The sequence below is a fragment of the Fundulus heteroclitus genome, chromosome 4 (assembly GCF_011125445.2).
Source record: "Fundulus heteroclitus isolate FHET01 chromosome 4, MU-UCD_Fhet_4.1, whole genome shotgun sequence".
Classification (NCBI taxonomy): domain Eukaryota; kingdom Metazoa; phylum Chordata; class Actinopteri; order Cyprinodontiformes; family Fundulidae; genus Fundulus; species Fundulus heteroclitus.
Window position 1 is genome coordinate 32,140,900 of NC_046364.1, and position 136,244 is coordinate 32,277,143.

Sequence of the window (136,244 nt, forward strand, 5' to 3'; positions counted from 1 at the left end):
AACAGGGATATACTTAAACTGACTGGTGCTATGCAAAGAATATGAAAGCTGTTCTTGCAAGTGACCTCATCCCTTTACTGCTACCTTGTGGGTGGTTCTTCTATTGACAGGACACCCATGTACTATGATTTAAAGTTTCAGGAAGTCTTTCCCAATTAAACATAGCATGAATAAATAATTTGGTTGTAAGCTTTTTGCTGAGATTGAGTCTCAATTTGATAACAATATATTTTTTCTAGCATGAGCACAATTACTCATAACTAATCAGAAACAATGTTTCATCATGCATGAGACTGACACCTTGGTAGCTCTGTAGAAGTTTGAAGAAAGGACCAACTGACTCCGTGGTGGTTTCTGTACATGGAGAATCTATAAATCATCCATCCTCTTTTTTCAGATTTCTTCCATTATATAGTAAAATGACATTGACATTTTCCTTGCAGATTTTCCATCTGTTCAGCATTACATCGATGGCTTGCTTATATGCTCTGCACTATGAGATCCACAGCACTGCTTTGCATGCAGCAGAGCTTGAATGTGATCAATAGAGAATCTCTCCAGTCTGCTCTGAGGCTAAGAATGACATCACTCAAATCGCTGAACTCCAAATTTCTGTTGTAAAGCTATTGGGAGCTACATCAGATAACATACCCCACAGGTGATGGGATTTTTTTTTTTATCTAGCTCGGGTAGTGCTGTGATGGTGTATGTGGTGTTGAAAGACAAGTGTGGACTGTGGTTCCAATGAAAACCTATGTTCTTAACCACGGTGTCGGGTTAATCATCCAGAGTGATACATTCAGCTACCTGTTTTGAAGGAATTTTTATGCAAAGGCGTATTGGGGTCATTCTGAAAGGAAAATGTAATGTTTTTTTATGGCAGGTTGTTTTCTGTTAAACAATCAAGTTGAAACAATTAAAGTAGAAATTGTGTTTCAACAATAAACATGACATGGTGAAAAAAAAAAACATAAAATGTTGAGTAAAAACCTGAAATTATATGTCATGAAAAACATCCTCTGTCTTTCAGCATTAACTGTCTAACGCTGAAAGACAGAGCACAAAGATTGGCACCCCTTCCAGCACGCTATCTACTGACTCCAAGAAGGCCAGGTAATCTGAGCTGGTGTTCGGTGCACAGGCACACTGCAACCTGAAGTCAGAAAGAGGCGACCCTTTCGCACAGTGGGGAAAACTCTAAAATCAAGACACTCAGCCGGGCACTTGTAAGTATCTCCATTCCAGCCCAATGCCTTTCACCCAGGCCAACTCCAGAGTAGGAACGATTCCAGCCTCTCTCCAGGAGCTGGCTTCCAGAGCATGAGATGTGTGGCATAAAGTTAAGCCAAAGTCAAATTCCTTTTTTGCACCCACAAATTTGGCAAATAAAGTTGATTGTGGTTCTGATTCTAAAGGTGAGTTCAACTATTTTTATGCGTCACTGCTCAAGCTCAGACAAGAGCTCCAGTTCCTTACCCACCAGAGAGGTGACATCTAAAGTCCTCAAAGCTAGCTCATATTTTGGCAAATTAACTTTGGCGATGAGCTCTAAATGTTTAAGGTTGGAAGACCTCCTTGCCATCACCATATTTTTAGCTCTCTGAGCCACATCAAAACAAAAACATCACTAAGAGTCCTTATCACCAAATTCATTCTTGATATTCAAAAAAACAGTAGGATTGTTTCAACTTACATATTTATATTTAATATATAAAAAATATTTATACAATATATATAATATATAACTTTTTCTATATAAACATATTATAGAGAAAAGACAGTAGTGCTATGCCATAAGCTGGTTGAATATGCTTATTATTATTATTAATTATAATTTGGTATTATAATTTAAATAATAAATCATTCAACTCAAAATTTCGCTATAACAAATATAGTTCAAATGGTGGTGATGTTAGCTATAAGCTTATAAGTATTTATACCACTAATGCATTAGGTAACTTGCTGTTATGAACTCATTTATGCTGGAATAAATGATCAGGTCGGACTGTTAACCGACCAGGTTTATCCAGCAGGCTGTGAGAACCCCAATGTAACTGCAATTAGAGTTTAAATCCTTATTCCTTATCACCATCCAATGATATTGTCTCTGTATTAATGTCAGATGTTAACTCCAAAGGAGGTTAGCTCTGATTTCTGAATACCCAGGCAACTGTGAATTGGACTGAACACAAAACAATGTCTATTCCGCAGTGGTTGGTTTTATTGAACCAAAAGCAATTCCCTGTTACAGTAATTCTCTGATTCAAACAACTTTGGAATTCTTACTCATTACTAAACTAAAACATGCAAAATATATATGTGGAAATAAAGAATAAAACAAAATAAACAATGGATTAAAATGAGCGGTTAGCAGATCTTAACTTAACTCAAAGTTGTTTAACACCGCCCTCGAAACACCGGCATTTCACGTATCAGCATTGATAGACAGAACAGCTTCGGGAATCTCACTGGACGCTTTGATATCTTACGAAAGCTAATTCAGCTAAGCTACCTACAGTTCAGATACACGTGACCCTCCCAAGATGGCTGCTACGATGACGTATGAGGGGAGGTCCTAATGACGTAACCACGCTTACGCTGATGGGGTAATGCCTCGCTTCGAGGGGCGTAGCTAACTGGGAGTTTAAAGCAAAGCCCGCGACTTGCTCGGACAAAGAGATTAAACTGATAAGGAGAAGCGAAAAGAGAGAGGGGGGGGGAGCAGGGAAAAGATGCAAAGAAATAAGGCGGTAACCCACGGCGGGGTTATTGATGAATCACAAATCAACACAGCAAAATCAATTGTAAAATACATGCACATACAAAGAAAATGTTCAGCAAAATAATTCCAACTTCGTCGTGGAATAAAAGCATTAACCAACACCTACAAAGTTCTACGCCTGCCCAGGCACTTCTAAACACCCTGTTGGTGAGACAGAAATAAAAGGGGAGAGTCCGTTACTTTGAGATGCCTCGGGGCTGGTCCGGAGCGCTCCCGAGTGTTGCGGCTTTCTGGATGCGTCTTGACGAGCGTAGTTATCCGCAGGCTGCAGCGGGACCGGGATGGGAAGAAGCTGCTTCGTTTCTTCCTCCGGGTCCACAGTCGCTTTGTTGGCCAGACAAAGCGGGGGTCCTCTTCGATCACTGGGAGATATGGCGTCTCTCAGTCTTTTGATCAGAGGGAATTTAAAAGTACTTATTTTAGTCGACCTCCTGTCTGCACAGGGAATAGTTTGGCTTCGAAAAACTCTCGGTCCAGCGAGGAATTCGAGCACGTGTTGTGGGATCACCCCAACGGAAACAGCTGTGTGTGTGTGTGTCTTCTCGGGTTGGCTAAAGCCAGGGAAGAAGGAAGCTCATCGTGTGTGATCGGCTTTTATAGCCATCATCATAGCAACCTTATCTTGATCGGCGGCCATTTTGCCGTGTTGCGTGATGGGAGTTGGTGGCCATTTTGACCACATTGCATCATGGGTAACGCAGTCCGTTACGTCCCGAATTGATGCTGTTTCCTTGATCGGCGGCCATTTTGCCGTGTTGCGTGATGGGAGTTGGTGGCCATTTTGACCACATGAGTTGGTGGCCATTTTGACCACATTGCATCGTGGGTAACGTAGTCCGTTACCGCTTTCTGTCACGTCTGAACTGGCACAACATACCCCCCTTTAGCTTTGAAGAGTGGGATGCTGGTCACAGTCTTTAAAGCTACAACCAAGTCCATTCTGGCGTGACGAAAATCCGTTGTGCATGAGTGGAACAACCTAATAGTCTTTCTAGTAGTCCATTGGGATTCATGCAGTTCAGTTCATCATCCAAGAGGAGGAAAAACGAAGCATTCATTGTGCCTGGGTCAGTGACCTAGCCTGGGCAGGACTAAGCTATAGCTAGTCATTTCTATTGGCTAATAAGGCAACAATAAAGTAATAAAAAAAAAAAGAAATGCAAACTTCACAATCACCATCGTCAATACATTCATTGGTCATCAGGTTTGAACTTTGAACCAAAAAAAGGAGAGAGGGAAAAGGGGAAAGGAAAGAGACAGCGGTTCGTAGTCTAATCAGCTTATGGCCTTCAAGGAGCTGGTGCTACGAACCTGGGAGCGACAAAGGTGAGGGCGTCAACCCTGGTTTGCAACTGTTTGATCTGCTTGTATGCTGCATACGCCATCGCAGTAGTGATGGCCCATCCAAATACAAGGAGAACCACAATAATGGTCATAATGTGAGTGTCGGTCGACTCTGTAGCTCTGGGGAAGCGAAGCAGAGGGACCGAGCTCAACTCTGATGGAGTGAGACTGAATTTAATCAGCTGCGTGCCTGCGAGTAAAAGCTGTCTTTCAATGCCGACATCAATGCTGAAATTGTATCCCTTAAAGACATCTATTATTTCAATCTCTGATAAATGGGTTGCTTGGGCATACCCAGTGGATGTCTTTGGTTTTGGTACACAAATCCAAATTAGGGACTAAATAAAGTTTGGGGTCAGCATCATGATAGGCCAATATTGAGGGAGTTTGTAGGTGTACGTGGGTCTCACCTTGCCAAAAACCGACATTCAATACTGATTTAAGCCTATACACATTAGCTCTTTCAATGATGGGAAGGTTTAGCATAAATCCTATCTCCAAGTTGTCAGGATTTACAAATATTGGAATTGCACTACCTAGGCTGTACGCCAGGTGTATTTGTGGTGGTTGCAGTGTTTCACTAGAGGCAGATTTGAGAACCTTTACGACCAAATCTATTGGTACCAGGTACGGAGGAATCCGTCCTTCAGCAAGGCTATTTATGGATGAGCTAACCTCTCGAGTGAGGTCCTGCATTAAATCTCTAACAACCTGAGTATACATCATGTCATTCTTTACCACTTCCTGTGAGCGTTTCCAAAGCAATGCATGGTGTTATGGCTGAGTGTGAAATTATAGACGTGAAGTTATGTATGGACACTTGCTTTATTAGTGCATGTTTAAAGTGTCCTGATTGAACATGCACTTGTCCTATTTAATGCTATGCATTGTTCTCTTCGGCGGGGGCGGAGTTAGGCTCCCTTCCCTGCGAGGAGAGTTTGGTGGACGATTTAATTTGGTTCGCATGAACCCATTTGTACTCTGGACTTTGCACGCTGGCTTCTAGGTTCTTTCGAGGCCACGCGAAAGTCGTTCGGAGACGGTCTTTTAAGTCAGTGACGCACTGGTGTGCCGTGTAGACGGTTGTCACACTGACGTCTTCGGGCTGGTAGATGAGATTCAGGGGAAGTGTCCTTTGCCTTCCTGTCATCATCTGGAAAAGTGTCATCCCTGTGGAGCATGGTGAGGTAGAGCGGATTAGCATTAGGACCAGGGGAAGCTTTGTATCCCAGTTCCTACTATGGCTGCTGGCATGTTCCTTTGACATGCTGACCACGGTGCAGTTCATTCGCTCCACCTGTCCGGATGACTGTGGGCGGTAGGTGATGTGGAATTTAACTTCCACGCCCAACATGTCAAAAGGCACGGTCAAGATGTTTGACGTGAAATGCGTTCCTCTGTCCGAGTCGATGGACAGGGGAAGGCCCCACCAGCTGAAAACGTGATTTAGCAGCAGAGCTGCTGTGGTGACAGCGGTGTCATTCAGTGCAGGCAAACATTCGACCCATTCTGTGAAACTGCCTGTTATTGTCAAAAGATATTTGTTATCTCTTAACGATTCGGGGACTGGACCGATCCAGTCAGTCTGCAAATGTGACCACGGAAATATAACCCCCCTTCGCTGAAGCAGGGCTTGGTCTAGTGGTCGTGTGGGTTGTAACTGGCTGCAGGTTAAGCAGCCTTGTACATACTCCTGGGTGTCCTGGAGCCGTTGAAGGCCGGGACGTCACCTGTTGGGAGAGTTTTCAGATTAGCTTTGCAGCTTCTGTGTTCTCCTACTGGTGAGTCATGGACGTGTGTCAGTGTGATCCCAAGTTCGTTTGAATCTTTGGGCTGAATGGGCTGAAACTCATAAAACAGCTCCTTAAGTGCTGTTTCCTCTGTTTCAGTGGTCAGTGCATCAGCTTTTTCCAGCTGTTGCATGATTTCTGTTTCGAAAGCCAGGGCAGGGCTCAGTGGGTGAGTCCCGGTTCTCTGGTTGATTTGGTGCTGGTTCTGTTGGGTTGGTTGCTATCGCATACACCAACAGATTTCCTTCAGCTTCAAGCGTTGCACCACAAATGGATCCAGCAGGCCGAGCTTCATGTCGCCTGATTTGGATCATGTTGGAAGGAAAGTAAACACGGTGTCTGGAGAGTCCTGTCTGCCGGTCAAGGATAAGGGCAGGTCTCCGATGACGGGAATGCTCAGCTCAAAGTCGTGGAAAGAGCTTTCGATGAGCACCCCAAGAGGTTTCTTCGCCACCACTTGGATCGGCATGCGAGTTGGATTCTCCACTAAAAGGTAAGCTGAGCGGTTGTTCAGCTCAAGCAGGGGTGTGTCAGAGGATTTGGAAATCGGCTCTGTGGAAGGCAGAAATGGTGCTAAAAGTTCTTTGGGCTCCTCGGAGCATGTCACCTGGTTGATAGGGACGGACAGTCCACTTCCAGAAGTGAGGGGCTTGGGAGTCCCCACTTGGGCCCAAAGATGACCATGATAGCAGTCAATGAGTGGGGCTAACCTGTTCAACAGGTCCTGACCCACAAGAAAAGGTTCTGTGTCCAAAGTACATATGTAGATGGGGTGCACCAGGGTCATGTCACGGAAAGTGATGTCTAACCACGCCCGTTTGGTGATGCATGACTGATCCTGAGTGTAGCTGGTGATGCCCACGTTACAGGTCTCCACCTGGAACGGTTTCCCAAGAGACACCATAGCTCTGGTCACCTCATCAAACAAATCTGAGCACATTAGACTGATCTCGGAACCCGTGTCTAAAAGAGCATTTGCAGTTACACATCCTCCGATAACTGTCGAGCAGTATAAGCGGTGTGCATTTTCATGATGGTTTAGCTCACCTAGAAACCTTAGAAAAGGGGCTTTCTGATCACCTGCTGATGGGATCTTAGAAGGTTGTCGGTGAATTTTCGGTTGGTCCCCCCCCTTAATCAGATAAACTCTGTTAGAAGGGGAAGCCTGTTCCACGCCTAGTCATGCTGGCTGGGGTTTTGGGCCTGGCTTACCTGGAGGGTCGACAGGATTGGATGGTGGCTGGTACGGCTGCGGCGCGATCTGATGCACTGTTTCGGCTAGCAACCTGCGAAAAGTCTCCTCTATCTCCTTTCTCATTGACTCCTCCATGCGCAGGTTCCAGCCTTTGTTGTCATGTGTGCTTTTCGACCTTTCTGGCCTGTCAGTTTGCTTACCGTATCGAGCTGGATCCGGCCTGTGCCATTTTTGAAACCTCTCACCTTCCATGCTGCCATGCTGACCTCTCCTATCCTGGGAAGCTTTCTTCTGCTGCGGCTCAAAACCATGTTGCTTCTTAGGACCAAATCTAGTTTTAGGTTTGAAGGGAGGCATCTCATGTCCCTCCAGACCTAAACTCTTTTCTGGTTCGGCTTGAATCTGCAGAACCTTTTTATCACTATCGGCTCCTTTGTTGGGCCGGACACGTGTTTCCCATGCCACCTGCGCGTATTTCCTGATTTCCTGCATGGTAAGTTTCTTGGTTCTACAATGCATGGTAACCTCATAACGCACGCTTTCATGAAGATTATGGAGGAACAAAGATTTGAAAGTGTGGTCTTCCTCCAAGCCGGGAGCATTTCGTCCCTGAAAGTAAGCAGCCCGCAAGCGACGGTAGTACTCTTTTGGTGCTTCAGTTCTCTTTTGCTGAATTGCAAAAGCTCCAAGAGTTGCAGAAGCTGGGTCTGTAAACACAGAATATTCTTCTCTTAAAGCCTGACAAAGAGCTGAATAACGGTCACGTGTAGCTGGAGGGAGGCTTTCTATGAAAACATGGACACTTCTGGACGTGGTTTTCCAGATAAGCTTCAACTTTTCTCGAGCTGAGGGGCTATATAAGTCTAGCAGACAGCGCTCTACCTCTCTGAGATAGTCATCAATGGTGGATTCTGTATTGCTAGGATCAAAACGCTCTATGTCTCGGGCCAGGGACTCAAGTTGACGCATCCGCAGTCCCTGTTCAGGGATCGGAGCTGGTCCATCTGAGTCCTCTCCTGACGACTCCTGCCTGCGGTAACCACGATAGGAGGGAGGCTCCAGTTCTGACCACCTACCTGGCATCGGCGGCCGTTCGTGGGACGCAGGGGGACCCCCCCTGTCATGAACTCTTGTCTGTGGACGCAGTTCAGAGGAGTGGGGTTCACCTGTGTCCCAGGAACGGTGCTCTCGTCGCCCTGGTGGGGGGAAAAGATCACAGCGGAGCCGTGTCAGGGGTCAGGTGGGAAGCAGGTGTTTTCCCATGATTTACATCATGTGGATCAGTCCTGATTGCCACCCTAAGTTGTTTAGGCATTTCTTTCCGTATCACACTGCTATATCTGTCCTGACCTTCGCTTACCCTTCGCTCAGAAGGTGTCTGAGGGCCCAGTTCATCCAATGTCCTCCAGGTGTGATCTCCATGTTTTCCTTTGGAGTTCTCACACTCAGATCCTTCTGTCTGCAAGCTAATGCGATCCTCCTCTCGCTCCTCTGTGGGATGACAGCTGCCCTGAACACTTCTCTGTTCTAGCTCCCTGATTCTTTCCTCAGCTAAAGCACGCCTCTCAACCTCTCTGTTACGCAGATCGGTCTCTAGCGTTAACCTTCGGTGGTATAACGCAGTTAATTCACCCAAAACATCTGCTACTAATCTATGTTTAGGTTTGCTCTGGACCTCCTCCACCAATTCCTGAATTCTCCTCTCACAGTCTTCTATGCTAAACTGATTCAGACGGGTTTGTTCGTCCGGTGTCATTTTAAGCAGTGAGCTAATGACATCCTGGGCCTCCATTCCAATGGAATGGTTTGGACCTTCAGCTCCTTTGACTGAAGAACCGCTACTATCCATTCTTTGTCAGCTATGGATAACAACACAACAGGTAACAACCTGTAGTTTAGCTCAGCGCTAAACAACAGACAACAAATAACAACGCTGTATTCTAGCTTAGCACTAGGTAACAACGCATACACTTTAATTTAGCTCAGCGCTAAACAACAACTGCTAACAACAACTGTTAAGTGGCTTCACTTTAACTGTTAACAGCAAACACGCACTATGACTGGCACTTTAACTGCAGTAAGTGGGTTCAAATACGTGCGTTTAATTAGGCTGCGCAGGGGAGAATCAACCCTGCGACTTACAACTCCTTAGTTTTAGGAACGGTTAATATGCTTGTTTAACTTTGAGAATATTAACTTTGAGTGACATGGACCACTAACCTTTCGGCCAGTAATTAAATGATAAAGCTGTGGCTTTGTTTGTGATGTAAGTTATTTCAGAACAGGTGCTCTACACATGTGTGGAAAATAGCAGTGTCTTGGAGCTTCAGAGGTGGCAAAGAATGACAGTTAAAAACCGCTAAATTGCAACCTTAGTTTCAAAATCACAGCTCAATTTTGACCACTTATGATGAGCAGAAGGGGATAAAGGAGGAAAAAAAAAAGTATGAATAAAATAAAATTAAAGAAGACAAAAGGGCGGAACCGTAAGGTAAGTTTAAAGAAACTGACTTTCAAAACTGTCCCTCCGGGACACTGAGCGATCTAAGCTGTCTTTAAAACCGTGACTGCAACTACCTATCCTGGCCACCAGATGGAGGCAGGGTCTCTCTTTTCAAAGCAGAACACGACACAGACTCTGATTGACAAGTAGCAGACGCTGGCTGCTGTGTATTTCAATCTAGCTGACTTCCAGTCCAGAAATCAATATTCAAACCTCAGGTTAACAACCTCAAACCACCACAAACACGTATATATTTAGTAATGATACCTCCTTAATCAATTATGACTGAATAGTCCTTTTGGCAAGGTGAGCAGTCAAAATGCTGGAATATGGATTGTGTTCATTCAATTCATAAGTTGCTGGTTATTCGATTTAGTCTAAAGGAACGCCAATAAGTAGACTCCAGCCCACACCGGGAAAAGCCAATTTATGCTATGCCATAAGCTGGTTGAATATGCTTATTATTATTATTAATTATAATTTGGTATTATAATTTAAATAATAAATCATTCAACTCAAAATTTCGCTATAACAAATATAGTTCAAATGGTGGTGATGTTAGCTATAAGCTTATAAGTATTTATACCACTAATGCATTAGTTAACTTGCTGTTATGAACTCATTTATGCTGGAATAAATGATCAGGTCGGACTGTTAACCGACCAGGTTTATCCAGCAGGCTGTGAGAACCCCAATGTAACTGCAATTAGAGTTTAAATCCTTATTCCTTATCACCATCCAATGATATTGTCTCTGTATTAATGTCAGATGTTAACTCCAAAGGAGGTTAGCTCTGATTTCTGAATACCCAGGCAACTGTGAATTGGACTGAACACAAAACAATGTCTATTCCGCAGTGGTTGGTTTTATTGAACCAAAAGCAATTCCCTGTTACAGTAATTCTCTGATTCAAACAACTTTGGAATTCTTACTCATTACTAAACTAAAACATGCAAAATATATATGTGGAAATAAAGAATAAAACAAAATAAACAATGGATTAAAATGAGCGGTTAGCAGATCTTAACTTAACTCAAAGTTGTTTAACACCGCCCTCGAAACACCGGCATTTCACGTATCAGCATTGATAGACAGAACAGCTTCGGGAATCTCACTGGACGCTTTGATATCTTACGAAAGCTAATTCAGCTAAGCTACCTACAGTTCAGATACACGTGACCCTCCCAAGATGGCTGCTACGATGACGTATGAGGGGAGGTCCTAATGACGTAACCACGCTTACGCTGATGGGGTAATGCCTCGCTTCGAGGGGCGTAGCTAACTGGGAGTTTAAAGCAAAGCCCGCGACTTGCTCGGACAAAGAGATTAAACTGATAAGGAGAAGCGAAAAGAGAGAGGGGGGGGGAGCAGGGAAAAGATGCAAAGAAATAAGGCGGTAACCCACGGCGGGGTTATTGATGAATCACAAATCAACACAGCAAAATCAATTGTAAAATACATGCACATACAAAGAAAATGTTCAGCAAAATAATTCCAACTTCGTCGTGGAATAAAAGCATTAACCAACACCTACAAAGTTCTACGCCTGCCCAGGCACTTCTAAACACCCTGTTGGTGAGACAGAAATAAAAGGGGAGAGTCCGTTACTTTGAGATGCCTCGGGGCTGGTCCGGAGCGCTCCCGAGTGTTGCGGCTTTCTGGATGCGTCTTGACGAGCGTAGTTATCCGCAGGCTGCAGCGGGACCGGGATGGGAAGAAGCTGCTTCGTTTCTTCCTCCGGGTCCACAGTCGCTTTGTTGGCCAGACAAAGCGGGGTCCTCTTCGATCACTGGGAGATATGGCGTCTCTCAGTCTTTTGATCAGAGGGAATTTAAAAGTACTTATTTTAGTCGACCTCCTGTCTGCACAGGGAATAGTTTGGCTTCGAAAAACTCTCGGTCCAGCGAGGAATTCGAGCACGTGTTGTGGGATCACCCCAACGGAAACAGCTGTGTGTGTGTGTGTCTTCTCGGGTTGGCTAAAGCCAGGGAAGAAGGAAGCTCATCGTGTGTGATCGGCTTTTATAGCCATCATCATAGCAACCTTATCTTGATCGGCGGCCATTTTGCCGTGTTGCGTGATGGGAGTTGGTGGCCATTTTGACCACATTGCATCATGGGTAACGCAGTCCGTTACGTCCCGAATTGATGCTGTTTCCTTGATCGGCGGCCATTTTGCCGTGTTGCGTGATGGGAGTTGGTGGCCATTTTGACCACATGAGTTGGTGGCCATTTTGACCACATTGCATCGTGGGTAACGTAGTCCGTTACCGCTTTCTGTCACGTCTGAACTGGCACAACAGTAGTTAACATTAACAATGGCCCTGTTAACAAGCTAAGGAAATCTAATGGACTGCCAAGTAATGTTTTGCTATTTATTCATAATTTTTATATGTTGCTCTATATTATAGAGCATTGTATATAGCCTATGTACATTAGTTTGTAATCTTAATTATCTAGTGAAATTATTCCTCAGCTGTTGAAGTATAAATGCTTGCATAAAAAGAACTCCTTGACCAAAGGTTACTTTTTTCTGAACAGAGTTTTGGTCGCAATGCAGTAATTATAAAATATTGCATGTTTGCTTCTATTTCAGCACTTTATTCTGAGAGCTACTTGACACTCTGCAGAATGTGGTCATGTTTCCTTTTTTTCGGGGCTTTCACATCACAATAATTAAGATTTGAAATGAAACTAGACTAGTGAACTGGTCTAATGTGTAAAACTCTTTAAATTATCTGCCTGTCTGTCTCCTGCAGTGGTATGTATCTCTCCTCTCTCTCTCTCTTCATTAAACCTCACAAACGTCAGTAAGCAATGATTATGGATCTCATGAGTACAAATCATGTAGGCTATGTGTTATGCATAGATGCTCTTTGTATGAGAAGGAAACCATTTTCAGCAGATTTTTTTTTCTTAGGAAACATCAGGCCTGAGGCGCCTGAAGTCTATTTTGAGTGAGTCACAGAATATGGTACATCTCCAAAGGACACTCTGTCGACACAGACTTGGTTTAAAGGAGCAATAATTAACAAAGACACCTAGTGTTTAATACAATAATATAACACACAAAACACAATGGTACTTTCCTCCCGGGTGGCAAGTACAAAGGATCTTAGTTAAGTTTTTATAGTAAATATCTAACTTACTGCTCCTTTAATGTATGAGGATTTGATTTATCTCAGGCCCAGATCAAAATCACAGATCTCAGCGTCAAACCGGGAGAAGTTTTGCCCAATGTAGAATTCTCAAAAAGCTTTGCTTACTCACTCTATTTATACTTAAAGACCACACACACACACACACACACACACACACACAATGGAATGGGCATTCCAGTTTGCCTCTTCCATCTGGTTCCTGTTATCATCTAGTGTAAAAATGCAAAATCTTGAGCATCACTTGGGGTCTATATGTGTACATGCCTGGTTTTAAACAACCCTTAATATTTCCTACTTTGTTATGCAAGAATCAGCTTGAAATAGTCTTAATCATTAGTTCTTGAGGGTTTGTTTAGATATGGGTCTTCTGTTGACTGTTTTAGGAAAAGAGGAAACTGGACATGCGGTGGGCAAAGACGAGGTCAGTCCTACCTATCTATAGTAGATGGAAACTTTCAAAAAGTTATGTCTTTGACAAATAGGACAGGATTCAGCAGAGACCTGCCCCAGGCTCTGGATTTTGTGATTATTAAAGCTATAGTCGGCAATTTTTCCAGAAGTTTCCCCAAGTCCCTTTTTTAATAACTGTGCCAGACCGTCTTACCTGCTCTTCCACTCTTCACTGGGATCACATGAAAAAAAAATCTCTCAAATCAACTCTGGTCTTATTTATTTCTACAGAGGCCTTCCTCTTCTTCTCATAAATATGTAGGCAGTTTGATTTTTTAACTTTCAGCCATGTTCAAAGTATACAGTGAGAGCAGCGGAGCTACAATGAACAGCTAACACCAAAGCTAACTGCTAAGCTAACCAGATACATAAACACTAGAAGTATGCATGTGCACCAAGCAAGCGGAAACTAACAAGGAACGTACACGCACACTGAGTGCGTCAGAATGATTGGCATGTGGGACAAACAATAGATAAGGCGATACCCCTTGGACATAAGGACAGAGGGGGTGTTGTGTGAATTTGTGTATGTGTGAATATTTTCAAAAACTATTTTGTGTCAGAAAAGCAATTCATTTATTAGTATTGTGTATTTAACTGGGTAAGTGCACGCATAGATGGACAAGATGGACACACGGATGAGGACAGAAAAAGCTTTGGCAAAGATCCAAATGAACATATTTTACTCTTGAACTTCCAGCTTTATTTCATTTTAATTACTTTGTTTCCAAATCTGTGTTTTCCAGATATAAGCGGTTTCTTTATCCCACTTTGTTCACATTATTCATTTATACATATTTCAGTTGTTTTCATAAAATTTCCCTTCATATAGACTGAATGTATTACATGTTGTTACAATGAAAAGACTTGTTATCAGGGTTATCTAAACTTTCAATTTAATAGCAAAGCCTTTAGCTCCATTTCATACCAGATAGAGAAGATCAATGAAAACTCTTATGTGTGGTCTATATGTGCAGCGGGGCATGAATACACTCCCTCCTCATTTGTGGCTTTCACACATTTTACTTCCTACGAGAAGGAGTCGGACTCTTCATCCCTCTCCCTGGAGCTGCTTTTGGAGGTGCAGCAGAGGGGGCAGGACTAGGTGCAGAAGGGGCAGGTTGGGTCTTGGGCTGAGGGATCTCAATGGGGAGTTTAGGAGGGATGAGCGTTTTAGGGGTCAGAGCTGGTTTTGCCTCCGGGATTTTCTCCCCATGGCGGTACACACTGACCTGGAGAGAAAAGCAGAAAAGCACAACTGTAGTTCCGCAAGATTTTGAAGCATTCAAATTCAAGTGTTTTTCTAACAGGAAGCATAGTTCTAGATGCATACAGCTTTCAAGTAAAATTTACTGAAAGCGATAATTTTCAGCCTTTTCAGTTTCTGTTATAAAAATAATTGCCAAACAGCTTTGATCAAATATATACATATATTTATATAACTCATTTTCAGGTAATAATGTGGCCACAGATGGTCAGAAAAATGTCAGCTTTAAGTAAGTCAAATCATTCGGTGTACAGCAGAGACACTCACCACTATATCCACAGATTCCCCTCCATATTTATTCTGGACAATCATTGTATATCTGCCAGAATCCTCCATGGAGACACCTTTGATCGTCAGGCTAGCAAACTTACCCTGGTCTAAAGAGACCACATACTGCAAAAGAAGAAGAACAAAAGAAATCAAAGGTTAAAATATGGGTAGCACATGAAGTTAAGCATGATTTAACACTCAGAATAGCAAGCAAATGTTTCATGTTAGACTAAACCATTAATTTATTTCAAACCAGTAGTAAAGTGATGAGCTTTAAATTATATATTTTCAAAGCATTTCTACAACACATGTGCTAGACATTATTAAATCATTGTTTATTTATCTATTTGTACTAGTTGCCCCATTCAATCTCTATTTAAGTTTTCCTTATATTTTTGCTCTTGGGGATAGATTATACGGTGAGAGCAGCGGAGCTACAATGAACGGCATCTCCTGTATACAGCTCTGTTTGTTTTTCTGTTCATTTTCATACCTTCTGCAGCATCCGAGCTAACAAGTTACGTGAGAGGCATCCCTTTGGGTTCGAGAAACATATCACCAAGGATTGCAGTTCTTGTTATAGACAGATTATTAGCAGGGGCCAGAATGAATAAAGTGAACGAAAAACTTGCAGAGAAATTCCTCCTGGACTACGGATTCTCAAATCTTCAAAGCTGTCAGGAGCCGCAGGATGCTGTTCAAAGAGAGTGTACGGGCTCAGGACAGACTGTATAGATTTACACTGGATGGTAAGTATGGCTTTAAGGTATGGCAGATAGATTTCTTATCATTGATGATAAGCTTTGTTCTCAATACAGATCTCACTTAAAACCCCACCAAAATATTTTGCTTCTTTTGATCATAGTCCAAAAGACATCCATATACAAGGCTCAATTAAAGAGCAAATGCCTTATTGTAGAAGCAAAAAACTATAAATAATGAAAAATTAAATATATAAATCATAGTCAGCCTTTCCTTTTGTTTGCAGAACAGATAGATAGATAGATAGATAGATAGATAGATAGATAGATAGATAGATAGATAGATAGATAGATAGATAGATAGATAGATAGATAGATAGATAGATAGATAGATAGATAGATAGATAGATAGATAGACAAAGTACTTTTTTGACGACAAAAGGCCTATATTCCCACGTCGCTCTTAAAAATGGGATTTGAGTACCACATTGATGATAACATGTAATCATGATTCAAACTGTCTAAGGAAATATTGTTTTCTCTACTGTTTCAGACTGTTTTCTTGGTTAAAAAGACCTTTTTAAGGGTAACTTGCCAAAGGGTTCACCTAACAACAAATAGCTGAAGCAGAGAGTAAACAGCTAGACCACGGAGATAACCAGATCTGTTGTCTGTGAACAAAATGTTTATTAGATAAGAAAATTATTTATTTTACAGCAGTTTTTTTTATTACTCCTAATATGTCCTCTTTCAGGGCAAAACATCATTTCATTCCTTCAGATTAGACCCAAACAGCTTGTTGAGTGGAAACCAACTGTGGATAGAGCTTAGTTCTATTCGCAGTTTTGATTCGCTCACCCAGGTCCCAACGTTTGCATCCCTCGAAACACATTGTTCGTATCCTGTACTGTTAATTTGCTCCTGAACGCACCTTTACATAGGGATAACATTTAAATCACTTGCTCCATTCGCCTTGTTCATGTTTGGCATGAACACACCTGTGGGCAACTTTTGGCTCCAGTCCCGGCTGCCTCAAATTTGCTTTTTAAATATTCTTGATTTCGGTCAAGAAAATATGACTCTCGTGAGCTACTACAAGCCTGAGGACAAATTGATAGAAAAAGTTGTACAAATCATGGTATATGCGGCATTCATCTACACCACACATACATACAATGCTATCCATATTTAGGATCCTTTGTTGATGTAAAAGATACAAAACTACTAGAGAGGGAACATCCTCTGTATTTATAAACACTGACAACATCCATGTTTCCAATATTAGGACAGAATTGTTCATGCCAGTAGATTTGAGCCTGTGTTTCAGAGCGTGCAAAGAAACTTTTCAGTTTTAGTTTTTTTGATTTGATATACCATGAAGTCAGATATCAATTTCAGATGTTTAGGTGCTTCGGTTGAAAACAGCAGCAGTAATGCATTGCTCAATGTGCTGCTGAACAGTGGCTTAATGGGATTCTGAGCAAAAGTAAGGAGTTGTGTGAGTAGGATCTGCTCTTCTTGATGCTGCAATGGCTGGAAAGCCTTTAAAAGTAGTCCAATTCACTACATCACACCCTATAATCATATGGACCTGTTTCATATCACTAGTCAAAAGGGCAAAAAAAGAAATAACATCTTGCTGAAGGTGTGTTTGATTAGTCATCACAAGTAACTGTGATTTTACTGCATTATTTTATTTTTTGGAGTCAAATAAAAGCACAAGTGGTGGTTGACTGGGCTTACACAAGTTATTTCATTAAGTGCTGCGTTTAAGCCCATTAAATAAAAGTCATGCTGTGATATATAATTCAATCTTTTTTTCATTAAGTATCAGGTAATGTACCTGGTCATCAGGTTCAACCTCAGCACCGTTCTTCAGCCATGACACCTGAGGTTTGGGGTCTCCACAAACTGTACATGTCAAACTCAGAGTCTATACAAAGAGAAAGGGTGATTTATTAGATGGAATAGTGTGTATGCAGTGCTAAAAAGACAAGTTATCTAAACACATATAGACACCCACCTTCTTTTCCATAATGGTGACAACATCAGGCAGGCCTCCCACAACCTTACCACGGTCTGAAACCAACCATTATTGACATTATCACTCTATCTGTTGTTTGGAAATGCAAAACAATTGAGTACATTTGAGCAGTAAGAGGGCTGAACTCACTCTTTTCAGCGTATGCCTCAGCCCTGAAATACAAATACATTCAAGTGTTTACAAATGGAAGATTGTGACAAAAATTTAAACCTTAATAAAACCTTTCTCAAATTAAAAATATGTCAAATAAAGCAAAACATATAACCAGCACAGGTCTGAATCTTCATTTCTGGCAAGTTTTTGAAAGCAGGAATGATCTTTTCTATTTCTGATTAACTCACAGTTGTCAGATGGTTTGTCAGAAGGAACTCGGGGTGTGCTGCCAAATCCTATTACACTGTTTAGAGGATTTCTAAACCTTTCACTTGGAAAAAAAAGATTTGTTTGGTATGGGGCTGTCGGAGCAGCATGGCAGGACCAGAGGTCAGCTACCGGACCAGATGGCTGGAGGAACTCTCTTCTCCTCTTGGCATGTTGGTGCTCAATCAAAAGGGCAGCAGGGTGTCGCATGTTTCAATGTGTTTGTAAAATCTGTTGAAAAACGTCTCTCTTTGAATGTTAATTAGACAGCAGCACTTGGGCTTTTACTTTTTTCTCTCACTTTTTGTTTTTCAAGCGGCTGTCCACAAATCATGGTGTGTTATTTCTTTTGGCTAAATTAGACAAAGGACCACACAGGATCCCAGTGTTGTGACTGCTTCTATTTATACCCACGATGCTTTGTTTGGTTTGAGAATACTAGACTAATTACCAGAAAGGGAGTGAACATGTTACTATCAGTATGATGATGATTATTGTTAAAGCTACCTACAGTTTACTTCAGTTTTTTAGATGGCTCATGGAGATATATTTTGTCAGAGTTCATGAGTGCTTTAGAAATTTTGCAACAAGTATTAAGTATTGAATGTCCAGATTAATAATACTATTAATAATATTCTAAATCCTCTATCAAATATACAGTACCATCATAGTCATGGTGCCTGCCTTTGAAAAGGGTTCTACTTACAAAGCAAGCTCTATATGTTAAGATTTATTTTAGTTTTTATTATTTTTTTGTTATCTGGTTTCAGTTACCATTGCCTCATAGTCCAACTCAAAAATCAAATCCAGGAACAAAAATGTAAATCAGCAAATTTCTAGAAGATACTGTTCCTGGTAGGAAGATCCTTTCAAAAGTTTCAATGAAAACAGCAAATCAATTTTCTGCATTTCAATTATTTTAAAATAATCAATTTGTGCTTGAATGTAAATAAACCAAGAAATTTGTTAATTTAAGCAACGGAATGTGTGACCTACACTTAAAAGCCACATTTGGAGGAAACTGTTACTAAATATACACACTAAAGCAAAAGTAAAGAACAGCCATCAATGAGTGGTCTTACTTGAGCTTCTGGAACTCAGCATACGCCTTCTCATAAACTGCAAAAGGCAAGAACAGACAGTCAGTGCCACTGTTCCCATCACCAATATCTCCTCAGTATATGTTGCAAAAAAATCCGTCTTCATAAAATCAAGATACTCAGCGCTATCTTTTAAACTGCAGCAGTGAGGACGGGAGGAGAGGAATAACGCAACAAGGGAGAAATAAATTTGTCCAGTATCTGTCAAAATGTAATTGTGTAGCAGGAGAGTGAGAATAGTGAAAGATACAGATGTCTGACTGAGAAGTTCTGCAAGTGAACAAATAGGATTGCATTGCGGTTGTCAAGAACTCAAGCTGTTGCCCTTCTTTGTGAAGGTGCACACTTGTGTCTGATTGGAGTAGCACTTAAAAGTTCAAGGATAAAAAAAAAAATAACGGATGCATTGAAAGGCATACAAATAAAATTATTGGGTTATTTGTATTGCTCTGACTACTGAACTGGTGAAAATTAAAGGCAAAAGAGGAAATTTACTGACCATCACCGCTGAGATCCATGGTTCGTTTATGTGAGTTTTCAGAGTTGGTGATTACGATGGAGTAGGCTCCTTTATCCTTCTCCATGGGCTCAATTATCTGTGAATCAATGAATCTGCTCAAAAATGGGATCTGGAATCTCATTAGCATGTTTTCAATCTTACAGCGTCAAAATGTCCACTAATTGTTCTAAGGTTTACTGACAAATAGAAGAAGAAAGCTGCCGCTTTGTTGATGACGCTTTATTAACTTTAACATGTGCAGTGCCTTGCAAAACTATTCAAACCCCTTTCATTTGTTCACATTTTGTCATGTTACAGGCTGCAACATGACAAAATGCCTGTGGTTACAGAGTAGCACATAAATATGAAGTGGAAGGAAAAGTACACCTGTATTAATGTTTTTCTAGAAATTAAGATCTAAAAAGCGTGTCATACATTTGTATTCAGTATTTCTTCCACTACTGTATCAGTACTTTTTTTAAAATACCTTTTACTGCAAGTACAGGTCCAGGTCTGTTGAGGTATGTCACTATTAGTTGTACACATCTAGAGGCTGGAAGTTTTGCTAATTCTTCTCTGTCAAATAGCCCAGCCTCTGTGATCACATAACTCTTAACACTAACTTAATTAGAATATATAAGACTGTGGAGATGACGGTGGACTTCTGGAGGATACCCCCCACACCCCTCCCCTCACTCTCCTCAACAACACTGTGGATCACGTCCGGTTCTTAGGAACCACCTATTCTCGGGACCCCTACTCAATTTGGTTCTATACACCTCTGCAAAGTTTGGGTAGTTTTCCATTACAATTGGTTAACCCCTCAAATGTGGGTTTATATTGAGTCAATCCCAGAATCTAAAAAGTAATGTGTTGGGATTTGTATTACGACACAAACACAATCCAACAATGGAGGTCATGAACAATCTGTTGCTCCATCTATGGCTTTTTGTCTGACTCAAAGTTAAAATAAAGAGACAGAAAAGACTGCAGGCGGCAAGACAAAAGACTCTGGATAATTACATGGGAGAGTAGGGAGTGACAGACCGATGTTAAACCAAAGCATATGAGCTAGATGATTTGGGAAGGTAAGCTAATGGTTCCTAATGCTAGTTTGCTATAGTGGTCAAATATACAGTGAGCCCAGCATACATATTTAATAGTTAAAAATATTAGTTATGGTAATGCTGACTGTGTTTCAGATAGCTGTCCTGGTGTAAATTTATCACTGCAGATCAGTCTGAGCGTTAAGGCGGGCCTCTTGGTTCTAGGATGTTATTGAAGTGGCTGCAGAACGTCAGGATGTCTGAATAAATATTTAGCTTTTTCTGCAACATATTGCACCCAGCTGTGGAGTGACAAGATAGAATCTTCAGTAAATGAAATCTGGAATAAAATACCACAGTGCTACTGAGTATCAAAAGCCTTCCTTAATGAAAAGTCTTACGTTTGTATTTAAAAAGGCTGCTCATGGTTCCCAGCTATTAGCTTGGACACCTCCTTTTCGTTTTGGGTTGCACCGTCCAGCTCCTTCTGTATCATCTGATCAACCATTAAGCACAAAAATGTCTGCACCTCATCGCTGGACCCTGGTGTCAATTTCACTGCTTCCATTTTCTTCCAATATTGGACTGCGCTCAGTGACTGTTGTGAGATCTTAAAAATGGCAGATCTCATTGTTGTCATTGAAGGAAATAGGCCCTTCAGAGACTGTACTTCCTGTAACAACTCAAGTAATATAATGTGCTACAAGAGCTGCTAGTCATCCTCTGTCTATTCTCTGCACATCCATCACTGTTTGGTTTGGCTCAGCCACCAAACATGACGGGGACAGACTAAAATAAAATCTTGTCAATACTCAGTTGGATTCAGATTTGGATTTTCATGATTATGTTTTCATCCAAACTGTCCCAAGTGCGTTCAGCTCAAGTGCGAGCCACCAGAAATGACAAAGACTCCTGGACTGTGGATTCTGTACAGCGAAGAGACAGTGGGAGAACGTTCCAAAGTCTCAGAGCCACTACCTGAAAAGCACGATTACCGCGGTTTTTGAAACAGGTCCGAGGAGCCGCCAACAATGTTTGAGCCAATGACCTTAAACTTCTAGGCTGACAAAGAGGTTTAAAAACATTCTGTATCTATGTAGGAGCCTGAACGTGGATTGGTCTGAAAGTACACAACCGATGCAGAGAGGTCAGAACAGGAGTTACATGTTCCATTCTGTTTGTTTTAGTCAGCAGCCTTGCTGCAGCATTTTGCACAGATGGTTAAAAACACTATTGCAATTGTGTAAACGGAAAGAAATAAAAGCATGAAGAATCATTTCTAGTTCAGATTGTGACATAAATGCTCTTAATTTTGAAATATTCCTTAAATGATAAAAGCAGTTATGAACTAGTGGTTTACAATGATTGTCAAAGGATAAGGAACTGTCAGAATTTACACCCGTGATGGTCATTGTGATGCTGTTGGTTCACTGATATTATCTAACAGAACTTCAAGATCTTCACAGAACATTTCAACTTCTGTTACACATATATTGATTATTTACAAATTAGGTGGCTTCTGAAGGCAGTTGGTTGCACTTGATTTTATTTAAAGGTAAAGATGAAGGATACATGCATCTCACAGTTTTTGGCTTTTCAAAAATTTTTCTCTAACAAAGATGTATTTTTTTGTCTTCCCTTTCACAGCACTGCTTTAAGTAGGTCTATCACATAAAATATTTTTAAAGTTCATCAAAGATTGTTCTTAAAAAGTGAAAGAGTTAAAAGGGCAAGAAAACTTTTGCAAGGCAATGTCAATTTTAAAAGTCCTTCATGTGTCCTCATGGCTTTGAGGACTTTTTAAGTGAGTGCCACTCCCTGCCGTGCATCAGTGTCTTAAAATTACCCACATATGATCCACCTTATAATTACAGGAGGTTCAGCACAGGACAGGTTACAATCATACCTCCATTGTTGCCATAGCGGGAGTTCCTCCAATCACAGTCTTGTCACAGTGGGTAAGTTTATGCTCACTGAGAAACAGAATAGAGAGGATAAGTTAGAGTAGATATAGATAGAGTTTATATCACGTATCTTCAAAAAACTCATAAAAATATCTGTCATTTAATGATAAATATTCCTTAAACCCTCCATATATATGAACTTCTTGCGTGACCTTTTGCAGATCCTTTTATTGTTATTAGTCTTATGAATCAAATCCCCTTACCTGTGATACCAGCTGATGTTCATCTCAGAGGTGTAATACTTCATGTGGCACTGGAGTTGAATGCCCGTTGCAGTGCACTTAATAGCCAGTTCTGCAGCGCTGGCTCCTAAAGAAGGTGATGGTGCACATTTGTAATCAAAATCATGTTTTACCGTTATCTGCTGAACAACATGTTTTTTTTTTTTAAACCACATTATGCATGCCATCCATTTATCCTACCTGTAGCAAAGGTTTTTGTTATTCACTTTAAGAGTTTATTTTTTTCTGTTTTACCTTTGTCCAGCTCCGAGTGCGAAATTGCATTAATGAGGCAAGGGGCACATTTATTGTAACAGACTATGCTGCATTCAGTGAACTACTGCGGCCATCAGAGGCTTTATTCACCTTTTTTAAAGCCATTACACACAAAAAGGCTCTTTCATAGTACACCATGTGTAGTGTGCAACTTTGCCGGCTGCACATTACAAGTGGACAAGTGTGTCATCCACCTGGTCACATCACCATGGTTTCCTATTATCACAGTAATGAACCCTCCTCTCCTCTGCAAACGCTGCTGTAACAGTTGTTGCAGAGCTGTCAAGTGAATGTTGCTTAAAATAGGAGTATGATGCTCCTCTACAGTGTCACTGTGACAGTGCAGAGGAATTTTAAAGTGATTTCATCACATGATGACATGATGGCCAAATGCTTCCTGCATGGGAACTTCTGCCACACGATGATGAGTGGGTGCATATGTGTGCTCAGGAGTGTGCAGGATTTTAAAAGCAGGAAAATATCAACATGGTCATGGATCTACCTAATCTGTTATCACTGTGGTGTGTGAATTTTGCGTGTGCAACGATCCAACTGATGTTTATGACTTCTGTTCAATGTGTGCTCGCGAGATTAGTAATTTGTGTGGTGTTCAGGTGTGAGTAAACAGGGTTCAGATACCTACCAGCCAGTTGGCTCAGCTTGTCTAAGGCTTCGTTAAAGGCTAGAAGAGAAGCAGATGAAAACAGAGTCAGGGAGAATGGTATGGAAAAAAGGCCCATTGCTGCCCTCTTGAGGATCCTTGAGAACTCAACTGAAAAATGTTAACAATGATTACAATTTAGAACTAATGCATGTGCTTCCTTCAGTAGGCAAAGGAGCTGAGAAATTTAGCTTTTTGTGGTGCATCTTAAAATGTCCTTTAGGTATCAATAAATAATGAATAACATTTGAAACAGGAGGTGTGAAGGATCATTTCAGGTACACTGAAGAGCAACAGAGCAGCACTGAACATTTTTAAATAGAAAAGGATTCTTTGGATTTTTTTTTATCCTTGCAGCTCAGTAAAATATTTTTGTTTCTGTACATAATTTTGTCTTCCTCTAAGCTATCTGTTTAGCCTGTACTTTCTGTAGACCTCTTTATTACATTTATGTGCACTCAGAAAACAATGCAGCTGCAAATACATTAATTACTGTGCACACGTTGGATAAATGAAGCACAATAATCTCCATACCATTTCCAGAGACGTCAATCTGGCTCATATCTTTTCCTCTGTCATCACTGATGGTGGCCTTGTAGACTCCTGTTGTTTTCATTGAGAACTAGGGGAGAAGCAAACATGTAGCAGATTCAGTTTTGTAAAAGCTGATCCAACTAGAATGAATTTATTAATTTTACTACAGAAGAAAATGTATTTCTTATTACACCTTTTAGATAATAAAAAATAGATTTAAATAGAAATATTAAACAGAACAAAACATAATATGTATAATGTATGCAGACATGTCTTGATTTGAAGATAAGAATGACATGAAGTTTACAGATTAAAAGTGTTATTATCAAAGGTGGGATTGTAACTAGGTTACATTTACCTTACAACATTTACTTGAGAATTTTACTCTTACTTGAGTGCAATTTCTGGCTCCTCTACCCACCGCTAGTTATTTCACTGAAGAACAAGCAAGTTTTAACTAATAATGAGGCAGGCAGACAAACACCTAGAATTTATTAATGATTGAAGCTTCCTGTTTCTACAGATTCTGCACAGTCTGCAGTATTTGAATGTCAAGTGAATATATAGTGAACAATATATGTATATTCAGTGGAACAACTTTGCACTGTTCAAACATATACATTACCTATAGGTAATATATTGGTTTCAAAAAATTCTTGTGAATATTTTGGAATTGGCAATTTGTTTCTACTGCCTTCATCTGTTATTTTATTATATTGTTATTTATTATTTTTTTAAATAATATTTTTGGCTGCATAGTGGTGCAGTTGGTAGCATGTATTTTCTCTGGGTACTCCAACTTCCTTCCACGGTCCAACGAAAGACTGTTTACTGGTCTCTGCAAGTTGCCCTTAGGTATGACAGCATGATTTCCTGTTTCTTTGTTAGCTCTTGATTCACAATCTGTAGTACTTGAGTTTCTATGTATGCCTAGGTTTTTCTTCTCTGCTTCAGTTAACATCTTTTATTGTATGTGTTCCCAGATTCTACCCAGTAGTTGAACTCAGTATCTCATCTCCTTGCACTCCTCTAGTTTTCTGCCATCTGCTCGTTAACTCACCTGTGTAGCATTCCGGTAACTACGGCCTTGTCTATGTAGAGATGAACACGGTAAATTTTCATGAACAATTAAGAAAAACATGGCTGTAGTAGGTATGCCGGGCCCATTGGTGGCGCTATGATACTGCTAAAGAAACATGCAAAAAACACCAGGCATGTGCAGAAAACCTATGTGAAGTAAACACAGCACCTATGGCGGGGGACCAGACACAAGGGACACGCTGAGTAGAGCAGGATCATTAGAAAGGAAGAGTCTGAGGACAATACTAACAGGCATAACAAAGTGGCAACACCAAACAGCGCCATCTTTGTTATTTGTGAGAGTGAGGCACATCCAGGTTACAGAAAGAAGTGAAGCTACAATGTCATCGTTTAGGAAAAGATGTGGCTTGCATGTATACACAGAAAAATAAAACAGCTGTTTTGAAATGTATCCACTCTGGGACCCGGTTTCAATAATGATCGTCTACAGGCTCCCAAAACGCATCATCCATGTGGACGCACAGCCTAAACGACAAAATACCTTTGCGGATATATCTAATCTTGTCTACGTCGGAACAGGGCACAAGGTGTCCAGTATGAACACTACTTGGCTTTTTCATTCATTATCAGATCATCTTGTTAATCCCACCAGCCTGTTTCCTTGTGTTGCTCGTGTGGTTTACTATTTTATATCCACCTGCATTTTATTGTTTTGTAAATTTTTGTCTTTCTTTTTTTAAAATTGTTTATTTTCACCTGCCTGCCTCCTACCTCCCCCATGCATTAGGCTTCAGCTCTTCAGCCTGTGATAATACTGAGGTTTTCTTAATTGAGCCATATTTGTCATCTCTGCTTTCTTTTGGTAAAAAAAAGGTTGCTTGTGTAGCATGAGGAATATCCCTTTTTTGTAAAAAAAATCTGCACTGATGCTACAAGGCAATCAGACCTGCATTACTGTTAACCTTAGCTGTTACGACAGGATGAAGATATATTTTTTGTAATAAATAACAAAGCAAAAGTGCTTAGAGGAGTGAATCATCCCCGACACTGGAAAGGCTGTGCAGAGAGCCCACACTGTGACCCCCCTCCCACCCCCCTCAGAGGCCGAGTGCACCCCCTCCCCGGAGCCGTGTACAGATCGCCCAGTCAGGCCTGGCTTCCCAAATGACGGCTGTTTTCCCCTTTGAGCTAGCCGCCTGTTCGCTGCTCAGACAACCAGCCTTCACCCAGGCCCAACTTCTTCCAACTGGAAGACCAACGTCAACCGAACTGGCAGAGAGGCACAGACAGCTTTGGCAGAGTTAGGTAGGGAAAGTCAAATGGTATATTTGAAATGTTTTTTACTGTTTGGTTTTAAGCTTTGACCAAAAGGTCCTTGAGCTTAAAGGCTAGCTTCCACTAACATTCTGAAAGCTTTGTCTGAAGCTTTGCTGATGTGTTTGAGTGTGATTTATTGTTAGAACAAACTTTATTTCCATAAGGGTTTTATACACCGATGGGATATTAATGTTTCTGTTGTCTGGTCCCGTCCGCTCATTATGACCAAATAGCACTTAAAAGTCTTTTTAAATCAGCGCTGAATGTCCGTTAGCATAGTTCTTGTTAGCCTCTCTTAATAGTTTACGGCAGGCCTCTCAACTCTCACGAATTGACTGTGTGACATACACATTTCACTGACTTCACACGCTCACAGGCAACACATGGCATTTCTCACGCATAAAAATAACAAAGCCTACATGGGCTGCGGATGACCCATTCACAATCCTGTCCATCCAGAGCTCAGTCTAAACCCCGCCTTCTACGGAGCTGCTTCAGCTTCTTTCACAACTTGTGGCCATCAGTAATTCCTGCTGCAGTTTATGTTAACAGAGCAGCAGGAAGAGCGATCAGAGTTATAAATAATCTTGGTCTTTACCAGTGGTGAAAGTAAGCCGGTACAGTCCGGTAATGCGTACGCAGGAGGCAAGGAGAGAGAGTGGCTGCCAGATAAAGCCTTCATACAGAACCAGCCATGGCTGCATAGTGGATCAGAAAACAGTTCTGCTAACCAGATGCAGTCTAAAACGCCATTTAGTCTGTTTATAAGTTTAGTTTTTATTAATTCTGCATTTTTTAACTACATCCGCGTCTTTAGTTTTTAATGACACACAACCAGTGGTGCTTCGGTGGGCGTGCTGCCTTGCGCTTTAATTCAGGTGCACATACTTATGTTACATATAATTTAGGTGCGAACTTTTAAGGATTATTTTAAGGAACTTCTAACATCAGCGGCTTTAAGTCAGACCCATCATTCCTCCTGTTCTCTCTAAAGGAGCCCTTTACAGTCATTATTTATGCATTTCTTCCACTGTTTATCCCTCACGTGCAGCACACCAATGGGGGTAAAATCTTTGTGGGCTAAAAGGAAAGCAAAAAGTCATTATTCCTTCTGCTCTGACCAAAAACAAGAGAAAAACTTCAAACCCGGCCTTCGGCTTGCATAATTACACACCAGAGCGCCCTGCGCCATAGAGGAGATTTGTCAGGTCAGAGTGGAGACTGAGATGAGAAACCCGCCACTGTAAAAGGTGATGATGATGGTTATAAACTGTAACAGGCTAGAAGTGAATGAAGCTGAAAAGAGGAAAAACATCAGCGGCTAGATCATGCAATAAGTGCAATAACACGGTCAATAACTTAGAACTACTTTATTTTATTACGTAGTATTTGAATAATTGTGTGCTTTTTTACGTTTTAACCCACTAACTGAATAAAATTGTGTTAACACTTCTCTTTCACTTTTTAACAAAAGTAATACATGTCTATTTTCATGTCTGGTCGGATAAAAATGAGACTTAGTTGACTGGACCGGCTCATCCAGGGTCCAGTCAGCTCTGCCCCCAACCACACTCTAGCCACGCCCCTTCCACCATATATTAGCATAATCTCACTCTTAACTTTTGGTAAAAATTGAGAGGTCTAGTTTACGGCTACCACCTAGTAAACGCAACTAGGATTCATTTTAAACATAGTGTTTGTTCGTTTTGCTCCGCCATCGTTTTGATAGTGCTATGACTGTTATAAAAGCATTGGGAATATTGAGGTCAATTTAATGGTGCTTGTGTAATGTTTGGATTAAACTCAAGATAATGTAAAGATTGACCACAGGACGTGCCCCTGATACGCCATTTCCGGTAGACGTTATTAACTTGGTGATTTATTCCTAAATTACCAATTCAAGCCTTAATCATTTCCTGGAGAAATAATTGCACTAATGAAATCAAGTGTCCTAAAGGTATTGATTAAAATGTATTGGGTTTGCAAAATTTATATTTAGTCTTAAAATGCACATGGTTCTTGAATTTTGCCTCTTTGATACATAAATAGGGACATGCTTGAATCTGTATTTTATGTGGGTTTTTTTAGACTTGAGTTTAGCTAAATTGTAGATCAAGTTGAGATCTGATTGTTATTTGACGAAGGGTGAAAGATATTTTACCATGACTATATTTACAGAATCCAGTCAAGAATGCACAAACTTTCATACACTCATGGACATCTGTTAGGATAACTATAGTTTATGCTAATTTAAAGACTGCAGGAGACCAACAAACAGCTGCTTCTCACCTCTTTAATTGGCAGTTTGCAGACTCCTGAGCTCAGGTCAGGCTTCACATCGGGGATAATCTCTGTGTCATCCTTATACCAGTGGAACTCAGATTCCTTCTTTAAATTAGCAACCTAAAATAGAATAACATTAATATTGTTTAGTATTCATTTAATGACAAAAGATAGATATTTTTGTCTTGTAAGTATGTTTACACCACACAGTAAAATTTCTGCAAAGCACAAGCAACCCAAAAGCTGCATTTTAATTGTTTTCATTACATGCTCCAAATGATTTCTTGTAAATTTGTCATCTGCCATAATTGGAACCATTAATGTCACTTAGATTTATTTTTTAGGTAGCTCATTAAAACTTTGAAATCCAACAAGTCAGTGTTGCAAATTGAGTTTTTTGTTTCATCTTCATAAAATAGTGACAATATTGTGCACTAAAGCTAGTAGAACTTGCAAGTGGATTTCATAATTGGTGAACATTTCTATTTGTTCTATTTACTTAGAACCACATGTTCAAGATCTGACAACTGGTTGTCGATGAAATATATATTACAAAGACTTAAAGACACATAAAAAGAATGCACAAGATTGAAGTTCCAAACATTTAGCAATTTTGCTTTTTCTAGCATTGAAACAGCTACTCATAACTTACACTAAGTGGTAATTTATATCAATAAACCTTCAATCTGAAGCTTTCCTTAGATTAATGACAGAGACAGTCCTGACTCGAATAAATCTACAGATCCTCTTTCCCTCTTTCTCAGAGCAGTGCAGAACTTCTTTAAGTTTCCTATTGCACATACTGCTTTTCAGTCCAGTAGCTGCTGTCAACGAAATCCTTTTCATGTTGGCACACAGAACCCACCGACTTAATTTAGTCATGATCAGTGAAGCTAACTTAAAAGGATTTAGGCAGTTTAAAGAAATGTAACTTTTAAAATGTATGTAAATATTTTCTAAGTGGGTATATTTACTGTTTTGAGCATATATGTAAGGATGCTGAGTTTGGAACAGAAAATAAATTAAATATGAGAAACACTTTCTTTTTAATTTTTCTTCAGATCAGAAGGCTATCAGTTCAGAGAAAGAAGTACGGGTAAATTACGGCATGACATTTGAGGAATGACTCTGTTGTAGGGTTATTAGCTAAGCTCCAAGTGTTTACATGTGTTGTACATAAATGATGATGCACACAATGAGTACAGATTACCTAGATGGCTAAAAATGGCAGATGTTTATGCATGCCTAGTAGCAGAACCCCACTTTCACAGAAACCCCCTAATAGGCACTTTTATTGTTTTTTTCTTTCTTTTCAGAATGTGAATTTCAAGACTGAACTGCCAATCAGAATAAACCAAATTTTTTGTCACACTTTAATGTTTCAGATCATGCAACTGATTTTAGTATCAGAGGGAAACACTCTGGATAAATCTGAAAAGTAGTTTTTAAATCATGAATGCATCAAGTAAGGGATAAAAAGTACCCTCAATCTGTGTACATAGTAAAACTCCCTTGTGTTAAATCATAGATTAACTGTGATTAACCAAATTTATTGGTTCATTTACCTTTGTCCAGCTCAGCAGTTTCATTAGGCACAACCAGGCCTGATTACTGCCCAAACCTTTATAGTAGAGCCAAGAAATCGCTTACATGGAGCCTGTCTGACAACAGGAAATAGGCTGATAGATCTCAAAAGAAGCAAATTACATTTTGCTCTAAAAGAACGCAAGAACAGATAAGCAATAAAGTCAATGACATTGATCAGTCTGGAAAGGTTACAAAGCCGTTTCTAAGGCACTGAGAGTCCAGCAATCCACAGAACAAATGTAATAGTTTTGAACTTTCCTAGCAGTGACAGGCTAACCAAAATCACTCCTAGAGTGCATTGTTAATCTATCAAAGAATTCACAAAAGAGCCAAGAACAACTTTTGAAGCACAAGAGATCTCACTTGTCTCTTTTAAGGTCAATGTTCACTATTCAACAATGAGGAAAAAGACTGGCCAAAAATGGCATCCATGGAGTTCCAAAAGGCAAGAAAGGCAAAAAACCATTATGGACTAAAAATAATACATAAGCCTATCTGGCACTTCTTTGACGGTGAGTCAAATATGGCGTTGGTAGTGTGATGGTCTGGACAAATTGCCTTATTAAATTTTTCTTTCTAGCGGAAAATCCTGAAAGTGAATGCCCAGCCTTCCGTTTGTGAAACTACGATCCAAAGCACACTTGGATTATGCAGCAGGACAGCAATCCAAAGCACACCAACCTCTCACTGGCTCAAAGTTGTTGCAGTGGCCTTGTGAAAATTTGGATTAACATTTAATCTAGGTGCAGTTGACCGTTTTCCAAGACGCTGTTCATACTCAATGAATCAAAGGATTAAAACAACTCTGCAAAGAAGTGGGGGGATAAAATTCCTCCTCAGCAATGGAAACAATAATGGAGGTTCTGGCTATCACGGGGGGAACAACCTGTTATTAGATTTAGGAGGCAATGAATTTTCACACACGGCCATGATGGTTTGGATAGCTGTTCCCATTATTAAAATTTAACATTTGAAAACAGCTTTGTACGTTCACTCAGATTATCTTTTTGGGATACTAAAAACAGCTCCATGATCAGAAATGTTTAAGTGTGACAAAAAATGTTTTGATGAGAAATGAAATCTGTTAGGGAGCAAATAGGTTCTCACAGGACAATATGTGAATTTATTCTGTGTCCTTCTTGTTGCTACAAAGCACTGTTGCAACCTATTTTTTTTTATGGTTAATCAGTTGTCCACAGGGAAGCTGCCTATTCGTTTTGAGCAGACATATCGAGTAATTATTGAGTTTGTCTGTTTACCTTGCAGACCAAAGTTACAGAGCAATCGTCTCCAACCTGAAGTGAAAGGAACTCACTGAAGTGCGGTCCTGTGGTGGACAAGAACAAGATAAAACTTAACTGTCGGCTCCATTTTGCAAAAGTATATTCTTTAGACCAAATTATGTTTTCGTCTTATTTGAGTTGTCATAGTTCAGTTACTAATTTTCCGTCCTATGCATGGAATTAAGTTTCACTTGCTCTCCCAGAAGATAAAAATGTGTTTGCTGAAGGCTATAAAACAAAAAGCTAAAAGAAAAGGTGATATTCCTTTTTTCTTACCCTCTTTCACTCTAATGTACTCTCTTCTCTGGAAGTCAGCCTCAGCCAAGGCAGCCTTGAAAGCTGTGTGCACAGAAATGTAATGCATTAAAAGGTTGAAGTACTGCCCTTACATGCTATAGATGTTATTTTTGAGAGTTGCATAGTAGTTGGTTTCTTGTATGATACTGAAATCTGTAAATTCAACCAAACCTTTAAAGTTTCTCTTGCACAGGCCCACACCTTATGGGTGGAACAATATCATTGGCAAGTGTTTAACATGCAGAGGGATTTATTTGTATTGCAGCTAATGAAACTCAAATGCAGAATCTTGGTTTATTAAAAATTATGTCCATGTACCATGTCATACATGCATTCCACAGTTGGTTGGTCACTTCTTTTACATGAACATTACTACTTCAAAACAGCATGCAATGGAGGTGATCAGTCTGCTATATCAAAGCCCTTTAGCTTCATTTAAGAACTGCATCTTTAATCCAGGTATTTGGGCACCGTGGGCAGGTGCCAAGCATTGCTGAAAGAGCCTGTCAGCAGATGGAAGCACTAAGTGCTCTAATATGTCCTGGTAGATGGCTGCGCTGACTTTGGACTTGATAAATGACAGTGAAACAAAACCAGCATGTGACATAACTCCCTAAATCACTGCTGATTGTGGAAACTTAAACTTGGACCTCAAGCAGCCTGGATTATGTTCCCCTCAGCTTTTCTTCCAGATTTAGGACCACTTAGATGAACTGGCTCTTTTTCTCCTTAGCCCAGATATGATGCTTCTGGTGTTTAGGCTTAATTAATGAAATATGAGAGCTGTAGCCGGTGTCCTGAATATAATCGTTTGTGCGTGGTGACTCTTGAGTCGCTGACAATGCAACTTCTGAATCTGCCTGAAACTCTCGAACAAGCCTTGCTTCAAAAGTGTTGCCATTACAACTAATTGCTTGTGCACATGTTCCTACCATGTTTTTTTCCTTTCACTCAACCTTCCATCAATATGCTGTGATACCACACTTTTAACGGACAGGGTTTTTAAGGAAATAACTTACACTCCTTGTGGAGGGTGCCAGGGACTATCTGCTGCACCACTGTGCCTTCAGCAGTATTCCCCATCATCGTGTAGGCCGTATCATGGCCGTACCACTATGTTTCTCTATACCAAATTCCTTTTCATATGGGTTGTAAGTAATGTTATCATTTTTTCATAATTATCAAAATGAACAGACATACATGCTTGAAATATTTATAAATTACTCACAGAACTACTGAAATGAATGACGTTTTTGATATTTCAATTTACTTGTATAAAGGAAGACATAGTATAAAACATAAATGTGTAAACGCACCGTATTCAATTGGTCCGAGGGTGGGTATGTGAATGGGAAGTCACTTTTGTACATACCACCTGTTGTTTTTTTAATATTATTTTTTTGTTTTTTTGGGGGGGCGGGGGTTGCTAAATGCAATAAAACCTCTCATTGTCCTTTGCAAAGCATCCTTTCAGTGATAGTATGAGCTGGCCCTGCTTACCGTCTCCAATCAGAACCAGTGAGCTCTGTGCTTTGCCCCCACCATCTGTAATCTGGCAGGTAAATGTCCCCTCATTCTCCTCTGTGAAATGGTCCATGATGAACTCGATGATACCAGTAGAGACGTCGTGCCCCATCTTATTAGGCTGCAGAGAAACACAGCTGCATTGTAAGAAAGGCCACACAAACTTGATGACATACTTTGTGAATACATATGTATATATATATATATATATATTTCTTTTGCTTTGATTGTGCCTTTCATATTGCAACAAACCAACACCTGAAACAGTGAGGTTGTTCACCTTGAAGCCAGACAGTACATTTTCCATCTTTTCTATGCTTTTCATTTTGAAAAAGGCAGAGTGTCTCTTACATCAGCTCCTGATAGTTCCTTGTTATTTGCAAAGAATTTGTAGGTGACTTTGGAGGAAATCTCTTCAGCCTGCAGCCAAAATCTCATCCTGCCTCTCTCCAAAATCTTATAGGCTAACTCAGACTTCAGTGGGATGACTAGTGGAGAGGGTAGGGGAGAAAAGGGAAGGGGAATAAAGGAGAGGACAGAGTCAGGCAGGTGATGCAAAAGCAGGTAAGAGTTTTTTTATGGATCAAATAAAATGGGAAATGTGCCCCTAAAATAATAAAGAAATGAGAAAGGTTCAAAGCAGTCGGGAGAAAGCAAATACAAAAGCATGACAGGGAGAAACAGAGAAATGGAAGAAGTGGATGAGGCGGATTAAGATGCAGCAAAGCAACAGTCTGAGAGAAGATGTATTAAAAGAGACAAAAAGAGATTATTGGAGATACATACTTGGGTGTCTGATATCATAACTGAGCGCCATCATCTTTTCCAACTCTGAAAAACAAAGGCAGCTTATTAATTTCATGCTACCACACACACACAAAAAGAAAGAAGCAATTCAATTCAATTAACGGGCAACATCTGAAACATTAGGAGACATTAGGAGGCTGACTCATCGCTGCTTATAAAACTTTGTGTACCAGGTGATCAAAACCATATTTAGCCTTACGGTGAAAAATATTTGGGCCAGATGGGGGTGAGAAGCAGTGGAAGGTGCAATGAATAACACATTATAGCCGAGAAGGATAGTGGTGCAATAGTGGAGGGAAATACAGCAAAACTTTTGACAGAAAGTCTTTTGCAGCGAAGACGCAGTGATAAAATGCACACACTGCCTTAGGCATGGAGAAATAACATGAGCAATGTGCTCGGATGGTATTCATCAGAGGAGTAATGAAATTTTTCATTGCCTACATGCCAGTGAAATCATCTCTAAGTACAGTCTCATTGCTTTCATCTTAGCTACATCCTACACAGCGCCTAAGTTCTTTGATATGCACATCCTTTTGATTTTTTTTTTCTCCAGTCTGTACTTTGTGATTTATTTGAGCAATAATACACACCTTTTCAATGTTTATGATTCTGATATTTTCATTCAATATTTTGACTTAAAGTAAAGGAATTAACATAATCTAAATGAATGTGGAGTAATTATGTTTTTAAATAATCCTATAAAGTGAAACAGAAATAGAAAGTCAATAGTGTAATGGAAGGTAAAGCAATAGATGTTGAGACTGAAAAACCTTTCATTATTAATTGTGCATGTTCTCTTTTCTGATAAAATAAAAAAACAGCATTTTAAATAGAATTTGGTTTTGTGTTTAAGAACCAGAGCCTTGCTGGCAAAATAATGATTCAATCAGTACCTTCAGTTGAGATTGTGTAACTGGATGAAACTCCATTTGTGCTGGTTACAGAAACAGAGTATGTTCCAGCGTCTTCCTTTTCTGGGTTCTTGAAGATCAGCTTGGATCTGTAATAGAGGAATGGAAAGAGGCAGATACCCATGCTGGTAAATGAAGACGACAAACATAATAGGTATAAAAATTTAAAGTGTGGGACTGTGGTTGTGCATGAGTGCGCCTGGGATCTCACTGGCTGCCTTCGGTTTTAATCACCACTCCTTTGGAGAAATCTGTGATTTCCTTATAGTCCTTTTTCCAGATGAACTGAGAGCTGGCGTTCATTTGGCAGGACTCGAAGGACAGAACAATGTCACCCGATTTCTCATCCACTGTGCAGGAGACTTCCTGGGAACCTATAATAAACAAATGAAATGACTCATCCATTAAAATGCCACAGGAAGCTTGTCAGAATCTGTGTTTTAGTGAGATTTTGTTTTACTTAAAACTACTAGCCATACATTCCTGCAAAATCAGTCAAGCTCACTTTAGATCTAACTAGCCACCAGTAGAACAACCTGTCATGTTCAGTATTATTATTTTCTTTGCTAATTTGCTGTAAAATATAATTTACAATATCTATAACCAAATTCCTCCTTCTGAGGAGTTTACGTGTACTCTCCATGAGGTTTATGTAATGCCAGATAATTCTTGTGCCTTGTGACGCCTTCGACACATTCAAACAAAGAAGAATTTCCTGTAAAGAGTACTTTTCAAACAATTTGCAGTTTGTTACATCCTGCAGTGGAAGTCCACCCTTGATTCCCTAGTAATATATCTTTGGTCAGATAATATTTGTTAAAAATAGAAAAAAAAATACATCCATCTATACAATCTTTAAGATTCAAAAACAGAATCATGATCTTCTACTTGTGCTTGGTTACCTTCCACAGCCTTGGCAATCACGGGATCAGAGGGCATCGAGGCCATACCCACTCCTGCAGCATTGACTGCGCGAACTCTGAACACGTAGCACGTCCCAACTTCCAGACCTGTTACCTAAACAACATACAGACATTAAGAAAGTAAGTAAAGGAACTAAGTAAACACTAAATGTAATCCTTTTCAAACTATTAGAAACCCGTTTTTTAGTAGAAAAAGACAGCCAGTATAAACAAAACAGAGAAAACTCATTACTTGTTCCAGAAAGATTGTGCATTTTCAATTTGTTGCCAGAAACATAAATTAGGAGGGACAGATTACATTTTTTTAATTAGTACCAACCAGATGGTGCTGTTGGATGGATAATTTTTTGGGGCTCTGAAAAAACATTGCGTGGTATTTTAAACAGAATTTCATTTGATTTGACAACCAGTAAGATAGTGTTGTACTTTATTTCAATCCTCCTGAATATAAAGTGCAAATCCCAAGTGGTAGTGTAGTTACTTAACTGCAAGATTAACTTGAAAGTACTTAAAAGTTACTAATGAGAGCATAGCAATAAGCTAACTTCAGGATCCTGTAAATGTTTTTTTAAACTGCCAAATCCACATATTCCCTCAGATAAAAAAAAAAAAGATTTAAATTTGTTGTACTTCATTTGGTAAGCTAGTTGTGAACTCTATGTTTTGTGACACTGAACCTCATATGACTAATTTTAACTCAGTAATGTTATTTATATAAAATTGAATAAGCTGTTATGTTTTATTTAGTAACACTTCAGTCTTTCACTGCACATAGATCATTTTTTTATTTAATGGTTTACCTTTATTTTGACCAAATGAAATAAGCATAATATATGCTGTACATACTTGTACTCAGAATTGATTTTCTTTGACAATCACTTAACCTGATCATGGATCCTGACTATGTTTAACTTTCTAGCAATGTTTTATGCATTAAGGATAATACTATAGTAGCAAAACAAGTCTATTTGTCATGAATCTAGAGCTGCTAGTCATACTTCAGCCACTAGAGGTCAGGATTATACAATTTTTAGAAAATGCATTGCCACAAAGAGGCTTAGGTGTGATTTTTGAAATATTAAAGCAAATCTATGTAAGGTAACCCAAAACAGAGAATATGAACCTTGTTTTAAACATCCCCTTACCTTTAGGAAGCGGTGACTCACTGCTTTCTCATTGGCTGTCTTCCAATCAGAGGTTCCGTTCTTTGCATACTCAACATGGTAGCCCGTGATTGGGTCAGAACCAGCATAGATAGGCTTTTGCCACTCAACTACCAATGAATTATCTCTCACTTCACAGAACTTCAGGTCATAAGCGGGGCCTAAATGACATACACACACACATTAACAAGAAGAAAAAGAGTTTTCCATTCAGCCTTTGCGTGATTAAAGTGTGAAGACTTCCGTTTGTTTCTTCAAGACCATGTCAGATAGAAGCTGAGATTTCCTGACCGGGCTCTGGCATGGTCCAAGCCTCGCACTTGAAGTCATCTGAATGTTTGGAAGCTGGTCCAAGACCAGCCAGGTTGGCTGCATAGACGTGGAACTGATAGACTGCTCCCTCAGTCAAGCCCTCCACCTGTCAGTAAATATTTTAGTGATATTTATTCACTTGTAGCTTTCCTGATTCACGTGACCCAGTTCTGTAGTTTATCACAAAATAACTAATATAAGAAAGCTATAGTTGCAGCAAACGTGTAGTGTGTGAAACAGGGGTGTACGAAGTATGGCCCATTGGCTATTGGAGCCTTTTGAGTGAAATTGTGTCTGTGCAATTAATAAATGGTAAACATTTAGCCCATCAGCACAGTTTACGCAGACACCTTTTGAAAACGATTTGGGTTTGAATTTTAATTGATTTTTACCTGATGTTTTTTGGTTAATATACAAAGTGTTTGTTTCCTAATGATCATTTTTTTCCTTTAATTTTTATTTAATAGTAAATATGACCACAAGCATTTTGTGACTTACTGAAAAGCAGACTTGGATGCACCCGTTTATCAACCTTAAAATACAGCAAGTTTTTTTTTTTTTTTGAATTATTATTATTTTTTAATGAAGAGGGCAAAATATATCATAATTGTTGCTGGGATTGAAAAATTCCAGAGCAAGAAAAAAGAAACCACATAGGGTTTCAGATGAGATTAAGATATATAGTTAACTTGTATAGGTAATAAAAAAAAAAAAAAATCTAATACCTTCATATGGTTCATTAAAATAATGTGTATTGAGTTTCTTGAGCTGAGAAAAAAGCTATTTCTTATCATTACCAATTCAGTAAAAGAAAATGTAGTTTTTTGTGGCCCACAAGTACTTTTCACTTCAGTTTGGACACCATTGGTGTCAAAGCTGGAAAGCTGGCAAATCTTTATTTTTCATTGCTGAAAGTAGCCAAACAGTAACATTCAGTTAACATTAACGATTGGGCAACATGTAATATCTAATGAGAATTGAGAGAGTTTGCTGTACCTTATAAAGTCTCTCTTTGACAGGTGGAATATGAATCTCCCTCCACATGCTGGTTCCACTGCGTCTTTTATCCACATAATACTCCTTGATCGCTGCACCTCCTGCCTGGAGAGGCTTCTTCCAGTTCAGAACCATTGAACGGCCATCACAGTTAAGCAGTGCAACGTCATAAGGGGCAGACGGGGTTGCTAAAAACACAATTTCAAGAATTTATATTTTTACTTTGTTCAGAGGAGCTCTATAATCATGGGGGAAATGCTTGTATTTTTATCTGTAATAGCGACTGTGAACGTAGTTTTACTGACTAAGTGCGGCTCTGACAGTCAGAGGTGCAGATTCCTGGGATTCCTCACTGAGACCCAGCTCATTAATCGCCTGGACACGGAACACATATGTTTCTCCTGTTTTCAGGCCACTAACCACAAATCTGGAAAAAACAAAAATTAAAAAAAACTCAATAAGGTTTTATGGTATTGCTGTAATTCCCAACAAGCAACCTTACATTCTAAACTCTTTACACTTCTGAGGATATGTCCCATGTACAAATGACAGGCTGACATCAGCACAAGGTCAGTAACCTGACCCATTCTTTGCTATGGTTCATTTTGCAATCACCAATAACTGTAGCACAGCATCGGTCTGTGTTCGCAGTTGGTTTTAAACATACTTTGTGTTCTTATGAGGCTTGTGATTGGCTGAAGTCCAGTCTTTGGATCCCTTTACACACTGGTCAATATAATAGCCAATCAGGTTGTTGGGTTCCTTCGGAGGAGCCCATTGGATGAGAACGGAGGTATCTGTTTCCCTTGTTGCGATCACCTGACCAGGAGCCGAAGGGACACCTTAAAAAAATAACAATAACAACAGAAAGGTTAAGCCTACATAAATGACGGCAGATTAAGCATTTGTTTTGCATAAGTGAACGGAAAAGCAGTGAGAAAAACCTTTAAGTTCCAGAGTCTCAATAAGATGGGTTGGTTTAGACGGCTCGCTGGTTCCATACATGTTTGCAGACAACACTCTGAACTTATATTGTTTGCCCTCAGCCAGGTCAAAGACAGCATAACGTGGAGATCGGATAGGAACCTTAGTATTCACACGCTGCCATGTTTCCGTGTTGGCCATGGCCTGTGGAGATCAAAAAAGTTTCCAGAAGGTGAAATAAGGTTTTTACACTAATCGCAACTAAAAGGAATGTTGGTAACTATTGATAAAACACGTATTTCCGATCTCTTTTTTTCTCCCTGGAATTGTTGTTTTGTTAATTTTAATTGTTGTGACCTGTTGTCTTTGTCACTTTGACATTATAAAGATTATCGTCCCTTTAATTGAAAATCAATTATGCACAAGGGGACGAATTCAATTGCCTCTCCTCTTACACAGCTAATGTTTAATGAGTCATAGTGTGCTTTACCCAAGCTGTCAGAAAAAAATAAAATAAAAAGAAAATTGGGGAATGAGTAGTGCCAAAGTAACTATTCAAAGTATAATGCTTAGTGTTACCTTTTCAATGTAGTACCACATGGGGGCCTTGCCGAAATATGCCGGGGCTTTCCAACTCAAAACGACATATGTCCTGTCTGTTTCGGAAGCATGAACTCCAGATGGAGCACCTGGGGGCTTTCCCTCAGCTTCAAACAATCACAAACAAACATGTGTAAATATTAGCCCAGTGTAGAAAAGTATATGTATTTTGAATAAACCTTCACCTTCCTCTTCATCATGGTAAGACACAACATCCAGTTTACCTCCAAGCTTTTTGGCTGAAAGATACAGATAAAACGATAAGAATCAGTTTTGAGAGCGACCCAAATGTTTTCCCATGGACTTCCAATAATAAACTGAGTAGATTACTAGCAATTTAGGAGCAGAACTTTCAAACAGTTACAGAAAAACAAAATATTTTTTAAAGTGGAAGTAGTAATTCCAATGAGGAATTACTACTTCCGCTACTTATTATCAGAAAAACTACTTTTTTTCTGATAATAATCTTCATTACTTCCAATAGTTGATTTTATACTATTTTTTGAAGTTGCAAAATACTTAAATGAAATTAAGCAAAAAAAAAATGTATCTGCCTCTGTGAAGCACATTTGTGGAGTTTTAAAAGCAACACAGTTAATCGCTGGTATATTCTCTGCAGATACACCCACCATGAAGCCTTTCAAACTCAGTGGGGTCCAGGGCAGCGATAGGATCAGACATGCGGGAGGGCTTGCTGATTCCGCGGGAGTTGACGGCCCGGACCCTAAAGTAGTAAGAGTGCCCCTCAAACAGCCCGGACACGGGGTATTTACAGATCTTGATGGGGTGATCATTGCACTGGGTCCAGTTTTCAGTTCCAACCTCACATCTGAGATTTTTTTTGGGTGGGGAAAGAGGTGGGGGAGGGGGGAGGTGAAAGAGGTAGACTGACTTTAATTGAGCACTTCAGCTTTTAGTGCTTGCCTTTTTTTAAAACTTTTATTTAGATCATAACATAGAGGCAAAGTCAAAATTTAAAAACAGAAGAAATCAAAAGGTGTAAAACAACCCCACAGTAGGGCATCAGTCAAGCAAATTTGATCTCTCACAGGGATCCGTTTCTCTTTAAAAGGTTATGTGCTTATAGCCTTTAAACCAAAACTCCTACTTGTCCACAAAGTATCCGATGATTGGACCCTCTGTAGTGGTATTTGGAGGTTTCCAGGAAACAATGACATAATCTCTGTTGGCATCATGGATTTTGATGTCCATTGGAGCCCCAGGTGCACTGGGAACAGGAGGAGGACCATCTAAGTAGACAAGAACAGCAGAAGAGGCTTTGTTAAAATACGAGATGTGCTGAAATGTGATAACAATGTTGTTTATTAGGGTTTTTTAATCATAAAGTATTAAAAAGTGGTATGTATCATATATGTACAACTGGTCAGTGGAGATTGAATAAAGCCACCTCTGAAAAATGTAATATATTTTCTAAATGGCTTGAAAATTAATTTAATAAAATTGTTTCTTGGCCTTTCTGGTCATCCATCCTACCAGCAACTGAGACAAAGGCGCTGTGCTCTGCGGTGCCTCCCTTAGTGACCATCCGAAGGGTGTAAAGGCCTTCATCGTCTTTAAAGAGGTTTGGAAGAGTTAAGGTGGTGTGTCCTCTGCCTGTTTCAATCTTCACCCATTTGGAGTCAAACAGGCGCGTGTCTAAAAGTAAGGCACATTAACACGTTAATCCTCGTCCCTCATAAGCATCTGTCCAAAATATGTTATTTGAATACAGAAATGTGAAAAAAATATGTTATTGCTGTACCTTATTGTGTAAACATATGTTACATTAAACATTTAACCTAAACCTACCCCTATGAACTGTAGGTATCTGCTTTTGTTCAAAATAATATGCAACTGCTATTGTTTTTGGGACATTTCCTTCACATCATCTGTGATAAGATGCAGCATCATGAGAATTACCGTCTCTATACCACTGTGCCTCGGGCTGGAGGTTGGCCAGGTTAGGGTTCAGGGTCATGGTGGCAGACAGAGTGGCTGATTCTCCCTCAGTTGCAAACACTGGCCCAAACTTCTCCACAAAAGTTATGTTGATTTTTGTGTAATGGATCTTGGGAAGCATAGCAGCTGGGAGGAGGTGAAAAAAGGATTGCACATGCAATGAGACAAAGACATAACCTTTATATGCAGCTTGTTACTGTGAAATCTTTGGACAGATTTTCTTTAACTTTCTTTAACTAAAATATTAGTATTAATGGTGAAAGCCATTAGACAGAACCTACGTTTACAATACCTACCAGTAAAAGGTAACCATGCATATGGACTGGACTCATCCTCTTCCTTATATCCTACAAAATAAGAATAAAAAAACATAGTGAAAGTAAATGATAATGAGCAACAGCTCTGGACAAGATGGAAGACTACTGAGCAAAGCAGACAGGTAAAACTCACGGTGCACACACCTTTATGCATTTGAAAGCCTAAGGACAACAGCACTTGTAGGTTTTCAAACAAGTGGCCAGAAGAGAACTACTGAAAACAAAAAAGGCTGACAAGATTTTGGGACGTCTATAATGCTGCCATTATATCTGGGGGTTGGTATGGGGTTCTTGAGTATTAATCAATTGAGAGTCAATAGAACAGCAGATTAGGGCATGGATAAATAAACTTGCCAGAACTTTGTTTTGCCTAAATTGATATTCAAAAGCATGGACTATGCATACCAGACTCTGTAAAGGGCAGCAATTTTTAAAGGTGGCCAATTTCTTCCTCCAACCACTATGGCTATAACCCCAACTGAGTTGGCTGGGTTTATACCCACCACTCTCAAAAACTTACGTTTGACAATGACGGACGCCTGGCTAGACGCCTGCCCATGGATGTTACCAGCTACAGCAGTGAATTGGGCTGTATCTTCAGTTGTACATCTATGAAACAAAGTGAAAACAAATCGTTGGCAAGTCAACACACCTCCGAAGATCCTCATAATAAAGGATCTGGGGGGTTTTGGCAGACCCTTCTTTCATAATGAACTCTGGAAACAGGAAGCATTGACACTGAAAGTACCTCAAAGATTTAGGAAACACAAAAATAACCTATCCGGTAATCATTTATGTGTTTAGGACTACACCAACATAGCAATTGATGCATTACTGCATCATTTTATCTGCTGCTGAGCAGCCACAGCAGAAACTGAGCAGATCACTGTTAACACACTTATCTAACAACGCAGGTACGATTTTGATCTAAACCTTCCTTTTGACAAAAAAAAAGGATTTGGTCTGATCAAGGAGAGGGTAGTGCTTGTAGACTTACGGATATGGAGACAGAGATGCTATAAATACGTTTTATTATAGTTCTAATAGGTTAGAAAAAAGCCCGCAATGGAAGGCTAAAACAAAAGTAAAGTTGTCACTTCACTGTGTGAAACCCATGCCCCCCCCACTCCACCCGCCATGGAGTGGGTGCTTCTCCTCTCAAACTGAAGTCCATAACTTATGAGTAAGGATTTTAGAAAACTCGGAAGCAAGCTCAAGTTTTTTATAACCACTGACTTTTCTCATAAATTTATGTATCACAAAAAACTGTTTCTTTTTTCCTGACAGTCCTTTCAGAGCCCAACATCCTCAGGGGGGGTGGGGGGGGGGGGGGGGGATGGGATCCATTCAGAAAGCGATGACCTAAAGAATCCTGGAGTGTCACGTAGCACTGAGGTCAGCAGTGGAACAGCTGAGCTTCCAGGCTGGAGCGAGAGCGAGCTATGTCCCGCTCTGTCTGCAGCTGTGAGCTCAGCTGGTTCCAGACTAATCTTAAATTGTATGTGGATTTTAAAGGACGCAGAGATTTTTGCAATGATTTATGACCTAAGTCAGCATGCTCATTTTTAAATTATTTTTAAAAAAGCACCACATTTCTAAAAATGTGAAGGGACAGAGAAGTTGGATACATGAATAGCTGCAGAAAAAAAGGAAGAAAGAGCTGTGCCAAGAAAAATGTCTGAAGAGCTTCTGATTGGGGATCAGGTTTCAAATGTCTCTGTTTCCAACACTCTTGGGAGCTATTGGTTTCTATAAATGCATGAGTTTTAAAGTTTAGCAATTATTTCACTCTTTTCACTCTGTTTCAGCTTCTTTTCACATTTAAATGTGTTGGATCATCAAAACGAGTTTCATTGTCAGAGAAACATAGCCTGAGAAAGTACAAAATGCAATTTCTTATTGCTGATTTCATTTTTTTATAGGAGTAAAAAGCTACCCATACATGCCAGGGCCTACATTAAAAAGTAATTGCTCCATAAACCTAAAAACTGGTTATGCCATGTTTGGCATAACAACTGCCATCAGATTTTTTGCAATCATTGGGAGTGAGTGTTTTACACCAATATGGATTAATTTTGGCTCACTCCTCTGGAGGTCGTTTTAAATTCAGACACACTGGAGAGTGGGGGCTACCATGAAAAAGCCATGCCTCAGCATCTCAATTGGGTTTATGTCCAAACTTTGATTACACTTCTTTAAAACCCTATTTTTTTAGACTGAATTAGAGATCGACTTGCTGTTGTGCTTTGGATCATCGTCCTGTTGCTGAACCCAAGTATATTTGGGTATTAGGTCAGGCACGGACAACCAACCATTCTTTTTTAGGAAATTCTGGTAGAGAGCAGACCTCCTGGTTCTATCTGTAATGGCAAGCAACATTAGACCATCACGCTACCACCACCATGTTTGATTGCCAATATGACTTTCTTTTTCCAAAACGCTGTGTTAGTTTTACACCAGACTCAAACCTTTTGTAAAACTTTTGTATTGTCAGTCCAGAAATTACTTTCTAAAAAGTCTTAGGAATCACCAAGATGTTCCCTGGCAAAGAGTCGTTTGTGTAATATTAAGGCAGCAGTAGTTTTGGCCTTGCACTCTCCTACAGAAATAATTCAAGTTCAATCTCTTTCTTGTTGCTGGATCATGAACTTTCACCTTAACTGAGACAAATAATCCACGCAGTGCTTTAGATGTTGTTCCGGGTAATCTTGTGACCTCCAGGGCTCTCCCGGTGGACTGCAATGTACTATTGAAGAAGCTTTGGCAGGTCAGCTATGCTGGCAAAGTTCACTGGTCTGTATTTTCTTCACTGATGGTTAAAGGCTCTTTCTGTGGTTCGCTGAAGTACAAAGCCTTAAAACCTGCTTTGGAACCATTTCCAGGCTGATAGATGCCCATTTTTTCTCTCTCTCTCGTCTGTTCTTGGAATTCATTTCATTGGGGGCAATGGTTTTGATAATGTTTTGCCCACTTCATGTTGCCAAACAGGTTTCTATTTAAAGTGACTCCATTTGTCTGGCAGTGACGAGCCCTGGGTGTGCCTCATGGAATTGAACTAATCTTTCTAAAAGTAAAATGTGGTCAGTCACAATTCAGTCATGATTTAACAAGTAGTGGGATTACTTTCTCATATTGGGTGAGGTTGGTTTGTATAGCTTTTTGATCTTATTACAGTAAATCATCGTTGGAAACTTACATTTTGCAGTTCCTCGGGTCTTATTTGCCAATATTAAAATTAGTTCAATGATATGAAACATTTGAGTGTAATGAAAAGCAAAACAGCCAAAATCTTTGAGGAGGAATTACATTTTCAGAACATAGAATATTTACATAATAATTATTCTGTTTTTTTTTTTTTTTGGGGGGGGGGGGGGTTGGGCTGGGGGGTTGTTGAATAAAACCAATGACTTATTTTGTTGGGGTTTAAAGGATGTAGCCTAATATAGAGGAAATGTAGGTGTTATGAATGAATATTGATATAAATGGGAAATAAGGAAAACAAAAATATTAAAATGTTGTAATCTAAGCCAAATGTATTTTAATATACCCATTTGTATTTATCATGGTGTATTTTATTTGATGCAAATTGCTTAATTTTTAACCATGCTGTTCAGATGGCTTTTGGAATTTTTTTCCAGCAATCACGGAGCTTTTGTTAATTTCTAATACTTTTTCCTTTAAGGATTCCAGTCTAGCTTATTGTCCTCTGAAGACTATGAATTCCTGTCTCTCTTTTGCTATGACCTTTCTCTCTGTGTTTATTTTCTCTATCTCCTACTCAGTTTTAACCTTGTGGTTTGCAGTCTCTCTTTCACTGAAACAGTTAGACCAACAGGCTTTCTGTGCAAAAAAAATAAAAAATAACTACATTGAGAATTTGGAAGTGATTGGTTGAAAACACATCAGCAAAAGCCAAGGTTGGGTGGCAACAACAAAATACACCACTAACAGGTTACCGTCTGAAACATAATACAATAAAAAAAATAGGAAGTACCCAGATTATGACAGCATTTTAAATGTTCCAGAGATTCGAAGAACTTCAGATTCAACCCTAACCCTAACTTCACCACAACAAAGAGCAGCTCATAGATAATTTGTTTGAAATGATCTGCTTCTGACTTAAAGCAGAAGTTCTAGCCATTGTCACTAAATAAGGTATTAAACAGTGTTGTGCATCGGAGGCAGGTGATAAGTAGTTACATTTACTTGAGTAACTTTATAAAAAAAAATCTTGTTGGAGTAGTTCTACTGCACCAATATTTTAATATCGACTTGAGACATATTATTTTGAAGTAAAGCTACTCTTACTTGTGTACAATTTCTGGCTACCCCATCCACCCCTAATTACTTTGCTGTATATATATATATATATATAAATATATATATATATATATATATATATATATATATATATATATATATATATATATATATATATATATATATATATATATATATATATATATATATAAATATAAACATATCTTAAGCAAAAATTAACCAGATGCAAATGCTCAGCTTTCCAGTTTATGTCAAAGGGAGACTTCTTGTCTGTACAAAACCTTTGTTGTTATAATGGGGATTATCTATCTGTCGAACCTGATTAGTCATTTGGAGGTCAGGTGAAAATACAGTAAACAGTAAATATTGTTGTTGGAAGTACTTTGCAATTTTTCTGACACGTATTCCTCACCTTCTGTAGATATTGGTTTATTTAGCCTGGCGATGAAGGGAAATTTGGAAACAGGTGTTTCTTCTGCCAGCATCTGTTATTTTGTAATGAATTTTTATTTTCACTTTTTTTTAATTAACAGAATTTAAACATACATTTATAATTTAATCTGTCTATAGTTACATAATTTTCACCAATAAAATCAAACATTATGATCAGACAGTTACTTAGTACTTGAGAAGTCCTTAGACCAAATACGTCCCTCCTCTTACTTCAATAGTTGTAATTCTTTCTTTTTTTTTTGGCTGACTTCTTTTTACTTCTACTAGGGCACAATTACTTTTGGGTAATACCACTCTTGGGTAATATTTTCAAAGATTTACTTTTTGCATGTTCTGTTTTATATAAATGAGGTGTGTTTCCACTGCGGGAACCTTTTAAGGAACTCGGGTAGTTTTCTTGGGTAGTTTTTTTCCCCGTGGTTTTTCCCCAGAAAGAACAAGTCTGACAGGAGCAAGCAGAAAATGGCCAATAATTTGGTTTCCATTCTACCTGCACATTTTCACACCACCTAAGTTTAATGCCATAGTGGGGGGATTTCCCCATTTTTTCATTGCATTCAGGACTCCACTGTTGTGGTGGGGAGAGAACTGGATTCCCAGACCGCAGCAGCACACCAGCCAGAGGAAAACTTACTCTGAATCAGGTACCGTAATTTACAGAAATGGCCTGGCTTTCAGACTCCACAATGGAGACGCAGACAAAAAAACAGCCTAGGCAGATATCCGAGGTTCCAGGAATTTAAGTTTAGAAGAAAAAGAGATACAGGAACCCATAGTGGAAACTTGCCTAAGATAATAGCCATATCTCAAGTAGTCATTGTCAAGTAATTGTCTTTTAAAAGCATATGACACCTGACAAAAAAACAGTGAATAAAATCAGCAGAACCATGGGATACGAAAATAAACGTAGAATGGATAAATCAATAGACAAAAATCATTTAAAGGCATTGATTTTGAGAATAAACCAGATGTTATGTGTCCTAAAACCTATCAACCCAAGAGATCGGTCAGGACAGAGAACCTGAAGAATTTACTGTACCTTGGGATCACCAGAGAGTGGCTGCCACCTTTGGCTTCAACTAAGTACCTCCCTGCGGACAAGTTCAGGATCACACCATCTTTATACCTAAACAGGAGAAAAAACAGCTGGGCATGTTTGAGCTGGATGGTTGATATTTTTAAGTACATTGACAGTAATTGAGACAAACATCCTAATTTCTCACCATTTCACCACTGGCATGGGGAAGCCTTCAACAGTACAGAAGAGTTTGATGGGAGTGTTTTCAAACACGGTGTGGGATCTGAGCCTGACCAGAAACTGTGGCCCCCTGATCATAGGCTCCTCGCGCACATATTTTTCCCCCATCTTTGTTTTCACCTAAACGGGAAATATTGCATGGCAATAAATATACAGACGACGAATACAGACCTTGTCATTAATTAAGGAATCTGTATCTTAACTATGATGCACTGACATCTACATTGTGACATGTGTTAACATGAGGTTAAGTGATTGTTAGTTAATTTCCACTCTTTGTCATTGAGGAGATGAAAGTGATTCAACAAATCGTACCACTTCCTGGATGCGAGCCTGTTTTTTGTGCTCATATCTTTCTTCGCTGGTCGTGGAGCTGAAGACACACAATATATTGCTTTTACTTACATATATTTAAAGGTCAGCTGGTTTCATCACAATAACGTTAGAAAAATCCAACCATTTTCTTTAGGATATTGGATATGGTAACCATTTGCAGCAGGTCTGTGAGCATGCATGCTGGTAAAAAGCGGGCAATAGTAAAAAAAACATAATAAATAAAAAAGATGAAAGCATCTGCAAAGAGTGTAATGTATCTTTTCATTTATTAATTCCTTTAAAATATACTTTCATTCTCATAAGGTAAATAAATACATTTTGTCTCTTTCGATTTAGGTAAATGATTCTGAGGTCTAAAAGCTTTAATGTTAAGTAACAAAACTTCTTTAACTCAGGGCCAGATATCTTGGAAGACTTGCCTCAATATCAGTGACTGTTTATGTGACTGATTTATGTGTGAATAATTTTCTTTCTTTCTTTCTTTCTTTCTTTCTTTCTTTCTTTCTTTCTTTCTTTCTTTCTTTCTTTCTTTCTTTATTTATTTATTTATTTATTTATTTATTTATATAATACAGGAGCATATATAATGTCAAAAATCCTCATTTATGTGTGAGAGTTGCTATCAACTGAATGCCCGATAAAGGGATAAAAAACTAATAACCCACAATGTAGAGTAACAAGTATCCTGACACAGAATCAATACAATATTCAATAACTTGGTAAAAAGTCATAAAATAGTCCCAACCTCTACCTACCTATGGCCATTAATACAAAGCTATAGGTTGGTCTTGTACGCTAGGAGCATGTGTGTCATATTCTGTTATTATTTTATTCCTAATATTGATTGATATAGGATCCCACCCCTACAACAAGAACAAAAGCAAAGAGATAGAATAAAGACACTTTTTTCACTATTCAAATCGGCCTGTAAGATTTATAACAATGAGTTTATTAAAGACAAGAAATACTTAAATTCTACAACTACAGTATGTTTTCAATAAATAAATGAAATTACAGGACATAGTAAAAAACATCTTATATGGTTTTGGTCAAATGTTTTCTGATATTGAATGAAAAGCACCCCGCTAAAATTTGGATGGAAAAAACATCCCTTAATAATGTTATTTATTTCTGATTTTGACAAAAATAGTAATTGAAAGCGGAATTAGCTTGCCAGATGTTGACTGCAAGTTCACCATGTTTTTATAGTACTTGGCAAGATAGCAGCAAATACTTTAACTAAATTAGTATGTTTAGTTGAAGTAAAGTCATACAATTACTGCTTTAGGTATGATACTATTCTGATAAAAAAGCAGAGCCTAGGCCTATTCTCCATTGTTAGCAAGTGTCAGCTGTACCTGCTGTATTCTTTAACCACATATTGGCTCTCCTTGTGGTGGTATTGGTGGTCGTATATTCGTTTCAGCCGTGCAGACATAGTTGTGCTGTGGATACTGACCTGTTGGACGAGCAATGAAAAAATAAACACAGAAACAAGATATCAAAACAAAGTACAATGGATTTGGCTCAGAAAAATGAGACCACTTCATAGATAAAACAATGACCCACTTTAAAGTATATTAGGTACGATTCTGCAATGTCAGATAAAGACAAATGTACAAATAGGAAATTTCTTGGTTGTAATGTTTAAGAGAAAACTCAACATTTGTCCGAGTTCAACTGGCTACCTTATTTGTGTGTATCAAGCAAGTCATCTTGAACCCTCAAACAGTACACACAAGCACTTTTTTTAAAGGTGTGAACCAAAGACATTCATGCACTTGGGAAAGGGGTTTATGGTGTGTTTGCTAGTGGAAATCAGAACTTGCTAACAAAAAGAAAACAAACCATAAATCAAAACACCCACTCAAGTCACAATTCTGACTTAGAAAGTTGGAGTTTTGAGACAACCCTGTCCACAAAATCCAATATGGCTGCAACACATATAAAAGATAATATAGCTCCCATAACAAACTGGTAATTGCACTTCTGATGATTTGAATATTTATCAGTAAATCCATCATACACATTCAAATGTACAACCCCTCTAATAAACATGTAGCTAAAATTTGTAAATGCACAAAATGCTAAGCAATGCTTTGTTTGTTTGGCCAATCGTAGATAGCCTAACCTTTGATCACATAAATCAATAAATCCCAGGGGTTTTCTGCAGCTGGAACACAGTTACAGTACAGTGACTTTTTTTGAAATCCAATCTCCAATAATTGTGAAGCAGTAAACTTTGCATGGTCTAACTTACTTTAAATGCTATTTAAATTCCCTTTGGAATTAATAAAGTTTGTTTTTTCAAACTTGTAACACTATCATCCGATTACATAGATGAATAAACAGCAGCATATAGTGATACAATCATTGGGGCCAAGCTTGGCATTTAAATGCTTGCCAGATTATTTGTTATCCTACAACAAATAGGAACGCCTTTGAAGAATTTGAGCACAAAGACTCTGTAATAAGCCAGCACACCTGACTCACAAACACAACTAGCTTCTTGTTTGATGGGTAGAAGTCAAGTGACACTATGACTTAGACACACGCAGAAAAAGACACATGTAAAAAGACACTATAAACGAAAGGCGTGACCTTGGAGAACTGTTGAACAATAGGATGCACCAGCTGTTATCTAATAAAACCTTTAGCTTTCCATTTAGCTCTTCTAACTATACTAAATTACTCTTCCGCTTAGAACCATGATACTTATTTACTAAGGAAGACAGTTACCAAGATTGGTACATATTAAATGAAGATAATTAACCTAACTATGCACAACTCAATTTTCTAAAGATAATTTTAGTGGGATATTGACAGAAAAAAGTCCATGAAATCTTCCCATGTAAAAAAAACATTACTGATTAAGGATGTGAAAGGAGGTGAAAAAAAGGCAATAATGTCTTCAATGACCAGCAAAAACGAAACTTTTTTTTGGATACATTTGCTTTAGAGAATATTGCTTTTAGGACAGCTACAAAACTAAAGCATCAGTTTGTTTCAGATCCCCTTACAGCTCACAGAGACCAGAGAGAAGTTCAGAAGAAATTTAAAGCAATTTCCCTGTTCCCATACCTCAGTCGGATGGTAAGTGAAACATGCCGCGCCACAAGCCTGTTCCCATAACTTTGAGATGTCCTTTGCAGCTTCAGTGTCATCTCTCCTATCACTAAACCCAAGTTCAACTTACTTCCAGTGTCCCAAATCTGCCAGTCAAGCACACAATGTTACTGTATCATTTCCAAACTATTTGTCTGTAACTTTTAACACAGGATGTTAGCAATTATGAAAGCAACATCATTACTGAATGCACATGCTGAGATTTTTGTTTTGTTCTGTTGACTTTCTGACAAAAATATCAGGAACAAAGCTAGCAAAATATTTGGTGAATTTAAGAGTCCCAAAATATTTTTTTCCCCAAATCACAACAGTACATTTGAACCAGCCTTTCCTACAATAATTAAGAACAGCACCACTAAAATCCAGGAAAGTCTGATCAATTCCTTGTGAGCAAATAAAAGCTTACCATATTACATAGTAGCTGTTAAGCAAAACAACTTAAGCCAGCGGTAAAATAATTATGAAATTCAATTTAAATTTGAGAAACTACTTTTTCCTTGCAGGGTACACTCTTATTTCATACCTGCAGCACCTCAGTGGATCTCTCAGCCTAGTCTATACTGTAACAGCCAAAAAAAATCTGTCTGTAACTGTAAACCTCCAGTACCCTCAGCCATAACCATACGAAGCAACATGATGCAATTCAGAAGCAAAATCTTGATATAAATTATTATTAAACTTTTGAAGACAAATGCCTGATTCATGTCATTTTAGTCTTTTAACAATGCATTCAGTACATCAACAGTGGTTGCTGGTTATTATAGCGGTCCAGTTTGTGTTTACCTTGACTAATTTGGGTTACAGCAAATTAATCCATAGACATTCTGTCCATCTCGGCTAACTAAAATAGACCAGCTGTCCAATAAATGATAGACAAAGTGTTTACAGGAGACCTCCATTGCTCATCCATTCCACCTGTAATTCATATTCTTTCATTAATCACTTTTAAGTGCCATTAGCAGCAGTAAAGGATCATGAAACATCTCTTGGGTGTGCTCTCTTTAGTCCCATCTCACTGATTCCCGCTGCTATTAATGGGTTTGAAATGAAGAAGGGTTATAAAGCTTACAATGCAGAAGAGGTAAGAGCAGAAAACATAGTTTAAAAATGTTTTTCTTACCACTTGAGGTTTTCTTTTCAGCAACTTCGGTTATCAGCCTGAATCCACAGGGAGTCAGCCTAAACCAAGTTCTGTACAAGGCCAAGAGAACCACCACCCGACTCCAGCTGGCCCCCACCAGCCTTTCCCTGAGGCCTTATAAGGAGAGAGAACTGCCTATATATAACTAGTATCCTTCGAGACATAGCCGCTAAAACCAATAAGCTTTTGATTAGCAGAAATTATTCAGTTTTACATGGGCAAGAAGGCTATTCAAAGGGCAATGACGTTCAAGTGGTCAACCAAGCACAACAGATCAGACAAAACATAGAATATCATCGTGATTATTTTATGGTAAAGGAATATAAAGCATTTACTATTCATTTGAATTGGAGTTAGAGCTGTTTAACTTAAGTGTTTTAAATCTAGCTGCACACTGCATGGAGCTCCTGCACCTAAAAGTTTCTCCATCTGCTTTAAAGATCTTGAGAAGCTGTGTCGCCTGCTGAACTTTGGTCATGATCTATTTATAAAAGTGGCTACAGTTACAACCCGACTATTCCGGACACCATAAAGGAGCAGTTAAACGGATTGCACGTCTGAGACAAAATCATGTGAGGGCGGGGGGGGGAGGGGGGGGGTGCAACATGGGAGGACATTCGGCAGCTTGAGAAGGAGCGTGTGATGTCTGAATGACGTAGACAAATGGCAGTGTGCAGAAGAGGAAACCAATACCACTAATACCAGGTCAGAAGTTTAAAAACTATAATGGAGCAGTACTACCTTTTCAAGTAAGGAAATTATACATTAGGGAACTTGAAGTACTGGAACAGGCTTGTTTTGTTATTGTAAGAACGTAAATGGTCTTGCACATGATATCAAACCTTTAGTATTTAAAATCAAATAAGTTATACTTTTGATTATGCACGTAACAAAAGAAGGTTGACTAAGGTTGACCAAGTTGAATTACAAGTTACACACTCACAAAAGAAAGTATTAATGTGATAACCATTCAGACCATTCATTACACAAATAAATATTTCAGTTTAAAGGAAAATAAAACATTTGTGAAATAAAATATTGTGTATATTTTTTCAAAGTTTGTAAGCATGCTTGTTTTGGTTCATGTCTCTGTTAAAAACGGATAAAGAGCCTTCTAGTGGTAGGAGTTAGAGCACAACCGTTCTGCAGTATTTTTCTGCCTCTCTCTCTCCCTCTCTCTCTCTCTCTCTCTCTCTCTCTCTCTCTCTCTCTATATATATATATATATATATATATATATATATATATATATATATAGAGATAGATAGATAGATAGATAGATAGATAGATAGATAGATAGATAGATAGATAGATAGATAGATAGATAGATAGATAGATAGATAGATAGATAGATAGATAGATAGATAGATTGATATATATATATATATATATATATATATATATATATATATATATATATATATATATATATAGTGAAAAACATAGAAATGTCTTGTTTGTTTGTTTGTTGATCTTAAGAACTTTCGGCGCTTTTCACATAAATAGTCACTGTAATCCAATTACTTAGTTATGCAGTTTGGTTTGCTCACACGTCTTTGGTAGGCGCTGCAACCGGGACAGCAATTAGATTAAACCAAGCAGCCCTAGCTGTGGGTCTATTGCGTAATGACGCAGGATATGTTTACGTAGCTCACGATTGGCTTAGCTAACAGAGCCGGTTAGTGAAGTCGGAACATAAACATTTGGCAAGCACTATGCAGAACTTGACCCAGTAAAGCCAAGAGATATCAAGAGGGAAGTGCTTGTACTTTGGCCAGTATACGTTTTTGATGCTCCATAGTCACAAAAAGGTGAGTTTTAGTGAGGGAAGTGCTTTAAAAAAAATCAGTCAGCGTTTTGTTTCGTTTTACCTAAGATCACTAAAGACGTTGCGTTGCGTCACGTTGTTGTTGACCCAATTAAATTTAGATTAAATGTACATTTAGTTAAGAATGTTCAGTCCTGTCACTCATGCAAAACATCCCTTCGACCTTTTCGTGATCATCATTAAATGTTTACTGAGCCTTAGAGGATTGAATATATAGCATGCTATGTAAAGGCTTTTAACTGTGGTTTGTTTTAAATTTTTAACATTTTGTTTAAAAAATTAAAAGTGTAAGCTACAAAGTTGGCAAGAGGGCGTAGTCTTGACTTCCTCGGAGGTATTAGCTAATTCTGGGAGTTTCACGTCTTTGCCAATCCTCCCAACGCACTTAAAGGAGCCGCAGGTTGTCTGTTTCTGAGGAGAGGAGAGGGACTGGGCCATTACTCAGGTCACGTCTGAGGCATTTTGCTCAGCTATGCAGTCCTATACTGTTGGTCCGAGTGTCGTTCTGCACCTGGGTCTGAATCCTTAGAGAAAATAACCCCCAGCTGGCTAACTGAGGTTGGGCCAAATAGCACTTTTAATTTTCCATTTGTAGATGACTGTACCTCTGTAGTGATTCTGCATCATTTGGTTGAGAATCATTTTTGTTTCTCTGCTCTAAAATCTGATGACATAATCGCCAGCCTGTACATTTCCCATTTTCCCTTCTTTAATGTTTGAGATGTTATGTATTTATCATTTTTTATGGCATAAAAATGAAACCTTGCTCTCACAAAAAAAAGGCTTACATTTTTATCCCGCAGTGTTCCAGCTTGCTCACGACTTGTAGAGCAAAACTGTATCCTTAGTTTCACATGTCTGTTTCGATGTAGCGACGCAGAACCATTTAATCACGATGCACTCGCATTTCTCCGTTCATAAGAAATTTGAAAGTCCAGTTTTCATCAATAAGTGAGAGAGTGGAGACAAATATGTAAAAAAGAAAAAAATGTGGTAGTGTTTTATCTATTTTATCTAGGCCAGCATGTACCGCCTATAGCTTATGGACCCACAAGATAGGTTATTACACTGTAATGTAATGGACCTTAAGAAATCAATGTCCCTTACAATCATACACATTTAGATGTAATATTTTGACATGTTGAAGGCACACCTTCTCTTTGGGTGATGTTATTATACAATCTAAATATGTATATGAGTGAATGTTTTCATGGTTTGATCTTTATGAGATTTTGAAGTTGAAAATAAGAACACAATAAGATGGTGTATTTCTATTTTTTTATTTTTTATTTTTTTTTGCTTTATTTGTTGTTAGTTTTAGTAAGGAGCCGTTTTACTTGGAAAATGGGAACTGTGTTGGGATTCCACTTCTGTAAAAAAGATGGGTCAGGTTCCTCTCGTGTTGTCTTTATAACCACTAATGTCATCAGTTAAACCCCACTTCTCCTTGAGTCATTGGTGGACATTTGCCTGTAAGTTTTGCTTATGAGGTCCGATTTTAATCCTGTACTCATCAAACCTATTTCTTAAATGAATGCATGATTTATTCTTAAAATGTACTTTCTTGTATTTTTTTGGTGTTGGTTTGGTTTTAATGTTACAGGAGTCGAATATTTAGATTTTCACAAATCTGTGCCATCTTGTTTTAGGTCAGCCATGAGACTCCTCTTCCCTCTTTTGCTCTGTGTGGCAGCGGCTCTGTCCTCTGCTGTCATCACTTCACCACTGTAAGAACAGACGAAAAAAACATACTAACAAAAAAAAACAATGATTATTGCTTGTCTGCGTCCATTTTTGTTCTTTCTGTTCACATTTATAGGAATTGTCACTCAATTAATGTTTGCTTTTATCATTTTAAATGAATAATAATGGAAAAAAGCTTAGAGGTGTCTGTGCATTTCAGCAATTTATGGACCAAATTGATCCTGACACAGCAGTGGCCCAACACTTTCTGTTCGGTGAGTTTCTGTTCTTCTGTTCTTCTTCATCAGTTGGTTTGTTTTGTTTTTTATCATTTCATACATAGGATCACAGAGTACGTTCAGTAATTTTGTTTATTCTTGTTGTTAATTATATATTTTTTGTTAATTAACAAAAGAGTAATCAAAATGACAGATTTCTGGTATGTTGATTCCTGCCATTTAAAAATTGCAGACCTTGACCCAGCGTACTTTTTGCATCATTTATAGAATTTTTTACCTATTTTGTTTTCTTCTTCATTGAGAATAGAGCTGGCACTAAGTGCTTTGGAGCAGCAGGAAAATAGCTTTAGTCAGATGAAAACTTCAGGGGTAGAAAACCTAATGGAGTTATCAACAATACTTAGTCAAATTAAGTTCATTGTAATGCCGGCCTGCTTGTTAAAAATCTCCATTTGGAGTAAAATAAATATTGTTTGAATCTCTGATTCAGCTCAGCTGGCTTTTAGTTAAAAGAGTAATTCCTCCAATGTCATTACAAGAGAGGTTATGACCTGTAAACCAAAGTCATGTGTTGATTAACCTCGTTGTCAAGGAAGTATCAGGCGTTGTCAAGATAAACGACGGTGCCTAGTGATCCGTTGGAGAAAAGCTAATCCAGGAGTTTCCCTTTGACACCATGTGATGCAAAATCACAAGAGTGTTTGTCGGCAGTGTTGTTTGTCGAGGCAAGGTTTTTCAGATGCAGGTTACAGCACGAGTCACACATCTCTATTTTTCTGGCTTGTTGACAGAACTTTTTTCTGATTATTGTGCAGTTTGGGGTTTCTATTCTTGTTTTTTTTTTTGTTGTGTTTGGAGACCTAATCAGACACAGTTCAAATTGAATTTGATACATCAGCAGCAATGTGTGTTTAGTTAATCATGTTTTATTTTAGCTCAGGGTGTTTGAAGTTAAAGACCAAGGGTGTTTTGTGCTGTTTAGCCGGGTCTTCAGGAATTAAGAATCTTAGTCTTTATGTGTTACCATAAGCAATGTCAGATCGCTCAGAATGCACACAGGTTGCACATAACACGCAGACACAGCAAGACATAATCTTGACAAACCTTTTATTCCATGAAATCAGAGTTGATTGCACTGACCGTCAATACTTAGCATCTAATAAGACTCATTTTCAAGTCAAAAAATCAGATAATGGTCCCTTTTACAGATGAGCCTTGTGGATATTTATGTTGCTGCACTGAATGAAATGCATTAGATTGGTATATATATATATAAGTTTTGTACACGTGGTTAAGTAATATATAGCTTCGAAATGATTTGTTTAAGCAACAATTTAAGCTCTTACCTAAGTAAGTAATCATTGCTAGCTTCAGCTTGCTTTGGTAAATGCAAAAGTTAGCTGTTGTTACTATGATTATTTCTAGTAGTAGTAGTGGCTTTAATGAATTAAGGTATCTATATATCTGCATTGGTAAATATTTGATTATCACATTGCAGATGGAGCATTGCCATCCCAACCTGAGCTACTGGACGGTACACGGACTGTGGTAAGAATCTGTGTTTTAGTTTCAAATGCCACCCTTGCATTCCTGACAAGTCCTTACACCTCCTGAAAAGAAATGTTATTAAAAAACACCCTAACAAACCACTTACCTTTGTAAGCTCTTTAGTTTAAAACAAGTTTTTGGGAATGTTTTAGGGATGTCTCTGTACATGTATTTGTACTGAACTGTCATGGTATAAATGTCACTAACTAATTGTATAATGTTTTTTTATGTAAGTCAGAAGTCTCCATAAGGCTTTAGGTATATCGGCCACTTTCACACAGACCTATGTTCTCCATTTGTTAACTGAATTAACAGGAAAAAAAGTTAAATTAAATTTTTTTTTTATATTGTCACTCATGCATTTCTAAATAAAACAGTGATCTCTGCATCTAACAATATGTGCAGTGCACACTGGAGGATTGAGTTATAAAACTGTCATACAAGGAAGCTTAGAAATTTGTTTCTTTTTGCTGTGCTTTGCAACATACTTTAAGAGGAATAAAGTTCTGTTTTACTGACATTTCCCTAACAGCCACTTAGTTACCAGTGTTGTACTTTTGATCATAAAGGGAAGTTCAAATTCTCAAATTGAATTCCCTTGCATGTTTTCAAGCTCTTTCAATGTGAGATAAAGGGTTTTCAGAACAGTGACTAAGGGTTTTGTATTTTCAGTGACAACTGAAGTGTTCACACTTTTCAAACATGTTCTCAAAAGTGCATGGGGCTTTTCACAGACCAGTGGTGGTTTAATTATTACTCTCTTTTGTTTATATATATATATATATATATATATATATATATATATATATATATATATATGTATGTATGTATGTATGTATGTATGTATGTATGTATGTATGTATGTATGTATGTATGTATGTGTGTGTGTGTTTATTTATTTATTTTATAAAAAAAAGTAACACATCGTACAATGTGTGTTTTTGCTGTCGGGGACACTTACTGAATTGTAACCCTGAATCCTAGGTAGCATTGATACTATTTTTAACAGCTAGAAACATATTTGAAGCAAATATCTCGATAAAATAATGGAAGAAAAACAAGGCAACCCCTGACAAACATGTCTTCAGTTCACTGTTGTTAAGTTGTCACCGTTTTCTGTATTCCAGGCCCAATAAAGGGAATGACTGCAATTCTTCATGGCATTTCAACTCTTCTGAAATAGAGGTACAGCGCTGCTCCGATCTTTCTCTATTACATTACACATTTGGAGACTTAGGCGAACCCAGGGTCAATTTGTTTTCCTTTGAGTATTAAAATAGTAGCTGTGTAATCCTCAAACTGTTTTGAGAAGTTTAATAAATTAATGTTTTATTCTGTTCTTCACTCCCTATAAACCTTGTTTTAACTGTTTTCTCTGTTTTTGGTGGGTTTGTTTTCAGGACCTGCTCCCAGACATGAAGAAGTGTTGGCCAGACCTGCTTCACCCTTCTTCCTCTCAATTCTGGTATGTCTCACTGTTTAAATTGGCATGTTTTCCTAAAAACAATTTAACTTATTTTTTTCGCCTGTTTTTGGTCATCCCCACCACGGTTAAGACACAGGACACGACAGTGGCGACAGCGTTTCAAATCGCGCTATTGGATCACCTGTTTCCCAGAAATTTGGGTTTCGATTTTTTCAAAGCAGTCCATGACCGACAAGGATGAGGAGTCAGAAAATGTTGCTGGAATTGACTGAAATCTTGCTTTTCTGTCTACTCTACAAAAGTAAAATACAACCAGGTTCATCCTAAATTACAGACAAGGAAACAGCATAAAGAATATCATCATTTTAAGGGCGGACCTCACAGCTGATCCACATAAATGGCTGTAGTGCCAAGCTACAGAAGTTGAACTTTGTTAAACTTTCTTGTGTTCACGTTCACGTGTGCCAGCTCAAAATTTCATTTGCATGAATTCTGCCAGTTGTTTGACTAAAGGAGGGCAAGCAATTGTCACGTCATTTCACAAGTTCCATAGGAAATGAATGGAGAGGGAGCGAGGTTGCTCCCCACATATATCAAGCCCATTACTGAATATTAACCACGTATTTCAGTAGTAGAATATGTATACAGTATATCTCCTATTCCCAGCAGTCTTTTGAAAATATTTAATGGGACATTTCCCTCCTGTTTTAGCATCTAGATGAGGGGTCCACAATGTTTTTGGATATTCCTTTTTGGCTCTTATATTGGATCTCTAAGATTAATACATACATGCAAACAAACAAACTAACGAAACTGCAGGCTTTAGCAGTTTTCAGTTTATTCATGACAAACTTGCATTGAACTTCCACAAGTGACATTGAAAGTACCAGCATTGTATTTTATTTAGTATTGTGTATTTTTCTTCATTCGGTCAGAAACTATGGCCTTTTTTACGCATGATTTTCCATATCAACATGCCATAGAAGAAAGTGTATCTATCCCGTTTTTTTTGCAAATATTTTGTTTTTCTTTATTTTAAAACCTAAAATAGGAATAAAGTGTTTCTTTCAAAATGACAACAAATGTCCAACAGTAGACATTTATAAAATATATTAAATTGTCTTTTTTTGTTTTTAAATAAGATCAGGTAACGTTTGTAGCTCTTAATGAGCTTTAATTAGGCTGATTTGGAGCAAAAATGGCTTTTTAAATTGTAAAGGTTAACGACCTCTGGTCTAGATAATTTTAAGTGTGAGTTTTAAGTCGGACCACTGTTTTTTTGTTTTTTGTTTTGTTTTTTACCTGGGTTTTGTTAAGATTAAAATTGTATTTCATCTAGTACAATTAAGTTATTGCTGTTAAGTTATCTCTAGTTAATCATGGGTAATTCAGTGTAGGTTTCTCTATTGTACTTTGTACAAGATCTCATTTTATCCAAATTTAATTTAAAGAAATTGAAAATAATCTTTCACTACATTCTTGGAATATAAATTAAATTTACCTATGTATTGTTTCATAATTTATGGGGTAAACCAAAAATTATAATAATAAAATTGTTTTGTAATAATATCCATAGTCTTAGAAAAACTGAAGGGAAAACTCTAAAAACATGTTTTCTGGTGAAGTATTGAATTTTGAAACCTTGTCATAGTTTTCCAAATAAACATGCATTTGATCTGCATGTTTTATTTTTTGTTTTTCTAGTAGTCAATTTAATTTGCTTTTGCTTTCTGTTACAGGAAGTACGAGTGGTCTAAGCATGGAACATGTGCAGCTGAAGCAGCTTCACTGAACAGTCAACATAAATATTTCAGCAAGGCGCTGGAACTATATCATAAGGTGGATTTGAACAGGTACGGGTTACTTACGCATTCTTTCACATACACCTGTTTGGGCACACCTGCCTCACACACAGGCTTTGTCATGCAGAAGCAATGTTTCTTTATCTACGTCTTTGTATTGCGTGGATTTATAGGGTTCTTGTTAACATTCTATATTTGCTGTTATGTGCTTGACTTATTGTATGTTTCTTTGACTAAAATCCATCGCCACCTTAAGAGAAGTTCTGTATTTGTCTTATTGCAGCATGCTGACCAAGCTTAACATTATCCCCTCTGACAAATACTACACTGTAAGTCTGTCTATATTGTAGCACTGGATTAATAACAAACAGTTTATGAAACTACATTCTGTTAGAAATAACACTGACAGTCATTTCTTCTCTTGCATCTCTAACAGTTTTCAGAAATTGAGGAAGGGATTGAACGTTTCTATGGCGCTAAACCTAAGATCCAATGTGTGCATCCATCAAAGGTATAAACAGCTTGTTTTTCTATATACAATAAAACTATTTAAAAAATAGAGGGTGCGTCGCTGGCAAAGGGTGTACCGCACCAGACCCATTTACAAAGGCCTTAGTCCTCAAGGATTAAGGTCTACTTTCATTAGAGGCCAGTAGTGCCACAAAAATAACAAAAGAATAAGTAAGAATAAGTAAGTTCACAGTTTTGGTTATATCTTTTTGTCAACAGAACTCTGAGCCCCAGATCTTGGGACAGATTGAGATCTGTTTTGATGCCGACTTCACTCTGCAGGACTGTGAGAAACATTTTTCCACCGACAGTTTTTCAAGAGGACAGTGGGACCATCCCCTTGATGTTAACAAACCATCTGGACTGAGCGTGTGTGCCCATGACATACCAGTTTATTACCCACCTGTTATACCAGGTTACCCGCACGTTTGAGCATGTCCGCATGCAAATGCAAACGTGCTCGAACTGAGGAGCTATTGCACACTACAAATCTTCTTTTACCCTTTTCTTGCACAAAACGTAACCAATAATTTTTTTGTTTGTAAATGCATTCTAATTTAACACACACACACTAATAAACAATGTATTTCACCCTGTTTAAGATTCATAGGGAACAACTGTATTGAAAACAGCGCTTAGATCCAGTAAGAATCACTGTGATGACATTCAAAGCTTCCTTTTCATTTATCTTTGTTGAAAATGTTAGGTTAGATACGGGTCTTTAAATATGTACTAGCAGGGGATCCAGATTAGGCTGAGAAGAAGTTTGATCATTGCAGTTTTCAGGGCCTGTGGAAAATAATTGGGGTGCATCAGTTGTTTACCTGCACTATTTAACCTAATCCAAGTTAGAGTCAGCATTTCACTCTCAGATCTGTTTTTCTTAAATAGTTAGGAAGAATGTCAGTGTGGCCAAAGCCAGACCCCCACCCACACATTATTCAAGTCTAACAGAAAATTGGACAGATTCTGTATTGCAACCTTTTTGGTTGTGCTGTGTCCTTTTAGTCAATAACAGTTTACAGATGTCCTCGAATGTTCAAAAGCCTAGAAAGAGAACCGCCTTCACTTTAATACTAACAATGCCTTACTTTGGGACTTGTTCGTTTTGTTCAGTTGACCTTCCTAATGATTGTAATCGACTGCCTTTTGGGTTTGATTAAATGAAACCCAACCTTTTGTTCAGTGCATCCTATATACAGGGAATATCTAAATTGCCTTTCTCTATTATTTTTTTTACAAAATAGTCTAGAAATGTTTATTAAAAATGGAAAGTCTGTGTAGTCAAATTCACACATAAACAGTGATTAGTTTTAATTATCTGTTGCCTCAGGCTACTTCTATGTGTAGCTAATTGATTGCTTGACATTATTATTTGATGTTGTGTCAAATTTCCGAAACTTGCAATTGCGTAGTGCTGTAAGCTCTTATTTTTTTTACTATGAATAAATATATCTTGTTGATTCTCACTGGTGTCATCAACTGTTGTGTTCCTACAATGTGTCTAAATGCATTATGAATGTTTGAAACTTAGAAATACAGCTTGGTGGGAAAACACAGTTGGACAATTTGACACAAAATTGTCCAACAACAAAAATGTGACCGGGTGTTGTTAACAGTTCTCTCTTTATGTAGTATGATCCAGCATAGTTACACTGGTGTATTTTAGGCTGTCTGTCCCACAGTCTGGCTGCAGGGTATAAATATTAATGTTGTGATCTCCTTACAGAGCCTTAATCCTACTAGGACAAAGACATCAGTCCATAATCCTGAATCTCCGCCCACAGCAGAGCACAGCAGATTGACTGAACACATTTGATTACATTTTCCAATAGTCCTTAAAAAACCCTAAATGCCCTGATGTGACCAAAGCGGGACCCAGATTCTGCCAAATGTGTGAAAATTAGTTTGGCAAATCTGTGTATCCTGAATATGAAGGCGTGCGCACCCCTGTCAGAGTGTTTGAGGTACATTTATTTATTTTAGTTTTGAGAGAAAATGACACTTTTGGTCTGCTGCTGATAGTTGCCATCAGGAGCAGCCCTCATTTACCCCCAGCTCTCATCAGTGTGTTCTCACTGCTACGTATCACTGCTTCCTTCTGAGGTTATGTAACACTGCAGCGCCGCAAAAAAGCTGCTGATGTGACAGATCCAAATACCAACACACACCCACACACACACACACACACACATGCTTACTGATCAAAACAGATCATGCTGTTCCCCCCTCTGTGACTGCTGGCCTTGTTTGTGTCCTCATTATTGACTTCTGTGCTCAGCGCTTTTTGGAAACGTCACCACATTTTGCAGGCTGATAGGTTAATGAAAACCGGGTCCTGTAAAAAAAAAAAAAATAATACTCTTTCCTAATATGTATGCGCGGATGCTGCAAAGGAGAAGTGGCAGCGAGGGAGAGGTTGCAGGTTTGCGCCATGTGACCTCACCAGCTGTTGCTGTGTGCTGTTGGGAAAGGCAGAAGGTGAAAGGGACGCGGAGACACGTGGGGAGGGGTCGGGGAGCTTTCTGGTGACACACGATGTAGCTAGTGACAATCCCTTGTTTCGCAAAGAGGGTGAGAGAGACAGAGAGAGAGAGAGATGAGCACAGACATGCACAGGCAGAGATGTGAGGAGTGGGCTCTAGCACAGCTCTCCTAATTCAGCGATTCAGGATTTATTCGTCACCTCTCTACCCCCCCCTGCAGCCTTTTACGCAGCGAGCCTGCTGCAAAAACGCGCCGGGCAATCCTAAAGCGTGCAGCAGTCATCAGCCCGCTGCGTGGATTAACAGCTCTGTCACTACTCTCTTTCAGTGACTGGGTTCTCGGTGGAATCCGCCACAGCTCAGATCCGGCAGAGGATGGAGAAACTACAGAGGGACTGCTGCATTGAGGATGCGCCAACGGGGAAACTGCGGGACAAATAGGGAGCCTAAAAGGAGAGCCGCGGAACTGCGTGTCTATCTTTGGGGGGAGCCACCCCTCCGGCAGGGTGATGTTCATCATTATGGGATAGATGCACGGGTCTGATCGTTGCCATGGACACTCACACGCGTAAATTTACGGTGCGGAGATGGTTTTCCATCTACCTGAAGAACAAGGCAGCGCGGAACAAGAACAGCGCTGGTTTCTGTCAGCTGGAGGTTAGTTATGTCAGCTGGGCGTGTTTGCATCTGACTACTGTCAGGAGGCATGCACACTATTGCACTGTGTGGGAGGGGACGTGAGGAGCTGGACATGCAGCATCCTAAAACAAACACAAACAGCTGAGCTCATAGCTCACAGGTGTGAAATTTGGTTTTATTTGTTGCAGAATAATTCACTGGGTAGTTCTAGTTTTTGCCCTTCACACAGTGTCTGCGCAGACTTGGAGTCCCATACGGAGACGTGTTTTGGCAGTGAGGGTGTGTGTGAGGCCGGGTGTAGGACACGCACTCCTATAACAGGGAGGCACAAGGCGGAGCCAGGCAGATTGATCAATACATGATCTAGACGGATTGATTCAGCTGAAAGCCACATTAGTGGGATTCTATTTATAGCTCAAACACAGCAGCAGGGTTACAGTGTGAGGTGTCCAGCTCACCTACCTACACCTCTGAGCTTACAGATGCAGCAAAACATTCTCCAAGATCTCCTGTTGTGAATGTAGCTAAATCAGCCTGAGTGATTATTGTTTTGAGTGACTGCTTATCTCTTTGGATGATAACTGTGGTTCATAATGGCAACAAGTATTAAACTTTACACAATGTCATGTTATGACAGCAAATGTAACAAATTTAATATTGTTTTATTCATTTATATATATATATATATATATATATATATATATATATATATATATTTGGATAGATCGACTGTTTAATCAGATGAGACCACAACTGATTTTTTTTTTGTCTCTATGCAAAACGTGTGCCAAAAAAGAAAACACAACCTGACAACAGCAGCCACCACCATCACTCACCCCACAGTGAATGATGGTGGTGACTGCATATTGCTGTGGGAAGACTTTTCTTGAACATGTAAAGGGAACTTGGTCAGCTTTGATGGAAAGATCGAGCTCGGTACGTATAGAGGAATCCTGATTGGAAATGAGGCTGCAAAAGACTTAAGACTGGGGAAGAGGCTCAGCTAATTGTGTCTATATACTCATATGATCAGAAGCATTCTGTAATGTTGAAGTTCAGCTGAGGTGGGGAATCCAGCTTCAGAAAAGTTAGAACCCTTTCTGGTTTTCCTTCATCCTGTTCACTTAAACAGGTGATTCTAGTCCTTGTCTATGCTGTGGATAGCTGGAAATGCAATGATTGGAACTAATCTCTGGACCGACCCTTAATTTCTGATCCTGGATTCCCCGCCTCTGAAGTACAGCATATGTAACTTGATTGTAAATGTAAATAGTGCTCTAAACTGGTCCTTACAACCTCCAAAGCACTTCACACAACAGGTTAATCATTCACCTATTCACACCCTGACAGTGGTGAGCTATGTTAGTAGCTACAGCTGCCCTGGGGCAGACTGACAGAGGCGCCACCAGGTCCTCTGACCACTGCCAGCAGGCAATGCGGGTGAAGTGTCTTGCCCAAGGACACAACAACAGAGACAGTCAGAGCGGATCAAACTGGCAACCCGCCAATTGCAGGACAAACTCCCTAACCTCTGCGCCACCGTCGCTTGTTGATGAATGCCAACTAAGAAAGAACGGCAAGCTAAAATAGCTAGCCAACATTAGCCAGCAAAACATTTCAAATTGCATATCAATTAAAAAAACTACTGTTATATTAGTTTAGTTCTTTTTTACATATAAGATTCCTTGTGTTTATTTTTGCTGAGAAAATATCACAATATAGAGACACAATTTAAAACAACAGTCATACTTAGTAGGAAAATTGCACTACATCTGCACGCCACCCATCATGTGGATTTAAAACAAACATAGAGTTTTATTATGGTGGTGAGATTCACAATTTATCAGCTGTTACCTCAGTAAGCATTGTCTTTATGATTGTGTAATCTCAGTTGCTAGATGTAAAATATTTTTACGTGAGATTGAAGTTAATTTAGTGTCATACATTCCTCTTTAGAGAGAACTAGAGAATACTGCTAGCTTGCTTTGTGGCAAGACCGTTAATAAAAGGCTCAAGGCATTTTCGATGTCAAATCAATTTCCTGTTTGATTATCTAGTTTCAATAAATCAATTTGCTAATAGCTGGATGTTAGACAAATGTCTGGGTGTGTTTGATCACACAGCTGCTTTTAAGCCAAAGTATTATTTATGGGAGCAGATATGTTTACCCTTTGAAAACTTATGCGGATACTTTGGGCAGGGCTTTAGCCTTTTTCCTGGAGCATAAATTTAAATTTTTACTGTCAGAAGAAATGTGAATAGAGTTTATCTATCACATATCAAACAATTTAAGGTGCTATTTAACCTAATCAAATTTGTACAAGCTCTGTTACTTCACAGTCAGTCATCACAGTGATTTATTGCACTTCCACAACTTTGCTGTTAGAAGTTTGTGGAGTAGAACATTTCAGCTTTCACATTACATCTATAAAAAAATATAAAATGAGAGACGATACGGAATGCAGTATATACAGGGATGTGAGTTTTTTTTTAAAAGTGATCAATGTTGTCATATTTCACCGTATTAAGTCAGTGTTTAGGAATCTTATAGCCCATGGGTAGAAGCTGTTTTTGAGGCAGTTTGTCCTACTTTTTAAACTCCTAAACCTCCTACCAGAGCGTATAAGGTTAAAGAGTTACTGACCAGGGTGTGCGAGGTCAGACAAGATGTTCTTAGTCATGGAGAGACAGCTAGACCTGGCATTGTCCTGCAGTGAGGGCAGGGGGCAGCATATGAGTTTGTTGAGCTGTCTTTATTACTCCCTACAGGGCCTTCTGGTCTGCTGCTGTGCAGCCAGTGTACCACACTCTAATGCGGTACAACAAAACACTCAATGGTGGATCAGTAGAAGGTCAACAGCAGTTTGACATCCAGATGGGTTTTTTCTCAGTAATCTGAGGAAATGGACCCGCTGTTGAACCTTTTTAACCACTTCTGATGTGTTGGCTCAGCATGTGAGATTATTAGCAATGGGGGCCCCCAGACAACTGATAGAGGAGATTTTCTCCACATAGTTCCTGTTAATATGTAGTGGAGTAGTGTCTCCTCTCTGACTCCTATAGTCTAGTACAATCTCTTTGGTTTTGCTGGTGTTAACACCATGCAGTGAGCTTCTGGACCTCTTCCCTGTACACTATTTTGTCTCCATCAGTAACGAGTTCCACCGTCATCATGGTATCTGCCAACTTGACAATGACAACATCATTGTCAAGTTGGCAGATACCATTTCACCTTCAAATGATGTTGGAGGGGCATTTACCCCTCCAATGATGTTGGAGGGGTAAAGGGTCTGTACTTATGTAGTGCTTTATCAACTCCAAAGCGCTTTATTCTATATTACAGTATATTCGCTCGGTGTCATTGTGCCCTCTGACCACCAACAGGCAAAGCGTGTGAAGTGTCTTGGCCAAGGATACAATGACTGAGACGGTCAGAGTGGGTGATCGAACCAGCAACAGGACAAACTCTCTAACTCCTGAGCCACTGTCACCCCATCTGGGCGGGAAGAGTTATACAGTCATGAATATAGATGGAGAACAGGAAGGGGCTCTGGATACAGCTCTGTGGAGAACCAGCGCTGAGTATCAGGGAGGAGGATCTCTAGGGTCCACTCCTCAGAGTTTGTGGCCCCTCTATCAAAACATTTTTAATCCAGTCACAAGTGAGGGATGTGGAATTCAGATCGGTGAGCATTAGGACAAGTGTGTCCCGCAGGATGGTGTTAAACGCCAAACTAAAGTCCATTAAAAAGCATCCTGACATTGGTCCAAGGTTTTCTAGGTGGCACAGGGCAGTGTGGGGTGCAATGGTGGTGGAGTCTCCTATTGATCGGTTTGCCCTGTCGGCAAACTAGTGTTGGTTGGAGCTGGGAGGAAGGTAGGCACTTCATGAATACCAAGAATAGTGTGACTGGTCTGTAGTCATTCAGGTTACTTGTGGCTAACGTCTTTGGGCCAGAGATGATAGTGGCTACTTTCGGGCAATGTTGTAATTGTGTCTACAAACCCACAAGTCTTTAAAAAAGAACATTTTATATGTTTATGTGTACTTGATATTTTTTTTATCCTGTCTGGAAAAGGTAGTTTTATTATAAGACTTATTGTCATTGTTTAACTGTAATAAGCTAAATATATTTGTATCTTAGGAAATGTCTGAGAGGATCTTCTTTTCTTGATACATCACTATCAAGTAGGAAATAAGGTCCACTAAACTTCTGAAACAAGAAAATCCTAGACACTTTGAATCATAACACTGTTTACCATGGTGTATGCTTTTGGCTTGTGGAAGATTGGAACTACTTGTGTTGTTCTGCCAGAGCCTCGCTAAACCCAGTACAAAGATAGCATTAGAGAAGTCTGCTGTGTTGGCAGAAACTGAACTCAGTTTTATTTTCAGGTTACAGCAGCTTTAAGCATCACAGTTTATCAAGAGTCAGAACAGGGTTGTCAAACTCAGTTTCACCGAGTGCCACTTCAGCATATTGTCTGCCCTCGATGGGCCAGATTAACAGTATAAATCAGGGGTGCCAAAGTCCAGTCCTCGAGAGCTGCCATCCTGCAACTTTTATATGCATCCCAACTTGAACAAGGCTGAGTCTAAAACCTGACTTCCCTCACTAGCATTAATTTGGCTCTGCAGAGGCCCGCAATTCATTTGATTGCAGTGTGTTAGAGATTGGAGTTTCTGGTTTAGCTGAGCAAGGTGCTCAGTGATGTCGCATGACATAGCAAAATCACACAGCTAGTTCGGATCAGACAGTTCAGACAAGGGTTTTCCTTTGCTCTGCATGAAAAGAGCTATTTCTTCTCGAAGTTTAAAAAATCGTTCAAGGACTTGGCTCCTACTCAGGCACCTTACTGGTGTATGGTACGGCATATCTTCACACTCTAAACCCACCACCTCTGAAACCCTCTGAAAAAAGATTTTGAAGCAGTGGCAATTTCTTCAGCCGCAAAAATGCCTGCTTTCAACACTGCATTGTTTTTGGCTGTAGCTTTTGTAAGCACATTGTGCAGCAATTCGAGTTTACCTTTTAATTCTGCTGCAATTCTTTGTTTTCCTTGGAGGCTAAATGCTGCATACTTAGCCCAGTGTTTGGTTTCAAAATGCCAACGTATATTTTAAAGGATGCAATAAGTGATTTTTTTCACCATTAGGTGGGGCTTGAGCACTGTCTGTCCACCAAAACAAGATGCGTATCAAGTCATGACTCTCTCTACCTCTGCACTGGCTGCAATCCATCACCCATTTCTCCCCCCTTTCTCACCCATTAGCTCGGGTGCACGTATTTGCATAGGATAAATACACAGTGCATCAGCATCACACACGTCCATGTATGCGCGGCTGGCCCGTCTATGTAAACAAGAGACTGGAGAACGACTTAGAGAGATGGTGTGTAACGACATGCATAGTCCATCTAAAAAGATACCTTTAGTTCTTCACAAAACAATTTTTTAGTTCTTTCTATCTGAAATTATGAAATTGCGCTTATTGCTCCTTTAACGACACTGTCCCAGAACACCTTGGCCTACTAATAAATATTTGTTTTCCAATGGTTCATGAACCAGTCTTCCTTGTGTATCAATTTTTCTTTTCTTGAACATTTTGAGGTTAGCATTTCAAGCTGTCTCAAATTCATTCATTGGGAAAATCAAAAATCGGCTTGTCGCTGCTATACTCTAGTGGTGAGAAACCATAACGTTGGCAGGTAATAATCAAAATGTATTATTGGTGATGTAATTTATGGTCAAGTCATGCTTAAAAACCTATTTTAAGTCAATCATGAGCCAATCAAACTGTGAGGTGGCCACATTAAATGACGTGGCGGCCCACATTTGGCCTGCGAGCCTTGAGTTTGACACGTGTGTTAGAATATTTATTATTCTTGCCGTAAAATGTTGTATAATGTTTATTTGGGAACATTATTAGGCCTCTGATGATGATACAAAATTTGTTGTCTCAGCAACAGATGAGGAAAATGTTAGCGAGCCCCTGGAAGCCAAATCTTGTCTCCTGGGGTTCAGCGAGGCACAGACCTAAGGGTGGACAATAATTAAATATCAATACATATCGTGATATAACTTTATTCAATAAAGGTGATATAACATTTCCAATATTTCAATATACATTACAGTCTATGATTACAGCATTTGTCACTGACTGACATTCTGGGTTTTATGTAATTTTGTGTTTTATTTTTTAAAGCATACATTTCTATAATGTTATATTGGAGGAGTTTTATAAACATGGCAAAATAATTGGTATAAGTTTGTACAAGCATCTGTTGTGGGCATTCTTTGCAGTCTTTCTAAGGCTTTCATTTTGTTATATATATATATATATATATATATATATATATATATATATATATATATATATATATATATATATTGATATTGTAATTATATTGTATCGACAGAAATTAATAAATATATTGTCATATAGTTTTAGCCGAATCATCCAGCCCTACTCAAGGCAAGGCAAGGCAAATTTATTTGTATATAGCACATTTCAGTACAGATACAATGCAAAGTGCTTTACGTGATTAAAATACAGGGAAGAAAACAGAATAAAAGCAAGGAGGAATAAAATGTTGAAACAAAATAGAACATGGAAAAATAGAAACTAAAAGCAAACATTAAAAACAGTTGTACTACAAAGTTGAACTAATGATGTTTCAGTAAAACAGTTTAACTAGAACAGTCGAAGGCAATCCTTAACAAATGTGTCTTTAATCTCAATTTAAAGGAACTCCGGCTTTCCGCACTTTTATAGTTCTCTGGAAGGTTTTTCCAGATAAGTGGAGCAGACCCAAAAAAAACAACAGAAGGCAACCTCGCATTTGGTCTACCATTAGCAGGGAAGAGTTAATGTTGGGTGCAAAATGAGCTGGGTAACAGGCTAAGGCAGGGGCCTGAGCATCCTAATTCATTACAGTTAGGCTTTTGGGACCAATAACTAAACAGTGCTTTGAACACTAGGTACAGATGTCATCTGTTTTCTGTTTGATTTTTTTGTCACACTTAAGTGTTTCAGGTCATTCAGCAAATTTTAATACTGGATAAAGATAACCTAAGTAAATACAAAAAACAGTTATAAAAGGACGACTTCCTTCATCAAGGGAAAAAGCTATCCAAACTGATCTGGCCCAACAGGGAAAAGTAATCCCCCCAACATTTGTTCTTTAGTCATTTAGATTTGTTTACAAAACTGCGCTCAGTTCCACAACCCGAACCCATGCCTGATTTTCACCGGAGTTGCAAATGTGCTGTGTGCCTCAGAGGAAATGGTCAGTGGTGGTTTACTGTAGAGGAGAAATAAATTGGATGGAGAAAGATGTTGAACTGTGCAAAAAGGCTGGGATCTCACTGGTAATGAATCTAGATGAAGCCAGGGAAGTAAGCAGCACCAGGGGTAAGATTTCTGTTTCGGGCTGCATTTCAATGTGAAGCTGCATGGTAGAGCGTTGGAGGGTGAACAGGTTGACTGAAGGATTTGATGAAGTAGGGAGACCTGACATTGGCAGTCATGGGTCTGTATTTCTCCAGATCTGTGGCATATGGATGTATCTTGGGATAGCAACCTTTCTTTCTTTTCACTTTTTTTTTTTTATCAGTCCTTGGCAGCCAAGGACTCTGTACATGGGTCGTTCACCACACCTGCGCCACCACCGTGCCCAAGATAGTAACCTTTATCTACCTTTCTTAACAATCAAAAAAGGTAGAGATTGCTCTAAATATATAAAGCTCAGAGAGCTGGAGGTACCACTTAGGTTGACATTCAGGCATTAAATGACCTCCTCTTAAGCTCCAGAAAATCAGAGATGGAAAGCAGGTTATGTGGGAGCACGATGCTGAGCCCTGCCCCCCAGGAATCTGCAGCTCCAAGGGAGAGAGCAAGAAAACAGCACACAAGCACAGACACACCCCAGACCCTGACAAAAGCACTGTAGGCCTCGGTTGCCTCTGTCAATTGTTAAAAATGTAACAGTAAGAAAGAGAAAGCGGGCAAAACTGTATCAGGGGGAGAATTCCAGGGTCAAAACTACTGACCCCCCCCCCCAAAGAAAAACGCAACAAAACAGCAACAACATAAACAATAAAACATATTTACGTTCCTTAAAAACATTAAACATGCTGTTCCTGCTCGAACCTTCCAAATGAGCTGAATTCAAACATTTTTACAAAGGACGGTTGGTCAAAGCTCCTCTGTGCTGATGTTAAAGCACTTGATGCCAGATATCGCAAACCCTTGACATCAGCTGCTGCTGCATGTCTTTACTGATCTGAAAGATTTAATTGTGACCGAAAAGCAAAAACAAAAGAACATTGGTGAGGGTCCACCACTTTTTTCACAACAGTGTATATATTTTTTCAACTGATAATCATTTTAGATAGGTTTAATTTACTTTTGAGACATGCCTTTTATTCTCTTATCCAAAGCAAGCTTGATGCAAAATAAGCTTAGATCTAAATTGGCTTTGACAGTATACATCTGGTTTAGAGTTTACCTACTTTAGTCATGTTAAGCAGGTAATGTCGATCGAGTTGAAAAAAACATAGCTTTTTAATGAGTTAACAAAATAAAAATAATGAACTCTTCCTTCTTTTTCCCCTCAGGATGACAGTGTTCTCAAGGAGATTGACATCAGCCACCATGTTAAGGAGGGCTGTGAAAAAGCAGACCCGTCTCAGTTCCAGTTATTGAAGGTGCTGGGACAAGGATCCTATGGAAAGGTAAAAAAAATAATAATAATAACCAAGGCATGCGATCAGGACCTAAAAAAAATTCTTTGAGAGCATACAATCGAAGGACATATTTAACTTCTCAAAAAGTGTTTAGATGAGATAAAATAAACCAGCTGCAAGCGTTTCTTAATGACGCGGTGTGGTTCAGAGTCCACTGTAGCCTTATTTTAAAATCTGGTTTAGCGGATTGATATACTACTTTAAATTACAATAATGTACATAAGTAATCAGTCTCAATTCATTTCATAATCTAAATCATAATCAATCACAAGTAAGCATGGAGGACGAGTCCTTTTACATATCCCAGCACACAATTAGAACCTTGCCTTGCAGTATTTGTGTGTTCACAAATACACAAGAATCCATCTTGCACCGCTCCCACTTCAACCATTTGTGACCGAACCAAAAACGGTTCAGGCCAATCACGTTCCAGTATTGAAGTTTAAGGCGAGACATACCCCTGTGACGAAAGCAAGAGCTGCTTGAGCCAACAGTCAAACCAAAATGAACACAGCAGCGCAGGGGGAACAGATGTGACAGCTGCTGCTGTCACATCTGTTTTTTTTTAGAATCCATGATTTCATATTTGACAGAAGAACAGCAAGAATTGCCTTGACCAGCTTACCTCGTGGTTTCTCAGAACACCTGCTGCTTACGTTTTAATTTGATACTGTGTCTGTCTCCAACAAGTAGCTGATTTTTTTTCTCATTTGCTCTAAAATAACAAAGGCTGAGATCCCTTTGTCAAAATGTAAAGCATAAAATACGCAAAAATCACACAAACATAGTACTAAGGGCTGTGATCTCACTTTTTGGCTGGACTGTGAGTGTGTTTATTGTTTACTATCAAGTCATCTGCTAATGGTAGGCCTCCCATTTCTGTCTTGAGAAAAGCCTCATAGACCACTAATCTTATTTAAATGAACAGAGGCACACAGACTGACTCTCTACTGTTGATTAGAGGTCTGCGTTGGCCAAACATTTAGCTCTGGCAGTCCTTGGCAAGCGGATGCTGTTTACAAAGCTGCTAGCAGACAATTGAGGTCGAGTCTCAGTGTGGCCTGGATTGCCTGCTTACAGGGCTCAGTGTACTGCTGTCCTCTGACAGAACTCGTTTAAATCATAGCTGCTGCAGCTCCAAGACAGCATTCACGTGACTGTTAGTAAGAAAAAATTATGGTAAATTATATCTACTTCAAGCTTGTAACCTAAAACAAATGTAGGCTAAAGTAGACTGTGTTTTAGCTGAGATTCTAGCAGCAGCTTTTGCTTTTATGTTCAGCTAATGCTTCACAAAGGGTAACTCTTTCATCTTTATGCTCGCAATAATTCCTATAGCCATCTACTATGACTTGTAAGGAACAATATGACTGTTGTAAGGTAGGTAACATGTGCTACCTATTTCTAGGTGTTCCTGGTTAGAAAGATCAGAGGAATGGACAGAGGACAGCTCTACGCCATGAAGGTCCTGAAAAAAGCCACTCTAAAAGGTGATTCAATTAAATGCTAATATTTGAGTGAACACAACACCGAAAATACAGAGGTATAAAGTATTGCCTTTCACATAACTGTCCACACATATGATTTTGTGAGTGGTCTGTATATTTAACATATTACAATGCAAAAGGCCTCTATTATCGAGGTAAGTGCTAACACGGTGCCTTATAAAAGTATTCACCCCTTTTTTCATATTTTGTGCCCTCACAACCTGTTAATTGAAATTAATAGTCTGGGGGTTTGCACCATTTCATTTACAAAGCATGCCTACATTCAAGATGTATTCTTTTTTTAATTGTGAAGCAAACAACATCTAGGACTGGATGACAGAACATGTTAGCATGTATAATTGTTCACCCCTCTTTACAGTCAGTACTTTTTAGAGTCACGTTTTTAGAGTCTCTTTGGATCAGTCCTGATATGAGCTCGCCTCATCTTGCCGCTGGGATTTTGGCCCATTCCTAAAGGCTGTACTGTTCCAGCTCTTTCATGTTGGATGGTTTTCGTTTGTAAACATCAATCTTCAAGTCTAACCACAGATTCTCAATTAGATTAAGGCGTGACTTTGGCTAGGCCGTTCCCACACATTTAAATGTTTCCCCTTAAACCACTCGAGTGTAGCTTTAGCAGGATTCTTTGGGTCAGTCTCACATCACAGGCACATCACAGGCAGATTTACTCAACCAGATCCTTCAACCATCTGTCTTTCCCTCGACTCGGACCAGTTTCCCAGTCCCTGCTGTTGGAAAAACATTTCCACAGCATGATGCTGCCACCACCATGTTTCACTGTGGGAATGGTGTTGTTGGGGTGATGGGATGTGTGGGTTTGAGGCAGACTTAGCATTTCCCTTGGTGGCTGAAAAGTACAATTTTAGTCTCATCAGAGCAGATATTTGGGGAGTCACCCATATCACCTTTTAGCGAACTCAAAAATGTGCCTTCTTATGTTTAACACAAAATAATGGCTTTTTTTCTGGCCTCCTTTCCATAAAGTCCAGCTCTATGCAGTGTATGGATTATTGTGGTCCTGTGAACAGATCCTGCAGTCTGCTGTGGAGCTCTGCAACTCCCTCAGGGTTACCTTTGGTGTCTGTGCTGCCTCTCTGATTAATGCCTTACTTGTCTGTGAGTTTTGGTGAGCGGCCCTCTCTTGACAGGTTTGCTGACGCACCATGTGCTTCCCAGTTGAAGATGATTGGATACATTCTTTTTATAACCCCACCCTGACTTGTACTTCTCAACAACATTGTCCCCAACATACATTATGTACATGCCAGTGTTGTGTTTTTTGTTTTATTATTATTTTATTTGTAATTTCCTCATTTCACTTCACCAACTTTCCCAATAAAATAAGATTAAAAAAACATTTAAATTACAGGTTGTAGGAATGTAGCAAAGTATAGTAGACCAAAAGCCAAGAGGGGTGAACACTTTTGCAAGCTATTGTACACTGAGTATAAAATGACTTTGTTTATGTGGCTGCCAGATTTCCAACTTCACATGCCCTACATTCAAAGGATTTAGCGTAAAACAGGTTAGTTTGTACTCTTTACTCAGAGAAACATTTTTTAACATCTGCGTGGATCAACATAAACCAGAGTGAAGCAGGTTCAGAGGTCATGTGCTAATCTAGAGATTTTGTACAAGATTTAATCCTCTTTACCCACACTTCTGGAATAGGAAGAATCACAGTCACATCCTGTCAAGGAGACAGATGCTGCAATATAGCTGTTGTCTTAATTTGCACTGCCAGAAACCGGTAGCACAACAGTATGAGTCCAATTCAGTTTACAGGAGCCAGTTAAAGAAATACTTGTTCTGTATTACGTTTAGTAACGTTTATATAAAAAAAAAAGAAATCGTGTCAGATGGATGTGTTTCATAATTAAACAAAAACATTTAAAGTCAACAACGTATTAGCTAAGACATTTTTATGTGTTTGAGAACTGTGGTAGCTGCACGTTTTGGTAAATATTAGAACAGGGCGATGTTTACTGTGTTAGAACTGTTGAGGCTTTTGCCTGCAGTTTGAAGAGTAAACTTTAGTTTCTGTTGTTTGTTGATTACAGGCTTGCAGTTCCCGAGCAATATGGTAGCTCCTTGGCTGTATTTTCTAACACTTCACCATATTCCAAATGTGTTTTATGATTTTGGAGCAGATAGTTTCAGGGATCTTTTATTACAGAGCCACTCTGTAGCTTGGAGTATGTGGGTTATTGTTTATCCCATTGGAAGAATGCCTTGAAAATCTGAGCACAACAGTATTAATTTAACATTAATTGAGTTTTTAATGTTCATGATCAGTTTTGTTTTGTTTTTGTCTCCAAATAATCCTCCTTGATCCCTGTATTTTTTTCCAAAACAATATTACTTGTACATTTTGACATTTTTAAAAATGTATATATATATGTATATATAATCAATAATTTAATTGTTTTGTTTTTGAAAGATATATCTAGTGTGGAATTTTTTTTATTCATTAATGCTTTATTACCTGTATAAAGAAGTTTAAAACAAATAAAGTTAAAAATCACCCCTGTTATTTCCCACTGTTACTGTTTTCATTATTCAATTCAATTCAATTCAATTTTATTTATATAGCGCCAAATCATGAAACATGTCATCTCAAGGCACTTTACAAAGTCAAGTTCAATCATATTATACAGATTGGGTCAGATTATACAGATTGGTCAAAAATGTCCTATATAAGGAAACCAGTTGATTGCATCAAAGTCCCGACAAGCAGCATTCACTCCTGGGGAACCGTAGAGCCACAGGGAGAGTCGTCTGCATTGTACATGGCTTTGCTGCAATCCCTCATACTGAGCAAGCATGAAGCGACAGTGGGAAGAAAAACCACCCATTAACGGGAAGGAAAAACCTCCGGCAGAACCGGGCTCAGTATGAACGGTCATCTGCCTCGACCGACTGGGGTTACAGAAGACAGAACAGAGACACAACAAGACAGACAAACAAGCACAGAAGCACACATTGATCTAGTAATCTGTTCTACATTAGATGGTAGTAGCGGGTGAGCCGTCTTCTCTGGATGATGTCACAGTTAACAGAACGCCAGACCAGGTGTACCTACTATGAAGAAAAAGAGAGAGAGCAAAAAGTTAAAAGCTGAAATGACGACAGTCATTTCAATGTAATACAATGCAAAACTGGAGAACAGTAGACTGAAGAACAGTAGAAATCAGTAGAGTGAGAAAATTAGACCCTGATGTCCTCCAGCAGCCTAGGCCTATCACAGCACAACTATAGAAATAGCTCAGGGTATGAGCCACTCTAACTATAAGCTTTGTCAAAAAGGAAAGTTTTAACATTAGTCTTAAAAATAGATAGGGTGTCTGCCTCACGGACCAAAACTGGGAGTTGGTTCCACAGGAGAGGAGCCTGATAGCTAAAAGATCTGCCTCCCATTCTACTTTTAGAGACTCTAGGAACCAGCAGCAGACCTGCAGTCTGAGAGCAAAGTGCTCTGTTAGGAACATACGGGGTAATCAGAGCTCTGATATATGATGGAGCTTGATTATTAAGGGCTTTATACGTTAGAAGGAGAATTTTAAATTCTATTCTTGATTTAACAGGAAGCCAATGAAGGGAAGCTAAAATTGGAGAAATATGATCCCTCTTGTTGATTTTCATCAGAACTCTTGCCGCAGCATTTTGAATCAGCTGAAGACTTCGAACTGCATTTTGTGGACTTCCTGATAGTAAAGAATTACAATAGTCCAGCCTTGAAGTAACAAATGCATGGACTAGTTTTTCAGCATCACTCCTGGACAGAATGTTTCTGAAATTTTGGAACCAGACCTTTAAAACATTTTTGTGGCATTAAAGTTAGGGATTCAGTGTACATGGAAGTATTTTAAGATTGTAAGTTGCACCTCAGTTAATGACATAATCCCCTTTTCTTTTAGTGCGGGACCGAGTGCGATCAAAGATGGAAAGAGACATTCTGGCAGAAGTTAATCACCCATTTATCGTTAAACTCCACTATGGTAAGATGAAAATATTCCTTATGACCCTTTAATTAATTATCTAGATTATCTAGAAAGATAATTAGATAAAATGTAATTTCTAATATAAAAGTGTGAGCCATCTGACAAGTCTGTTCATGTATGCACAAGTTTATGCACACAATATTTGGTCAGTAGAACTCAAAGAGGTTATTCCATCCGGCTCAGATGTCTGTGCAAACTCTAATTGTTGTTGCTGTGAGTCTCCAGTGGATGATTTGAGCCGTATGTGATGCCAATTAGTCTCTGTGTGAGCCATGCTGCACAAATGATTTGGGAAAAAGTAAATAATTGAGAAAATCATCTGATTGATATTCATGTACATAATGAGGAAACAGTTTTTTTAAATTATTATTCATCATGTTCCAGCTTTATGATTGTAAACATGCAGAGAACTGTGAACACTACACTTTTTATTTTAAGATTATATCCTCAGAATTAAAGAGAGTTTAATACGTTCCCAAGCTTCTCAAGCTCTCTATGAGTGGTGAAACGTGTATATCTGTGTTTGTGTTTAGCCTTTCAGACAGAAGGAAAGCTATATTTGATCCTGGACTTCCTCAGAGGAGGAGACCTCTTCACTCGTCTGTCCAAAGAGGTAGGTTTGCACCAAACAATCTTGTTCTTAAAACAGAAAACAAAAACAGTAATGAAATACACCGATTTTTTATTATTATTTTTCAAAATTTGGTCTCTTATTTTAAAAATAATGAAAGAGGATTCAAGAAGGCAACATATGTATGCTGCTTATCAGGTTTTGTATGCAATTTTATATAAAAGCTAAAATCTATTATGTTTTTATTAATTCATTTTCCCAGTTGGAAGTATTTTTGGATTAAGCTTTTATAACCTGAAAACCAGCCACTTTTTTGGATAGTTATAAGAGAACGAAGAGTAGTTATGTGTTATCAGGAGAACCTCTTTTTACACATTTAGGTCATTAATAATGTCTAATTTGAGATTTTTCATTTGCATCCTGGTGAACTGTGACTACACTACCATGCCTTTACTTCCCTAGGTAATGTTTACAGAAGAGGATGTGAAGTTTTACCTTGCAGAGTTGGCCCTGGCCTTGGACCATCTGCACAGTCTGGGAATAATCTACAGAGACCTTAAACCTGAAAAGTAGGACAACATAAAGGCTCCTCTTTCTATGTGTTTATATTTGACTAAATCCTTCTTAAGTTGATTTCTAGTGTCATTTGTCTCTTTACTCAGTATTCTCCTGGATGAGGAAGGACACATAAAGATTACAGGTCAGAATATCTAGTTGCAAACAACATGAATCATTGTTTTTACATATTTTTTTGTCCATATTTGTCTCACTTTGCTTCTGTGTTTTCATATAGACTTTGGATTGAGTAAAGAAGCCATTGACCACGATAAAAGAGCCTACTCCTTCTGTGGAACCATTGAGTACATGGCACCTGAAGTTGTAAACAGAAGAGGACACACACAGAGTGCTGACTGGTGGTCCTTTGGCGTCCTGATGGTGAGAATAGTGAGAGTGTCTTTTTGCTTTTATAACCACAGATCTAAGAGCTTCTTGTGTTGTATGATAACAGACATGAAACAAATCACATAGTAGCGACTCAAATAAAAAATCATTTGGCTTTCTTATTCCACAACACGGCTTCATTTCAAGTGTTGCAAAAGAATTTGTGACAATATAACCAAAAATCCAATGCATTTTTATCAGGATTTTATTTGATAGACCACAGTGATAGCGTCATAGTGAAGCAAAGGAAAACAGAATATGGTTCTTAACATTTTTCAGAAAATACAATTCTGCAAAATTTGTCATCCGTGTGTATTTTTGACTCCTTTCACTCTGATGCCCATGAATAAAATGCTATTTTCCAGATACTGTCTTACTCACACACGTCTTTCCAGCTCTGCTCATAAATTCTCTATGGGATAGACGTCCATGCTTGACAAGAAAGATTACTTTGTTCATCTAAACTCATTTTAACCTATTTAACCACATTATTTAACTTATGTTGTTTCTTCATGATGTCATCTATTTCCTGTGCACAAAACAAACAGGTCCTCCATCATTCATAGAAAGCTCATTTTGGTTTCAAATTTTTTTTAGTCTTTCTTATGGTGACTATGATGGAAAACCGTAGCTCTATAGAGAAATTAACAGACCGCCCCTTTGGCTGAGCTCTCTTTTTACTTCAAAAGAGCGTCATAGAATCGCTATGCACCAAACCTCCTGTCAATTTCCCACTCTCATGTCTCCAGAATGTCTCTGCATAGGAACCCAACAAGACCCCATCATCCTCAAAAACATATTTCTATCTCAATTAGGCACTGGCGTTGGCCAAGGTCAGTGGCTAACTGTAACTTTTATGCTTTTGGAGAGTTGGTTCTGCGGCTCTTAATTTCATACTCTTAAACTGGGTGAAGCTGAAGGGTTAAATAAAGGTCAATTCACATGTCAGATTCAGCTTAACTTTTAACAAAAGAAACAGAAACCCTAATGAAACCTCAGAAAGCCATCTGCAATTTGCCTTTAATGAGATGACTGACCTAATCTGCCATTTTTAATTCTGTTTTCCAGTTTGAAATGCTGACAGGGTCATTGCCATTCCAAGGAAAAGATCGGAAAGAAACAATGGCACTAATTTTAAAGTAAGGATGAAACGTTTTCTCGTTTTCTCTCTTAAAACGGTTGTATTGATTCACTCCCAATAAGTTGCGAAAAGATTTTATTGTTATTTTATATGTGTTGTAAAACAATTCAGTATTTATTGGCCTTTATTTGGTTTTGCTTTTGATTGAGTCTTATGCAGTAGTTATTTGTCCACATATATAGCATTCTCTTGTGTTACTGGATGTCAGGTCCTGTGCTTTTGAATCTTTGTCCATTAATTTGCATGTCACCTTCTTGATTTGATTTGTTATTATAAAAACTGTATTATAATATTAGACTATACTATATAAAAGCACAGTATGTACCAACCATCGGCATGTGTCCTTCCTGTGCAGGGCAAAGCTTGGAATGCCACAGTTCCTCAGCCCTGAGGTGCAGAGTTTATTGAGAGCACTCTTCAAGAGGAATCCTGCCAACCGTCTAGGTCTGCTATTCTAAACCTTTATACAACTTCAAAGTCATGCTGTAGTTTTGATCATGTTAATGTTTTAACAGTTTCAAAATGAGCAGAACATGTTCCAAAATCTGAGTATATCTTCTTTGTAATCATCATTAGGTTTAACTGTCCCGAAAGGAACAAACCATAAACACACTGCAGACTCTAAATGGTGGTATTTCACCTGTTTATAGTTCCCTAATCTCTCTTAAATGACTCCAAGAGCTTTTGGGGGTTGTGAGGGTATTTACTTGATTGTAGTCTGCAGTTTATTTTTAATCAACTGTAAAACAAACAGGTGTTTGAACGTGCTTTTGGGATGCTTCTGTGTTTTTTTCTGAAGCTGCGGTCAGCTCACATCTTTTTGTCAATCTGTCTGATCGGCAGGTGCCGGACCGGACGGAGTAGAGGAAATCAAGAGACACCGCTTCTTTGCATCAATTGACTGGAATGTAAGTGTAAATTAATAAGAGCATACACATGAAATTACTCCGAACTTGACTACACGACACAAATTATTCCAGGCCTTCTATTATGTGCAAATAGTGTGAATATAGTCAAGATAAAGGTAATTTGGTTTAAATTACCTTTAAACAGCCGCATACTTGCTGTACTTTATTGTAATCACGTTTGCAGTTGTCTAATGAAAAATCTGAAAACAATCCCTAACCGGTTTTTGTCTGTCTTCTTTATCTGACTGTAGTTCTGATCTTTAAAAGCCTTGCACTTAGCGAGTTTACTCATGTCTGTATGATCTGTCTAGCAAATTACCTGGGCTGTCATCATGGAACCTTAACATGCTTTGCTTTGATGTGCGCTGCTTAAAAAGGATCATTTTCTACAGTGTAATCCCTCTTGCCCTGGCTAAGATTCTCTTTAAGTAGTCTTTAAAGCCGTGCCGCATCGAAACCGGAGACTCACCTTGTCTCTGGAAAATCTTTAATACCCCAGTGAATAACGTAAAAACTGCATAAATCTGCCACTGCAACTTACTGAGTAGTTTACAATTCTGCATGTAGAAAAGGGACAATTTTGTAGCCACTGTATAGGTACAGTGCTGAGAAACAGTATTGGTCCCTTTACAGATTCCTTATATATTCTTTTTTTTTTTTTTTTTGCTTTCTTGTCATACTTAAATGTTTTAGATTATTAAGTACATTTTAATAGCATGCATATATATTGTGAGTAAACACAAAAAACAGTTTTCAAATTATGATTTTGCTTATCAAGGGGAAAAATGTGTTCCAAACTGGCAACGCCCTATGTGAAGACTAATCACCCCTGTTAAATCACAAACTAACTGTGAATAACAACATTATATTGGTTCAATTTCACTAACTCCACCCAGGCCTGATTACTGCCCTTTAATGTAAAATCAAGAATTCACTGAAACAGAACCTGCCTATTATTATGACGTATGTTAAAACATCACAAAAAGCAACACATCATGCTCTGATTAAAAAAAGGAAATCAGTAACAGATGAGAAACAAAGTCATGGACATCTATTAGCCTGGAAAGAGTTACAAAGCTTTTTTTAGGCCTTAGAACATCTGCAAACCACAGTGAAAGCCATTATCCATAAATGGAGACAAACATGGAAGAGTAGTGAAGTTTCCCAGGATCAGTTGGACAACCAGCATTACTCCATTCAAAAATAACAAAGACGCTAAAAATCTAATTACAGTTCCAAGCCAAAAAACACAGCTGACCAAAATCTGCAGTTTTCAAATTTTCATAAAAAAATATATATCTTGCTGATCTCAAACACCTACAAAAGTGATTCCTGTGGACTGACGAGACACAAGTGAAACTCTTTGTGAAGGTGTGTGTTGAATCTGGTGTAAAGCGAGCAAACATAGGGGTGGTTCTGTTGGTCAGCGAGTTTGTGGCTGCTTCAGGACCTGGTATATAGAGTAATGTAGCAAACAGAAAATTGTGAAAAATCTCAAAATATATTTTCTACTCTAGATTCTATGAAACGGTACCTCTCTGTTCTCACTGACAGGTGCTCAGCAAGCTAATCACACATTTAACTATCTCTTCCCCCCTTTGTCCTCCTGGCAGAAAGTGTGGGAATTGTAGGAATTTGCCGCAAGAAATGTTGGGAAGGTTAAAACATCCGCTAACAGTCAGCGTGGAATCTGCCCGGTGCATAGTACGCCCGAGTACGTGAGAATGTGTATGCCTTTTTTCAAAACTCTGTATGCATAAACCAATAAGATTCCTCATTCAAATAATAATTCAAAGTCACTATCAAATTGCTGCGTTTTCAATTTTACTTCCAGTTCATAATTTATGTTTCTATTTTGAGGTATGTTTTACATTAAACTCTTTTTAACTTTGTGTAGTTTCCTCTTATCTTAATGTCTTGTCCGTTGTAAGTGTAATTGCTTGTGTGATTGCATGATGGTTGCTACTACCACTCATTACAAAGTAATTGCCCTTCAAGAATCTGAAGTCTAAAGATCATAGAAATAATGTCATTAATGCATTCAGTGTATCGCTTTAATACAAAATGCTAATTATAATTTTTAAAAATTATAAAAGGGGATTGTACTGTCTTTGAGATTTTATTATTTTGTGTAATTCATCAAAAACAAAGCAGAATACAAAACTGTTATTCAACTGTCAGGTTATGAAGTCAGAAATGTTGAAGTTTTATTGATTTGTGAAATACTTTGGATTTTTGTATGTATAAAAAAAACACAGATTATCAGTTCGACTGTGATAGAATAAGCTAAAGTCCAGTTGTAAAAATACCATCTGTGTTTCTTAACATTTATTTTAATATTTATTTAACATTTATTTAACATTTTAACATTTATTTAAAAAAAATAGTTTTAAAAATAGTACTGGTGTCAAATGATTACATCACATTAAAATTTGACCAAATTCTAAAAGACAATGTCGAAAAAAATAATTTAATCCATTCTAATAGTACTTATTTTTCACTTTAGCAAATACATTGCTAAAATTCTGTTTTTGTCCCGCTGAATTGCATTCACTTTAAAAACAAAACCGTGATCAGATTAAGTACAGTAACAACAAAAGGAAATTCATCATCACAATATGACTCATGGCTTCTCATTTTGCAGGCTTGGACAATCATGAATCATCAATCAATTTTCCTGCAGAATTCACAATATTCTGCTTCTCTCTTCTGTCACCCCTGTGCTCCTCGCCACATCACTGTCTGTTCACCTTCTCTCAGCCACATTTCCACCTATTTCCAGACAGCGTTTGCTTAATGTGATGAGCTTTCAAAATAAGAGGCTTATGTTTTCTGCCATACCATTCAAACAAATCATTACTCTTATCAGACAGAGTGGTTTCCCTGTTATTGTTTGTGAACATGCAATCTCTCTTAAATGTATCATGCTTTTTAAAGGGTTTCTTCCATAAGGATATAAAAGAATATGAAATGGGCTGCCTTCAATATAGCTTTGCAATATCTGTGGCCTGTCAGTTACCTCTTTTATCCCTAATGATCCTAGAAGCTCACACAGAGGATGTCGCACTAGTGACACCTGCAGGCCATAATTATTATTGATGATAAACATGATTTGTCTTTTTGCACCTTTTTGCATCTATAACACTACTAAGTTAGTCTCTGTTGTATTTTAAACTGAGATAAATGGTCCATTGCAATAGCATTAATGTTGCTTCAATTATTTTGACGTTTTCGCCATGTTAAAACCACAAAACATCAACAGAGTTTATTGGGATTATATATGGTGGACCAATGCAAAGTGCAGCAGAACTGTTAAGTGAAAGGAAAGGAATACATGGTTTTCAAAATGTTTTCCTCGATTAAAATTTTAAGAAATGTATTGTGCTGTTTTTAATCTGATTCAGCACATTGTAGCACTACCTTGTGCTGCTAGTACTTCTTCAAATCCTTATAGAGGGTATGTCTCTATGTCTGCATGTGTCTTTAGTGTTCAGGTAAAGCTGTGCCACATTTCTAAGTCTCTCACAGCCTCTAACAGGTTGTCCTCATCGGTATCTTGCTACATTCATCTTTACATAAGCTAGGATGGGTTCCCTTGTCCCCCTCGGAAGAAGAACGTGTGCACATTATGACACGGCCACCGTCACATTTTCCCCTTGGGATGGTGTATTCAGGGTGATTGGTGTGGTGTTTGGTGCATTCCCTACATAGATTGTGCAAAACTGCAAGTTACTTCCAGCTTTCTTTCATCGGTGGACTTCTTCTTGCCAGTGTTTCTTCAATTCAATTCAAATTTATTTATATAGCGCCAATTCATGAAACGTGTCATCTCAAGGCACTTTCCAAAATCAAAATTTAATCAGATTATACAGATTGGGTCAGATTATACAGATTGGTCAAAAAAATGTCCTATCTAAGGAAACCCAGTAGATTGCATCAAGTCTTGATAAGCAGCATTCACTCCTCCTGAAAGAGTGCAGAGCCACAGGGAGAGTCGTCTGCATTGTCCATGGCTTTGCAGCAGTCCCTCATACTGAGCAAGCATGAAGCGACAGTGGAAAGAAAAACTTCCCTTTTTAGCGGGAAGGTAAAACCTCCAGCAGAACCAGGCGCAGTGTTTTTTTCTGTAGTAAAGCCCACTCTTGCTGATGTACCGCTGCTGTTGTCTTTATCTTTAGAAGCTGTACAGGAAGGAGATGAGGCCTCCATTCAAACCGACTGTTGGAAGACCCGAAGACACTTTCCACTTTGACCCTGAGTTCACCTCCAGAACACCAACAGGTAACTAAGACCCATGCATGTACATTCAGAGGTGAATGTCAAATGAAGATGGTTCTATTTTCATTTCGATTCAGCTCCGGTTAAATGTAGCTCTGATGATAAATAAACAAACGTGTCCAAAAAGAGGCAGATTTACTTATGTTTCTCAGAAACACTGTGTGTGTTTTCCATTTCCAGATTCTCCGGGGATTCCTCCGAGTGCAAACACACACCAGCTGTTTCGCGGTTTCAGCTTTGTGGCAACGAATCAAAACCAAGAAGCCACTGTTGCTGCTGTAGTTCCTTCCCGTCAGGAAGTGAACATCAACCCCATAGCGCAGGTATGAACTGTTCAGGGAAACGTCTAGTGACACAGTGCTCCTTAAAGCTTATCCTAACTCATAGTTTGACAACTCACAAATTAAGCCACATGTATAGACCAGATTTAAGACTTAACTGACAAATGAACCAAAACGTTCAATTAAAATGACTAAAATATTACATGATGATCTGTGTGCTTCAACAGCAGATCCGCAGCAATGTGGCATTCAAAGATACGTATGAGCTGAAAGAAGAAGTTGAACAGACCGGAGCCTTTGTCCGCAGAAGATGTCTGCACAGAATTACTGCTGTGGAGTATTCAGTGAAGGTAGGAACATTTGTTCAGACAATCTTTTGGCTTGGCTTTAGCACAGCGCAGGACGGTTTGTTGAAGCTAAAACTCAATTTATCCTGTTTTCATGTTCCGAAAAACTGCTTTCTGCAACGTCCTTTATGAAGACACTACAATTTTGGAACGTGGCTTTGAACCATGATCTCAGTTGATTTATAAAGCATCTCATGAAATATTAAAACCACTCAGTAAATGTTCCTGTTTATTTAATCAGATTATTGACAGAGCCAAGAAAGATCCATCAGACGAGATTGAAATTCTGTTACGATATGGACAGCATCCAAATATAATTACGCTGAGGGATGTAAGTAAAAACAGAACAGAAAAAAAAAAGAACACTGCAAGCAGAGCTGCAGGTCCTTGATTCATTTTGCTGACATACGTGTGTCCTTTTTTTCCTCCACACACAGGTTTTTGACGATGGCCAAAGTGTTTTCTTGGTTTTTGACGTAATGCGAGGAAACGAACTGCTGGACAGAGTTTTGAGGCTGCCGGATTTCACAGAGAAGGATGCGTCAGACATCATTTGCACGCTGACCAAGACTGTGGAGTATTTACACTCCCAGGGGGTAAGACGCCATACCACACCGACGTTAATAATAAAGTGCATTAAAGCAACCGCAGCTGAATCAAAGTACGGCACATCACTGCAAACCATAAACAGGCATTAAAAGAAACTACATAAGTATGACATAAAATCAATAAAAGATTAATCACAATAAAACCAATTTAAAACAAACAAGATCAAACTAAGTCTTGCTGATGTTGAAAACCATAGAATAAATATTGGTTTAATGATGAGTTTTAAAACTAGGCAGTGAAGGAGCCTCTCTAATGTGCAGGGGAAGGTTATTCCACATTTGAAGGGCAGCAATAGAAAAGATGGACGGCCCAAATGTATGCAACAATCCCAACAGTTGCATAAATTAGTATTGTGCCAAATCCAGTGCCTCTCACAATTATTGACACTGCTAGTAAAAGTTTGCACAAAAAAAGAAATTGCTCTTTTATTATGTTAGCAACATCACACACTGAGACCAGTGTTTTCATAGTTAAATTCCCTTTTGAATTAAAAAGATATTTTTGAACTGAGTTCTTTATGTTGGTCAGACAATCTAGAGCATCTTCATCAGTAATCTTTGACTTTCTGTGTTTCTGGGGTATAAAAAGGAGGTCTACTTCTCTTACCTGCTCCTAGCCACTCTTCAAGACAGGAAACATCAGAGAACATGCCATTCAGACAAAACCAGTGTAAATGCCTAAATACATCTTTATTAGTACAGTGTAACCTTGAGTTGAACGTCTTTGTTCCAGTCTCATTGTTGCATGGACATGCTGCTCAACGTGTCATGGCATGATGAGCTCATCTCCACCTACTCTGAACATGTCTTCAGCATGTCAGGAAGGGAGAAGCGGGTCTATCACCTCATTGGCCAAACGTAGTGATGGATCGGGCTGCAAAAGAACCGAGCAGAAGCTGACAGCAGCAAAAATCGGGCATTATGGAGCAGCATGGGAAACGCGCGGTGCAGAAAGAGGTTTTGCAGCTGGAATAGAGTACGCTTGATGTATTCTACAGTGTGAGAAAGATGTATTCTACAGTGTGAGAAAGATCACGCGTGATGGCCTGAGCTGGTTGCAGGCGTCACCTCATTCAGAGCAATAAGACTTTAAAACAACTGAAGTTTGGCAAGTAAGGCTGAGGAAGCCAGAATATATCAGGATGGACAATAATTATGTAGAGTGCTGCAATCACACAGTATCATGAAAGTTTTTAATCATCATTTATGTTGAAATATTTCTATTTCCAAGCACACATGCTTGGAAATAGAGCAGCATACAGGTTGGTTGATCATCAGCTTTGTTTCAGGTTGTTCATCGAGACCTGAAGCCCAATAACATCCGTTATGCTGATGAGGCTGGGCTCACAGAATCCATCAGAATATGCGACTTCGGCTTTGCCAAACAGCTCCGGGCAGAAAATGGCTTGCTGATGACGCCATGTTACACGGCCACATTCATGGCTCCCGAGGTACTTTTCTCACTAATCAGCACAGTAACACATCTGCTAGCCGCCCCCAACATTCACACGAGAGAACGCATCAGAGAGGGCTGCTTATTGTGCGTTTTTGTGTTTTTAGGTTTTAAGGAAGCAGGGCTACGATGCAGCCTGTGATATCTGGAGCCTGGGGATCCTCCTCTACACAATGATAGCTGGGTTAGTGTAAAGTTTAAAACCAGTAAAAAGGTTGTTGCTGTCAGCTTTTTAAAATGCAATTAATTGTTCTGTTGTCAGCATTAAGCTAGTGTAATGCCATTATTCCCTACACATGATCCCACTGCTGCAGTCCTATAAATAACATCCCCCTGGAACAAAATCTGCACAGACAATAAGACAGAAGGTTCCCCCAAGGACAAATCTCTTTTTATCTCTTTTCCTCTCTGCCTTTTATGTCCTGCCTTGTTTGAATTCTATGTTCTCTACAAACTGTAAATATTAAGTTATTTCCCAAACTGTTATTCAAACTGGTTTATTGTTTTATTACTAATTTAGCACATCATTAAATCACTGTACACTTCTCTTTCTTGTTCAGTTTCAGCCCATTTGCCAGTAGCCCTAATGACTCAGCAGAGGAGATTCTGGCTCAGATTGGAAGTGGGAAAGTTGTTATCACAGGAGGCAACTGGGACGTGGTGTCTGAAGCTGCCAAGGTTGCATCTTAATGTTTTCAGACATGTATTACAAAGCTGTCTGTCCTTTCTTGTGGCACTGATGCTGTCAAATTGTACTAATATTGCCTGTGTGCTATCTGTGCATGTCTGACAGGACATTGTAATAAAGATGCTCCATGTGGACCCTCACCAGCGACTAACTGCCCCGCAGGTAGGAAGTTATGTAGTATAGGTGCTTAATCATTTTTCCTGTAGAAATAAAAAAAACAGTCCAAAACATCTAACCATTGAAATCCCTGTACGTATATTACTGGCATTATAATCAAAGGTGCTGTCAGCCACAGACAGAGGCATAGATACACAAATTGTACCAACGTAGGTACAAAGTTGGGCTTTTATGCATATGAGCAGAATATTGTGTGAGGAGCTAACTTGCAAATGGGAGAAAATTAAATTTTTAAACAAACCACAGATTTAGGAGAGCTCATTAAAGATGACAGATGATGGTTGGAAAGATGCTTAGGTGCAACAAGCGTGGAAACCTCTTCACTTTGGAGTCTGACATCAGGAAGAGACCTTTATTGGTCAATTACAGAGCCAGACTATGAGGACAGGGACCCATAAACGGCAGATTATGCTGCTCTTGTATGTTAGAGAGAACACCAAGAAAACAGTTATATTAAATTGGAAAAAGAGATGCAAGAACTTGGAAGATTCTTTACTAGAACCCGACAGAAGACAGATGTTTAAGATGACACCCGAAAATTACATATGTGGCTTGATTTGTTATAATTTAAACTTAAATAATTAGGTTGTCATTTTACTCATTTCACTTGCTTTAAATCCAAGCAGTATGCTGTATTCACTTCCAGTGTTTTACTGTTTATAACGTTCTCTGTCAAATGCTATGGTAATAACTGGTATCTAATACGGATTAAACATGGATCATCAGTTTTCCTGCAATGCTCTTTAGGTTCTTCGGCACCCCTGGATTGTAGAGAAAGAGCAGCTCTCTGACACACCTCTCACCAGGCAGGATGCTCTCACTGTCAAGGTCAGACCTTTTCTGCTTTTGATTCTGTATCGGTTCGACTGTACCGTATTGTCAATTATTCACTGATAGCACATTATGTGGGACATGGCCAAGTAATTCACAAACAAATTTTAACACAAAACAAAAACTAGGGATCTACACTAAAAGACTACAAAAAGTTGCCCGGTGTATTCAAAGGAAATATGAATGAAAGGATAAACAATTGTGCAGCGATGACAACTGTTTTTACACAGAGATGGCATGATGATGCTTGTTTTGCTAAAAGATAAGCTATAAAACTTAATAATGAAGAAATGGATGTCCAAACTTGGAACTCACAGGGTAGTTATTTATTTCTAACTTTTATTTCTGTTATACGAAAGAAAACAGGAAGCCAGAAAATATTACCTCAAATCCATTAGATATACAAGAAAAGATTGTGTATATGTAATTATATGCGTTTTTCACCATGTGATATATATGATATATAAAATGTCAAACTAAATTGAATAGTTAAGGGGAAAATGCTAATTAAATGTTTTTAATGTTAATATTATATATTTTAAAACGTCATTATACTGTGTATGTATTTAAATAATTCAGATACATTTTGCTTTGATTTCCTTAATAGTATTTTCCTTCTCTTGTTACCTTTTTAAGCCTTTACATTGCAAAAATGCATAAGTAAAGAGCTTTTATTACTTGAAATAGATAGGTACTCACATCTGTAAAACAGAAGGTCCAATGCACAGAAATGAGCTGGATTAAAAAGATTGAACTTGTGGATGATTAGATCAATGTGTATAAAATCGGGAATTTTGGCTCTGGTTTATTTGGGCAGGCCCTCCAAAAGGTCTAGTCTTCAAATTATAAGTCGACCTATGCCTCATGATTCATCATGAAAGGTTTTAGTAGATTTGTGTTTTCTGATTTTGTACTATTATGTCCTGTTTGCTTATTTTCAATAACCTGGTCATCAATTCCTGATATTTTGGCCCCACATGTTTTCCACAATCACTCAATATGAAATCAGAGAAATCAGCACAGTGAACTCTGTGTTTCTGTTGTTTCATTATATTAAATAAATAAATAAGATCTGATTGTTAGTGTTAGCATAATTGTTTTATCATCCCTGTGGATTTGAATTATGACTTGCATATAAGGGAGTTATGGCTTCTAAGATTCAAATACTACTACTACTCAAATACTACTTCTGCTCATTGGTTTTAATGTGATATACATCAACATACTGTAATGTGCATCCGGAATCCACTAGATGACACTTTTACCACTTACTGGATTATTGTACAGATCATTTGAATGCATTGTCCTTTATGTTCCGCTAGGGGGCTCTGTCTGCCACATATTCAGCTCTGAAGCGCTGTGCTCCTGCTCCAGTCCTGGAACCAGTGCAATCCTCCAGTCTGGCTCAGCGAAGAGGGCTGAAAAAACTGGGCAGTTCAAGCGTCACCTCTGAACCTAAAGAAAAGGAATAACTTCAATTTCAGGACAGGAAGACAGAAGGGAAACAATAACGACCCACTTGAAAAAGACTGTCTCATATTCTGACAAGCACAAATCATGCCTAATTAACACTAAAGTGGCATCAAGATTGACTTCTGTTCACTTGGTTATCGTTGCAATTTCCAAACTGTATCTAAACGAGATAAACTTACACTGTGACATAACATTTGTTATGCATGTCTTCATAGAGAGCTCTATGATCCCAATGAAGTGGCTTTAGTGGAGAGAGGGTTACATTTTAATAAGCAGATGCCTTCATAGATCCTTTGGATCTTTCCGACCTGTCCTGTAGCCATTTCATTCAAACTTGATACCAAAACGACCCCTTTGTGGAGTATGAAACGGCCCTTCCGGTCATTTGCAACAAACGTGCACTCATTCGAGTCCAAGCAAAGCAAATGTAAACACGCCTGGTCATAAAGGAGGGAAGACTTTTGTGCAATAAACACTGTGCAATACATCCAGCTCAACTGGAACTGCCTTGAGTTGCACGTAACCTAAAATGAGAAGAATGGACAGGAAAAAAAAAAAAAAGGAAAACCACAGTTCAGTGCCACAAAGACCATAAAGTAGATCTTTTATTAGCTTATATTTTGACACAAAAAGGTGTCACCCATAACAGTAACAATATTTTCCTTCCATCCTTCTGGGAGTTTTGGGGTTTTGCATGTAAATGTAGAAAAGTATGTGAATATCTTCAAATAGTGAGGTAGGTTGGAGGCAACTATGGCGCTGACTTTCATTTTCATAATGTGTGCTTCATAGTTGTAAATGTGTACATGTATTCTCTGCAGCGTTTTTGCAGTTAAATGTATCCCTGATCCATAATTGTGGGTGGGATGCAGTAGCTGTGCCATTCCTTAAACCCATTGCTCTGAGCAAAACCTTCCGTCCACGCATCGTGTCGTTTCATCATCTCCGAATGTGAGGATCCGTTATTGTATTTGCCCTCTGCTGAGACTAGCAATACGCTTGTTTTTTTTCCATTAGCGTTTCAGAGTCAGAATATTTGAGAACCTCTGTGCTAAATGTTCGTTTATGCTGTTGTTCACTGCAGTCCTGGTTGCACCGGTTAAGAGGTAAGATCATGAAAAGCCTCATCAAATACAGACGTGAGTAGCACTTATGTTGTGTTAAACATTTACAGCGTTCTACCTTTTGCCAGGAGAAATGTAGGCTATAATGTTCCACAGTTTACATAAAGACTTACTGTTAGAAGCTTAAACCATGCAAAGCAAATATGGTAACTAAGACCCCCTGTAGCTGATTGTGTACCTCCATGCACCGACCACGCCGGTCCTGTTGCTTTACACATCTGTAACAAATGTAGGTGGGACTGTTGCTATATAAGTGCACAATTATATTTTGTGTAATATGCCCCATGTTGGAGGTGAAGCTGTACATATTGTTTGCTAATTTAGGATGTACATACTGTCATGCAAATCCCACACTGAAGAGGTCAAAATCTGTGTGTGTATGTGTATATATGCCCAGCTGTACAATGACACACAGCCCAGAGGACTGTAAATGATGTGTTTGCATTTATAAGGAAACTGTAAATATACTGAGGTATTGTTCATCAACTGCTTATGCTGCACAGACTCTCTCCACCTGGTCAGACATTGAAATAACTGGCTAAACGGTCAAAGGTTTACTAATAAAGTATACGAATGGGTACACAAAAACTGTCAAATGTGTGAGTACACCCAAAGCATTTACTGACAAGCTTATTCATGGGAATTTCACTCCACGGAGAATGATGGGCGTGTTGTGCGATTCTGGAGGACTGTTTCGTCCTGGATGTTGGCGAGTCAACCATTACGGTACAAGTATCGGTGCAAGCAATACTGTCTTCCTGATTGTCCGATGAAGAAATAATTGTGTTTAAAAAAAAAAAAATGTAAACCAAAATTATTGTTATCTCAATTTTCTCTCAATCTGCAGTTTGTTCACATAAAGCAATTTCATAATAGATATAATTTATTAAAGCCACACAAAAAGGAAATCGGATATACTTACAGCAGTTTAATTTAGTCTGAAGGTAAAAAGCTTAAAAGGTTTATTCAAGTCTGAAGCAGTAAAAGTTAGAGATCAGTTATGGTCACTTTAAACTTGCTGATTTAAAAAAATAAAACTTTTTAACCATAAAAATAATTCATCTTTAAGTATGTAGTGCTATTAAATCCTTGTGTTATAAAAATAAAAGAAAAAATATTACGGTTTAACAATATTGTAGTATTTACAGTATTTAGAAATTCCAAACTACAATGCATCCATCATCTAACTGCATTGAAACACAACAATTATCTCCTACTGCTGGTAAAATATGACGTACACTACATTACAGTTCTGTTATCTACACTTTTTTTAATATTTGTTTTACAAAGACTTAAAGGGGCCATATCATGCAAAATGAATTGCTCATTTAAGTAATAAGTCAATTCAAAGGGCTGCACATGAACAGAACTTAAGAAAAGAAACCGTTAAAAATGAAAGCACATAGCAGTGAAATAGCAGCAGCAGGTTAAGATATAAGACAAGTTGGAGGAATTCAGGGTTTCAGCACTTTTACAGTTCTCTGGCAGTTTGTTCCAGATAAGAGGAGCAAAAGAACTAAATGCTGCTTCTCCTTGTTTAGTTCTGGTTCTAGGTGTGCAGAGTAGAATTGAGCGAGAAGACCCGAGTGGTCTGGAGGGTTGATACACTGATAACAAGTCTGTGATGTATTGAGGTGCTAAATCATTCAGGGATTTATAGACTAACAGGACTGTTTTAAAATATTTTCTCTTAAATAATAAAATTAACTTAATTTAAATATTGGATGGAAACCACTCTTTTTGCACCAAACAGGGAAGCAGATTTGTAATTTCAACTTTTAACCGCAGATGAAGTAGGCTCTGCTTTTCACGGACTCACAGAGGCGGTCTGGAACGGAATGGACACGTACGGGAGCGGAGGCTGTGGAATTACGGGGTTAGTCTTAGTAAGGATGCAGGCAGCAACATTCTGGATCAACTGCAGCTGTCTGATTGACTTTTTAGGCAGACCTGTGAAAACATCGTTACAGTAATGATTTTTAGAGCTCAGATTTAGTGTGTAGAAAAGCCAACAACATAGTGGAGTAACTGCCCACTGACACTTGCACAGAATCAGGCTCCAGGGAGCACAACTGAAACCAAAAAGTGAAGGAGGAGGATCTGTCATCAGCAATGCTGAAAACATCACCATCACACACTGGCGGGATAGCTCAGTGATTCACATGGCCTGTCCCAACCAGATTTGGAGATGCAGTAAGAAAGAGAAAAGGATGCTCAACATTCAAAGGTCATTTTCTGTACAATCAGTATATGGGAGGAGTAGATCTCATGGATCAAGGTGTTGCAATGTATCCTTGGAGACACAAAAATAAGTGATGTTACATCCGAGTGATTTTGTTCCCAATGCCTGGCACCTGTACTGTACAGGCATTGCAGGCTGTACAGAAAGTCTGGAATGGAGAAAATGGATGTTCTACATTTCAAGGCATCTTTAGCCCATATGCTAAAAAAATGAAGGTTTCATCCAGACATGCACAAGAGGAAGGCCCAGTGCCACCCCACCACGGTTAAAATGCAGAGCAGTGTCCAAGGCACCTCATGAGATCAGGTTTGGCTCTGGAGAACACTGGGCCCAGCTCACTGAAACCAAAAATGCCAACAGCTGCGATGATCCAGCCTTCACACGAAAAAACAAAATACATCTGTGTGCAGTCAGTGTGTTGTGGCTTTGTGTCCTGGGTGCTTTGCAAAATTTTGTACAAGATAGACTTGTATAAATCTGAAATGGGTGAGAATGTATTGCCTAGTTACAGATTACAACAAGATGGCTGAAGTGTCATGTTCAGAGTTAGTTTTGGAAAATTTAAAATGTCCACTATTATATAGCTGTTTAAGAGGAGCTAAGACAAGACTAAAAATAGATCAGCAGTGTTGAATGAGAGGGGAGTGAAGAAAGGGATTAGATAGTAGTAAATAACAGGATAGGATAAGAGTTGCATGCAAAGTTCTATGTTTATGCTTTCTGTTTAAAAAAATGTCAAAATATGCTCACATTGTAACATACAGTATTTTATGAGTAGGAAATTTTAAAAGTTATGCTGCTGGACATCTGGAAAAATCCTTCAATACCATTCTATATATATATATATATATATATATATATATATATATATATATATATATATATATATATATATATATATATATATATATATATAGAGAGAGAGAGAGAGAGAGAGAGAGAGAGAGAGAGAGAGAATATATAATGACTGTATATATATATATATATATATATATATATATATATATATATATAAAATGTGTGTGTGTGTGTGTGTGTGTGTATGTGTTTGTAGTCATTATATAGATATAAGATTGATAGATAGTAGCACTACTTTATTATGCAATATTGCAATAAGAGGCAGTATTAAGAAGGAAAAACTCTAAATGCAGACTTTGAACTTTTATCTTCCACAACGGGCTTCTGCTGATAAACATAAAGGAAGTCTGGATTGCTTGCGCTATTTTCATTTCACTTGAATCTTACGCAAACAAATGTTTCTCCCTAGCTGAGATTGTGAGGCAAGTTTCATCATAGCCACTAGATGGCAACCAGTCACAGCCAATTCTCTGTTTGTCTCACTCTCTATCTACCTTCTGCTGAGGAGAAGTTGTCTGTTTTCAAGACATCCCCCCCCCACCACCACCACCACCACCACCACCCTCACCAAAAAAAGAACAAGACGAAACTCTTTAATTTATATCAACCACCAGGCCCTCACTCCATAAAAGCTTTTAGCAGGCGCCGAGCTGATGTGTCAGGTGGGTGTGGCAGGCTCATCAGCCCTGACATTTAAGTGCAGTAGTGCTCAGCACAGAAGGGATTGTAGGATATGAGTAGATACAGATGACAAGCCCCCCTGCGAGGATGATTGCAGTGGAGTGACAGGAGGAGACCAAACAACAGAAAGAGCAAAGAGAAGGTGTCGGGAGGGGAGAGATGAAAGGCGAAAAAGAGGAGAAATAAGAGCTTTGAGAAACAATAACTCAACCTGACAATTACATCTTTGTCGGAATTTATTTCAGAGCTCAAAGAAAGGAGAACTTGGAGAAATACACAGAAGTGAAATGTTCTTGAACTTAAATGTATCTGCTTCCCACATCTAAAAGTATTCTTAACGTAGTTATGATGATAGCTATTTAATCTAGGCAGTCATCAGTCAGCTTCCTCTAGATATCAACCTTATCTCTAGGTGTCTGATGAGGAATAACAATAGTTCGTTAGAACGACGGACCTCTGACCGTCCAGCAAAACCAAAGCTGGACCATTTTCTGCACTCTACCAGGGTGCATTTTTCCTGGTATTTGGATTCAAATATGTTTCACCCTAACAGATGTCTATGTTTGGATTGTTTGGATATCATGAGTGTTGTATTTTACTGCCACTGCCAAACATTTGAAATGATGTTTGGCAAATGAAATGTAGCAGCTTAACGTGCTCTGACCGTTCATGTCCAAGTAAAGGTGTGACATGTGTGCTCGTTTTTTTTTTTTTTTAAGTTGAAATTCAGGTATCTGATATCACAATGGAAAACGAAGCCCGTAAAGTTTATGTTACAAAAATATTTTTGCTGTGAGCCTTCGTTGGAGGAAAATCGTTTAGCAGAAAGTAAACATTTTTGTTTGAATGAGAGCAGGGTAGCCCCACTGGCATCAGTAAGTGTTTCTATCTTATTCCCAAAGTTGAGTTGATGGTAAGTAGAAATAAAGGTGAATTGCTGTTTTTCTAGAAGATGCAAGAGTCTCACCAAATATCACAGCTTTCTAAAACACTCTTAGGAGAAACATAGCTACCAGATAGAAATTAGTGTTAGATATAGTGTTGTAGACAGGGTATCCTCAGTCAAATTGGAGGAGAAATATGGCACCAACGGACGTCTTCCAAAATTAAAACTTGCTCCAAGGCCACTGAAGCTATCAACCCTTCTCTTGTTGCAGTACTCCCTGATCAGTATGCAGCATCAATATCTCAAATAACTGCTTGAAATGCAAAGAATTTCAGCTAATTAATTAATGTGCAATAACCAAGGTGCAATAATCTATTTAATACACTGTCCTACAACCCGTGCAATAATTCTGATGTAGTGACTTCTGCTGCTATCAACACCTGAACATAAGTCAGTACACATGTATGTATATATGTATGTACAAATGTATACAATGTATATGCACATATATACGCGTAGGTACGTATGTATGTAGGCGCATAGATATATGTATATATTTAAGTATATAGATATGTTTATATATATATATATATATATTATATATATATATATATATATATATATATATATATATATGACATATATATATATATATATATATATATATATATATATATATATATATATATATATATATATATATATATATATGACCCATTGTATATATGAAGACCCACTGTATATAACTGAATGCACCTTCCCTACTCTGCACCTTCTTGTATGAGCCGATGTGACGAGTGAATTTCTCCATTGTGAGATCAATAAAGACTATCTTATCTTATCTTATCTTATCTAATTATATAAGAACCATGCATTCAGCCAATCTATATATTTGGTGATGTTTGATGTTTAATAGAAAGTCAAACTACAACTAAGGGCGGTGTTTGAGGTAGTGGAAGCTGCTTTAGGCACAGCCATCTGGGTTTCTTTTGTTGCACGTCTCCCCCCTTGTCTCTCTAGGCACGGTTCCACTAACTGGTAATGGCCACACACCGCACAGCCCAGCTCAATTTTGAGTGTTTCAAGAGCAGGTTTTTTTTCAGGCCCTGCTGAGGAGTAAGGCCAATGCGTGCTGGCTTGAGCGAAGTTTTGAGTGAACGCCCCCATCTTTGGTGATTGGCCGTGGGACAAGGAGAAATGAGAAGGTTTTCTCCGAGGAAGACCAGAAAAACTGAAGAGCGACAGTGTTATTGTTAAGGACCACTATTTCCTGTCTGGCTTTATTGAGATGGAAATTCCAAGTAGTTGTGTAAACTAATCATTTTCTGGGGTTACGCTTGCAGTGAGCCTATGTGAAGAAAACCTTCACATAGTTTAGTTAAATATTTATTCATCGCAAGTTATGTTGTCATTACAACGTTCCATTATGAATGTCTTGCTGTTTGGAAAATTGATTTGATCCATATCCAGGTCACTTGATCAAACACAAGTTAATCTTCAATATTAGAAGGAGACCTAGATGAGATTTGCAGTATTAAAAAATGCATGTTGCTTATTTTTGCATTTTAAATCTTGCATGTAAAGATTTAAAGTTGTGTATTGTTTCACAAACAAATTTACAGTGCCAAAATAAAAGACAGCAGGGTTATCTAGTATGAATTTTAAATGTAGGACTACACAAAATGTTTTTTTTATTTTTTTATTTTTTTGAAAAGTGCATAGAACAAAACAGAATATTGTCGTCTCTACTTGGTGAGTCCCTGGGTCCATGACATCTTGTGCAATGCAATGTCAAGTAAGTATTTCAGTATTTCTGAAACATATTTGGATTCAACGGATTCAAGCAAGAGGACCCCCAGGCTATGATGGACACAAACACGCACGTGTAAGCTGAGCTAACATCTGCAGAACTTCTTACTGGCACAAACCTGTTTACTTTGTTGCTTAAATTTGTCTATCTGAAAGACTGTTTTTTTTTCCATATTGGCCAGTCGGTTGATCTCTAAAGGTCTTTGATAAAGAAATCTGACCATTGTTGTCTCCCCTGGCAGCAGCCCAACAGATTACAAGTAAATTAACCAAGGAAGGAGGGATCTAATTAAAAACAGGCAAATAATGAGGGAAAAACATCAAGGGAAACATTTGGCCTCCCGTAAAAGATATTGGATCAGTTGCTTTATTTTATTCATTTTATCAATAATGTCATCTATTTTCCTTTTCACTAACAACCTGATTGATCATGAGCAGAACAGTCTCGCAGAGGGCCGTTACGAACAGTCTTTAACACTCACAAAGTGATTACAAAAAAAAAGCGTCTCATTTGAAATGCAGAGCGGATAGCACACGACATCTGATTAAGCTGTTGCGAAGATGAGGAAAGACAAGGATGAGTGCAGGCACACAGAACAAGTATCTGTACACGTGTTATTAAATTCAAATTACAACGTTGTCGGATGCAAATCTAGCTTTTTTTTTTCCCATCATGTTCAACATTCCTCCTACTTCACACAACAGAGCGCTGAAGACAAGCGACATACAGACTCTGACAGGAGCAGAGATCCCACCACCTATGTCATTAGAAGCGCTCACACACAAGCACACATATATATATACACTCATAGTGACAGACAGTCTTGAACACCCCATGGCACTACAGCACGACCTGCCATTCGGACATTCACCGAATGAGACGGACAAATCTCCGACAGACGGTTCCTGACAAAGAGATTATCACCATCGCGGGAGAAGGGTGCGCAGCTGTGGGTGGAGGAGTTGGCGAGATGTGTGACTTTGTGCTTGTGTGAGAATGTTGAGAAAGCTCCTTTTGAACATTCACACATTTGGGCTTTTCTCATGCCACCGTTAGGCACGCGTTCCCACCACAATGTACTTTTGTCCGTGTACGACTTTTATCCACAACATATGTCTATCACCTTGCAGCGGTCAGTGCGAACACACAACCAAATACCCACTAACTGTGAACACTGGGAGCAGATTCCTTCGCTGTGTTTGTCCATTAAACAATAACTGAGAGATGTGGCTGAAAAAAAGGTGTTATGGTGGTTAAAGAAAAAAAAGGGGAAACGTCGCAAAAACACCAGCAAACAAGCTTTATTCTGATTCAGAACTGCTGCCTGGATCTAAATATTTCTGGGTACACATTAACAGTACAGTCTTTGTTGTCATTTCACACCCATTTACGCATGTCCAGCGCTGCCCCTCGATGAAGTTTGATTATCAACGGCTGCAGTGTTGCTAACTTCACCTTTAATTGTGCTGTATGTTCCACACTGTTGGCATTAGCTCTTATTTTCTTCAATTGAATCACAAAGCCCCCCCACACTTTAGTTAATTCTGATATATCAGTCCCTAAAAATATACACCAGCCGTGGGAAATGAAGGCAATTAGATTCCATCCAACAAGCGAAATATATTATGAATTTAAAGAGTGAATGCCTGACACTTGACATATTGTATCCTTACCAAATGTTGTGCTCAGGTAAGAACTATCCAAATGTGGCACTGCACACACCCATGCTGCCATGACAATTGTGATTTGGTTCATGGTGAAGCTCTACCACAATGTCAATACTTTTGTCTTTGTGTTTGTCTGGGTTCGAGCAACTACCTGAGCTATAAGATTTGGGATAATTATAGATTCACCAATCAGGCTAGGGTTAACAGCAGATCAATTACTGGAGGGTCTGATTTATTTTCTTTAACTCTGCCACGACTAAGAACTTGCGCCATCCCTCAGAACTCCATTAAGGCTTATTTTAGATTTAATAAAATCTGTGGAGATGTGTCATAGCACTGTTTTCTCTCAGCAAGAGCCTCCCTGCATTACGTTTGCATATTCTTCTTCTGCATGCGTAGGATCTTCTCAGGGCACCCCAACTTCCTCCCACAGTCCAGAAATATGCATGCTGGGTTAACAGACAAGTCCAATAACTCCAATTTGTCATTAGCTGTGTGTCTTTGTGTGTGTGTGTGTTTTCATTGTTATTTGACCTGTCAGCGCTACTTTGTAATCGACTGCCGACCTCTTCAGGGTGAGCCCTGCCTCTTGCCCGTCAAACTCTGGAGATAAATGGATGGACGGATTGATGAACGTAATTGCTTTTCATGCCTCGACACATTAAATCCCTTTCTCTACAAACAAAAGTTTAAAGTATAAATTCAATTCAAATGGCAACAAGACATTGGACCGTCAACGCAACCAAGATGAAGTTTACAGATGCTAAGAGACCATCATAAAATACAGCAACCTATTGTCAAAAATGCCACTGTCTCTCTTCACTGAGTTAAACTCAGTGAATGTGCATTGTGTTCTGTTGAGGATATTTGCACCGGGAGATGTTTGCATTAATATTATCTTCCATTATATCTTCTGTTGTGACGCCAGGATGTTTACAGTTTGAAATAAAAAAATACACCATCATCAATCAACATAACCATTAGTTGTAGTTTTAAACAAAAAGATTAAATTATGTTGTGTTAATACAAATGTTGTTTGGTCTCATTTGATGTTTTGATTACCTGTTTTTTTAGCTGCTGCCTGTTAGTCTACAGTCCAATTATTGTTCTTGTTTATAAAACTGCCCGAAACATGTAGTTTGAATACAGGTATTTTGCCAAAAAATGATGCAGTAATCAAAATGAATTATAATGCTAGCTTTTTGGAAAATTTCCTGTCGTTACAACATGCTATTTTGGAGTATTAGGATTTTTCTTGTAACTCAGCCATAATAATGGCATAGTAATAATGTAACAGATAATATTGTGCATTTCTCTTTAAATTTAATTTGGCCACAAACACAGATTTCTGAGTTTGATTATTCCAAATCGCTAGTAATTGTATTATTCATTCGTAAAAACTGAATATTTTGATCAAGTTTGACATCAAGATTTGAGCATTTTGCAAAAAAAAAAAGTCCAGCGTAGTCACTGTAGATGAAATGGTTGATGGGACACAGCTTGATGTGTCCTGACAGAGTCTCAAGCCAACCAGGAATTGCAACAATAATTGTGATATAATCATGTAATCCAAACACAAATACACTCACAAGTCAAAGGTGCCAGTGGAGGATAAGTGAAGCTCCACGGAAAGTCAATTAATCTTTTCAGCAGTCCCCCTTCCCTCCTCCCTGCTTAAAAGCTTCATTTACCTCCTATGGAGAAGAGATAGAAACACCATTAGTGAGATGATGGCAGGACTGGAAAGGGGAAAGGAGAATCTCACAGTTGGATGAGCTGAAACAGTATAGGCCCCCATCTCCACAAAAAAGGTGTGTGTGCAAAAAAAAAAAAAAAAAAAAAAGGCGAGAGCATCTTCTGCATGGGTGAGCTCAATTAGGTACTGCCTTGATTATCAAAGGTAGAGGTGTACAACTTTTTAAGGCGGAAGTCCGCCTCAGATCTTGGGGATGGCAAAGGACAGGGTAACCTGCAGAGCTGGACTATGGAGGCTGGGGATGTGGCTGAGAGGCTCCTTTGGCTGCGTGGAGGTGCCTCGCAAAGCGTGCATTAGTGGATCAAACCCCAGCCACGATTTCCATATCTTAGCTGATGTCTGTGGGTGCATGTGTGTCACACAGGACCCCAGCTGGATAATGGCTGCTCGTGTGTGTTTACATGCACGCATTCGGGTGCGTGAAATGCCAGTGAGCATATCGGCTGCGCTTCACCGAGCTCGGCTGGCTACTGGAGCACATTTGGGGGTCTCTCTGTGTGACAGAGGTCAAAATAGACAAACACACGTGCACATACACGCACACACACACACACAATGAAGCAAAAATAAGGAAGTGTGGCTAAGGACGCAAGACAATCAAACAATATTCAAATTAGTAAGTTTCTTCGACAGTCTTGAAATTTCCATTTCAATGTCTTTGAGTCATAATAAATCGTACATAAACTCTAAATGCAACTAAATCTCTTTGCTATTTTTCTTTTAATTGAAATAGATCACAGCTGTCATTATTATGATCACAGCTCTAAAAAATTATGTCAGAATTATTTTAGAAATTCTGATTCCAAGTTTGTGCATATATATATATATATATATATATATATATATATATATATATATATATATATATATATATATATATATATATATATATATATATGATTGCAGGACTGACAGGTTTGGTTTTGATCCAAAATGCTACTGCTAAGGTTAATCTAAATTGAACTAGTAGCAAATAAGGAATATCTGAAGGCAGCCAACAGTAACCAGGTCTGTATCATTCTACATAATTACTGGCTTACTCCATGAACAGTAAATTGTAACCATTTCTTTCCTGCCTATTTCTACTCATGTCACTTGGTGAATAACAAGCCTAAGTTGAAATTATCTGCGTTTATAAGGATTGGTGGTTTCTTTCTGTATTTTAGTGGAGCACTATACCCTCCCATGTGTATTTTGTGTGAATCTACATGTCTGTTTGCTTGGTTCAGCTAGTCTGGTGTGCAAACAAATGTTTTGTCCCAGTTAACTAGGTCCCAGTCGGACCAAACCTATTTGGCATTGGTCCGCTGATGCTGGTGTTGCATGCATTTGGGCTGCAGAGGCATGTATGCCTGCATATGTGTGCATCGTGAATGTAGCAGCCAGGGGGGTGGGGGGGGGGGGGGGGGGGGGGGAGTAGCATGCTGCCACTGCTGACTCTAGGCCTGTCTGCCTGGTGTGCCCATTTCTGCACCAGTAGAGCTGGCACTGGCTCCTGCCTCTGCCCAGCCGTTTCACAGCGCGCCAGCTGGGCGCTACCAGGAGAGGCCCCGCAGAGAGAAGGCGCAGGTCAGCTGTGACAGAAGGACACATAGAAAGGGGGGGGGGGGCGTTGTGGAGTAAAGTGAAAAGGTTTAGAAACAGAAAAGGGATGTTATTATATTTCTGACAATAAAGTTAAGACGGATCTGAAAAGAAATGGCATTAAATTATTGGAAGAGGATATCAATTCAAAATAATAAGTTCTTATTTCTAGAGTTTGAAATCAGTGGTCTAACCGTACTGTTAGAGTTTTACCTTTAAGTGTTATTTTTTATTTTTTTTTACTCTGTACACTGATCTGCGAACAGTTTTCGGTGAGAATGTGACTGGCTTTGAGGAATGATTTGTTTGTTTCTTGGACACCTTACCAGGCGTCGGTCATTTACTTTGCCATTAATTGTGCAGGTTTGAACTCTTTCTCTGGACTTTTGCATTTCTGAAAAGAAGCCGTCTTCCATGGGATGTCTTGTACTAACCGTATATCAGTACAGCCTGCCAGGGGAATGTTTTATATGTGCTTTCACAAAAGATGATCTAAAATAGTTTTCTGTAATCTACTCATAGTCGGATGTAAGGAAAACATGCATTTATTACTTTTATTCTACCTAGTTAGTCACATTTAGATGCATATGTGTGCATAGGGAGATGTTTGCATCTTGATCGGGTCTCCCATGTAAAAGGAGACCTGATCAAGTGACAACGTAAATACACAATATTCACATTATTAACTGCAAATCGCTCCCGTCTTCTGTCTTTATTCTGAGGGGGGTGGATTCATTACCCCACCCTATTTTTCCATCATATGGTACTCTTCATCACCACTGGTCATCACCGCTGAACAATAACAAGCCATTACGGTTTCAAACAACTGAATCTGTTTTCTCTGTATGCTAGGGGGAATGTAGAAGCCATTTTTGAACAGCTAAAACCTATAGTCTGCAAAAAAAAAACAGGTGTGGGGGTTTAGTTGTTCAAATTATGGCGGAAACAGAGAGACGTGATATGGGCAATGCTTACGTTGGATTGATTTCCAATAAATATAGTATATCAAGATTCTCTGCTTACTTTTATTTAAACACAAAAGTAAAACAAAGATAGAGCCTCTACAAGATATGGGTGTTCATATTTTAATCTAAACTAACTGAAGAAATAGTGAAAATTAATGTTGATTATATTTACAATAGTGTGGTCATAAATTTATTACAGTGTGTTTGTTATTCAGTACCATTTCTGCACAGTAGTCATGTAATTAATATGAAGACACACGTGTGTTAAATGTTGTCAAAATATTTTAAAACAGGTTTTTCAAGCATTTATATATGTTAGTTATTTAATAACTAACATATTTTTGTTTGTCTGGAAGTAGGAATATATTGCTTATAAAAGCTGCAAATCATTTTTAAGAGGTGCCCTGAGCTAACCTTGCCTGCAAGTTGAACTCTCGCGGTATTTGTGCGTTCACAAACACACGAGAATCCATCTTCTACCGCTCCCTCTTCAACCGTTTGTCACCGAACCAAAAACGGTTCGGGCCAATCACGTTGCAGTATTATGGTTTAAGGCGGGACATACTGCTGTGACGAAAGCAAGAACTGCTGAGACCACAGCCAAACCAAACCCTTCATACTCAGGGCCTACATTAAGACAGACTGGGAGGAGGACCCTTTCACAAAGGTTTGCCTGGGAGGCCAAAATGACTGAGTCTACCAACTGAATGGACATGACACATTTCTCGGTTTAAACCATTGAAAAAGCTATGAATTCATCATTTGAATGTTGGTTCTTACTGATTTGTTCCTGTTCATTCCCATCACAAAGCAATCATGACTTTTAACCTGATCTAAGACTTCGGGCATAAGAGATAACTTATTTTGCCCATTAATTATACATTCAGATTCACCCTATCAGATTTGCTGTCAGAATAACATTACATGTTCAAATGGAAGTATTTTAAGTTATCTTGAAAATATTCCACACTGTTCAATCGTAGGATTGTTTTTCAAAGGAAGTCCATCATTGCTACTGACTCTAAAGCCTTGACCAAACATTTTGAACTGTATTCTCGAGTGGGATGGCCTTGTTTGGCCACCAGGAGATTCTGACATTGGCTTATGATTATTCATATGTCCATGCTTGGACTGCCGCCCAAGCATAAATCTGTGATATAATCACATGGAGAAGCACTTATTCTTACTTGTTGTGTTCAAATGATAATTTCTTGCTCTCTGTTCCATTTCTTGACACAAAACTGGGAAAAGAGCTCCATCTACGTGCAACAGGTTGCAAAAAGACTGAAAATTAACTGAACTTATTTAATTGAGCACTTTAAAGTCCAGTCTGAGAGCACTAGATATGACTTCTTTAAATTGTAAACTGTTTTTAGTAATTTTTTATTTTAACTGTGTAATCTAAATGTAATTGTTGTGTATCTTGTGTTGCCTCTTGGTCAGGACTTCATTGAAAAAGAGGTTCTTAATGTCAGTGGGACTTTATAAATAAAGGTTAATTAATTAAATAAAAACAAAACAGAAGTAAGGAGAAATTAACCCCATTTCATAGCAAAACTGTTGTTGAGACTTCCTTAAGCGCCTTCTAAACGGAGAGCTATCTAAACGTGAGGAGTTGGATGCAAGACATGCGCAAATGAGAACATGAATGAGATAGATAAGTGTAGATGTTAAAAATACAGCAGAAGATTTCATCTATCTTTCAGTGGAGGGGCACAATGAAGCGGTGTCATGCATCCCGGCAGAAGCTGAGATGGAAGGTAGGGTTGAGACAAAGCGGTGGAGTGACAGAGAATCAAGAGGAAATTCTGTGACCAGGAGTGAAGATAATCATGAATAAATGACAGTCAACAAGAAGCAAGAAGTTAAGTGACATTGTATGCTATCCATTACAATTGTTGATGCTTCCTTTGAGAGTCCTTCTATTCCTGACATCTCATGATCCCTTATGAATACTTCAGACAGTAACTACCAGATGAGCTCTTGAGTCAGATGACTGACAACACCAACATCTATGCCATGTAAAGAGGTAAGGATGGGTACCTTTCTCATTTGAACCGATAAGCTACTGATACCCGGTTCCTGGGAATCAGTACCGATACTCAACGGTACCAGTTTCTGGTACATTTGTGTGTGTTTATGTGGTATTCCATGTTAAATAGTTTTATAATAAAATCTTAAAATTGTTGAATTTAACATTTATTTCTCAATATACAAACTTGTATGGATCTAGAAATAAACTTTATGAAAGACAGAAACATCTGAAGCATCTAGCATCAAAACCACCTGCATGCTTCGCTAAGGCATGTGGCCGCATGTGAATCCTGTTATTTATGTCTTAATGAAAGAAATCACTAAACTGTTGCTGCATCTGGTATTGGGATTTGCTTTGTAAAGATAAGATGGATCGCTTTCAATTAAAATGTATGAGGTTCATCAAATCTCTAACAAGGACTCAGTAAAAGAACAGAAAGCTTTCTCCTCCAGTTGGCCAGTAGAGGGCGATTCAAGGTTTCTGTTAATGCTTTTTGAACTTAGATGGCCATATATATATATATATATATATATATATATATATATATATATATATATATATATATATATTACAATTTACTTGTATAACACATAGCATAAATATGGAAGTTATGGTTATATTTCTTCTGCTAATAGCATATTCAAAAAGACCTGTTAATATTTCAGAAACCAGACTTCTTTACAAAGGTTTTTTTTATTAATTAGAACATGTATTCTCAAATCCCATCTCTTTTAGAGAACAATTAAACTTCTCAGTTTTATTTTTCTAAAGTGTGTCCTTTCCCGACAGAGTACGAGAACAGCATGGTGGATCAGGGGTTTTGTGTCCCCCGCACAAAGACACAAAAGTTGCGATAGTAATTAAGCATATCTAAGGTACATGCTTTATTGTGTGTATATGTGTGGACCTGCAGCCATGTATTTACATAGTGTGTGTGCATGAGTATATGTTTTACCTGTCTGTATGTGTTCACATGCGAAGACGCACAGACGTTGTCTGAAGTTTAAACGTGGAGGTGATTTTTAATGGGAAGGGAGGAGAAAGTCACCAAGCCCGGGAGCAGCACCTACAGTCTGTAGACATGGATGTAGATATTATCACTACTTTCAGGGGGGGGGAAATGATTCTCTTAGAAATGTTTCATATCCACTGAGTCCTGACTGTCCAGATTTATTGACACCTATGCCTTCTGTCCGTCCAGCCCCAGCATGGACACTCCACCCTATTCCACGCCTTCGCCAAACCCGCGTCTCTCCCACCCCTCTTCTCCTTGGTCCCTGGGTCTCTGGCTGGGGCAGGCTGGCGCAGCTGCGCCAGGAGCCGTGTTGTCACAAGCAGTTAGGGTGACAGCCACTCACACTTCATAATGTCCCTCTCACAGGTCACCGAGCGACAAGCTGGGTCACCTCGCTCCAGCAGGCCGCCCCAGGGGAAGCAGAGACCCCCCCACCACCCACCACCACCCCCACTATCTCCCGATGCCTTCCTCATCCACCACCTCTCCTTCAACCCCCGCCCACCCCTTATATGGCCCAGGAAAATGCAGAGACAGGAGGGGCAGGTGGAGGGAAGAGGTGCTCCAGTCTATCTTCATGCCGGAGTCCATGTGAGGGTCACAGTTGAGGTGGGCATGCCACTGCTAGTTCCTCTGATACAGATGATGCTGACAGAGCAGGTTAGGCTCAGTTTGAAATGCTGAGATTGTAATCAAAGTCTTCAGAGGAACATTATGATGTGCTACTATTCTTGATACTGTATGTCTTGAGGTAATTGTGTGGAACTCCACGAAAAAAACACAGCTGTCATACATTCATGTAACTGCGAAGCTTTGAAAGGGGAGTGAACCATGTGTCACAAATGTGGTTTGCTAGTGATCTCAACTTCATTCCTTAATCTGACAGCAATGTGCATCTAAACAGCAAATATTTACAAGCATCATAACTACACTAATATTCCAAATGCATGGATTTTACCATCAATCAATCAATCAATCAATCAATCAATCCTTATTCGTATAGCACTATGACACGCAATAGAGTGATCAAAGTGCTTCACGGGTAAGATAAGATAATAAAAGGGTAAACATAAGCAACAAAACACAATGACAGTTTGGATAATTAGAGCAATAAAAGCAAAAACAGTGACATAATACCATAAAAACAACAACTGTGGCCTAATGCTCAAGGTTCTTATAATTAAAAGCCAATAAAAACCAATGAGTTTTTAAAAGTGATTTAAAATCCTCCTAGCTTCAGGTGGGCCTTATGCATTCTGACATATGGATTGTTCCACAGGTTAGGAGCTGCAAAACTCTAGTCTAGTCTCTAGTCACCAGCTGTCACCTCAGAATGACTAAAAGCATTTGGTTTTCAGGTCTCAGCGTCCTGTGACGACTGTGTTTATGTAAGAGTTCAAGGTGAGACCATTTAAAGATGAAAAATAGTAGTTTTAAAAGATAAATATCAGCAAGTTAAACTTTCTGAATGAGCATGTCACTTTAATTAAGTGGCTAAAATCCTACTGATTCGTGGATAGCGTCACACCTCTAAATGAAAACGTTTCTTGGATGAAAAGCTAAAGTTTAGAGGAGGAAAAATTAAATAAATAAAAAACTATATAGAAAGTCAGAGAAGAAAAAGTATGCTATGTTTTGTTCGTGGAGAAAAAAATGATTTTCCGTCTTCACGCACTGACAAACGACAAGTTAAGCATGTGAATTCGGGGGCAGATCAGTTAATTGAATGCAACGCCTGAAGTTGGCTTCAGCTGTGAGTGAGAGGCCTCATACCTAATTCCCGTTATTCAAACAGTCACGCCCTCAGAGCGGCTAATTCACTGGAGGTGAGCACACACCCACTGAACAATGTGTGGCAATTAATTTCGCTCTCCCTCCCACATCTGGCGCTTCACTGCGACTGTGTCTCTGCTGTACCGTGTCACGAAGGCTGGGCCGGCCTCTGCAATTTCACACGTAAAGGACCCCAATGAAACGTGAAAAGAATATGTGGGATTGTTAAATTGCATTAAAGAGTTTAAAACAGTAGATATGCCCCTCGACACACAAAAACACACATACGCGCACACACAGACACACTTCTTGGTTGTTCAAAATAAAACAAAGCGGCAAATGTGATCAAAATGCTCAGTGACAAGATGTGACACAATATAATGTGCACAGAGGATGCATGTTCATAAAGGGCTGAAAACCTTTTCTTGAGGCCACATCTGATTATGATGAACACCTCTGAGCAGAAACAGGAACTTCATTCCATGAAAAGAATCCTATATGAAGGATCGTCTGGCTTCTTCTGATCAAGAGCCGACTTTAAAGTCCCAGAGTTTTGACAATCACACAAATGTTTTCAAATTGTGCTACTTCACAACCTTGGAAACAGCGGTTTTCCAGCTCAACAAGTACTTCAGAGTGAGGGATTCATTTGTTATAAGAAAAGGCCTTACTTGCAATGGCCAAGAGTTTCCAGCAAGTCTCAGTCAGATCTCCCACTGACAAATGCATTAATAAACCAAGTTGCCACCAGTGCAGAGCTTGCTTAACTTTGAACGCAGGTACACTACCCCTCAAAGGTTCAAGGACACTTAGAACTATCCTTTTTAAAAAAAAAAAATTAAGAAATTTTCTGCCATTAAAATGACTAAATTAATCACAAATACAGTCTAGACATTGTCAGTCTGGTATTTTGCCTATAATGGAGTGGCTTGAACAGTCACCAATCCTCAACCATATTGATATGTTGTCGGAGCAGCTTGACCATATGATGCGTGAGAAGTGCCCATCAAGCCATTCCAACTTGTGGTTAGTGCTTTAGGAAGCAGGGAGTGGAGTTTTTCAGATTACCTCAACAAATTGACAGCTGAAATGTCAAATGTCTGCAAGGCTGTAACTGCTGCCAATGGAGGGCTCTGTGATGAAATCCAGGTTTGAAGGACCTAATTAGTATTTAAAGCACAAATCATTATTTCTAACCTTGCCGATTTCTCGGCTACATTTTCTATTAATTCTGCGACTCATTTGATTAAGAAAATATGAGTTTTCTTGGAAAGCATGACATTTTTTGGGTGACCCTAAACTTTTGAGCAGATGTGTGTGTTAAAGAGTTTTAGTCATGACTGCACACAAGAAGTGTAGCTCGGTCTCACATCTACGCATCCTGTGTAACACTGTTCAGGATTCAGGGAATGGATAGAAACTATTGAGTCTCTAAAAATAGATTACCAGGGAATGATCTGGTTTCCCCATGGTAGCTGTAAGAGGACTTTTTGCAGCAGCTGGTTGTCTGGTTTTGTAATTTGTGTCTAATTTATGCCTCTGTCCTTTCTCTTTTTCTTGTACTGTCCTTGTTATCCATCTTCCCCCTCTTCCTCTGTCCAGTTTGCCATCAGTTTGTGGATACTACCTTAACAGCAATAAGAATAAATCCCCAAGAGTCAGGCATCATGGAGAATTTATGGGTATAAAGCCTCCCTGGGTAAAGCTAATATGTTTGGCATCATTGTGGCAGTCAGAGCAACATTTTGCTCACCATGAAGTTGAACATTTATTACCTTAAATATTTCTTCTGTTTTAGCTTTTTTTTGTCACTTCAGTGTTTGGATCATCAAGCAAATTCTATCAAAAGACAAAAGAAAAAGGTGACAAAAGCTAAGAAATTTCAGTGAACCGCAGCGAGGGCTATTATCCACAAACAATGAAGACAAAGAACATACACAGGAGGGAAATTAAAACTTTGACGACTCCAGGAGATAAAAAAAAAAAAACATCTCAAACATGGGAGGTCTCACTTCCCTCAGTCAAGGTCATAAAAAGAGATTGAGAAAAATGATATGCATGCGAGAGTACAACTGCTGACTAAAAGTAAACCCGTCTCATATTTCCTTTAGTAATTACCATCCGTTGTAATATATTTTATGGATGGATGAGATGAGATGAGATGAGATGAGAGTGAAACTTTTTGGAAGGCGTACAACCCATTACATCTGGCATTAAACAAAAACAGCATCTCAGAAAAATTTAATCATACATACAGTCAAACAAGTCGAATGGTCTGGGCTGCTTTGCTGCTTCAGGACCTGGATGACTTTCTGCAACACACAGAGCCATAACTTCTCCTCTCTACCAGAAATACAATTGAGGGATGACCTTAAATTGACCATTTTTGCTCCAGTGTGGCTGAATTAAAACAAGCTAAATAAGGAGAGTGTGCCAAAATTTTTCCACAATGATGTAAAAAGACTCATTACCCATTAATGCAATGTTTGATGTAAGATTTGACCACCAAAGTTGCCCCGCCCAGTTATTACGGTCCACTGACTTTCTTTCCCCATATAGGGTCAGTATAGTTTGGATGGAATTCTTTATTAATAAATTAAAACATTAGTTACACTGCAAAAACAGAACTAAAAATAAGTTAAAAAAAATTAAATTAGTGTATTTGTCCTTGATTTGAACAGATACATAAGATGATTTGCCAATGGAATATGATTTTTGCACTTAAAATAGGAACAATCCATCTCCGTCATCTTATTTCAAGTGCAGGATGTCTAATTATCTTATTTTAGGGGTCAAAATACTCATTCCATTGGCAGATAATCTTATTTACCTGCTCAAATCAAGGACAAATACACTAACTTTAAGAACATTTTACTTATTTTTAGATCTGTTTTTGCAGTGTAAAAGCTGTTTTTTCTTTTCTTTTCAAGTATCTGTGTAATATTAAAGTTCGTTTGATCATCTAAAACATTTAAGTGTGACAAAAAGCAAAAGCAGAAGAAATCTGTAAGGACTTTTTCACAAAAGCAGTCAGTCGGAGAGAGGGAATACCCCAGAAACCTCACTAGTCCATGATGGAAACAAATTAGTTTGAATCACATTTTCTCCTAAAGGCGATTTAGAGTCACCAGTTAAGTTAAGTACCATCATGAAAGACGCAAGTATCTCAGAAGAAACAAAAATTAAGGTTCTGAATAAAGTAAACCAAGTCTATGTTTAATTTTTTAAAGGATTTATGCATGGTCCACGCACTTCTGTTGCCAAACATCTGTCGTAGAAAATTATCAAAGACAAGCTAGAATCTCATGTACAAAATCATAAAAATATTTTTGTTTGTTTGTTTTACAAATATTCCTGTTATGTGTAAAAGGTGCCATGTGTACAATTTTGAAAGAATGGTGATAAACTTGTTGAGTTATACACCGAGCTCGACTTTAGAAATAGAAATACCAATCAAAATGACCTAAAGGCAGTAATAAGGTTTAGGCATCTTTACTGTTTGCTTAAACTCTTAAAGATTTCAAATCTTTATGAGATCAGTTTCCTGAGTATGGTGCTGGATGCCCTAACACGTTTGGAACCAAATCAGACAGATTTGAAGTGAAGAGACTGAATTAGTTTGATCAGCTTTGGAAATAAAGGTTTCTAGTGCTTCCATGTAGAAAGAGCCAAAACACAAAAAGTCAGATAGCAATCCCTTGTTGCATGAATGAATCACTCAATGCTCCCTTGATGATGCACACATTTGTCCAGTTCAACGTTTCAGTTCTCCTTTGCTTTACTACAAGAAAAAATGACACCATAACTTTTCCCGTTGGCTCTAGAGTTTTCATTTTTATATAATCCGGAGTTTTGTAAACAGTTCAATAAAAGTATTGACACTACAAATCATTTCTCATCTCCGGCATTTCCCCCCTCCCCCCAAAAATGCAACTCGTTCCGCATCCTGCAATGTTTTTTTTTTCCACATTTACTACTTTTTCATTGCCCTAAACAAACCATCTCCCCCTCTCCTCCCCTGCTGCACCACCTCTCTGTCTCTCTCCCTTCCCCACGCCACTGTGCCAGTCACCCTGCTCTAGGGCTCTGGAGATATTTCAAACATATCTGGGAAATCAATCTTACAGAAAACTGAAGGAAAACATCGAATGTCATTGAGCAATAAGTATGAAGCCTGTCAGAGGTGGAGCTGAGAGCTGGGCCTGCGGCGTGCTGGGCCTGCCAGTGTCCCGGCGAGAGGCTTCGTCAGCTGGGCCCCCTGCTTCTTCGCGTACACACACACACACACACACACACACACACACACACACACACACACACACACACACACACACACACACACACACACACACACACACACACATCCAACAAAGACAATTACAATGCAGTTTATGCTGGTAGGCTGTGTTTGGTTCACATGGCTATTACCTTTGCTTTTTAGGATACAGCAATCATTGCTAGGTCTTAGCACTAGATACAATTATCTGTCATAAATAAGCATTGCTATCTATTCAGCAAATAAAAGATAAATTGCAAAAGTTCCAAAAAGCTATTGAATGAGATGAAGCAAGTATACCGGAAGCCTTCACTTAATGATAAACCGAGGCACACACACTGTGTGGTGTGTATAGGTTAAGCTGAATGTGAGCAGCGGATGTTGGGGCTGTTTGTGCTGTCGGTTGTTCAAATGAGGATTTATTTAAATCTTCAGATATTTCCCTCATGTATTTTCTTTTGCTGTTTTTTATACTTGCACCTTCAGATATTTTTGATAGTTTTTCATAAAATATGCAGTAAAAGCATGCACTCTTAAACTAATACTTTGTTGATGTTATAACCATGTTCAGTCTTCTTTGGTAGGAGTTTGTCAACACGTCAGTAAAGCTAAAGCTCACAAAATCTATTGGATTATGAGGCCGTCTCTTTTCTGCAATCTGCGGTGGGGACTTTGGCTCGGTAAAGTTACCCTTATGTTGATTCGGCTGTTGGACTCGCTGTGATTTTAAATTACATGAAATTCCTCTCTTGAGCTTCAAGGTTTTTTTGTCAGAACTGACTGGCATGTGGAAGTGCTCCTAATTTTACCTATTTTGAAGAAAGAAAAAAAAAAACTTCATGTGAAGACAAGTACCCCAGACCATAATGCTGCCACCACCATGCTTCACTGTGGGTCCAGTGTTCAGTATGATGACGTGCAGTTTTATTTCTGGGCCAGACATAACCTCAGATCAGATCAGTCATCAGATCATAACACCTTGTCTTTTTGTGATATTTTGTGAGGTTTTAGACAGGTTTGGATGTTTTCTTTGAAAGAAAAGGCTTCTTGTACCTGCACCAGACTGTAGAGGAGCTGAGCAGCTCCTTCAGTGCAAGACTTAGACATCCTGTCTGTAAAAAGGAGCGCTACCGCAGGTCATTTATTCCTGCTGCTATCAGATTTTACAATGCTGCACTGTAACTGCAACCGTGACCATAACTGTAATAATTAATGTGCAATAACCAAGGTGCAATAATCTATTTAATACACTGTCCTACAACCCGTGCAATAATCCTGATGTAGTGACTTCTGCTGCTATCAACACCTGAACATAAGTCAGTACACATGTATGTATGTATGTACAAATGTATACAATGTATATGCACGTATATACGCGTAGGTACGTATGTATGTAGGCGCATAGATATATGTATATATTTAAGTATATAGATATGTTTATATATATATATATATATATATATATATATATATATATATATATATATATAGACCACTAAGAATGTAAATGAGACATTTACATTCCTATGTCCTTTTTTGTATTTTTTGGTATTCTTTTTGATCCATTGTAGATATGAAGATTCACTGTATATAACTGAATGCACCTTCACTACTCTGCACCTTCTCGTATGAGCCGATGTGACGAGTGAATTTCTCCATTGTGAGATCAATAAAGACTATCTTATCTTCTCTTATCTTATCTTGTATCCTCCAAACCTTGTTCAGATGAATTGAGAATACATGGGGTTGTTGTCACATTTAGAGCCAATACTTGTATGAAATTGTATTTGCTGTTTAAGTATTGTTTTCAGTCTCTTGGCAGTCTCCCCGATTCGTTTTTCTCTTATCTTTTCATCATTCCCTGTAGAAAAGCAACATTTTGGTACCCTTAAATGTTTATCTCTATCTGTATGTATTTTACTCAGTTTGCTTCTAATGTTTGATATTCATCTACTCGCTCACCTTGTATAAAGGTAGCTGTACCAGAAAAAAAATGTCCTACCTTTATGTCCGTTCAGCATATGGAACAGCATTATCCTTTACATCTAACAGAGGCAACCATGCAACTACAACATACAAAGGGGGGTAAAAAAACACCAGAGGAAGATGGATTTCAGGAGGCAGAAGGGGAGAAGGGCAGAGGAAAGGAAGAGACCTGGCCCAGACAGACAAGTGAAGAGAAGCAGAAATTGATGAGACAAGATGTCGCCATTGATGGGTCATTACACCCAAGTAAGCATGGGACACTAGCTGAGCCTCCACTGACCCCCCTTCCCCTTTCCTCTGTACTAAAGCCCTGCCCAGACAATTACTACGTTATCGCTGTTGCTGTACCTTAACACTAGCACTTTTAGGCTTTGCTCAAGGAATTGTCACGCTACAACAAATCTCCGCGTCTCAGCGCCGCAGCCTCCTTCATCTCAGACCCTAATCGACGCATGTTCATCTCCAGGTCAATTGAATTAGACTTTATGATGAGCGTGATCGCTGAATGACTAACGTGGCTGAAAACATCGCCGCAATAATTGGCCCAAATCAGGTGATTCCGGTTAAAACCATTTACACCTAATGTCACATGCATCCAGTGTTTATCCCACAGTCACTGGCTGCATCCTGTTGCTCGTTATCGCAGATCTGGGTCTGTGCAACCAAACGAGGGTAGAGAATCAAAAAAGCGACACTAATCTAAAAATCCACAGTGTGAGAGTTTAATATGAAAGCTTAGCAATTATTTGCTTTCAAGCTCATTCATTACAAAGCCTCCTTATCACACAGCCACTGCCCAGATGATGGGCTCCTTAGGACTTTAGTTTGCATAGATCTTCACTTTTGGGCATACTTTGTAAGCTATTGTTCAAATAAATCGCAGAATCCAAAAGACAAGTTAGTGATTTGTCAATGATTTGGAGGAATAACCAAGTGTTTGTTAAAGTATGTGAGATCATCCACTGTGGATGTGACAGTGGGATAAAGATTTGATGGTTCTTGAGTTGCTCAGTGGCAAGGAACAGATAGGTCATCATTTAAGCAACACTACTGTAACAGATAGAGCTAGTCAACTGTGAAGTGCAAGATTTTTTAGTGTGTTTACTGTCTCGCATCTGCCTTTCGCATATGCACCCATAGCTGAACTGCATGACACAGGGAAAATCTAGAACACTAACCCAAATGTGTCAATAATAAGCTTTATTTAACCAGATTACTGTGCAACAGTTTAATTTTTTGATAGAAGACAAGAAGTACTTCATCTTAAAAACGAAACATTAAAATGCATGCAAGCAATGTGACCCAAACTGAGGGTCATGTCCATCACTCACTCCGCGACACTAGTGTTGTCAACGGAAGACTTTCTGCTTTTCACACATGAATCTGTCGCAGAGAAGGTTCACATCAGCTTTCATGTGTGCATCCAGACTAGTGAGTGGAAGAGCCCCGGCTCCGTCGGGACACGCATAAGCGACAATAACAACTGAATTAACTGTGCACATGTGGGCGTCGGCGCGCTGAGCCGACGCTGGTTAGCTGGGGGCTCGGTCCGCGGCCTGAGGACCGCTCTGGTCCACTGATTCGAGGGTAGACGATAAAACCTTCATGCTGGGCGGACTTGGATTATGTGCTGTGAAATTAGACTGGGGTGTGAAGGTGGGAAAAACCAAGCAGGCATGAGGCTGAAACACAGAATCACACTTTCTCGCCTCTCGTGTTCGCAGAATTCAACCCTGTCAAACTGCATAAAGGCAAAAAAAAATTGCACATGATCAAAAAGCGGCTGGGGTACTTTGTTGTGACTAATGTGCCGTGTGTCTGTCCCACTTGTCGTAACACGCTGCTATATCCCGAACTTGAATAGCTACACAGATGAACTCAAAAGAGCATAATCACGTTGTTTAAAATCTTGGAAAACTTCTACATTGGCAACATACTCTGTTTTCTTTCAAGGCAACAAAGGTAAAAAGATCAAATTATGATCAATTCTCAGCAGCTACGCAGCAAGGGGGCAGCTTTTTAATTTACTTTCATTTTTACATAGGCTACACTTTGACAAAATGTAGCCGAGGCTCACTTGGCAATGTTCTTTGATACTTCTTTTATTTTCTGTCTGAAATACTCTTTTGACCCTCAACATGTGGCTGCCTTCATGCTGGCAGCTCTAATAGCTTCCTATCCACAGAGACCAAGCTAACATTGCTTTCCCCACATACACACACCTCTCCACTGAGATGTGGATGTACCCTTTCTGCAGCATCCCTGCAACTCTGATAACTGGATTCTCTCTCCTCTCCCCTTGTGTGCAACGCTCAAAGGTCATAAACGAATTAATGCACAGGCATGCACACACACATATATGTCACAGAGGTGTATTAAACAACAAAATAAGACAGGCCATGAATAGCAAGCAACCCACTCCGACATAGTGTCCCTATTACCTGGACCTTGGGGGTCTCGGCTGGCTTGCCGGCGTCTGAAGTTTGGATCTCCAATTTTAGCATCCGTAAGCATAAATGCACAGAGACAAGCCGAACCTGGTTTAAGCAGAGAGTTTGTCTCCAGCCCTCTCACCACACCATGCCTAGATATAGTCTGGCTGTGTGAGGTACACTGATTACTGATATTATACACACACACACACACACATATACACATGCACAGTACCTTCACTGCAGGATATGTGTAAACCCACCATGCAGAAGCAGGTCGCTGCATTAAACACAAGCATATGTTAGCAAGGAGTCTTACTATGATCTTGCACACAGCACTTCACTAGACTGGGCTTCAGCACGCTACACTAGTCCGTGTTCCACTGCATTACGTTGGGCAGGCAGGCCAAAGCTTGCTGATTTCCCCACCACACAGAGCAACAAGCGCCAGGCCTTGCTAGCAGGCTCGCTAGGCTAGGCTAGAGCGAATCAAGGCCTCCTGCAGTCATTGGTGTGAGAGCCCATTTTCACAGTTCACACCCGACCTGCTAATGGCTGATCATTCATTCACGCTCTCTGTTGATTGCGCAGGCAGGGGGTTGGCCAATCGTACAGTTTGCTAATGTACCGTACATAGTGAGGATAATCGACGAGAGCAATAAGCATGCTAATGATCTGTTGCCCATGAAAACAGAGGTCTGGTAATCTCTTGATATTTTACAGCGTGATTATTGAGTGAGTTGTGCGCGCGGGGTTGGAAGCTGCAGGTCGAGAAATGGACATGAAGATTAACAAAGAGAGACTGACTTTTTCTGGCAGTTAAATCCATGCTAGTTTTACAAGAGCATTTTTCTTTTAAATGGTGAACTAACATAAGTCTGTGAAAATGCAGAAGTCAGACAAAAACTTGCTTCATACTTTTTTTGTGAATGTACATCTATGCTCATTAACTTCAACTCTCCTATTAGATGTAAAGTGATTCCCTACCGATCTGTGTAAATTCACTGCAGACGTTTTTTTTTTTTCACTTGGTCAGTCTTAAAAGGTAAAATAGCCATTGTTTGTCCACTTATTTAAAATGTAGCTGTGTTCCAACAAATCGAAGAAACTGCAAGATGGTGGCGCTTTATTGTCACCCGCTTTATTCAGAGCTTCACTATCATCAAACATGTCAAGAAATACATTTTATTCCTACCTTCTCATCAATTATAACATCTAAACCACTGATGGATGAATATCAATCAATAAAATGCATGTCTACATACTGTAGGAAGAAGCTGGAGTATCCTAAGCCAAACTCCACACAGAAAGGCTCCTGATTGGAATCTAGGACCTTCTGGCTGTAGCAGAGTTAACAACCTTACCACCATGAAGCTTTCATTTAGTTAAATTCAGTTATACACAAATCTGTAAAATAAACCATGAGCCTTTTTTCACAGTTTCTGTTCATTGGCAAAAGTTACTTGTAATGCACAAGATATTTATATGTTGGTTTGAATGTTAAATTAAGCCTTTTATTAGCATACTAGCCATATAAATATTTTTAACCAATAAGTTCTACATAAAAGAGCAATTTAACTACACATACAAAAACCGAGGTAAAACGTTACAGCTTTCTTCGCATCTCTGACAGTTTCAGCAGTTAGGACAAACCCTATTTGTCAGTTCAAAAGTTATATTTAGTAATTTTAGCATTTTTGGTTTTGTTTCTCAGCCCACAGCTTCTCAGTTAAGCATTCAGACTGTATTAGAGGAAAAAGAGGTATTTATCTAAAGATCATTAATGACTAAGTTTAAGCCTTGTTCGTTTAAATAAGTCCGATGGCCTAAAGTTCGAGGAGCAATTGTGAATATCGTGCAGTTGGTTGTCTGATGTCGTTCAGTTAATAATCAGTACAACCTGTTCCAGCAAAAATTTTAACTATTTGTGTTTTAAGACAGGCTTGTTGTAGCTGTGTGAGCTATTTGATTGAAAATATCTGTCCTTAAAATCAATAAAAACTCAGCAATGAGAACTCCAGATGTACTTTCTGAACACTGAGCATATTTTAGATTAGTAGCTGTTGCAATTCAGGGGATTGCCCTTGAGGGGAGAGGCCTGCCTCTTACCCATTAACTTGGAAAGTGTTTAGTCTCAAAGAAATTAGTAGCTTGTTGGTGAAATGTTTAAGCCTGTTCATTTCTAGAATACCAGACACATAACAAGGGATATACAACAAGTATACTGGATTACTTTATTACTGAGAAAAGAGAACGCAGAAAATCAAAGCAGGAACCCACACAGTTTAAATGTCGTATAAATGAGGGCATGAAGCCCCTTGCATGATAAATATGTCAAACATTACACCTCATGTCAGTCTGTAACATTTACAGTATGTCAGTGGAAACTGGAAAACATTTTGCTCAACTTAAACGGTCCCTTTGAAATTCCTAATTTTTAACTGATGTCAAGTGTCTTAATTTTGCATTTTCAGTGTCTGCAAGGCATCCCATTGTAAAACATGTTGCCTCTGCTTCACTCACCGGTGTTTTTACAGTGCATTATTCGAAATCTTGCAGAATGAGTCTGTGACATCATACTTAATTTTCTGTGCGACTACACCCCTCGCAGTCGGATGGATGAGCTGAACCCTGCCACTCTGCCCTAGCTCATCCCAGAGAGTCCAGTTGTGCCAAACATGACAAACTTCCTCGGCTAGATCGGATTATGCCACAAGATGGAACGTGCAGCCACAGACTTGAATGTGCTTCGGGCTAAACGAAAGGATATAGAGTCAGTGTCAGGGAAGCATAATTAATGCTCCTAATTGGGCTTTTCCTTACAGTGGTGACTGATAGTCCACTCATAGCAAACCATGGCTCCGGGGCTACTGATATGTGCTGCTGCTGCTGCTGCTGATGCATGATGTGTGCATGTTTGATCTGAAGCAGTTACTGGTTTTCTATAACAAGATTGTGTCTCATAACCCTGAGCTACTGGGGGGAGGATCTTAATACCAACAAAGTATATTATCTGTGTGTCTCAAGCAGGTATATGATTTCACTGCATGTCTCTATTCCCACTGCTCGGTGATGATTTGAGCCAAAACAAACCCCCTCTGTGTTCCATCTGATTGAGCCTTTGTCCACTACAAGATTTACTTAACCTCCTGAAGCTGCTCTCCCCCAGAGGTCTTACTCACCAGCACTCTCCTCCTCGCTCTGACCCATGGCTTAGTGACATCAAATGAGCAACGAGGTGTAAATCCGCTGCTCTTTAACATCCCCGCCGCTCCGCTGTTAAGTCAGGTGTTGCACACAAGCCTTTTGGATGGGGGACAAATATTCAACGTATCCCTTTGTGCTTGAAGAGTTTATATATATATATATATATATATATATATATATATATATATATATATATATATATATATAATTGTTTTATTTATTTATTTATTTTTCTGTTCCTTAAGTGGTATATAGCCAAGAGTTACACCATCTGTTCCTATTTTTACTACTATTCTCTCACTTATCTGACAAAAAGCAAATATTCTGAAAATTTACATGGAAAATAATCAAATTATTGATAACCTTTTAGATAAGTAGTTTGTAGAACGTGAGATGCGGAAACATGAACGTGGAGGGAGAATTTGGGTTTAATATTCAGGGAATGATACCGTTACATTGAACTTAATCAGAAATTTTGTGATTAATGTTCCTTAAAAAAATCACTTTGAAGTCCACATAAACAGATGAAGTACACTTGAATGGCTTTAGATGTTTCTTTAGAAAATATATCATACCAGCAGGGGTCAGTAGTGTACTGCTCTTAACATGAGCAGACAAGCTTTTCATAGCCAACTCTCCAGAAGACAGGCGTTCACTATAGGCACAATTTCTGGTCTAAAATATGCAAATGTATTTCCAGCTGTAGTTTAACAGATGTCAGGTATGTTTCTTTAAAATCTGAAACAAATAAATTGGACACACCATTAAAAATCATTACTTTCAAATGTGTCCTGCTGAGATTGTGTGAGGGTCAACAACTCAGAGCTACGCAGCTTATTTAAAAAGAAATTCCTAATGGAAGTTCTAGTAAGAGGCTGAGCCGTCACTCAGGCGCAAAGGTAAATACTGACATTAATTTGTAATTGTTAAATTTAATCAGCTTTTAATCATTTCCACCTCAATGGATTTGGATGTCTTCTGATCCCTGTGGCCTAATTTTAAATATGTTTTATTATAGATTTTAATTGCAACTCATGTCTGTAAATAAGGCCGGCTTTCTGTTGTGGAAGCTTAGGGGATGGAGTAGTTTAAAAAATAGAAAATGGAGGGATAATAGTTAAAATAATGACCTTACAGTTAGATTAAATAAAGAGACTTCACTGTATCTAAATTGAAACCCGACTGCAAAAAATGCTCCTTTTCTTGGCTGTTTGGTTGGAAAAACTGGGTGGCCCCTTAGTGTCCAACACAGGCAGCGACTGACACACTTTCCCTGTGTTTTCACCCTCAGGCAAAGAGCTAATTAAGGAGAGACTCTGGTTTTATTTACTGTCAGCTCCTGGCCCCTGGCTTTGTGCGTGAGTGTGTTGGCTTGTGTGTGGAAGAAAGGGAGAGGGAAAGACGGAGAGATTGTGTAGGGCAGATTTTACCCTGTCTGAGACTGTTTCCAGTCACCCTGGTTTTTGGCCATGTTAAGCCAACGGTACCATGATAGTGGGAACCCTGACTCTTGTCCATTAAAGGAAGATTTTCCGGGTTGCAACGTAAGAAGGTACAGAGGAACGAGTTATAGCACCGTAGGCAGAAGTATGATCACTGGCAGATGATACGCTCTGCAGAATTGGGAAAAGAGAAATTTAGTCAGGATTCCCAAAATGTGTAATTATACGTAACTGGTGTTTTTTTTGTTTTGTTTTTTTTGTTTTTCCTATGTAAAGACATGCAGAGTAGGAAACAGCATGATGTCACTATGACTTTACTTGAAAGATTGAGCATGAAATCACCAGGTAAAAATGTCTTTGTCTGCATTTTTGGAGACATAATAAGGCATGACATTTACATATAAAGTATTTCCATCAATAAAGGACATGGATAATCCACACTCGTTTAAAGAATTGACTAAGGACTGGATTTGGGAGACCACTACTGGTTCATTCACCACAGCAACATCGGTATTGATTATAAATCATCCACACTATCATTAATGCATTGTACTTTTAACACAACCTCTTTTATACTTATCTAGTGAGCCAGCAAGTCATTCACACTTTATTGTTTTTTTTTTAAATCAGCTTCAATCATTACATGTCAAAGTTTATAAAAAAAAAGTTACAGTGTGCATACAATGTGATCCAAGAGGCAAACATGATGACATCTGTTACATTATTGAATAACACAACTATAAAACTATGATAACTTTTGTTTATATCGTTATCATGTTGTTTACATTTAGCTTTTCAGAAAAAGTCAAAGAGATTTGTTTTTTAAAGTAGACCCAAAATTCAATTTATCATCTGTTGGAGGTTTCTTCCTGTTAAAGGGAAGTTTTTCTCCCCACTGTCACCATGTGCATGCTTGGTATGAGGGATTGCTGCAAAGTCAACAGCCCAGTTGATGCAACTATCCACTGTTTCAGTTTACTTTTGTTCTGAGCCGGCTTTGATTCTGGGTCTGAACAGTTTCTTATAAAATTTCCTGTTGCTAAAATGTATAATAATAATAATAATAATAATAATAATAATAATAATAATAATGTGGGCACATATTCTGTGCTCTATATCTTTTAACCTGACTAACAGCTTTTGGACTGGAAAAATGTAATATATTCATATAACCTAACAGCTACTTTTAGGTTAGCATTTTCTACAGTATATCATTCTGTAAATAAACTTGATCCATGAATCAAAATGTTTTTTTATATAATAATTATTTTCCCACCATTAACATATAACACTTAATGATAGTATATGTTCTTGTGCAGTGGGTTGGGATTTAGAAAAGCCTACAGGGCTAAAATACAGATGAAACCAGTTCTGCAAAACTGTTTACAAGGATGTATTTAGAAGCTATGAATAAAATGAACTTCCAGATTCAGTCAATTTCCTTTAAGCAGTTAATTTTTTAACAAAGATCAAAGTGAATTTTGCTATAAATAAAATAATCAATAATTGGGGCTAATTATTTGCGGTAAAAAAATATTATCAAGTTGAAATAACTAAAAAAACATTCTGTCAACTATCCGACCAGATTAACCAAACTGACACTGAAATGGATGGAACATCTATCCAAGATCCCAAAAAGAGACTTTATAAAAACAATTATGTGTTGATGTAACTTGTTATGTTTTAATTTTCTTTTAAAAAATACGGCATCAACTTCGACTGATTTGTTTTAGCTGAGACAGTGTCAACATCCTTTAGATGGCACATTATAAAGTAAGAACAAAATCTGATCACAGTACTTCATTTATTTTAATAAAATTTAAATGAAACTAGCATATAAATTGTAAAAAAGAAAAACAATAAAAACTCCAACATAATTATAGAATAGGTAAAAAAAAAGCACTTAAGAAAACAATATAGGGTCTCATAATCAAGTCAAGTCAAAAGCCCCAAAAAATACTAATTTGAATGAATCTACAGACTGCGTGGCAACTACAGCAAAAGGTAAATAATGTTTTATTTTGTTTGTTTGTTTTTTCTTTATTTTTACAGAGTATGTACTGAATCAGTTTATTGTAATTTCCATTTGGGAAAGACACCTGTATAGGGCATAAAAAATAGTTTTAACCCAGCTGCCCACATCTCTGCTTTAAAAAAAAAAGCAGAGATGAGATTTTTTTAATTTATTTTTTTAATCCCATTGGGTCTGATGAAACATACGATACCAACATACTCCTGCTGACAATGAATTCTTAGCTGACGCTCATGATAGGGTGGAATTTTTCCCAATATTGTCTGAAGCTTGCCTCAATATGGGACTTATGATGAACACCTGCTGTCTGTGTTGACTGCGGATGGTCATCTGGAGGTAAACTGGTGGTGGACGTTCTCCCAACATCCGCTGGTGTTGATCAAACACACCCTGCAGTCCCCAACCGGCCCCAAGCTGATTCTAACAGTACCCCAGCAGGACTCTCTTTACAGGGTTCCACTAAAGCTCCATTTGTTGGTGACAGCTCTGCTGCAAAGGTGACACACCACAGTGACAGGGGCAAACACCGCCCGCCCCCCCTGCTCTCTCAACCTAACACAAACACATCCACACCAGGCCCTTCCACACCCAGCGGTGGGGTCCCTGGGAGCCCTGTACCTCCCTCATGCCAGTCAATAAACTGCAGGCAGTTACACACACACACACACACACACACACACACACACACACACACACACACACACTCCCAATGGCCCTGACAACTTGGAAATGTTGACAGGGACATCTTGATAGAGAGGGAAAGTGGAAGAAAGTGGAAGAAAGGAAGTGATGCATGGATGGAGGAAAGTGTTTCAGTGATATATGAACAGCGAGCACAGCGAGGAGGACTCTCATTATGCACTGTCGGGTCTGACAGCGACGGTGCTGTAGCTGTTATAGGGGAGCTGATGACCCAAGTGACCCGGAAAGCAAGGCGTAGCCCGCACAGCTGTGGTCACTGTGGTGATCTCACACAGTGCAATTAATGCGCACAATCAGAGGTGTGTGTGTGTGTGTGTGAGAGAGAGAGAGAGAGAGAGAGAGAGAGAGAGAGAGAGAGAGAGAGAGAGGTAGTGTATCTGAACACGCATGCAGGGGTTTGCCTGCTTATTACAACCAAACACTGAGTTACTATCTGACAACAGAGAGCTCTGGGTAATTTCCCATCATGCCTCATCAGGAACAGCGGGGGGCCAAGAGCCTCGCCACATCAGCTCACTCTCGGACCTGGGTGGAAAATTACCATCATTAAACAGCGATGTGCAAGAGAGAGAAAGAGGGAGCAATGTAAAAGAGGGAAAGAGAAAGAGAGAGTGCCTCCCCACCAAAAAAAAAAAAAAAAAAAAACAATATGGGATGTTTTTTTTCATTTTAAAGGAAAAAAATGTATTTAAAAAGGAAAAAATGTGCAGAGGTGTTCCTAGAGATAAAACTATACTGGGGCACAACATATAAATAAGTGTACATAAAGTTGAGCACAGATTTCATGCCACTATTTATTGTTGGTCGTTGGGAGATTTTGGTTTAATGTTTTAATTCAACCAAGAAGTTTGTTTTGCATAGGAAATGAGAAAGGCTTCTCTGATAAAACAACGTAAAACGGGTCTAAACATTCAAAAGCAATCAAACCGTTCTTTTAATTGGTAATTTTTTATTTTATTATCTTCAAAGGATGTTGGAGTTACAGTATGTTGATATAACTTCTACTTTGAAGAAACATGCTGGTAAAATCTAAACCTAAATTAAAATTTAAATATATCTCAGCTACAATGTTACTGGGATAAAAGTAAAGAAATATGGTGTGGGGAAAAAGTAGAAAGAAGTTGCCATAGCCAGGCACAACTTAAACCATACGCTAATATTTTCTTTAACCACTTTTTTAATATAATTTTACTTTTTTGAAGGAATTCTGTTAGCCTTTGATGCAACATCTTGATATGGTAAAATTATCCCTCCAAACATGATGCTGCCACCACCCCGTTTGATCGTGGAAACGATGCTCTTTTTGGTGATATGCAGGACTGCTTTTTGTGCCAAATACACCCTTTTGTCACACGTGAACAGATAGAACCAAACAACATGTTCAACAGAACAGCAACTTGTTAAATGTGTGGTCTAAATTGTAAACGCATCATGTCGTTTACAGTAAATTATCTTTTTGCAAATCCATATTGCCATGCAGAGTTGAATTACACATTTAGTCATTGTTCTGACTTCAAAGTCGGGACATGAGCATGTTTCCTAAATGTTCTGAATTATTATGCTGTATTTTTAAACTGAACTGGTTTCATAACACCAGGCCGCTGTGGGTAATTCCTTAGTCTTTCTATTATATTTTTCTCGTGAGCAGTCAGACTCTTTATCCTTTAATATTGACTTTTAGACGTTTTGTTGTTTAACGGGCATGTTTTTTAATTTTTTTTGTTTTACTCGGACAGAGAAGATCCCCAACGCACATGCAGAAGTAAACTGGGTCTGACGGTGCCTGTAGAGCAACTCACCTCATCTGTACAGTAAATGATTAAATCTTCACCCAATATTGATCAATGACAGGTGGTTCTCTTAGAAAACAGAAGAGACAAATCTTTAGAGGGCTTATCAGTTTTCTTGTGTTGCTTCATCTTATCTCTGTCTGGGCCTTCCTCCCTCTCATTAGCAAGTTGCTGTGATTGCAGTGGACTGAACACTGATTCTTTATTGATCCGGCCGGCCCTCGGAGGACTAATGTAATCAGTGCCCTCTGTGCAAGCTGCAGGGGCAGGTGGAGAAAGATCAGCGGGAAGGCAGGTGGCAGGATAAGCAGGAGTCAGACACTGGGAGCTACATTTACTTACTGGTGCCATGTAAGATGAAAACAAAGGGGCTATCAGCACAGTTTAATCCACTGAAATATTACAAAATTCACTTTTTCTCGTTTTCGGAGGTTAAACAGAGTGAAAGCACTGCTTAAAGCGAACAGAGACAATCGCCCGCTCGTCAGATTTCAGCACTTGTCTACAAAGGAGAGTACACAGAGTGCGATGGCTGAAAGACTTGTAGCACAGCTCCGAGCTCAATCCACGATGTCTTGTCTCAAGTCTGCTTAACGTAACAGTGACAAGTAAACACTAGAGAAGGATCCCTGAGCTCATACTGAAAATAACAGGGGGTGTCTGTTAGAAGACACATGTGTAAAATCCCAAACGCAACTCTGTGAGCTAAGACGAGCTCTGTTTTTTTCTAAAACGGCGGCTGCTCAGAAGGCTGTCATCTCTCAGCTTTTTAGCTGCTCTGACAGCATATGGGCTCAAGGCCCTTCTTAACTTCCTCCCTTTATTTTTATTTCTCAGTTGATTGTTGGCCTGCCCCTCTTCTGCCTTTCACTTTTGGTCTCCAAAAGTGTTGTATCATCTCTACTTTGTTTTATTTGTTGTACGTTTTGGCAGTAAGGAACCAAACTCCCTTGTAGTTTTGTAATTAGTTTTGATCAACAGCTCTCCATGCTTCCCAAAGGTCTGAAGTTTTCTATCATTGAAGAACGAAAATGGATCCTAAACCTATGGGAGTTTAGGAGCCAGTATTTGATGTTGCGTCTAAAAAAAAAAATCTTCCAAATGTGCATATATAATATAACCAAGCAAGAAATCGGTGTAAATTAGATCTCTAAGACCAGCCTCACCTGTCCAGGGTGCACCTCTGTCTCAGACTCATGACTGCAGGTTGACACTCATCCCGGGCAAGCCTGCAAGGATTAAGCGGGTATAAACAACGGGCAGCTGGACAGACAGGCACCCAGTCACAAAGAGACGATCAGCTCCCATTTTTTTTATTTGAAAGAGTCAACATTGCTAAGAGTAGCTCAGAACGACATGTGTAGATCCAACAAGGTGAATCATAAATCAGTCAAGAATCAGTCAAGGGTCTTTGTTGTCATTATGTAACCACAATGAAATTTTGGTGAGACACCAGCTCCGAATGCACACATAACACACACATGGAAATCAAAAACACCCATGGAGAAACAAAGAATGAGCCTTAATAGAGAAGACTCTTGAAGCTAAATTTAAAGTCAAGCTGTACAACAAAAGAGCACGAAACGGAAAAATACTGTGCAATGATTAATACGTGCTAAAGCATATTCAGATAAATGGAAATGATCGAGTTAAAACAAAGAAAACAGCAGTCGATTTAAAGAAGGATGTAAGGAACTGTGAAATTTGCATGAATGTACTAAATAAACGCCCCCTGAAAAGCTAAAAGTGTGCAAATAGTCATTAGCATTGATAAAAATTAGATGTTGCAGTCAAAAAAGATAGATGCCAGACCTCAGATCAAGTATTTACTGGATTTGTTCCCTTTATCATAGAAACGTTAGTTACTGTTCATCTGATGCATTTTTGGTTTGACCATTTTTTTGGTCTTCATTTGTCCACTTTCCTCATTTTGTTGTCACTCGCTGCTTAACAATGCTATTTTAAGGTGTAAGAATGTACTTGAAATTAGTGAAAAAGCAGTCCGAGCCCAGACAAATGCTTTGAACGACCTTTAGAAAGCCTGGTAATCTACTGATTATGCACCCTTTTGAAAGATTGAAAGACACAGAAGTTAATTGTGAATCCTAACGTATCCATACATATAATTTTATTTGTGCACATTTTGATACAAGCTTTTAAAACTGCCATCCATCCATTGTCCCTACCTGCTTACTTTGCTGGGTACAGGGGGGCTGGTGTCTTTCTTCAGCATTGGACGAGAGGCATTGCCCACCCTGGACAGGTTGCCTGTCCATCACAGGGCAACACAGAGACAACCTTGGTCACTCACACTCATACCTAAGCACAATGTACAGTAACTAATTACCCTAACAGTCAAGCTTTTTGACTGAGGGGGCGGTACCCAGAGAAAACTCATGCAACTACAGGCAGAACATTCGAATTCTACGCAGCAAGACCTCAGGCTGGAAGTCAGGAGCCTCTTGCCGCAAGGCAGCAGTGCTAACCACTGTGTCACCTTCCATGACTGTTCTTGATAGAAATATTCAGCAAAAAATGTAAAATAAATGAACTGGGATGCTTAAGGTATACAGGTATACTGTAGGTGCCAGCGCATAACTTTTTTAGTAGTTCTTGATTTAATTTATATATTAAATCACAAAATACAACTTTTACTATCTTTGTGTTTTATTTTTTGTCTGTGGTTTTATCTTGTGTTGTAAAGTATTTTGTGATCTTTATCTTGAGAGGTGCTATATGAATAAAGTTTTGCTTAATTACTTTATTTAGACTTAAATATACTGGGAAATTTTTTTTGTTAGAATTTGACATTTATGTCTATTGATAGTAGTCCATTTTTAACTATCAAAGTCACAGTGTGTCACATATTAGCTTGCCGTATAACTACAGCTTTGCACTTTTCCTTTGTTTTGATTGTTTTACTTCTCTTAAAATAGACAATTTTCAAAAACGTGCAAGTTATAGCATTGCTTGATGGCTTGACTGTGCTCGTCTGGCTTCTCTGCTGTCCAGAGATGATAAAACGGAAGCAATATACAAAAAAAAAACATTTTTAAAAAAGGGATTAGAGAAAAAACCCAGGAGGACGGATGAACATATGCAAAACAGAATTACGTTTTGTTTTTTTTGCCAAGTAGCAACCGTACTTTACCCAGATTTCTTTCTGTAATACATACTGTATCCTTAGTTAAATCACACATTCCCAAAGCAAAGGCCTACACAGATGCACTTTTGAGGAGGAGGAGGAGGAGGAGGAGGAGGAGGAGGAGGAGGAGGAGGAGGAGGAGAGACAGAAAAGAGAGAGACTGCATGGATGACCCAGTTGGGTTTGTGCCAGTTCTGGAAGAGCCTGGAGCCAAAGTGAAGACCTGGAGATACACACACACTTACAATCGCACGTACACACATGCACATACACCATCTGGTCCCGTGCCTTTTAATAACAGAAACAAGGCACAAGATGTAGGCAGCATGGTGCATGGTTTCCCATCAGCCTGGCAGCAAGAGAGTGGTAAGTAACAACGGCAACAGTAGCTCTGAGAACAGTAAATACACATTGCCTCACAGGTGCACATGGAAAGCCACTACAGCAGACACAGCTCCAAAACTGGTGTTTTTTCTTTTGTTTTTATGAATAATATTTTTAGAGGGTTTCAGCAAGAGTTGTTGGGAGGAAAAGGCACAATTGTTGTTTTTATTCCTCAACCCTGTCTAAATTCCTAATTTCCCCTCCTCACTCACAGTCTCTCTTCTCTCCGTCTCTGTCTTTCTCCCCCTGCTGCGTACAGGAGTCAGCCTGACTTTTGATCCTGACATCTGCGTCTTGCAGGAATGTCTGTGCGCTCTCTCTGCCCTCTGATGTAGCTCCAGGAACTAATGGAATGTGAAAGAGACAGACGGGCTTCTCGTCTGAAAAACACTGCCCTCTCCCCGTACACGTGTGCGTACTGCGTACATGTGTGTGCGCGAGTGTGCGTGCGCTCGCTCCGTACACATGTCTGCTGTCTGCTTCCATCGTAGCCAATTTAGAATAAAGCCATTTGAAGAGAGGTGAGACAGAAGGCGAAGCGCAAATATGTCCAACAGTTTGGTTTGTGGTTTTGTACATGGAAATCTTCGAGCTTCCGCTGTGTACGGGTTAATCCCGCAACTCTTTCCCTTTCTCCCTCCCTCGTTCTGCAGAGAGAGACTGAAAGGTCTAAAAGGGTGTTTACAATTCACTAATCTGACTTCAAAACCAGCTTAACTCTGGGAGACATCAAAGGTGTGCGCGTGATGGCCCCACTTATCCCAGTAAGAGGGGGATGTATGATAGACTGGAAACATGGCGAGAAGGGCTGAAGAGGGAGAAAAAAGGAACAAGAGGAAACTAGATATTTTTTTAAGATCTTGTGATGGTTGTCTCCGTTGATTAAGGGGAAAATAAATCCAGACAAATGATAAGGCTCATAAACGTGAAACACTTTGAGAGGTGTCCACAATACAGCCAACGGAACTATGTTTTAAAATAGTGCTGCGGAAAGGTGTTTTTGTTCCTCAACACATTTCTTCTGTTTTTGCTTTTTTGTGTGTGTCAAACTTTAATGTTAGAGACCATCCAACACATTTTTATATGAGACATAGATAACCTGAGTAATGGCTGCGTTCCAGTTGCAGTCAGAACTCAGATATCCTGACCTCTGATTGGGAGGATCGATTGGAACGGCCCTCTAAAGTTGCAGTTCCCCCTTGGAAAGTCGGACAAATCTTTTAAGATATGGCAGCTCCTTGCATCGACAACAGCAAACTGTGTTGAAAACATAATAGATTCCACATAATGTGGGAAAAGAAGCTATCCAAAACCAGCCTGCCCCTGTTTAAGAAAGTAAATACACCCCGCTTGTGAATAGGCACATTTTGGTGCAGTTTCATTAGTCACACTCAGCCCTGGTTACTTTCAGACCTGTGGAATCAAGGCTTAAATAAAACCAGTCAGATAACATTAAACATGCCATCTTCCCTCAAAAAACATTAGAGTACATCAGAATCAAAGTCATTGGCATCTGTCGTTCTGAAAGGGTTACACTAGTGAACAACAGCGGCAGTCATTTTCCACAAGAGAGAATATGGAACAGTGGTGAATCTGCTCAGGAGTGGCCAGCCTACCAAAATCACTCCAAAAGCTTCTCAACAACTCATCCAGGAGGACACAAATGAACCCAGAACAACATCTAAAGCCCAACAGGCCTCACTGGTATGGTTGTGTGATAGTATGGGGCTGTTTCATGTCTTGCATGACTTGTACTAAGTGATGAAACCAGAAATTCTCCTCTTTAGAAGAAAATTCTGAAAGAGATCATTATTTTGTGATCTTAAGGTCAGGAGAACTTGGGTTATGAATCATACCAGATGTGTCAAAAGTATTTGCATCTATCACTCACACAGAAGTATAGATACTAGGGTTTAAAAATACTTCTGTAGAAGTAAAAGTATAATATGATGTCAATATTGATCTGTTGTCTGGTTGCCTATAGTATTGGTGCAAAAAGTCAAACTTCAGAGACATATTATCAATAACCTTTTATTTGTTATTATTGGAATGTAAATGAACATCCAAGCATCCTTGTGTCGTTGTCTGTATACAGTAGACAGTGTTGTCAGAATGAATGATCAAAAACGAGGGGGAAAAAGGAAAATAACAAATAACCCTAAAAATATAATGTTCTTCTTCTACATTTTTGTTGTTCCTCGTAAGTGGTCGTACTGCCTCCAACCACAATCAAAACCAAGTAGCTCTATTTATCTGAATATTTTTTGTTTTTATTTTTTATCGACAAGCCAGAATTAAAACAAATAGTAGTAATGAGACTATTTTCAAAATGTAAAGAGTAGAAAGTACAGATAATTGCATTAAAATATAAGGAGATGAAGTAAAAAGTAGGCAAAAAATAACTAAATAACTCCACTAAAGTATAAATAACCAAAATTTCTACTTTACTTAACAAAGTATTTGTACTTTGTTACTTGACACCTCTGAGCATTGCAATGATCTGAAACACACTAGCTAATCTCCATATGAAAAGAAACAAATGAAGGTTTTGGAGCGCCTTAGTCAAAGTCCAAATTTAAAATGTATTGAGATGCTGCAGCATGGACTTAAGAGGCAGTAGAGTAAAAGATTACTAGCTGTTCTTACAAAAATCAAATAGCAGCTGTTGCCGCCAGGGATGGCATATCTAGTTTTAATGTATACGCCACAATTACTATCACATTCTCATTTGGCCAGGTTGTTTTGGATATGGAGAGCTTTTTTCTAAATAAATGCTAAATGGCTTGTACTTGTATGGCGCTTTATCAATTCCGACGACCCAAAAGGGCTTTACACTACAGTCGGTCATTCACACCCTGACGGTGGTGAGTTGTTAGCAGCCACAGCTGCCCTGGGACAGACTGACAGAGGCGAGGCTGACATACTTCGGTGCCACCGGACCCTCTGACCACCGCCAGCAGGCAACAACAGAGACAGTCAGAGCTGGGGATCGAACCAACAACCCACCAGTCACAGGACGATCCCCCTAACTCTTGTGTCACCGTCGCAAAGGATATCAAGTTAATTGCAGCAATCTGAAACATTCAAATGTGACTAAAAAGAATTTTTTTAAAAAAAAAGAGATCTTTAAGGGGCCGAATACTTTTTCACCGCATTGTCAGTTCAGCTTTAAACTGCAGACTAGTAATGAATGTATCCACCTGAGTCTTATCGAAACTAATAATAGAAGGTCATCCAGTATATCAACCCGTGGCTTTCATAAACAGATTCATTAAGAACTGATAAGTTGGATTTTCCGAATGCAGCTCCAGAAAGTCTTTGTCCTGG

At 38.9% G+C, this 136,244-nt stretch overlaps 3 protein-coding genes across 6 annotated transcripts; 2 read left to right on the top strand and 1 right to left on the bottom strand.

Annotated features, from left to right (window-relative positions):
- Window positions 1–13,896: 13,896 nt before the first annotated feature.
- On the bottom strand, window positions 13,897–53,092 carry myom2b (myomesin 2b). The gene is made up of 39 exons (XM_036136396.1): window positions 52,989–53,092; window positions 50,101–50,201; window positions 48,722–48,779; window positions 48,372–48,526; window positions 48,188–48,274; window positions 42,935–43,023; window positions 42,394–42,444; window positions 42,059–42,223; window positions 41,633–41,794; window positions 41,247–41,388; window positions 40,768–40,967; window positions 40,324–40,377; window positions 40,118–40,245; window positions 39,559–39,742; window positions 39,282–39,456; window positions 38,920–39,041; window positions 38,615–38,802; window positions 37,598–37,724; window positions 37,289–37,467; window positions 36,123–36,237; window positions 35,432–35,594; window positions 35,203–35,309; window positions 34,286–34,330; window positions 33,851–33,987; window positions 33,476–33,620; window positions 31,955–32,017; window positions 31,655–31,722; window positions 28,815–28,928; window positions 24,168–24,255; window positions 23,616–23,654; window positions 22,679–22,784; window positions 22,418–22,484; window positions 19,466–19,562; window positions 18,949–18,985; window positions 17,636–17,658; window positions 17,486–17,541; window positions 17,306–17,395; window positions 14,759–14,884; window positions 13,897–14,456 (listed from the first exon to the last, which is right to left on the bottom strand). Exons 2-39 carry the CDS (start codon window positions 50,178–50,180, stop codon window positions 14,247–14,249), a joined length of 4,242 nt encoding a protein of 1,413 aa, XP_035992289.1. The 5' UTR covers window positions 50,181–50,201; window positions 52,989–53,092; the 3' UTR covers window positions 13,897–14,246.
- A 551-nt stretch (window positions 53,093–53,643) lies between these two features.
- Window positions 53,644–63,514, top strand: rnaset2 (ribonuclease T2). 4 transcript variants are annotated; one of them, XM_036136397.1, is made up of 10 exons: window positions 53,644–53,714; window positions 56,487–56,564; window positions 56,717–56,795; window positions 58,258–58,307; window positions 59,435–59,492; window positions 59,708–59,772; window positions 61,473–61,586; window positions 61,819–61,864; window positions 61,972–62,046; window positions 62,265–63,514. In XM_036136397.1, exons 2-10 carry the CDS (start codon window positions 56,494–56,496, stop codon window positions 62,475–62,477), a joined length of 771 nt encoding a protein of 256 aa, XP_035992290.1. In that variant the 5' UTR covers window positions 53,644–53,714; window positions 56,487–56,493; the 3' UTR covers window positions 62,478–63,514. The 4 variants fall into 4 exon arrangements, with proteins under 4 accessions (XP_035992290.1, XP_021167748.2, XP_012710606.2 ...); XM_021312073.2 differs by lacking the exon at window positions 53,644–53,714 and adding an exon at window positions 54,674–54,820; XM_012855152.3 differs by lacking the exon at window positions 53,644–53,714 and adding an exon at window positions 54,675–54,820 and having other exon boundaries at window positions 56,741–56,795.
- A 1,022-nt stretch (window positions 63,515–64,536) lies between these two features.
- Window positions 64,537–94,837, top strand: rps6ka2 (ribosomal protein S6 kinase, polypeptide 2). Its single transcript, XM_012855151.3, has 22 exons — window positions 64,537–65,188; window positions 73,790–73,906; window positions 75,327–75,408; window positions 79,344–79,424; window positions 79,961–80,040; window positions 80,461–80,567; window positions 80,661–80,698; window positions 80,792–80,934; window positions 82,009–82,079; window positions 82,437–82,525; window positions 82,925–82,989; window positions 87,168–87,270; window positions 87,448–87,590; window positions 87,776–87,898; window positions 88,137–88,226; window positions 88,333–88,491; window positions 89,793–89,954; window positions 90,064–90,140; window positions 90,517–90,634; window positions 90,750–90,806; window positions 91,569–91,649; window positions 92,975–94,837. The coding sequence occupies exons 1-22, from the start codon at window positions 65,084–65,086 to the stop codon at window positions 93,122–93,124; spliced, it is 2,241 nt and encodes a 746-aa protein (XP_012710605.2). The 5' UTR covers window positions 64,537–65,083; the 3' UTR covers window positions 93,125–94,837.
- Window positions 94,838–136,244: the final 41,407 nt, after the last annotated feature.

What these genes read in the sequence shown, in the direction of transcription:
- rps6ka2 (XM_012855151.3), top strand. Translation starts at nt 65,084, where the DNA reads ATGGACACTCACACGCGTAAATTTACGGTGCGGAGATGGTTTTCCATC. An exon ending in CTGGTTTCTGTCAGCTGGAG is followed by an intron (nt 65,189 to 73,789) that starts GTTAGTTATGTC and finishes TTTTCCCCTCAG; the next exon opens with GATGACAGTGTTCTCAAGGA. An exon ending in AGGACACATAAAGATTACAG is followed by an intron (nt 80,699 to 80,791) that starts GTCAGAATATCT and finishes GTTTTCATATAG; the next exon opens with ACTTTGGATTGAGTAAAGAA.
- myom2b (XM_036136396.1), bottom strand. Translation starts at nt 50,180, where the DNA reads ATGTCTGCACGGCTGAAACGAATATACGACCACCAATACCACCACAAG. An exon ending in GTGGTTAAAGAATACAGCAG is followed by an intron (nt 48,780 to 50,100) that starts GTACAGCTGACA and finishes GTGTGTCTTCAG; the next exon opens with CTCCACGACCAGCGAAGAAA. An exon ending in GACTGTCAGAGCCGCACTTA is followed by an intron (nt 38,803 to 38,919) that starts GTCAGTAAAACT and finishes TTGTGTTTTTAG; the next exon opens with CAACCCCGTCTGCCCCTTAT.
- rnaset2 (XM_036136397.1), top strand. Translation starts at nt 56,494, where the DNA reads ATGAGACTCCTCTTCCCTCTTTTGCTCTGTGTGGCAGCGGCTCTGTCC. An exon ending in TGGACGGTACACGGACTGTG is followed by an intron (nt 58,308 to 59,434) that starts GTAAGAATCTGT and finishes TCTGTATTCCAG; the next exon opens with GCCCAATAAAGGGAATGACT. An exon ending in AATGTGTGCATCCATCAAAG is followed by an intron (nt 62,047 to 62,264) that starts GTATAAACAGCT and finishes TTTTGTCAACAG; the next exon opens with AACTCTGAGCCCCAGATCTT.